Source organism: Sminthopsis crassicaudata, chromosome 1 (genome assembly GCF_048593235.1).
Source record: "Sminthopsis crassicaudata isolate SCR6 chromosome 1, ASM4859323v1, whole genome shotgun sequence".
Taxonomy (NCBI): domain Eukaryota; kingdom Metazoa; phylum Chordata; class Mammalia; order Dasyuromorphia; family Dasyuridae; genus Sminthopsis; species Sminthopsis crassicaudata.
In genome coordinates this window covers 691,643,320-691,748,459 of record NC_133617.1, presented here as the reverse complement: position 1 = coordinate 691,748,459, position 105,140 = coordinate 691,643,320, and the positions used below count along the sequence as shown (strand labels likewise).

The window sequence follows — 105,140 nt, the reverse complement described above, 5'->3', positions numbered from 1 at the left end:
CACTTATTTCATATTGTTATCATGAGGATCAAATGAGATATTTGTGAATTTCAAAGTGCTATGTAAATGATAGCTATTATCATTTGTTTTTATTATGTGCTAAAATGAAAAATGCTGTTGTGAATATTTTAGTGTCTTTGAAAACTTTCTGCCTTGAAAAGTCTTGGGATCACGTGCTCAGGGGTGAGAGCTCTAGGTCAAAGGTATGACTATCTAGATTTTTAAAAGCACAATTCCAATTTGCTTCCCATAATGGTTGTCCTACTTCACAACTCCAGTTAAGAGTGTATTAATGTGTCAAGCCCAGCTTTCCATAGTATGTTTCTGAGCTTGTATTTTCGATATTTACGAGTGTCTTGGTTCTATGTGTGAGAGTCCCTATGTTCTTGGGTTGTGCTCTTGGGTATCTCACTTCTACCTTTTCCAAATATGTTTAGACCTGAACTTGGAAGGCTTCTTCTACCCGCAGCCTATGCCCAAGATCCAACAGGTTCTTCTCGGGCGAGAGATTCCAGTGGCCAAGTTGGCCAGGAGTTGGAGTTGCATACGAGCCCCCTCGTTCTGTGTCATGGACATAACACCAAAGCCACATTACGACCCACAACTCAGAGAGGGTCGGCCCGGAGCCCTCAAAGAGTGCTTTTCATTGGCCTAGGGGCACGTTTGGCAGGTGACTGTTCCGACCACAGCAACAATCCACCCCTTCATTTTCACTTGGTCTGGGGCCAACCCGCAGCAACCTCCGCTGGTGTGGTCTCAAGGAGGCCGCGGATGGGAGCGGCAAAGGCAAGGGCCACTGGCCCCCTGCGATTGCTGGGCACGTTCTGCGGACGCCTCAGCTGCGGCAGGCATAGGGCCTGGGGACAGAAAATCGCGGCCCAAGGGACAGAATCCTAGTCAGGGCCAGAGGAGGCGGGGCAAGGGCTGGAGTTGCTGGGGCTTGGGAGGGAGGGGGGGAAGGAGGGAAAGGGAGGTGTGTGAAAGAGAACTGGGAAGGGGGAAATGGGAGAGGCACAGAAAAGGAATTATTTTTTGGTAGGTGAAGGAGGGACAGGCTGGGAGGGATGGAGCGGGAAGGGTCTTCCAGAAGGGTTGGGGAAGGGGGAATTCCAGGGGAAGGGGGAGAGAGGGAGGGGCGAGGGCTATTCCCGGCAGGGGAAGAGGTGGTAAAGAGGGAGGGGCGGGGGTGCTCCCTGAACACACACCCCCGCCCCGTTTTTGTTTCTCACCCATCCCAGGGTGGGAGCTGTCCACGAGGCCGGCAAGATCCCGCCCCGCCCCGCCCCCTCCTCGCACACGGGGTCCGGCCCCCCGCCCGCCTCTTTGTATCAAACATCCGGGTTTCCCCGCGGGCTCCACTTTGCCTTCGCGGCTCAGGAGCCATTTTGGACTCAGTTCAGCTCCCCCCGCCCCCCTCCCCCGTTCCCGCCCCTCCCCCTCCCCGCGCTTCCCCCAGTCCTTTCATGGCCACTCCGGAGCTGGAGCTTGCACCGGCCTCTCTTCGTCGTCGTCGTCTCGCTGTCCGCAGCCGCCGCCGCCGCCTTCTCCTCGTCCCTGCTTCCCGACCCCACCACCCGCTTCCCCGGCGTTCCCAGCTCCGCCGCGCTATGCCTGAGCCCGGCGCGCCGCAGCCCCCTCCGCCGCAGCCCGCGCCTCCCCGCTCCGCCGCCGCCCCCCAACCCAGCTGCCGCCCCCCGGCCGTCACCGCCGCCTCGCCCCGGAGCCCGGGCCGCAGCCGAAGCCTCAGCCACCTTCTGCACGTCTTGCGCGCTCCGCAGCTCCCTGAGCTCCTTGCCTGAGCCCCGCAAACTTTGGGGTCTGGGTGTGCGCCCCGCGGCCCTGGCCCCTGTGCCCGCGGCGGCTCCGGACTCCCTCAGGACAAAGTCTCCCGGCGCGTGTGGGGAGGAGGCGAAGGAGAGCAGCAGCAGCCGGAGCCGGAGCAGCAGCAGCGGCAGCAGCAGCAGCAGCAGCAACGCGCCCTCCGAGGGGCCAGGGCTGGCCCTGCGCTTGCTTCACCCCCTCCCCCGGCCCAGCCAACCGGCCCGCCGAAGTAAAGGGAACCGGCCGGGAGCGCCACAGAGAGTGGAGTTACTGGGTCGGATTAACCGAAGCCCCTTCTTTGCCTGCACCCCGCAGGCTTCTTCCCGCCGCTTCCTTCTGGACTCTTTCTGGGGCTCCTTTCTGCCTCTTCCTCCTCCTCCTCCTCCCCGCCGGCTCCCCGCGTGGCGCGCGGTGTTTTTGTCTTCGTGGAAGATGACGGCGCCTTGGGTCACTTTCGCCCTGCTTTGGGGGTCGCTTTGCGCAGGTGAGTGTTTGCGGGGCTTCTTGGGGAGGGGGAGCTAGAGGAGGTTCTAGCTCCGAGCTCTATTCGAGACTCCCATCATCCGGGACTCCCCAGACCCCCGAGGTCGGGTGACCTGGGATCTCTCTTAAGTTTTCAGTTCTCGGGGGGCTGGGGGGCGGGACGGGGTGTGTGTTCGCGTGTCCGAGAGGCCCGCGGCGAGCAAAACTCGCTGCAATGTTTACCAACAAAGGAACTTCCACGAAACCTCGTCTTAGCACCTGTACCCTCAGTCCATTTCCCACTCCCGAGTGCTTCTTTTTTGGGGCGAAAACACCGAGTCTTGGAGAGGACCCAGGCCGGGTTGGCTTTTTCGCGTTTTCGCCGCTGTAGCCGGGCAAGACTGGCCGCGGCTCGCGGGGGCCAGCTTTTCCGCGCGAGCTCTTAGCCTTTCGGGCCCCAGTTGGGGAGGGGGCGGCCGCGTGACCTGAGCTCCAGCAGGATTCGCGCTTCTTGGAGAGAATGCATTGTTGCTGAACAGGGTTCCAAACTGCCCTCATGGAGGTCCTGGTGGCTGAGGGGCATCTCCCGTAATCACACCTTAAAGAAATGTGCCCAGAACCCGAAAATCTCTTTCGGATGATGAGAGGCACTGGGGAAGGAGGACGTTTGAGGTGATTTGTGGCGGGGTGAGCTAATTTAGAGTTGTAAAAACCAAACCCAGCCACGTCCGTTCCCCTGGCATGTTAAGGAGCCTGAGGTTTTTGTTTTTTAGTCTCTCCAACTATTTGCTAATTTATTGGACTCTGTTGCTGCTTTTGGAACGGGTAAAGGGGCGGAGCGGAGTGCTAGGCAAGTTAGCTTTACACTCCGGCAGAGGGAATGTTGAGATTGGGGACCCGTGGGGCTATTTTAAATTGTACCTCCCTACCTCTGGCAGAAAAAAGTGTTTGTCTTGGACTAAACAGGCGGTCTCTGCTGGAGCGGCAGCCTAGACACTGGGCACCACGGGTTTCGGAGGGTAGGGGCTGGTGGATCTGGTTGGAAGGGAGGTAATTTTCAGCTGCCAGCCCCCGGAGCGTTCTGGCTACGCTTTCGGGGTTCTCCCTGGAGCGATCAGCGCGCGGAACCCTATTTAATTCCCTTCGGCCCTCTCTGGGAGCTCAGCCCGGCGGCTAGGTACTGCCCCGCCCCCTCGTAATCCCTCGGCCCCAGGGGGCCGGGGGTCGCTTTAGTGGTTAGGGAGGGGGGGTTGGAGTTGTGCTGGAGGAGACGGTCGGGCCCCAGATCTCGAGGCTCGGAGCGCAGCTGTGCGCGGCCGCTGCGCGGGGCCGGCTCGTGTTTAAGACTCGGGGGGAGGGGAGGAGAGAGGCGGGGCAGCAGAGGGGGAGGGGAAGAAAAGGGGAAAAATAACAAGTCTCCCCTTTCGGGGATTGGCGAACAATGCTGAGTGTGAGAGCAGGCTCGCCTGCACACGCACATAACACACACAAACGCGCGCGCGCGTACACACGCAAATACACACAGACACACTTATACCACACACCAACAACACGAACTCGGATTCTTGACGGTCCCTTCCTCTCGCCCCATTTCCTAGTCCTGTGCTGGCTAGTACTTTGCTTTGAACAGCGATGAATGTTATATACTCTCTCAACCACTCCCCCTCCCCCCAGTGATTTCCCACGGTTAAAGGCCCAGGGTCTGGAGTGCTTTGGATCGGGCCCTATGGGTGCAGCTGGATTTGGATTGTTTATGCGAGAAAGGAGGCCGAATTTGAAGGTTGCTTTCACCAAGTAGGGGTCCTACGTTGATTTCTCTTGATCTCCTCCTCCCTCCAGGGAGTGAATTGTCGGGCTGCTCTTTAGATTGGAGGGAACATCTAGGGTCCAGTAGCACATCTGGAGTCTTTTGGTTCTGGGCCTCTGGTATTATGGTGTTTAGGAGATGGAGAAGTGTTAAAGCTCTCTTGCCTATTTGAAGGAAACCGCTTAGCCACCCCCTCCACTCTTGGCCGAGAGGCGGAGCAGGGACACACCCCCGGCTGCGGGTTTGGTTTGGGGAAAGCCAGGGCTCGGGTCTTTGTTCCGAGCCCCCATTAAACATGCAGTGTTGTCTCTTGGGCCCTGGCTGCAGCGGTTCTGTTAGGAGTATGGGGAAGGCGCATTTTGGGGGACAGGAATCCAGAGGTATTCCCTCTATGAAGGGTTTGTGGGGTTTCATGAGCTGTTGGGGTAGAAATTGTGCTGAAGCTAAGAATGCTGTTGACCAAACTGGTCACTGCTTGTATGGGAGGGGTGGGGGTGAGGGTTGGTAGTGGTGGGGAGGACCGGAAGATTGGTAGGCAACATACTTTACCCAAAAGGACCCCGAGTGGTTTCTGTTTGAAATGACAAGGCAATTTGAGAAGTGTTTTTTTTTTTTTTTTTTTTAAAGCGTATGGGTGCACTCCGTGGGGTGACTAGTTAGTAACTCTGTTGAATAAACCAGATGCGTTCTGGTAGTTCTTTCTGCTCCAACACCTAGTCATCCTGCTTAATTCGGTGTTCCAAAAGTCTGAGTGCCGTTTTAAACTTTAATTACTTAAAATGACACTAAGATTTTCGGAGGTTCCAGTATATACCTAGCTGTGTACTAAATGTTTTCTGCTCCCCCTCCTCCCAATCGTAGTCCTCTGGAATATGGATTCAGATTCCCCCACAATGGGGGGGGGGGAATTAGGAAACAAACTTTGCTTATGGGATATGCCAGGCACTCTTCTTAGCCTAGCTTCAGGCTAGAAGATTATTTTGGCAATAGCATGAACGAATTGGAGAGAGGAGAAGTTGGAGTTTGAAAGTTGTCACAATAGTTAAGGACAAAAAGGAACTGAGGACTTGAATTAGAAGGGGATCTATCAGAGGATCCTAGGTCTAGAGCTGAAAGGAACTTTAGAAATCACTGAGGCTGTTTTTCTTTGCAATCCTACACATTTTATATATTGAAAACATTATTCTGAGATGGGCACTACTGGGATGCTTCACGCTACCTTGATAGACCTTACTAGGCTGCCAAAAGGGTCTATAACACAAAAAAAGCTTAATAATCCCTTCTAATCTCTAATAACTAGATATTAATTAGAAGAGGGCAGAAAGGAGATGGACATGATAGCAGTTAGTGAAATTGCAATCTACAGGGTCTCAGGATCATAAATCTGAAGTTAAAAGGGAACTGAGAGGCCTTCTAGTTCAGCCACCTTTTTTGCCCAGCAATCCTGTGATTCTAGAACCAGTGCTCTTTCCATTGTAACATGTTGATTGTATGGCTAGTGGTGAAGAAGATACAATGATCAATGATGACTCCAAGGTCTTGGACCTTGAGAACTGGGGGATAATGGTGGTACCATAAACAGAAATTGGGAAGAAAGGTTTGTGAGGAAGATGTTCACTTTGGGGTATTTTGAGTTGAGGCACTGTAGCACTCTGGTAAAGATGGCTGGCCAGCCAACAGTGCGATATGGGGAACTTTTTCAGGGAAGAGAGAGACCCATGTGTAGAAATGATTGTGGAAGTCCTGGAAAAGAAAGAAATCAAGAAAGAATAAATAAATAAGTAAATAATGTGGCCAAGGAGGAATGTAGCTTTGAGGAACAAATACAGTTTTATAGGAAGAAGTAGCAGTTGAAGTGGAAGAGAGGTCAGCGGTCAAACCTAAGTTTTATAGGTTACGTCCGTTTTGTGATTACTGGTAGTCACGAAATTAAATATAGCTTCAAATGACATTTTTCCTGGAAACTAGCAAAAAAAAAAAAAAAACTGAATTAAACTTTTAAAAGGGCTCTAGAGGATGCCGTTTTCCCTACCTCTTACTTGATGGGAAAGGGGGAAGAGAGTTGAGTTAATTTGCTTAATCAGTAAGCCCCAGGCAGGAGCTTTTCACTTGGTTTGGCATTTTGGATTAAACTAAATTTAGGAAAATCACCTATTGTATATCTCCCTAGGAGATTCTGAATGTTGGAACTGAACTGCTTGCATCCTCTTTTCTGGTTAAAGTTCCTTATACCAGTACATTTTCATTTTATGTGGTGTGTCCGTGCATTCATGAGATGCTAGATCTAAGTTAGAAGAGACTTTACTCATTCATTTTAGATATTAAAAAAAAAAAAAAAAAAAAAAAAACATGCTCAGAAAATGACTTTCCTAGGATCACTTAGCAAGGTAGGCACCCTTATCAACTATAAGAAGCATGCCTCAATACAAAGGCTGTTTCTGAGATTTATTACTTTGGCTAAATTATTTTACCTCTCCAGGATACAATTTAGTCATACACAAAGATTTTGGTTGTTGTTCTCCATACCAGGATGATTATAACTCTGTTCACTTCTCTATGGGTGTATATATTGAAACTTTCTCCCATCCTTCCCCCACACACACACACCTTTTTGTATCCCCAAGCATTTTTTTTTAATTGGAAATTGGAAATAGACAAAAGTAAACCAGAATAGTCCTAGCCCACAATGAACGAACTACCTGTGAAATCCAACATATAAATTCAGCGCACAGTAAATGTAAATACAAGATTTTTTGTAGAGAAAGAGAGAAGTAGAGTTGGCTCACCTAAAAGGAATCTAAAGTAAAGATGTTGAGGCAACATTGAAAAGGAGATATGTTCTTGGATTGGGAAAAAGATTATTGCCCTAAAGACAGGAAAATGAACAGAGGCTGAGAAATAGTTTCTTTGAAATGTTTCAGTTGTTAAGTTGTTAACAACTTAAGTTGTTAAATTATGTCCAACTCTTTTTGACCTCATTTGGTATTTTCTTGGCAAAAATACTGTAAAAATTTATCATTTTCTTCTCCAGCTCATTTGATAGATGAGGAAACTGAAGCAAACAGGGTCACACTGCTACAAAATGTCTGAAAACAGATTTGAACTAAGGAAGATGAGTCTTCTTGACTCCTCGCTTGTTTCTCTATCCATTTAACCTTCTTGAAAGGTTGGCTGGAATTAAGCTGAATGATTTTAAATATTAAGCAGAAGGATTTGTATTTTATCCAAAAAGCAGTGGGGAGCACTGTAGCTTTTTGAGCAGGAAAAGTAACATATCTATGCTTTGTTAAGATTATATTTGGCAGCTTTGTGAAGGAGCTGATAGGAAACAGGACGAATAGTTGAGAGGCCAAATCTGTATAAGATCCAGGCAACTATTGAGAAGGACCAACCCTAGAGTGGCAGCCATGTCTGGTCAGACATGAGAGGAATTGTGAACAAACTTGGTTCCTCGATGGATATGAGGAGTAAGAGGGGAAAATCTGAGATAACTCTGAGCTTGTAAATGTTATGTGACTGGAAGAACTAGAGGAAGGCTTCAATAGCCTTCAGACATCTGAAGGATATCCCTTGGGAGGGGGCTGTGACAGTGACAAGTTTCATTTTGAACAAGTTGAGTTTGAGCTGTTTATGGGAGGGCCAGATTGTTCATTTGGGAATTATCTCTGTTGAGATTTTAGGTGAAACCATGGGAGTTTATGAGATCACTGAGAAAAAAAAAAAGCCTAGGAAATGTAAATAACAAGGTGAGGCATCGATGAAGAAGCTGCAAAGGAGGATGAGCAAAAACTATTAGATCCTAGCTTTGGAGCTGGAGGGAAGCTTGGAAAATAGGGAGGGCAGCACCCTAGTTTTAAATAGGGGAAAAGTCACATGACTAGAGCAAGATTTATGGGCAATATTCGAACCTAGTCTTTTTGGCTTAAAGTTCAATACTTTGTCGAGAACTGAGGCAAGGTAATAAGATTTGGTAATTGTCAAATTTTTGGAAACTACTAGTGTAGGAAGCCAGTCTGTAAGGAGTAGAGAAATTCATGAAAGGTAAGACTGCTGAAGCAAGGGGTGTAGGTGGCTCTTTCTGGGAGTTTGGTTGAAAAGAAGAAAGAGCAGTGTGTGGTAGGGGGTAATTCCAACTTCAGCGTGGTTGTATGCAGCAGAAAGGGGAAAAGCTCTTAAAGAGAAATTGACATTTAGAGCTTGGCTCTAGGGCACAAGTGGAGGCTATGAGAGGGGGCCACCTTTTCTTCAGAGTCTGGGTGATAGGAGAAGTATTGGATCGGAGAGGGGTGACTGAGCAGTGATGTCCAGAGGTTTTGAGGTATAAAATAGTAGAGAAAAGGGTTCTTTAAGCTGGATAGCTGTTATTTTTCTTATGAAGGAGGAAATGAAGTCCAGCTTGGGGGGGAGGGGTAGCATTAAAGAAAGTTGTGGGGAGTGCTGTGGAGAGTCAATTAAGGAAGAATTTAAAAGGATTGCCACTGGGTAGTGAGGGCCCAGTTGAATTTAGATAACAGGAATTTTTAGTGTTAACAATTTTGCTGCTTTGGAGTAAGATGGGAATGTAGGGGGTGGGAATATCCCAGTTAGGGGGTTTGACCAGGTACAAGCAGAATAGGACAAAAGGGGTACAAATTCAAGGACAGGGTTTGCTTAAAATGGCTAACCATAGGAATAAGGAAGATGTATTCAGAGTTGGGAATAATTCCAGGTCTTTGTAGGAATGAAAAATAGATTGAATGATCCAGGAGAGAAGGAATGGTAATAGGTTGTGAATGAAGAATCTTGGTGGTCATTCAGACGGTGTAAAACATTTAGAAATGATGATAAGATCAAAGCTTGGACAATTTCTGTGTGAGGTTTGAGTTGGAGATAGGTACAAGTCAGAGAACTGGGAAGTCAGAGGGTATTGATTAAAATCCCTAGTTGTCAAGGTAGAGGTTGGCGTGAGGAGAAAGAAATGCCTTGAGAAAAGAAGGAAAATGACCTGGAGATTGGGAGATAATGATCAGACATTTATTGAGCCCCTACCATGTGCTAGGAACTATGCTAAACACTAATTGCAACAAATATCTGGATAGGATGATGAGGGAGATAGCAATTTTTCCTCCTTTAAGATTGACTCAGTGTTGGCAACAAAGGCAGACTGAAGGGGTGGAAAAGAGTAGCAGAGAGAACCAAAGAGAAAATGACTTTCCTAGGATCACTCAGCGAAGTGGGATTCCAGAGGGCCCATGCATCCACCCCACTAGTGGTGTGAGTTTTTCCTCCAGGAAGGAAAAGCATTGGTAGGAATATAAACTTTGGGGAGTAAGATTTTTAAAGTGTATGACGGAAGCCATACATTTAGAACTGGAAGGGACTTTTAGAGATCAGTGAGCTGACACTTGACTCCCTTTTTTATATCAGGAAACTGAAACATTTGAATGACTTGTCTGAGATCCCATAGCTAATAAGCTTGTGAGGCAGAGGATTTCAATCCAGTCCTTCCTGAGGTCCAGGTCCCAGATACTTTCTGTCTCCAAAAAAGTTTTGTTAAGAATAAAATTTTTTCTTGTGATACACTACTTTCTGTATAACTTACAAATGTACAGAAGAATGAAGTCTTTCAAGGCCAGGAACATTCATTATCTTCCATTTTATGAGTTACTTTGAATTTGTCTTGAATTCAAAAGGCATGGATTCCTAGATTCCAGATCTGTCTCTTGGCAGCAGTTAGTTGAGTGATATTGTGCAGATTATCCCTTCTACATCTGTAAGATGGAAGAAAACCTTTATTATACTACCTGAGAGAGGCAGTAAGGTTTAGTGTTTAAAGAGCTGATCTTGAAGCCACAAGGACTTGAGTTCAAATCCCACCTTAGACACTTTCATGATCCTGAGCAAGTTAAGTACATAGAGAAGATATTAGTGTAAATTACTAGGAGATTCCTCTGTTAGGGGGATCAATAGTCCAATTTCTAGTTCCTGCTTAGCCTTTCATCCCAATATTGAGAGACAGAGAAAGAGACAGACAGACACACAGAGTGTATATTATAAAAAGGTGAGTTTTCATTGTTATCAAATCCAATTTCCCTTTCACTGGAGAGATTCTGACAATTTCTCAGACAGCTTTTGCTTTACCACTTTCATTGGTTAAAAAGTTCACTATTGCTGGAGAAAATAAACCAGTTCTCTTATGGACAGATCTCACCGGAATAAAGTTCTTCCTTATATTGAGCCCTTTTGACATGTAAAAAAATTGGGCTTGAAGTGGCTAGATGATCTTTCTCAGTGACAGAGCTTGGGGCTGGCCCTTGGATCTCCATCTCCCCCCCCCCCCCCCCAGCCCTAGGCTTGGCCAAGCACCTATTTGTTTTGGTATCTTCTTACATTGAGACAGTCTCTTTCAGACTCAGGTGGGAAATTAAGGATGACAGCCCAGTGTGCTGATGGGAATTAGGACCCTGGCAGCACAACTTTGGTTCTCCCCTTCCCCCGCACAGTGTTTGGCTTCTTTGGGTTGGGAATGGCCAGAGTATCTTTTCACTCCCTCCCTCCATTTTGTTGGAGCAAATTCAGGTTCAACACAAAAAATAACATGGTAAAATCATGCATTAAACCAATAGGTATTTGCTGAATACTTACATTCTCATCTCTCTGTTACCTTCTTTTATAAAGAAAACAAAGGGGGAATGTATAATTCCAACCTGAGCTTAAAAAGTTTAAAGTTTAAAAAGAATTCTAATAACCACTCAATATATCTATAAGATGCTTTGTATTTTCCAAAGTTCTTTTCCATATTGTGTCTCACCTGGTCTTTTTGCCTACCCAGGGCAGTCAGGGGTAAAAATGGAAGACTAGAGAATGAAAGAAGTCTTTTTAAAGTACCTACTATATGCCAGGCACTTTGTTAAGCACTTTGCCCTTTGTAGTTAGTGCTGTTATTATTTATTGTTCCCATTTTTTGAGGAAGCTGAGGTAAATAGGGTTAAATGAATTACTTGTCCAGGGTCACACAGCTAAAAGAAGCCCAAGGCTGGATTTGAACACAGGTCTTATCTATACTGTGCCTCCTAGCTAGCTGTTTTGATAGAATTTTTTTTTATCTTAACATTTATATGGTATGCTAATACCTACAGAATTATGCATAATCATATTTTTATATTTTAATAATAACCCTGTAAGATAGGTGCCATTATTTTATCCACCTAACTTACTTGTGCCTTTATTTTCTCATTTATAAAATCAAGGGAGTTGTGTTAAGTGATCTTTCAGGTCTCTTCTAGCTCTGAAGCTATGGTAAAATTTAAACTCTTTGAAGTCAGGGACTATTACTTTTTAATTTTTTACCGTTTTGGTATTTCTAGGCACCTAGTGCAAGGCCTAGCAAGTGCTTAATAAAGGCTTATTAATTAATTGATTGATCCAGTGAGTGATTCGCTAGGGTTCAAATATCCAGTAAACATCTTCTATGGTATTTGAAGCTTGGTCTTCCTGACTCCCTCCAATCACCTACTATGTGCTTATTGAAAAATTTAGGATATAGATACATATAGCCCCTCCGAAGTGCTAGTCCTATTTAATCCAACACATTTATTAGGGATTAAGGTACTCTGCTTAAAGTTCTAGGAATGCAAATATGCAACAGATATTCTGCTTATAAGTAAATGTAAACCAAATTGGAGTCAGAAATAGGCATGGATCAGGACTTAACCCGACTGAGAAGTTTGCATCCTCTATAAAACTGTGAAATTCTTGGCTATCTGAAAATTTGAGAGATAAAAAAAATGTCTTGACTGGTGATAATGGCTGGGTAATGTTGAAGGCTCAGGCTCAGACTCATTTCCTGAAGCTACAAGTCCTGATATGATGACTGTTAGGCACTGGTGATTTTTAATGACAATTTTCTGACTATTTAAGCAGTCTATTTCTTTTTAAAATTAAAAAATATATATTATTATAAAATTTTTAAACTATTTTAAATTTTAAAAAATTCTTTTTTTCCTTGCTTCCACCAGCTTCTCTAATTTAAAAGAAAAGCAAACTCTTTTCTTTATATAGCATTTTTTCCAAATATATGTAAAGATACTTTTCAACATTTCTTTAAAAAATTTTTTGTAAAATTTTGCGTTCCAAATTTTTCTTCCTGTCTCCCTTGTCTCTCCTCTCCACAAAGCAGTAAGTAATCTGATATAGGTTAAATATGCACAGTTCTTTTAAACATATTTGTCATGTTGTCCAAGAAAAAGCAGGAACAACAAAGGAGAAACAACACCAAGGAAAAAATAAGCAAAGAACAGCAACAAAAGGTGAAAACATGATGCTTCATTCCACATTCAGTCTCCACAGTTGTCAACTGTATTGAAATTGCCTTGACTCACCTCATTGTTGAAAAGCACCAAGTCCATCACAGTTGATCATCATGTAATCTTGTTGCCTGTAAAATGTTCTCTTGGTTCTTCTCACTACACTCAGAATCAATTCATGTAAATCTTTCCAGATTTTTTTGAAATCAGAGTATTCATTTCTTATAGAACAATACAATTTCATTACATTCATATACTATAAATTATTCAGCCATTTCTCAATTGATGGACATCCACTCAATTTTCAGTTTCTTGCCACTACAAAAAGAGCTGCTGCAAACATTTTTGCACATGTGAGTTCTTTTCCCTCTTTTATGATCTCTTTAGGATACAGACTCAGTAGAGACACTGCTGGATCAAAGTGTAGGCACAATTAGAAAGCTCTTTAGGCATAGTTCCAAATTGCTCTCCAGAATAGTTGAATCATTTCATGATTCCACTAACAATACATTAGATGTCCTAGTTTTTCCACATCTCCTGCAACATTTATGATTATTTTTTTTTTGTCATCTTAACCAGTCTGAGAAGTGGGAAGTGGTACTTCAGAATTGTCTTAATTTGCATATCTCTAATCAATAGTGACATAGAGCATTTTTTCATATGACTAGAAATTTCTTAGTCTGAAAATTGTTCACATCCTTTGACCATTTATCAAATTGGGGAATGGCTTGTATTCTTATAAATTTGAGTCAGTTTTCTATATATTTTAGAAATGAGGCTTTCATCAAAACCACTGGCTGTAAAAAAAATAAAAAATAAAAATAAATAAAATAAAAAATTCCCCCAGCTTTCTGTTTCTCTTCTAATTTTGGTTGCATTGACTTTAAAACAAAACCCTTTTAAGAAGTATTTGTCTACAAGAAAAACAGGTTCCCACATTGTCCATGTTCAAAAAAGGATGCCACATGCTGCTACTTCAATTTATCACCTGTCTATCATGAGGTGTAGTAAACTTAATTCAGGATCCATCTTTTGGAGTCATGGTTGATTATTTGCATTAATCAGAGTACTTAAATCTCTCAAGGCTAGTCTTTGCAGAGTTGCTATTGCATAAAGTATTCTGGTTCTGCTTATTTCATTCTGAATCAATTCATACAAATCTAACAATTCATAAAAAATCTTCCCTGTCTTCTCCTGTTCATTATTTTCTAAAACACAATACTATTATATTGCAGTCACTTATCATAATTTGTTTCATCCATTTCTTTATCACCCCAAAAGAGCCACTATGTATTTTTTGTGTACTTGGATTATTTTTCTCTTTCATTGATCTCTTTGGAGACATACCTAGCCATGATATCAGTGAGTGAAGGCCCAGATTTTTAAACTGTGGTTTCTAACCCCAAATGGGGTTTTGTAACTGAATTGGGGAGGGTTGCAAAATTATGATTTTTGATCAGTAAATGTTTGATTTGTATAACTGTTTTATATACCTATATACTTTGGCCATGTAAAAATTTCTCAGATGAAAAGAAAAAATTTTAGAGAAAGTTTAGGAAGCCTTGGGTCAAGGGGCATGCATATGGTTTAGTGACAATTTAGTGACTTCTGGGATGTAATTCCAAATTAATTTCCAGAATGGATATCTTATTTCATAGGTCTACATTTCTGTTTTCATAAAGCCCCTCCAACATTTGTCATTCCTTCTCCTCTTTTTTTTGAATCAATGAGTGTGGAGTAGAAACTCACTTGTTTTAATTCAAATTTCTCTAAGTATAAGTGATATTTTTCATGTCTGTTGACAGCTCAGATGTTCTCCTTTAAGAATTACCTGTTCATATTCTTTGACCATCAGTTGAGGAATCATTCTTATTAGAAGTTTTTGAAATGATCCATGTTTATCAGAGAAATTTTGAGCAGTCTTTTTCAGAGTTCTCTATGTTAAATGCTAAATCTTATATATAAGACCTTTAAGATTTAGTGTAAAGAATATACAGATATGGGAAAGATCTATAGCTTCTTAGGGAATTCCAAATTTGAGAACTCTTTCTATTCTAGAATACATTTGTAACTTTATGCAAACTTCCGTGGGCAGCAATAATCACTCATCTGTCTTAAGAAAAGGTTAAGTCCTAGAGAGTTTCTTGAAGCACAGAGAAATTCAATGACTTGCTCCATATCATATATCCTACTAAGTATTAGAGAACTTGAACCTGGAATTTTTATGATTTTAACCCAGTAGAGTATCCACTAATTCCCATGCTGCATCTTGAGTAAAGAAATAACATAGAAAAATTCTGACTTTGGCACAGTTTGGATGGAGTAGTTTTTTCTTGGAAAAACTTGCTCCATGTTGTGAGGTGTGGGTTATCATTGGGGAAAGGGAATCATGTCTTAATCTGGAGCAGTCCAGTTCTACAACTTTTCCTGGTGGCTCTGTGGTACAATTTTTTAAAAATCATTGCCCTTGGGAATGAGGGGCATTAGTCTTGCTTAAAGGGGGTTCTTTACTAATTAAAAAAAACAACTCATTATTGTAATATGTAAAAGGCAAGTTGTTTTTTTATCAAAATCATAGCTGGTACTGAGGTTGAATTCTAAGAAGGTCGAAGCGGATCCTGAGATTTTCTTGGTTTGTTTTTTTCCTCTGGTACCCCTCCCAATCCCTTCTTTAAAAGTGAAAGCCTAACTGATTTAACTTCTTGGTTAACTATGGGCAGTTGTGTGTCTAATTTTGAGGCAGAGAGTGATTGTGACTCAGGGAATAGCAACTCCCTGGTGCAGTTTGTATCTAGAAAATAAAATGGTTAAGAAAAAGGCAAAAATGACTGAAGCATTCTTTAACTCAGAGTATAATATTTCTTCAAAGTTTGTAAGTCAGATCCTTTGAGCCCTGTTTCTTATAGAAACTGTGCTCCCAGGCCAGCCCACAAAAGCTTATTTAACTTTGAATTAAGCTAAACTATACAAATTGAATAGTATTAGTGGAAGTTCTGGGCCTGTGTGGCAAGCAGGGAAGGGACTGTGTTCTCTGCCAGAGGTGGTGCAGTAGGAAAAAGCTTTGCTTGGGAATCAGGAAGATTTGAGTTCAAATGTGGTCAATTATTTACTAGCTGTCTTATTCTTGGGCAAGTTTTCTCCCTCAGCCTCAGTTTCCTCATCTGTTAAGATAAAATGAAATAATATTTGTGAAGCACTTTGCAAAACTTAAAGTGTTTTCTAAATTAGTGCTAATGTAAGGAGAGCCAACTCTGGCTTTAGACAGAATTTTGAAAAGAAGAATCTTGTCTTTAATGCTCCTCCAATCCTTTCTTTGTCCCTTTCTCCTGGGATCTTGTTCTTCAGCCCCAGATAACTTTCCTCTCTCTCCAGCCAAACCTTTTGCTCCTTTCCTTCCTCACTTGACTGGCTGTTAAGATGAAAGCAGTCTAAAGTAATTCACACTGATGAGAAAGGGAAGCTAGTTACCCCCAAATGAATCTCTCATTAGTGCAATTTCAGGCATTGTGACAAAATGAAGTGTGAACATATTTAGTCTCCTGTATGAGAAGCTGTTTTTTAGTTATGGGGACCAGGGCTATTCTGGTGAAGAATCTGTTCCGGAGCGGTCCCCACTTTTTCACAATTTCTTTCATTTTCTCATTTATGAGCCCACCAATTCTTTTACAGAGTATTAAATGTTTATGTTCTTAATAACCCAGTGGAAGTTCCAACAAAAAAAAAATAGACATCAGAAAATATTTTATGAGTGGCTGCCACACAGAGTTATCTATAAAGTTTGAGGGAGGGAGAGAAAAGAGGACTGCTTTTTTTTGGGGGGGGGGCACTTTTCTTCCCTCAAAGAGCAGTAATAGCAAATAAGGGATTTAATAGGAATGAATTTAGGACTTTCCCTCCCTTCTCATGGCCTCTCCTTGGGATAAGATTTGCCTGGGTTTGAGCATTTGAAACAGAATAGGCCCACTAAGTCAGAGTAGGTCACCTGGGGAGGCATACTCCCAGCCATGTCTAATGAAAGGAAACTATATAACACAGAGGAGATCCAAGAAAGTAGACCATCGGTGACAAGTGGGAGTGTTCTAAAGGAGAAACATTGTTGGAGGTGTCAGGTATCAGGCAACCAAAGTCCAAGTAGATAGATTCAGAGAGATCTGTTAGCAGATGGCAAGGAGATTGAGATTCAGAGGACAGAATTTCATTCTCCTTCTAAAACTTAGCAAAGTAGAGAGGGCTTCAGTGGATAAGCATTTATTAAGAGTCTTACTGTGTCCCAGGCTCAGGTGGGTGCTGGGGATACTGAAACAGAAATGAAAAAATCTCTACCCTGAAAAAGCTCACATTTTATATGGTGTAAGGAGGGAATATCCAATGGGTACATATACAGATATATTCAAGATAGGTCCAAGATAATTTGGGAGGAGGAGGAATCTCTAGAATTGTGGGGAGAGATCTGGAAAGGTTTCATGGAGAGGTACCTTCTGAGCTGAACTTCAAAAAGAACTAGGGAATTGAAATGAGAGGTTTGGGGTCCTATTTAGGGGTCCAGTATACAAGGGCAACTAGGTGATGCAGTGGATAGTGTAGGCATTGGAATCAGGAGGACCTGAGTTCAAATGTATCATCACACACTTATTAACTGTGTGACTCTGTGAAGTCACTCAGTTTTCTCATCTATAAAGTGAGCTGGAGAAGGAAATGGCAAACTACTCCCTGTATCTTTGCCAAGAAAAGCCAAATGGGATCATGAAGAGTCAGTCATGGCTGAAATGACTCAACAACATAAGAGCTAATGGGTTACAGCATAAGGTGCTGGATCACAAAGATCCAGTCAGTAGCCCAGAACCAGTATATAAAGTCTAAAAGGCTGTTTAGAAGTTCAGCTTTGCTTTCTTGGGGCTCTTATCTCTCCACTGCCTGAGGCTTGATTGATCCCAGAGCCTAGCCTATTGGTGGGAGCAAGAGGGCTACCAGAGAAGGAAGCAAGGATGATTTAAAAGTTTTCTTATCAATTAAATAGGAGATAGAACTGTCTCTTAATACTGCCCATCCTCCTTCCTAAAGAGAGGCTCCCATTTTAGCTTCTAGATATAGACAACCCTTGATTAAAAATTTTCAGTTTCTCTAATCAGTAGCTACTGTGCAAAAACCTCCATTTAGCTCTTGAGATGTCACTTACAATGGATCCCCATTGCCTCTGGGATTAAGTAACATTCAAAGCCCCAACAGACTTCTCTAAACTCATCTGCCACTGCCATCCTCATCCCCATCTCCATCCCTCCAAGTAGTCGGGTGCCTAATGCCCTTTCACACACAGACCATATTTATTCCTGCCTCCTGGCTTTTACTTACATTGATCTTTACATACTTAAAACACTTTCTTCCCTTCTCTCTGCCTAAGGATTCTCATATAGAGACTTGTTTTTAAAGTACAGATCCAGAAACAAGTAGTAGTGTGCATAAAACAATATATTGGAAATCCTGAATTCTAGTCCCACCCAGATACTTAATACTTGAATAGTATGTGATTCTGGGCAAGTAACTCAGCTTCATTTGTCTCACTTTCCTCAGCTGAGCAAATATCACCTACCTCCCAGGGCTGTTGTAAAGATAAAATGAGAAAATATTTACAATGTTAAAGCTCTACAAAAATGCTACTTTTTATTATGGCTGCAAAGTGGCAGATTTCAGCTTGATATTAGGAAAAAACCAAACAAATTTCCTGATGGTTATAGTCCAAAAATCGAAAGATCTGTGATTTTATTAACGTGAATATGTCCCTTAACTACACAGAGTACTTATCTTCATGCTTGCTTGTTCTGGGAGACTTGTCTTTGCCTTCTCAGAAATTTGTCCCAGGGGGTCCAAAGTGCTGAAAGGCTTCCCCCCACATCCTCTTGACAATTTGAACAGGCCTGCCTCCTCAGTAGCAGAATCTTCCATAATAGAGATCTGCAAGATATTAGCGGTTGGCCCCCCTGTCAAAATATGTATGAGGGCCTGGGATATGGGCCAGATTCTCCTAATATTGGACAGGTACAGATGCGTGACCCTCTGCATCATTGGGAAGCACTTAGGAAATTACAGAGTACAACTCCCAGGGCACTTCCCCTTAAATCAATTTGAAATTTACCTCTCAACAACTATTGCTCATTGTTTCTGGTTCAGCCTTCTTTGATACAACAGAGAGACAGAGAGGAGGAGGGAAAGTTAGTGTTCTAGAGGGAATTCCTGTTCATACATACCACTTAGACTAGAGAACCCCTGGATCCCCTCCAAGGTAGAGGCTCTGTAATAGTTCTCTAGCATCTAAATTATGTTTTGTCTCCTGTCAGAGACTGGCTATTCTGGAGTTTCTTCATGTAGATCTTTGGAACATATAGGATAATTCCCTCTGATACTTAATCACTGCTTCACAAAGTCGTTGGGGAGGGGGAAACATTTTATAAAACTTAAAGGACAGGACAGTAGAAATGTCATGAGATTGTTGATAGCTGATATCTAATGTCTCTTCTTGTTTTACATAAATCTGATATTATTATCATTGAGCATGTTGGAAAGGTAACCTCATCTACTATAAAGAGCAATGAATTGAGAATTTGAAGATCTGGATTCAAATCTCACTTCACTAACTTTCCTAGGCCTTTGTGCCTTGTCTGTAAAATGAGAGGATCAGATCAAATGGCTTCTAAGGTCTTTTTCAGCCCTAACTCTAGATTTGGTCACTCTCAAAAAAAAAAAAAATCCAGTTTCTTTAAGAGCAAGCTCTTTGTATATTCTATTTCCCTGAGTTCAACACAATGGCTATGCTAACTTTCAGTCTGTAAGTAAAAGAAAGACATAGGCTATTAAGTTGGGGACAGAGGTCTCTTTCTTTGTACTGTGCAGCCTCATTGTGATTGACTTCTCGTGATGGCACATTTGTTATTTGGAGAATGAGGGCTGTGGGAAAAGACTTTTGCCTTGCTAAGAATGGAGGCAGAATATTACTTTCTGTCCATCTCCACACTCACCTGTAATCAAGGGTAATGATTAGACCTGAGCAGTGAACTTCTTAGAGGAAGATCTTAGATTAGAGCTGGAAGAGGCCTTAGAGATGATCCAGTTCAGTTTCCTAATTTTGCTGAAAAGGAAGCTGAGGCCCAGAGTAGCTGGTGACTCTCCCAACATCATATTGAGCAAGACTCAGTTCTCTTTTCATTAAACCATGCAGACCCTACAAAATACAAAATAATTGGGAGCACTGGAACAATAACACCTTGTAAGATCAAGGAACACTTCCTATAAGGGATGGCATTTGAAATGAACTTGGAAGGCTGTGAGGTCTCTGCAAGAGATTTGAAATGAGGAGTGTTTTATGAAATATAGATAAATAATTATATAACACGGTAGTTGAAGAAGAGCAAAGGAGGGTAGGGAGGGAATGATGTTCATGAAACATTTGTGGAGGTTCACAAAATCACAAATTGAGAACTAGGAAAGAATTGTGGAGGTTAGTTACTACCATTCTCCCATTCTGAGGAATTGAGGTTCCAAATCCCCCAGAGCTGATATGCTCCAGAACTAGACCCTTAATTGAGATGCCCAGACTCCTAATCCAATCTTCATTTCAGTGTACTAACCATGCCTGAGCTGGGCTGTGAATGCTAGAGAAGCATTTCAATCTTCAGAGATATAGAAGGGGGCTGGTCATCACTCTTGCCCTTTGCCCCCAAGAGAGGCTACTGCTGACAGGAATTTGCAACTGCTCGTTTGACTGGTTTGCAAGAAAATAGGTTGAAGTAAAGCTTGAAAAGTGAGGTAAGCTGAAGTCAGATTGTGAATGGCTTTGCATACCATATTGAGATGTTAATATTTTATGCTAAAATAATTGGAAGGATTTTTTTTTAATTTTGTTTTTTGAGAGAGTAATATGAATAAATCTCTGGGTCACTCAAACAGATATGTATAGGATAAGGAGAGAAACTGGAAATAGGTAAACTGCTAGAATCCAAGTGAGAGTTGATCATTGCTTGAATCGGGATGCTGGTGATATCAGTGGAGAGGAGTGGATATGTGAGAGATTTTTGAAGTAGAATTAATATTTGGTGCCTCACTGAGATGTATAGTAGGGGTTAGGGAAGAAAAAAAAATCTGAATTTTGAAGATAGATGACTGGACAAAAATAAGCAAATTTGGAGGATTGAGAGGTTTTGGGTAAAGACATTGAGTTTAGTTTTAGATATGCTAAATTTTAATCTAAGTACAGAAAAAGTGTGCATATATTGTTAAAAGGTTCTCATTAACTTAATATGAGCTGGAGGTATTTGAGTGATGTCTGGAATAGTAATGCTTGTGGTGTCCCTATCAGCCAGACAGAGGGTCTAGGCTAGGCAGATCCAGGAGGGAAAATCTGATTTTTTTTTTTTTTTTGTCAAGGAGAATCCCAGGGACTAGAGAGTCTTTCAGTTTTGTCTTTTTATTATATTCAGCTAAGGGTTTAGCAGAGTTCTTGGCACCTGCCTAAGGGATGCCTAATAAATGCTTGTTTAATTGGGTTCTCTGACCAGTTATGATTTAGGTCTGATACTGTTGGCAAGCCTCTTAAATCTGTGGGTTCTGGTTTTTTGAGTATCGAATTAAAGTTTCCCTTCTAAACATTTTAGTCAGGTAAATGGCAACTGGCTTCTCCCAAAGCCCTAAGCAAAATGCCTTTTCAAGAAAATATGTTAAATGTGCAAATTTTAAGTCTATAATTAGTGAGTAAGGAGCCCACTAATTCTTCTCTGTTAACGCCAGAGAATCCAGTTGTCCTTGAGTTTTCCTAGTGCGAGCATCAGGTTACATGAAAGGCAGTCATTGGGTGGCCCGGCCAGCCCCTAACTTTGCTCAGGTTTGACATGTATCTCTCCCTCCCACACACAATGTTAGTAACTTGTAGCAGAGGCTTCTCTGTGCCAGCCACAGCTCCTTCAGATACACTCGTCCCTGTTCTCCCACACCTGCTCTAGTCAGAGCTGATCACTTGGGGACCTGTGGTCAGACATTCTTGGGGCTCTGGGCACTGGGAGCAAGGAGCTACTTGTGAGTAGCAGGTATGCCCTTTCTCTGGAGTGGGCCTGGAAACCTTGGTGGAAAACCCAAAAAGGATTTCCTGGAAGGAGGTAAATTGTTATGTCATGGTAATTATCTCAATTCATATTCTTTTATAGTGAAGTACCAAGTTCATTTGCATTGTTTCTGTTGCTTTTGATATGGCTGGCTTTGCTAACGCAGATTGTTGGAGTTCTGTTGTTGGGGGGTTGGGAGCAGAGGGAATTTCTGGGTCTTTGATTTCCTTGCGTTGGGAACTCCAAGAAGGGAAACTCCTTCCATTAAAACACCTTTCATAACTTTTGTCTTAAAAGAATTGCCTAGGGGCACTTAGAAGGTCTGATCTGCTGTAGCAAGTCTGTATTAGAGGCAGGGCTCAAATTCAGGTGTTCATGTGTCAGAAGCTAACTTCTATCCACTTCCTCCCCTTATACTAAGTCTCTCTTAATTAGACAGAAAACTTCATGAAGGAAAGACCTGTACATAGTGCAAGCTAGGGCAGGGCATGGAAGGTCTGGGCACCCAAAAGGAGCTAGGTGAATTCTTTTGAAGGATTGGATTCCTGTGGAACAAGATTTGCCTCCAGTGATTTTTGACACTTTGGGAGTATAGGCCCAGTGCAGGTGGTTTAACTATATGATCTCCCTTAGCCTCTCCTTGTGGTAGTGTCTTTGGAGCTGTTTGATGAATGTGGAATGGATGAATGAGACTTTCCTTCCCCAGCCCTTTTGTGACATTGTTTATGGTTTAGAAAACTTATGTGCAGCTGCAGGGTGTTTTTTCCTTTCCCTGCCATGAGGCAGAGTTTCATTTTAGTATCTTCATATTTACTTTATTCAGAACTTACAGGGTAGAATCCAAGCATGCTCTGCCAAGGACCATCCTCCCTGGTCTAACTACCCTTTATCAGTTCTAGGAAGGTATCATTCAGTTAACGTCTCCTATGTGCCCAGGACTGTGCTAGGTACCTGTGGTAAGATATAAAATTTAGATAAAATTCAGAGACTATGTTACTACCAAATATGGGGCACTTATTTCCACTGTGCATCAGTGTTATGCTTTATATAAGTGATGTTCACAATGTTTATTACAAAATAACAACCTAAATGTTTTGGAATATTCCTATATAGAAATTCAACCTCTTCTCTTATTTAAAATTTTTTCAACTTAATAGTATTTAATTTTTATCAATTACATGTAAAGATTGTTTTCAACATTTATTTTCATAAAATTTTGATTTCCAATTTTTTTCTCATTTTCTCTCCTTTCCCCCATATTAGACTCTAAGCAGTCTGATATGTTATACAGGTACAATCATGTTAATCATATTTCCACACCAGTCATGTTGTGAAAGAAGAATCAGAACAAAAAGAAAATATGATAAGAAAAAAAGTGAAAATAGTACTCTTTAATCTGCATTCAAACTCCATAATTCTTTCTCTGGATGTGAATCATGAGAATTTTGTAATTGTCTTACATCACTATATTGCTGAGAAGTCTATCATAATTGATCATCATAGAATGTTTTTGTTACTGTGTACAAATGTCCTCCTGGTTCTGCTCATTTTACTCAGCATCCCGTTCATGTAAGTTTTTCTAGATTTTTCTGAAATCTGTTCATCATTTCTTATAGCACAGAAGTATGCCATTACATTTATATTCCACAACCTGTTCAGTCATTCCCCATTTGCCACCAAAAAAAAATTTAGCCTCTTCCCACTAGGAATTTTGTATTTGAAATCTACGTCATACTCAACTGAGTATATATAATTATTTCATGACATTACCTACTTCTTTTCTTATACATAGATTTGGGGGATTTTATTATTTTTTATTAAAACTTTTTATTTTCAAAGCATATACAAGGGTAATTTTTCCAACACTGACCTTTGCATAACCCTTTGTTCCAAATTTTTCCCTCCTTTCCCCACCCTCTCTGCTAGCTGGTAGGTATTCCAATGCATGTTAAATTCGCTGAAATATGGGAAATGAGTGTAAACTATGAGCATTGTTTTTTTTTGTTTTGTTTTGTTTTGTTTTGTTTTTCTTCCCAGATTATTTTTACCTTCCGAATACAATCCTTCCTTTGCAACAACAACAACAAAATTCGGTTCTGCACATATATATTGTACCTAGGATATACTATAAGATATTTAATATGTATGGGAATGCCTGCCATCTAGGAGAGGGGGTGGAGGGAAGGAGGGGAAAAACTTGGAACAGAAGGGAGTACAAGGGATAATGTTGTAAAAAAAAAATTTACCGATGCATATGTACTGTCAAAGAAAATGTTATAATTATAAAAATTAATTAAAAAAATCGTTGAAATACATATTAGATCCAACATATGTATATATATTTATATAATTATCTTGTTGTGCAAGAAAAATCAGATCAAAAAGGAAGAAAAAGAAAAACTGAGAAAGAAAACACAATGCAAGCAAATAACAACAGAGAGAGTAAGAATGCTCTGTTGTGTTCCATACTTTGTTCCCATGGTTCTCTCTCTAGGTGTAGATGGCTCTCATCTCCACTGCACAAGTGGAACTGGTTTGAATCATCTCAATATTGAAGAGAGCCACATCCATCAGAATTGATCGTTGTATAGTCAGTCTTCTTGTTGTAATGTATCTCCTGGTTCTGCTCATTTCACTTAGCATCAATTCATATAGGTCTCTCCAAGCCTCTCTAAAATCATCCTGCTGGTCGTTTCTTACAGAACAATAATATTCCATAATGTTAATATACCATAATTTATTCAGCCATTCTCCAATTGATGGGCATCCACTCAGTTTCCAGTTTTTTGCCACTACAAAAAGGGCTGCCACAAACATTTTTGGACATGTAGGTCCCTTTAGGGATCTCTTTGGAATATGATCTCAGTAGAAACATTGCTGGATCAAATAGTGTGCACAGTTTGATAACTTTTTGAGCATAGTTCCAAATTGCTCTCCAGAATGGTCGGATCTCTTCACAATTCCACCAACAATGTATCAGTGTCCCAGTTTTCCCACGGGGGGATTTTATTTTTTTAAGTTAAAAGTTTTGCTTAGAAAAAGTATAAATTTCCTGTTTTTGTTCTTTAATTTTTTTTTAAACTAGTGATTAACATTTCAGGAAGAAGCCAGCCTTGAAATTTTGCCCTTCTAGGTAGATCAGATTTATTCCTTATAAGTATTTTGTCAGTCACAGGCAGCTTCCTCTGCTTTGTCCAACTAAAGGGGATCTTTTATCCCATTCAGCCTCCTCTTTGCCTTCCTTTTCACTTGATTTCTGGGATCTGATAATGACTTTACAGATTCTTCTTTCAATTTCTGTCTTTTCTCCATAGGAGTTTGACCTCAGAGGTGCTCCCTCTCTCTAGTTCACTCAAAAGCCTAGATTATTTTCTCTTATGGGATCCATGCAGAATGAAAAAGCAATTGTAACTGGACAGTCTCATATCTTTATACCCAGCAGCAAAATTTCAGCTCCTTAAATTGAGGAGGGGGTGCAGTGAGAGGAAAGGGGGAAATCATGTCTGCTAGAAGAAAAGATCCTTGTTTCCTACAGCTATTCTTTGTTCTGGTTTTAGAGAAGTTTCTTTTAAATTGATAAAGGATATCTTGATCTGGGTAGAAAAAGACAGTGTAAAAACTAAGGAGGATTACAGATCTACAGTGTGCAAAACATCAACAAGATTTTCTCTCCCACTTTGGGGGAAAGGAGCTTGAGAAAGGAATGGGACATCTAGATATGAATATGAACATGACTATGAAAGACTTACTTTGGTTTTTGCTTTTGTGCCAAATAGTAAACTTCCAATTGAGAAAATTGGGACAAAATTGTTTAACTTGGAGATTAAAACACTCCATATATTTAAGTAGATAGTAAGAGAGTACTGAGCTGTTCTCACTGAGTTCAGGTCACCTGAGCTGGACAAGTAGATCACTAGAATACTGAAAGAATTTTTGAATGTGCTTTTTTAAACATTCATAGTAATATTTGAAAAATCATAATTAATAGTAGAAGAGCTACCATTGGAATAGAGATGGACAAATGTTGATCTGGAATCCTCTTAAAAGAGGAGGATACTTCAGACAAAGGCCTATGAAGTTGGTAAATTAATTCGTGGGAAAGTTCTAGAATAATAATTAAAGGTACTGTTTATAAGTACTTTATGAACATCTCTTTCCTTTATAGGTGTTAGTATGAATTCATTTACAAGCTATATTAAACAAATTCCATTTGCTTTTTTGAGAGAGTTGCATGTGATGTAGGAAATTGCTATAGATATTAACTATCCAGGTTTTAACAAAATATTTGACAGCCATAATAACTTTGTGGACAAGAATGGAGGGAGAGAAACTGAATAAATTGCACAGTTCAGGTAGTTTGCAGCTGTTTGGACAGATACAAACAGTGTTGCATGGTTCTTTGTGAACTTGGAAGTAGTTTTCCAGAAAGGGGCTACAACACTGTTTGTTCTTAGCCTAATTCCAGTCAACATTTTTCATCAGTGACTTGGATGGATGGATAAAGAACATTATTTTTCAAATTTGCTGATGTAAAGAAGTTGAGAAAAATAGCAAAAAAATTGCTTTAAATAATAAATTTGAAATCTAGAAAGATTTTTACAAGCTGATATGGAGCACAAAATAAGGTAAGATTCAGTAGGGATCAATGTAAAACTCTGTACTTGGTATTAAAAAAATAAAATGTTTGAGGATAGGGCCAGGGATGTGACTAGAATAGAAGTTTTGCTGGACCTCAACTGCACTCCTTGGGAACATTGGGATGTGGCAGTTTAGAAGAGCTAATGCAATTAGGCTACATCAGGGGTTCTCACGAGATGGGGGGGGCAGATGCGGCTGCTGGGGCCATTTATGCGCCCACCGGGTTATGGCAAATGGGCTGAGGGGCGGGAGACAGAGTGTGAGCTTTTGTTTTTACTATAGTCCGGCCCTCCAACAGTCTGAGGGACAGTGAACTGGCCCCCCTATTTTAAAAGTTTGAGGCTACATGGGCTACATGAATAAGAGCCTCTTTTCTAGCTTGAGGTAGATAATAGTCCTTAGTCCCATTGTACTGATTGGGGCCCCAGAAGTGGTGTGGGGCACCTGGTCTAGAGATATTGTAGAAAGGATGTTGGCCAAAGCAAGTACATCCTGAGGAGGTTGACTGGAATGATGAGAAGGAAAAAATGCCTCAGAGAGGGAGTGGAAGAAACTTAGGATTTTAGTGACAGGAAAAGAGCAGTACATGTAGGAAAATCTGATAGTTTTCATATATTTCAAAGCTGTTATGTTGAAGTCTGCTTGGATCTGGAGAATAGAAGTAAGATGAATGGATGGAAATCATAAAGAAGCAAATTTATTTTTTTCCTTAAAAATAATTTTGTTGGGGCAGCTAGGTGGCGCAGTGGATAGAGCACCAGCCTTGAATTCAGGAGGACCCGAGTTCAAATTTGGTCTCAGACACTTAACACTTCCTAGCTGTGTGACCCTGGGCAAGTCACTTAGCCCCAGCCTCAAAATAATAATAATAATAATAATAATAATAATAATAATAATAATAATAATAATAATAATAATAATAATAATAATTTTGTTGTTTTTTTGTTTTTCTATCACCCACATTTCCCAAACTCTCTCCTCTCTATTACAGAACCCATTCTTTTATAACAAGAATTTAAAAATAAGGAAAAATAATTTAGCAAAAAACATTTTGAAAAAAATTTCATTGTCTCCAGTGTTCTACAACCTTTCCCATTCCTCCTCTTCAAAGAAGTAGAGAGAGAATCAGTGATTTTTCATCTCTTCTTTGGAGCCAACCTTATTAAATATCATTATGCATCATTTTGTTTCAATTGCTTTGTTGTTATTTTATCTCTTTAAATTGTCATTGTGTTTATTATTTTTCTGGCTTCTGCTTAATTCAATTTTATCTCAATTAGTTCATGTTTCTTTTCCCCATACCTCTCTGTGTTTTATATTCTTCTTACATCATAGTGATATTCATGTAACAGTGTGTTTATTCTGTAGTCAGTGGGCATCTTTGATATGACCAAAAAAAAGTTGCAGGAAATATTGTGGTATATATAGTTGTTTTGGTTATTGGAACTTTTGAAGGAATATAAAGAGAAGTCAGTTTGTACTCAACATCAGGAAAATCATCTGAAGCCCAACGCTTTAGTTAAGTGACCTCCTCAGTAATTAGTTCTTTGAAGTTTACAAAAATCCTTCATCACAACACCTTTGTGAAGAAAGTAGGAGAACTATTATTATCTCCATTATATAGATGGAGAAGCTGAAGCTCAAGAGTGGTAATATGACTTGCCTAGTCCCACAGGTTACATGTAGTACAAACTTAGGTCTCACCCAGGGCCAGGGGGCTTTCTACTGAGCCATCACACCTCCCTACAATGCTACAGTGGTAGCAAGCTAGAATTCTCCCAAGATCTTCCAACTCCCCAAACAAGGATCTTTACCAGATAATGCTATAGAAAGGATTTATGCTTCAGGTCAGATGACCTAGCTCTAATATTGTGATCATATGCTCTATGTAAACTTCCATACAACTATCTTTAGTCACTGATTAGTGGGAATGTCTGGCCCGGATCCATTAGAATTAATGGAGCTGTAAAGAACGGAATTTTTTTCTCAGTTTAATCCTCATTCTTTTCCAATCCCTGCTTCTCTCCCCAACAGTAAGTTTGGTCTCCTGTCTCCATATTACCACTTCATGGTAAATAATATTGAAAGCAACTGCCAGTGCCCCTACCTGCGTACCTGACAGTGCATTAGTTCTGTCCAAGGGAAAGAAGAAGAGGGTTAGATTGAAGCCTTTATAGCCCATATTGATAGTAATAGGTGGGAGGTTTTTATTTGCGAATGTTTCTTTTTAGGTTATTAGAGTTACACTGTGATAACCAGCCTGGACTAAAAATAGCACTTGAAACTGAAAGCTGGTTGTAAACCAACTTGCTTGGCTGAGGGAGGAGTCATTTTCCAGGCATTGTTGATTAGGATTTCAGAGTTCCAAGAATGGGTGACTAGAGCTGTTACAGTAACAGCTGTTCTCTGTCCATCCAGAGAAACTGTTTGCTTCCCAGATGAGGAATAATTAAACAGAAGTTATTTTCTAGCAGCCTCTCTAGTTTCGTGCTAAACTGCTGTCTCCATTTAAAGGGAATTGGGTTTTTCTTGGTTGATGTTTTAATTAGGAATTTCCTTCTCACTTTAAGTTTGAGGTTGCATTTTGGAGCTTAGGTTCAGTATGTCAAGGTGGACCGAGTAATCAAATCCAGTCCTCTGCTTCCAAGCAGATGTCAGCATAATTACCCTAGATAAGCAGTTGTTGACCACTTTTCATGATCAGTTCCCTCAGCTAGCCTCTTGCTAGAAGTTTGAACATGTCAAAGGGGATTAGTGCTGGTCCCACATTTCCAGATTTGGGAAGGTAGAGAGGATTAGATATAATGGAAAGAATATTGGATACATATTGGAATCAGAGGATTGGGTTCAAATGTGAATTCTTTTATATTATCTGTGGGACTTTTCTTGGCTTCAGTTTTCAAATATATAAAAGAGAATTGGATGAAATCCTTAAGGTTTCCTAGAAGCTATATAGCCTTTGAATAGTACCTTCTTGTAGAGCATTAGGGTAAAGCAGGATGACTTTTGTCATTAAATCAGAATCTATGGCATCAGACAAAAGTCTCCCCTCAAGGACTAACTTTGATGAGTTTAAATAGTCTATTCATATCTAAGTCTAGGGCTCCTATTTTATTTTAGTATTGCTGCATGTTTAGCCCAGGACAGGAGCCTCAAAGACAGAACCTGGTTCTGTCTATAAACAGAATTGAGTCTTTCCCAGTTGTTCCCCCTCCCCCACCAAGAACCAGATATTTCAGCCCTATACTTTGGTTACTGAATATAGACTTTATGGTGATTCAGACCATTTGAATAGTCTTATTGACTATAGGGTGTTTGTTGGGGAGGAGTGAGAAGGATTTAGGCAGAGAAAAGAGTGGCAGTTGGGATAGCAGTGTTGGTTGTGATGGGGTTGAGAGAAGCATGTTGGTGACATAAATGGGTGTTTTTACTCTATCCTTTTCTTTAGAGATAAATCACCTGGAATGCTAGAGGGCACTTAATCCAAACCTCCATGATGAATTATGCTAAATAGATTGACCTGGTAGGAGTAAGGAGAGCATTATTGACTTAAGAACATTGACCTTTTGCCTATTCTCACGGTTCCATTCTCTGTTCCCTTTCTTCCTACACTGTGGAAGTCTGGAGAAAAATCCTGTTGTGGCTGCTGGGACTTAATGAGGGTTTATCATCTGAGCTCAGCAGCTTAGTGAGATAGAGGCTGGCTCCTTGCCTTGAAGCTTAGATGAGACCCTCATAGATAGGAAAGCCAGAGAGGATGGAGAGGATCGGAAATTCTGCTTAGTATCTCTTGATCTTCTATGCTAAGGAGATAGGGAGTATTGGAAGAGATAATTCTAAATGTCAAGTGCTTTGGTAATGCAGAGCAGGATTGTGTATATTCTGACTTTTTTAGTTATCTTCCTATTAAGATGAAAATGTCTGTTCTGCTTTCTCTGAACTCATAGCCAATTCATGGTGAGAGTAGAGACCAGGAATCATGAAGTAGCAGAATTGTTAATCCACTTATGTAAATAATTGAATCAGGTCTGTTTGTGAAATTGTGAAAGATTGGCTCTTTTAGATTTGATCAGTATAAGAATATTGAAAATATTTTATCCAAGTTTCTATGAAGTATATCTTTCCCAATATTAAACAAAGAGAGGAAAAGAACAAATTCTAAAAGGGAAACTGTAATGGTGGTGAGAGTACTGGGTTAGAATTTAGAACACATTGGTTCAAGTTTCATTTGACTTTTGACTATATGGTCCTTGTAAAGACATTTCATGTCTCTTCTTGTAAATTTCTGCGTTCACAAGTTGGAGAAAATTAACGTAAAGAGTTGATGTGAGGAAAATACTTTGTAAATCTTAAAGTTTTATATAAAGGTGAATGATTAATAATAATGATGATGGCGATAAAAACATAAAGTCATGTCAATTAATCATCTTTGTTCAGGCCTCCATCTTTTCTTACCTAGACTATTGCAATAGTAACTAACTTCCATTCTTTCTTTTCTGTACTTCATCTTTTACATTGTTGACAAAATAACCTTCTTAATTGCCTGGCTAATATACAGAGACCATTGCTATTTCAAATCTAGTATCAATTAGATTCTTCTGCAAGTCTTAACCTGAGATTATTTTTAGTGTTACTCTTTATTGGATCATAAAGTGTCCCTCAGTCCATGAAATAGGCATTTTCAAAAATACATGTGTGTGTGTGTGTGTGTGTGTGTGTGTGTGTGTGTGTCTGTAAGTGTGTATGTATTCTATATGAAATCTAAAAGTATGTGCAATGTGCATTGGGCTTCCTACCTCTACAGAGGGGTAGGGTAAGAGTGTCTTTTCATGTCTCTTTGAGTCATGTTTGTTCTTTGTATTTTTGCAATATTTACTTCTAGTTGATCTCTGGTTCTTTCTGTTTACAATATTGGAATTGTGTGTATTATTTTCTTAACTCTGCTCTTTCCATGCTTTTCATCATATTCATCATTTCTTACTATACAATACCAGTCCTTTATAACCATATACCATAATTGTTTAGCTGTTCCCTAGTTGATACTTGACTATCATAAAAAAAGTTCTGCTATATATATTTGTATATATGGGAACTTTTTAGGGGGACTAGTGGTCTCTTTGGAATGGAATGTCTTATTTTATTTACATACTTTATGTAATATTTATAATATTTACATAATTACGTATTATTTTTAAGATGGTTGTACTCATTCACAGATCTAAAAACAGTGCAGGAGTAGTCCTGTCTTCTTCATCATCCTCCAAAATGGATAATTCCCAGCTTTTGTCATTTTTGACAGTTTGCAAGTTATAAAATTAAACCACTTTTGTGTATATGTATGTGTACATGTTCTAACAAAGTTGTCAATGAAATAGATACTATTTTCCCAGTGACTTTCAGTATGAAATTGAAGATCTGTTATAGTAGGGGAAAATGCCCTATTTTAAAATTTTAAACTTGAGGAAAGAAAAGATGGGAACTGGTTTTATAGCAGAATTAGAGTTTTTGCATTTCTTTCTTGACTTTGGGAGCATTCCCTTTATCACTGTTTCCCCAATTACTTTATTCTCAAATAAGTCAGTAAGTAAACTTTTTAGGTTTTGGACTCTCCTGATTTCATAATAATTCAGTTCTTTTTATCTGGTTATTCATGTGTCTAGCAGAACTGGGGGACAAATTATTTTTAAGTTCGTGGCTTTGGGAAAATAAATTGTTTCTTATTTGTATTTTAAAATGAGAAAAGGATCACTGTATAAAATCCAGGCCAACAAGCATTTATGATACACCTGTTACATGCTAGAAGAATAAGGTGATCTCCTAGGAGCTAATATTCTAAGAGGGAATAGAATATATAGAAAGCTTAAGTCTGTGGATGATTATTGAAGGGGGGAATCAGGAAATACTTTCCAATGAAAATTGGTCCTCAAGCTGAGTGTTGAAGGAATTCAGAGATTCCAAGAGGAAGGAGTACATTTGCAGCTGGTGCAAAGGCATAAAGATGGGCAATAGGATGGAAACAGAAAGAAAAGCAACAGATGAGAGCCAGGCAGTTTATCCCCCTTATTGTTAGACCTTTGTATTATTCAGCTTTTAGGTGGACCACAAAGCTATATGGGTAGATTTCTTATCTTTCAATATACATTTGATTTTACTTCCAGAATCCATGGTTTCATCTGTGTGGTTCCGTCTATCCCTTCAGATCTTAACTCCTCTGTGTTTTGGATAGTATTCTGAGTTGCTGTGGCTGAAAAAAATTCATCACTTAAGTGGCCAACTCTCTGGTGATTGAAGGTCTTTGAACTTCACGAGGCTGAGCTCAGATGACAGACATATAGTCTGTTGCTAGGCCTGTACTCAGAGTCTTTCCAGTGTACTTGGACCTGCCAGGGCTTGCATAGCCTTTGAGAGCTTGGGGGTGACCCCAAGCCATAATGAAGCATCAAAGCAGGGCTTTAATGGGAGAATCTTTAGATTCAGGAGGGATGGAAAGTTCATTCAGCAAGCATTTTATGTCTAAGCATTGTACCAGGTGTTGGAGAGCCAATAATAAAAATGAAGCAGCTCCTGTCCTTAGGAAGCTTACATTCCAGTGGGGGAAATAACACCGATACATAAAGGGCAAATTAAGTTCTGGGGTGTATGTGTATGTTTATTGGAACATTGAAAGATCCTCCTACAGAGGAATGACATGATCAGACTTACACTTTAGCAGTGTGGAGGATGGGGTCAGCACAGAGGATTCATTTCCACTGGAAGCTAGATAAGTTTATAAACATAAAGGTATCCTTTGCTCTATGAAAACCTAAGTTTCTTGCTGGTAATAAATGGGTAGATCTGTTACTTTACTGACTCCTCAGCCAGGTTAACTCTGCCATAGGGCAGAGCTTTCCACTCCTGGAAAGAACGTCGGAAGGATAGCCTGGGGACCTGGGTCAACCCTTGCTTCAGATTCTTACTTCTTATATCAAATTCTTACTTCTTATGTCACTCATTTAATTTACTTTCCTTTAAATTTCCTTATCAAAAAAATTAAAGGATTGGACTAAATGACCCTTGAGGGCCTTTTCAGCTCTGATTTCATGCATGTCCTGGGTGTGGACATAGTAACTTCTGACAGGTTTTGGAACCTTGATTGATGACCAGTGTCCAGATAAAGAATTGCTGACTCTGCTTCATGGACCAAGCAAGGGGTCAAACCCCAGTTTTACCCTTTGTGTGACAATCTTCATTTCTTCCTCTGTGTTAATTACAGTTGGTTGACATTTATATACTATTTAGTATGTGCCAGTCACTGTGCCTGGCATTTTACAATTACTATCTTATTTGATCCCTATGACAACTCTGGAAAGTAGAGGCTATGATGATTCCCATTTTATAGAGCAGAAAATTGAGGCAGAGAAATTAAGTGACCCACTTAGGTTCTTATAACTATAGAATATCTGAGATCAGACTTCAGTTTAGGCCTTCCTGACTCCAAGCTCACTGCTTTATGCCCTGTGGCATCCCCTAGCTGCCTATCATTAAACTGAAGAAGCTGAATTTCCAGCATTCTGCATTTCCTTTAGATTAGTGAGGGTTCTAAATTTGGGGTCTATAGATAGATTTTGAGGGAAGTGGTATCTGTGAATTTGGATGTGAGAAAATTGCATCTTTATTTTCACTAATCTCTAAACTAATTTTAGCATTTCTCTTAATTATTGAAAACATGAAAAATATTTGTAGGCTTCCTCAGACTAACAGTGGGCTCCATGATTCTAAAAAGTTGACGACTGCCTGAGCTAAATTCAGTCACCTCTTAAGAATGGGTTATGAGTTTGATCATTTGTGCCCCTTGTTGTTCTGTCGGTGTTTTACCCAGCAGCTTTTTGTTTATCGGGATTGTTGCTAAGGGTCTTTTGTATGTATAGATGCTGAAGGTTTTATTTTTACGATATGGAGGTTAGGATAATAAATAAGACATAGTTGTCATGTAGGTCAATGGGGATTTGAGATGTGTTCTTCTGTGTTGTGTGATATACAACTGGCTGGGGAAAACAATGATCATGGATTTTTTTTATTTTTCATCTATTTCTCATATTTTCTTTTGTTTTCTATTTCTTTGTTTTATTCCCCAGGTAGGCAATAATCCTCATGAAGGCAGAACTAGTCTCCTATCTTAGCTTTGTACTTCTACTTAGTACAATCCTAGGTTCTATTCTTTGGGGAACTGGAAAACAACAGAAAACAAAAGGTTTATCAGGCAGTGACAACATCCTCCTCTTACATACAAATTGCTTAAGTCAGGATCCAAAAAGATTCTGGCATATTAAAGAAGGGGGCTGAATTTAAGATTAAACTTAGTGAAGACAAAGTCTTATATTTCATTTTTAAAAATCAACTTTTCAAGTACAAAATAGGGGAGGTAGTTTGATAGTCCTTTGCCTAAAAATATTTTAGGGTTTTTTTCTTTTTTTATTTCTTTTTTTTTTTTTAAGCAGACTGCAAGCTTGTAAGGACAGTGAGGTGATAAAGTGGATAGAGCTCCAGATCTGGAGTCTGGAACACATCTTTCTGGGTTCAAATCCAAACTCAAGCATTTATTAGCCTAGTGATCCTGAACAAGCCCCTTAACATATTTGCCTCAGTGTTCTCATCTATAAAATGAGCTGAAGAAAGAAATGGCACATCTCTGCCAAGAAAACCCTAACGTAATCATGAAGAATTGGACGTGACAGAAAAAACAACCGAAAAAAAGCTCTGCAAGAGGACTGGGTTGGGATAGATGAAGAAGCAAGTATAAGCTTGTCATGAATGAAGAAGGCATGACTCCTAGAAGTAAAGTGGTGACTGTTGTGTTTAGTCCTGGACATGGCATTTTATCAAGGCTTTTTGGTAAGCTGGAGAGCATTCAGAAGCACCCAGGGTATGGAGAAGAGCTTCTATTTTAAGGAATGAAATGGGAATAATTACCCTGGAGGTGGGAGAAGTAGTCAGAGTGTGTGCTGCCTTCAAGTATTTGAAAGGCTTTCTTAGGGATAAAGGATTACATTCATTCTATTTGGCCTGGGAGAATAGAATGGTGGAAATAGCCAGGAGTAAAACTTAGAATTGATTTAAGTTTAAAAAAAAAAAAAACTAAACTAAAAACTTTCTATCCCAAAAGAGAATGGACTGCCTCCAGAATGAGTTTCTTCTGACTGAAGGTGTTCAAGCGTAGCCTGAACAACTAATTGTGAGATGTGTTAGGGTGATGATCTTTTTTCTGTGTATGTGCTGAACAGGAGTGCCCTCTACTTTTGAAATTTTGTCATTCTCTGATCTTTAGTCTTGTCTCTCCTGTAATTTTTTTCACATAAATATTTTATTTTTTTCAATTGTTTAAACATTTTTTCTCTCTCCTATCTCTTCTGTCCTGACAGAATAAAAACAAAACTTTGTAACAAATGACTATAGTCAAGCAAAACAAATTCACATATTAGCCATGTAAAAAAAATTATGTCTCATTCTACATGATAGTTCCCATCTCTATTAGCAGTAGGAAAATATTTTTTCCCATTGGTCCTCTGGAATTATGATTAATTATTGAGTTGTTAAGAGTCCTTGAGTCTTTTAAAGTTGTTCATTTTTGATGATGAATGTTATGAATTGTTCTCCTATCTCCTAAGTGAAAATTAAAGAGCATCATGAATCCATATAGAATGAAGCACCAAAGTGATTATAGTCCAGGCAGAGAGGACGTGTCTAAGTGAAGTGATCCATGGAGAATAGAGAATCTTGAGGATGGGAGCTGGATGGATGAGGGATCCTTAATTGGATGCTAATAATGAGAAGGTGGAAGTGAGCAGTGACATGTGCTTTGTGATTGGAGCCGCCTGGGCTCATAGGGGAGAGGAAAGGAACAAACCTGGGATTTCATTGAAAACTCCTGCATGAGAGGACTCCCTCCCTCCCTCTACTAAAGAAGTTCAGAATTGCCTAGAACAGTAGGTGATCAAACCACAGGGCCAGGACCCCACAGCCGCCTCGTTTCAGAGGTGAGACTTGGGTTGAACTCAGGTTTTCCTGACTCTGAGGCCATTTTGACCGCTGCCCATCCAGAGTTTAAACTAGTACCTAGGAAAGAGACTTTTGTGGCATTGACCAACCAACTTTGTCCTTTGCACCCACAGTATTAATTTTTGATTTGATCATATCTCTGGCAATGTAAATAAAAAGGGCAATAGAAGGAAGATGAAATCAGAATATTAAAAAAAAAAGTATCTACCTTCTTTAAGCTTACAGATGGGGGCTCCCAGAGCAGCATTTTCCACACTACCAGAAGATCATTGGGGACCTATTTCTCTTTTATACTACGGAAAGGCTCACTGCTAAAGGATATTGGGAGATCTATCCAGAAAAGTAAAAAAAATAGAATTTATCAATTAAACGTTTTAAAAAGGAAACAAAAAAGTTTCTTAATGCCGACTCTGACAGTTTCTGGAGCTTTATAAATAAATGCTCATTCCTGTGAAGTCCATCTTCCTCTCTGTTACCTCCCATTGTGCTCTCATAGGAGCTTTGGAGAAAGTACCAGAACATTCCTATCATTCTTCGGCCTTCGATCAGTCGGCCTTCAGGACAGCTGTTTGCTCAGGCCTCAGAGTGGTGGGTTTCTCAGCACCTGTTCCTGACATACTTCTCTACCCCTCTACCCCAAGTTGCTCTCACACGCTTGGCTTTTGTGAGTGCATATCAAAAAAATAGCTTTTAGCTCGAATAGTCAATCCAGAGGTTTCTGCACACTGATTGTCATAGATTATTCCATATTAGTGTTTGGGAGATTGTGTTCAGAACCCCCAATTAATCATGTGTTTTTTCAGATTTCCAGAAGCTGGATCGGCCTTCTATTCTTCCCTGTCCTAGCCTGCAGAAATGGCTGAAGGATGCAGAACTGTGATGTCTTTAGTTAGAGAGTGAGGAGATATATATGGAAAGGGTTTGTTCAGATGAGGCTTTTCGCCCGTTCAGAATAGGCAGAGGCAGAATTGTTTTTAGTTCATTGGTTTAAAAGTTGAGGGAATCCCTAGGGAAGCCTAGCAGAGCACCTTGTTTGCCTAATGTAGGAGGCAAAGAAGCCTTTTTCAAAAGAGGTGGGAAAAAGCTGAGGACCTTCTAGAAATCTTAAGACATAAAATTGACCAAGCCCCACATTTTATCATCAAGGAAGTCCAGAGTGGAAGAGCCAGAACTATTATGAGGCTCTACTGATGGGCAAACTACCGGCACAATTGTGATGGCTCAAAATCACATATTCTGCATTCTAGTCAAACTGGTTTATTGGGGGTTCTGAACACAGCCCTCTATCTTATCTCCTCTTAGGAGACACTTTTCCCCCTCACACACGCTGCCCATTCCCATGCCTAATATTGCTTCTCCCTTCTCTTTTAGAATCCTCATTTTCCTTGAAGGCTTAGCTCTGAAATCCTCTCCTATCAATTTCAAGTTACTTCTTTGTGTCCTGGTTATTCAAAATAAAATGCAAATTCCTAAAGAAAAAAAAAAAAACTTTGATTTCTGCATTAGAGTCACCAACCTTTGGCATATGGTACATTTTTAAAAGTCTGTTGAGTTGAATCAAGTTGACTATAAATATGCTTTGAACCCTGTGCACAGTGCTTTAATAAATGTAAGTACTTAATAAATGTTTGTTAAATTTTTCACTTCCCCCTTCCTGGCCTCCCTTGTATGGACATACAATCTGTCACCAGTGGTCATTAAGTTTGTCCCCATGGTGATCACCCCTGGGGTCTTAATGGTTGGATCCCATGTGGCTGAAATGGGGGAGGGGAACTGCCCTTTCAGTCACCCTGGTCTGTCTTTGTGTGGAGGCCGGAGAGGGGCAGGCTCTCTGGGCGGCTCTAGAGCTTTGTAGTGGGCCAGGCCTGGGGTCAGATACCATGGCCTTTGCCTCAGGATTAAATTTCAGTCACTTCCTGAAATGATGTCCCTGTGGCTGGGTTCCCTTTCTCCTTAGTCCTGGTTAGAGGAGGTGGGAGAAGAGGGGGAAAAAACAACAACAAACAACTCTTGAATTTAGCACTCCCTTCCTCCCAGCATGGGGCTCTGTGATGCTGACTTAAGGGGAGAAAATTTCCTAGGGATGGACTTAGATCAAAGGAGAGAAAAATGTGAAGTTCCCTTCTCCCCTGTCTAGGTCTAAAGGAGACACTGCTCTTTTTTAAGTTCCTGGCTTTTAAGAAGAATATGGTCTATCCTCGAGGGCTTTTTAGTTTCAGGGAAGTGAGAAAGCAAAGAGCAGCTGTCTGCAGCCAGCCTCTTGGTGGATTTTCTGGCCAGATGTTGTTTTCACCCAAAGCTTTGGTTGGGTTGATATGCCAGGGCCTGTCTGGCCGTTGTCTGAGGGCTTGAGGCTGCTTGTGGAGGAGCTGATGGTTCTCATGTCCGGGGCTCAGTCCGGGCATGCATTTTTGGTTTGTAACCTGAGCTCCAGTTACCTAGACATCTTTCCATGTCTCTTAAGAGGTCAAGCTCCATCGTCCCGGTTTTATCCTCCACATTCTGTTCTTGGTTCAGTTTTTCCACACTTTGCTTGATGTGGTCTTTGTTCAAGCATCTGTAAGCCTCCAGCCCTTTCCCTTTCCCCCACCCCCTTCATTTCCATGGTGGTCTCCTCTTTCCCATTCCCAGGGATGCACACTGGGAAGCATTTGCACTGTAGAAATCCAATTGTCTCATTTACTTGGGGAGGTGGGACCCTCGACCTGCATTTTCTGCTACTCTCTATTTGGGGAACAATTTAGCACCTAACTCTATAAGCTCAAAAGTTACCTTATGCTTAAATATTCTAGTCATTCTCATTGATCTCTCATCAGATTTCATCATAAATGCAGAGCCATTTCTAGCTGAGAACTTCCGTTGTAAAGTATGTTCTTTATGATAATGTGAGGGAGAGGTGATTATCTTGGCTTGCCATAGGACTTTGCCCTAAAGAATATAAACTTGAGTGCTAAGAACTCATGATTTTTTTTTTTTGCTGTGCTCACTTACCTGCCTAGCTGGGGCCATTTTTAAAAAGTGGGTGGCTCCTGGAAGAACAGCTGAGAGCGTTACTGACAAGGGCGATCATCCATAGTGTCCAGAACAGATGATGTTTTACTCATTGGATGCTTAAGGAGTGTCATCTGTTAAAATCTGACTGAAATCTCTGATTGTTCTTAGAGGGGAAGACTATGGGGGTGAAGAGGAAGTCCATCATTTAACAAGCATTTATTAAGTGTTAACTAAGTCCCTGGCACTGTGCTAGGTTCTTGGGTTTCAAAGACAAAAATGAAACAATCGCCACCCTTAAGGAGCTTACATTTCCATAAGGAGAGTCATGTACAAACATGCACACCCATAAGTACATATGAAATAAATACAAGGTAATATGTGGAGAAAAAGCACTCAAAAGTCGGGGGTGGGGAAAAGAATAGGGGAAGGCTTCATGAAAGTTGGGGATTTTTAAAAGCTTATGGAAGGAAGGACTGCTTTTGTAGAGGGATTTATATAGGATGGAGACTGTGTTCTGTGTGAAGACTAGCAGGAAGAACAGTTTTATTGTAAAGAAGAAGGAGAGAGTGATGGATATTACCAGAAAGCCAGGCTGGGGCCAGGTTGTGTACCGTAATGCTGACTTTACCTTTTATCCTAGAGGCAGTAGGGAGCCACTAGGGTTGAGTGGCCAAGTAGTGACATGGTTAGACCTGTGTTTTTTTAAGGAGTGTTGCTTTGGCAGCAGAGTGAGGATGGATTAGAGAGAGGAGAGATCAGTGAGAGGAAGATCCCGTAGAAATCCAAGTGAGAGGCCACAAGGGCCCGAGCTAGTAGCTGTGTAGACCGGAGAGGAGGAGATGTCTAAGAGAAATGTGGACATAAAATCAGCAAGATTTGGCAGTAATTTATATATGTGCAGTGAGAGACACCCAGGCGTAGTTGAAGATGAATCCAGTACTGCAAGTCTGGATACTAAAAAGCTGGGGGATTCTTGGCAGAGATGAAGGAAAGGATTGGATTTGGGGGAAAAATAATTAACTCTATTTTGGATAGTTGAGAGTGTATAGAACTCTAGGGGGTTGACTATGAAAAGGAGGAAAGATACAGGATTATAACTTGAGAGAGATGGTATTGTAAGAGAGTTGGAGATAGGGGATAATAGGAGTTGGTTCTAAGTCAAAAATAGGCAGTTATATTATGCCCCATTCTTTGCCCTTTCTACCTAATGAAGCATTTTCAAACTAGGTCCTTTCAACACTCCTATGATGTAGGCAGGGGAGAAAACTGCCCAGGAAATACTAAGTGGCTTCACCAAGGTCATACTGGGAGGTAGCGAAAGGACTAAGATTAGAATCTCTCTCTTGAGTCTTGCCTCCCAGGTGTTTCTCCAGTGGCTTCTCTTTAGTTTAATATTCTTTGATCTTTTCACTGAGACATCCATCACCTCCCTGATCGTCCCCTGTGTGTTTTTATCCATCAAAAGAGAGGTCCTCATGTAACCATATTAAAACCATAGTTGACAGTGTGGCCATGGACCTCAACTCCCCCCCCCCCCTTTTTTGGACCCTCCTTAAGATACTCTGGACTCAACTGAAAAATTCAATCACATTAAGGCAGAAGGATATTTGAGCCATTCTAGGCATGACTACATTTTTTAAAATGTACCTGGGCTAATATTTTACCTAAGGAGAAGAGCTTTAATGGTAGAAATCCAGGCTCCATGAGATCTACTAGGGAAAATATTTCTGAATATGTGGCTGCCTAGTCTGTTTGGGTAAGACCAGCTACAGACTCAAGATTTTCATCATGCTTATTTGGGAGAATTTTTCTCCCTCAATCTTTTTTCTCCACATAATTTGTAGTGAGCAGTAATGGCTTAATCTTTGGGCCTGGAAATCTGCAGTTGTAACTGTGAGAGTCAGGTCATCTCAAAAGCTGCATGAGAAGGACTTACAGTGGACTGCTTTTGCATCAGGGAAAAATTGGGAAGTTTCTGTCAGATGGCTATGAAAGAGCAAGAGGAAAGAACTGGAAAAGACCCTGGGATCTATTCACAACGCAGGCACTTACTGCAAGGACCAGTGATTTAGTTGATGCTAATACTTCCTCTAGTAGATTACAATTCCACCACAACTCAATGTGGGGTATTTGGGTGTTGCTGTAATATTCACCAGCTTGTGGCCAGCATAGCTGAAATTAGTAAGACTGGTCTCGCAGACAACAGACATGTAGATGTTGTCAGCCCTATCTAGCCTTTCCCAGTGTTGTAGGACCTCCCAGAACTTGCATACCCCCTCCATTACCTTCAAGGACGCAAGGTCACCTCAATGACACTGGAGTGGGAAGAGGACTCTTGAGGAAGGGACCTAATCCCAGAATCTTTTTCTTCCCCCTAGAATATTAAGATATTAGCATTAAGAGGGTTCTTAGAGCTCATCTAATATGTTCCCTTGTCTTATTTTATTTTTAAAGTAAGTTTGATTGTAACCTTTTGTTTTGCATCAGTTACTTCTGCATATCCCCCTTTCTCCTGCCAGCACTTACAACTGAGACCTCCCTTGAAACAAATAAAAATAGTTAACTACAATCATCCTATCCCATCCCATAGCGAATACCACATTCCACTCTACCCTCTCATTTTGCAGATGAAGGGAATGAGGCCCAGAAAAGGGTAAATGGCTCACTCAGTGTCAGATAGCTAAAAATGTCAATCTTAGAACCAGGATTTTAATTTCTTGCTTTTTCTAAACTGTTTCCCTTTGGGATGCTCTGTCCAGGGATTCCTGAGGAGGATGGAGGTGAAATATTTAACACACAATAAAATTGCCCTTTTCAGCCACAAGGGAAGTTCTTTGAGTTTGTGGGAGGAAGTAATTAACAGTGCTAGCCTGTTAGGATCTTCCCTGGATGGGAATTCAAAAGACCTGAGTTTTAGACCCAACATTGCTGCTGACATGTCACATTGCCTTGTTGCATTGGTAAGCAAAACTTGTCATCCCTCTTAGTTTCCTTTTTTTGGGAGAGGGGAGGAATTGATTCACACAGACAAGCTGGGACATTGGTTAGCACAAACCTTTCAGATAACTTCATGCATCTTCCACTTCTTTGCTTAATTTCCCCCTCATTTAGTAAATATTTTTAAACAGCTACTATTCTTGGTTTTAAAGGAGAGACACTATAGATAAGATAGGGTTTCTGCCTTACCATCAAGTAATATGACAAACTTAATTACATCTTTTAATCTATATTCTCATCGATGCGGGCATTCCTTTCACTGGTACTGATTAAAATTTGTACAAACCTGCTGATTCTGTAGGCTTCTCCTCCATATTCCCCCATAAGTTCACTATAGAGATTTGTCAAGTTCTGTTGAAATCCAGACAGTGCCAGTAGATCATGCCCATTAGTTACTTCCTCACTCTTACTGCATGACTATTTTAGTCCTAGGGTTCATTAATTTTTTTTAACATTTTGATAACTGCATTTCAATATAATTGATTTCCTTTTTGATCCTGTTTTGTTTTATGCATGTAAAAACATTCTTTTTGGCAGGAATCCCTAGGCTTTAGCACACTGCCAAAAGGAGTCCCTAACACACAAATATAGAGCTAAGAACCCTTGATTTCATTCCATCTTCTTTTCAGATCATACTTTTCTTGGATGATATTCTTTTGACTATTTTTCCTGCACAGTTCTTTGTGAGGTGCTGTTACCTATTCATAACAAGTATAATTATAAGACATGGAACATAATTTAATACATGAGATATGCAAATAATCATAGTCACCTCACCCAAAGAGAGTTTGGTATTACCCTCTTAATGTTCCTAATCCAAGGGTGATAGAACAAATGCTTTAAAAAAGGAGGAAAACTTAAATAACATAGGAATACAGTGATGTAGTGCATGAGGGTGTCATATCAATCACATTATATGAAGAGGAAAAATTCAGAAGTCTTTTTTTTTTTTAGAAACATCCCTTCAGGAGAAGGTTTCTGTATTAATACTCACAGATTCTTGTAGGATACTTAGTCTAACAGGGTTCCTTTTGATAGGCTATTTCAAGGGTATATTAATCATCTGTCCTTGGATACTACCCAATGGCCTAGCATCATCGTCAGGACTTTGCTTGCCCAGCTCTGGGGTGGATTGTCCTCGTCTTTCTGTGAGCTAAAATGGTTTGACTTCTCTTATGTCTGGGCCTCGGAAGGGCTATATTGGACTCGTGTGAGTGGAGTCTGCTTTCTTAGTGCTTTATTTGTGAGGTACACATTGACATCTTTGGCTGTGAATTTATTTTAGAAAAGCCATTTTTAGCATTAGTGTTAACTTTTCTAGACTGAGACAGTAGAGGCTGAAAGTCAGTCAGTTATTCTGTTGGCTATTATTTTCTGAGAGTTTGAGATGGGGCTGGGTAGAGATTTTTGGGAAAAAGCAGTCTTTGACTTTCTAATGAGATCTGAGATCATAGATGGTTGCTTTCCTGAATAAATAAACCAATCTGTGAGATCTGTCCTGGTATCTTTTCTTACTTTGAAATTTTTTGTTTATATCTCTTGTTTTTGAGGTGATGATATTTCCCAACCTCTCACGTCTGTGTGAAAACATTAATAGATTACTTGTATTGTTTTCAGAGCCAGTCTCTCTCTCTCTCTCTCTCTCTCTCTCTCTCTCTCTCTCTCTCTCTCTCTCTCTCTCTCTCTCTCTCTGTCTCTCTCTCTCTCTCTCACACTTCTCTCTCTCTCTTTCTCTCTTTTTCTCTCACTTCTCTCTCTCACTTCTCTCGCTCTCGCTCTGTCTCGCTCTCGCTCTGTAAGAGAGAATAAGAGACAGAGAAACAGACAGACACACATATGTACATGCATAGAGACAGAGACAGACACAGAGAGAGATTTATAACATATCTGAGAATGGTATCTTCTTGTTACTGATATACTTCCAGCATATCACCCAGTTAGTTTCCTCAGACTGTAATCAGGGAGTAATCAGGGAAGTAAGAAAGACAAAGGTCACTTGACTGTTTAGAAATGAAAAACTGCATTTGTCTCAAAGGCATAAGGATATTATTTTGGGATTATCTTCTCTTTTGATAATAGTGTGGATATTTAGAGTTGTAGTTATGTCTGCATATTGCATGTACAGCCATTTCACTTATCTCCAAAAAGCAGAACACAGTGGCTATATGTGGATCACAGAAATGGAGTTGGAAGAGGTATTGAGCACTGGGTCCGAACTCAAGAAGACTCAAGTTCAAATTTGGCCTCAGAGATTTTGTGTGAACCTGGGCAAATCACTTAACTCTGTTTACTTCAGTTTTCTCAACTGTAAAAAAAAAAATTGTGATAATAGAGCATCAACCTCCCATGATGTCGTGAAAATCAAATAAGGTAATAAAATGTGACTTAATATGATGTCTGGTATATAGTATATTTAATAAATGATTATTTCATCTATCCTTAGAGACTCAGTCCTTCCCCTACATACTTCACGAATTCTTTCTACAACAGCTACATCAAGTAATCATCTAGATTCCTCTTCAGTATTTCTTAGTGATGGGGAACTCACTACTCCACAAAGGAACTCATTACATTTTTGAATGTAGCTATTAGGGAGTTCTTTTTATCTCTGTTATTTCTCTATAATTTCTACCCTTTGGTCCTAAATTCTGCCTTTTGATGCAACACAGAAAGAATCCTTCTTCCAAAATATATGGAGATATATCAGTAATGTCTCTTCTAAGTCAGCTTTAGGATAAATATTAAGTTCTTTTTAATCATTCTCATGCAATAGAAAATTTAAATCATCTCACGAATCCAATTGCGTTTCCTTAGGTACTCTTTTAGCTTGTCACTATTCTCCTAAGAGGAGACTAGTTGTATTTTGACCAATATAGAATACAGTGGGATATTTACCTTCCTTGATCTGGAAAACATATTTCTGATATATAATTCCATTTGTTTTTTGGCAACTATATTACACTATTGAGTTTTTGAGCATGCAATTCATATAAACTCCAAAGGTTTCCCAAATTTTTATCTAGTCATATATTATCTATTCTTTGTCTGCTTTGCATGGCACATACACACACACACACACACACACACATATACACACACACACACCCCAATATGCAAAGACTTTATTCATTCTCATTGAATTCCTTACTATTCAATTCCATTCTTTTCAACAAACATTTATTAAGCATGGACTACATGTATTTTCTTGTTGTAGGTCCTGCTAGATTTGGCCTGTTCTTTTAATCTGTTGAGATATTTTAGTGTCTAGATTCTTCATCTAATGAATTAGCTATGCATGCCTTCCAGATGTCTGAGAGAGATTTGATAAGCATACTGCCACTATCTTCATTTATCATTGATTTTTTTTAAATGTTGAACAAAGACTGAAGAGAGGATCAAAATGAACATGTATCATCCTTCAACTTCAGTCAGCACTCTGTACTTCAGTGCTGGTCATTCAGTCCATTCTTAATCCATTTAGTTGTACTGTCATGCAGCTTAAATTGCTCCATCTTACCCACAAAATAATTGTGAGAGACTTTAATAATATGTTGCCAAAATCTATACATCCTATTTCTACAGCTTTCTCCTGATCCACCAGCTTAGGAACTGTCCCATTCTGAAATGAGATTAATTTCTGTGAACCTGTGTTGGTTCCAAGTGAGTATCTTGACCTTTGCCTTTCATATTGTTCACAAACCATTACTTTAAAAATCCATTTGAGAATTTTTCCTGGGATTGTTTGCAAGCTCAACTACCCATGGTTTTGATTAATCCACCTCCTCTTTTTGAGGGGTGAGGGATGGAATTGTTATGGGTATGTGCAAATTAGGACATTTCCCCTGTCTAGTCTTTTGATAACTTTCTTATTCCATATAGTTTCTTAACCATTATTCGTAGCCTGTTTTTCAACAATCATATCTGCTTGTTATTTTCAATGATATGGTTTTATTTATCTGGAACAGGAGACACAGACTACTTTAGAACTATTAAGTTCTCTCTTTCTTCCTTTTTTAAAAATTAAAATTCCTCTATGACCAGGTTTATTCTGTCCTTTCTTATCCAAAGATTATTCTCCTTGAAGGAGATAATACACATACATACACATCCCTTTGAAATCTACAAAAAAAAAAAAAACAAAACCAAAAAAAACACCCCAACATTTCATATATCATCTCATTTGATCCTCATAACCCTATGAAGGGTAATATCAGTATTTTGATTCCCATTTTATCTATGAGGAAAACTATACTATTAGCCAGAGGTCACACTTCTAGGAAATGGCCAAACCACAACTTGAATCACAATTTGAGGGCAGTATACCTCCCCAAGTACAAGCAAAATGGAAGTTGAATAGTTCTAGATTTTTGATTTTTAAGTTGTAAAGTTGTTTTTCAAGAGTCCTTTCTTAATCATCCTTTCCCTCCTCCTCCATTTCTCTATTCCCCTTCTTTTTGCTCTTGACATTTTTTCCCCTTCCCTATCTCTTAAACAATGCTATTTGCTTTAAGCTTTGGTCTTTTAAATTTATTTGGTCTTTTCATACAAAATAACCATTTTTGGTGCCTTCAGTATTTGGTGGGAAGGAGGAGGCAAAAAAAAAAAAAACTTATTCTGGAATTTATTCTTGTGGGTCACAATCACTCTTAACATCCAGTCTGCTCTATATGTTTCAGTTTCTATCATATAAACACACATGTGTATCTCTCTCTATATATGTATATATATATGTATTATGTATGCACTCACATACACATTAATTTTTTTTAAACCAAGAGATCCCTATATAGTCACAGCAGGATCATTGGTAATTGTTTCTTCAAAAGGCCTCCTTTTGAGGGGGCCTTCCATCCCTATTAAGTCATTTTTGCTTTTTAAGTCCACTTCTGTCTTTTCCCTGAACTTTGAAACGTCTTCAATTCTCAGTAGCAGCTTATGAATTCATTTGAATGCAAAAAACATTTATGGGAACAGCATATGGACCCATATGTGTGGACCATGAACCCTTGGGGCCCTCTCCCTCATTATAGAGAGGTCATGAGAATGAGATCTAGGAACAGTAAGTAGCCAGTAGATTGACTGATGAAATGAATAAGTTGTGGGTTTCAGAAACTGAACCAGGAAACCAGAACCTTTCTCGCACCCACTCCCTATATACATTTTGTCCCCCTGGGCAAAATACACCTAACTAAATAGAAAATAAAATTCATTCCTTGAATAATTGGACAGTTTAAAAAGAACACCACAATACCTATCTCATTTTCAAGGACGTGCTGCTACTACCTTTCCTCTAAGAAAGAGAAACAGCAAGAAGAGAAGAGCCTTGTGGTTTTTGAAAATTTCAAGAAAAATAAGACTTGAAGGTGTGTGGCTTTGGGGCACGGTAGCCTTGCTGTGCTTGGGCTCTCAGGGGTTAAATCTCGGATTCATTAAATCCCATCTGTGCTGGGAAGCCCTGGAGTCTGCGTTTCATGCCTCCATCTGGGTCACCCCTCTGTGACCAGCAGATGTGAGAGGTCCCACTTCTTTAGAGCGCTACAAAGACTCAGCCTCTTTTCTCTTAGCTTTTCTCTCCCTCTGGTCCCTCATTCCTTTTCTTTCTCCATTTCTCTTTCCCTTCCCTTTTTTTTTTTTTTTTTTTTTTTTATCACCTCTCCCTCCTGCCTGCTTTTCAGTTGCCCCTTCCTCTTTCCTTTATCACGGACATTCTTCCTCTTGTCTCTTACCTCCCCCGCCTCTTTCCTGCCTCCTTCTTCCTTCCCCTCTACTCAACTTTTCTCTCGGTTTCCCCCCTTTTTTCTCTCTTTCATCTCTCCAGTTTCCCTTGTTTCCCCCAGCCAGCTCTGAAGTATAGAATCCTTTGGAAATTTGGCCGCAGTCACAATCACCCACCGCTGCCGCGCTCTGGGGCCATGTCTGAAGCAGAGCTCCCAGCGCCCAGTGGGTCAGAGAAAAGAATAGAGGGGAAACCTTTGAAACTCCTGGCGGTTTGCTGAGTTTGGGCAGTTAGGGATTACTTCTGAATGAGGAGCTCTCTAACACCCAACTTTCTCTTTTCTCTAAAGGCTCATGTCAGCATTTCCTGATTCCAGACACTCAGCAGATTTGCCCCCTCCCCCCAGAGGCCCACCATGGCCTCATGGGGAAAGAATGGGAAACTGTTTGAAAGAAGCTCTTACCAGTCAGTCCTGACACATTTATGCTTTTGTTCGGCTGGAGGCAAGAGAGGGGAAAGCTGGATTTGGGCTCTGCCTGAGTTAGAAGGGTTGTCTGTGTTTAGCACTAAAATAGGCCGTGTGTGTGTGTGTGTGTGTGTGTGTGTGTGTGTGTGTGTGGCCTTCTTGTAAAAAGTCATGTCTGGACCACAATAACGCGGCCCATCGGGCCTGAGAAGGGATCGGGTGCCCCTGGCGAGGTGTTTGTGGGAGCCAGCCTGGGACCCATGGATGGGGGGAGGGACAAGCTGGGAGCGCTGAATGGCCTAGGGTCCGGGCTGGACAATGAAGAGGGGCCCCACACCTGCTGTTACTGGGAGGATCGTAAGCATTTGCATGAAAATGGAGCCCTCCTCCTGCTGGGCTTTGAAAACAGTTGTGTCTGGAGGCATTTGACTGGCTGGCAGGCTGTGGGGACATCATGTCCCTTTCCTCCCTCAGTGGAAGTCTTTGGGGAAAGGAGGACTGATGAGGGGCCCACCCTGCTGGAAAGGGAATGGCGGTGAGGGGACAGTGATTTACATTTCAAATCCCAGGCCTTTTCATAGCCCCATCCGAAGCCTGAAGATTCTCCACATGAATTTCCAGCTCAGTTTACATGTCTCATTCACAGTGGGGTCTCGTTCAAAATGAGGCCTCCCATTGTTCTCCTCCCCGGGCAGCCAGGAGAAGGGGGGTCTGCCTCCTTGTGGTGGTCAGAGAATGAAGTAGGCCCCCAAACAGCCTTCCTGCTTTGAGGGTGGCTTTACTCCTGTGGTTTCAGGGACCCATGGCCCCTCATGGAGGGTACAGTAAGCTTTAGAAAGGAACCCTTTTAGGTTTACCGCTCACTCCCACTCATTGGCTCCCTTCTTACCTATTTCCAAACATCTGATAAAACGATCTCAAAATAATAATAAGAAGAAAAATGTTTTTATTCAGCTACCCCATTAGTGTCTTATCCACCTGTGCAATAAATAGAACACAAAATGCTAAGTCAGAAGGGATAGCAGTTGGATCGTGACTCTCCTGAAGACCATTTCTATTTGAAATTTTTTGAAGATGAATAGGAGATAAATAATAACTGTCATTTGTGTTACCTTTTTTTATTAAAGCTTTTTAATTTTCAAAATATATGCATGGATAATTGTTCAACATTAACCCTTGCAAAACCTTGTGTTCCAATTTTTCCCTCCTTTCCCTCCACCCCCTCCCCTAGATAGCAAGTAACCCTATATGTTAAACATGATAAAAGTATATGTTAAATCCAATATATTGCATATGTTATCTTAATTGATCTTTAGAACAACCCTGCTAGATAAAGACTACTACTATTCCTCCCCCTCTCCCATTTTACATAAAAAGAGAATTGAAGTGACTTGGCTGTGTTCATACCCATAGTACATTTCATAAGTGAGATTCAAATCCAGTTTTTTCTGATCCCGAGTCTTAGGACTCTCTTTACTATGTCATGTTATCCCCAGGAAAAAAGAAAACAATTTATAAACTCATGGGTAGAGAATTAAAATTAGTGGAGATCTGAGAGATGACTTAATCTGTCATCTTTATTTTATATGTGAGGAGACAGGGAAAGTCTTGATTTTCTGTGATAAAATAATCTATCTCATATATAGATTGAGTTGTATTATACAGTGTGTGGTTTTTTTTTTTAATATGTATAATGTGTATATTGTATGTTGGGGATCCTGAAAGGGATCACACCTCTGGGAAAGGGGGTAGATAATAAAATTAGCATTTATATAGTACTTTATATAAATCTTCTCCTTTAATCCTCACCACACCCCTGTGAGGGAAGTGTTTCTATTTTATAAATGAGGAAACTGAAGACTGAGAGAATTTAAGTCAGTTACTCATAGTTCCATAACTTAGAAAACGTCCAAACTCGTCTTGATTCCCAAATCCAGCATTCTTATCTATTCTGACATACTGCCTCCAGGGAAGGGACCTGAGAACATTGGAAAGGTGGGGGTAGGATGGTAGCCTGAACCCTAGGAAAAATATAAATATTAATAGCACACTGAGTGTGTTATATTGTTATCCCAGCTCTGCCAATGAATGAAAGGATTTGAATTACCAGGACAATTGAATTTGGTGACAAATGCAATGGGGGTCATGCACTTTGACAGAGGAAAAGAAAGGTAGTTGGCCTTGAGTGCTGACTAATCATGGGTAGGACCATCCACAGGGGTCTTAGCAGCTGGCTCTGTGGGAAGGTTAGGCCTGGATACTAGTTAGAACAAGATAGAATAGCATTTCACAAAAGCTTGCTATCAGCCTTCGTGACAAATTGGTGAGAATCATTGAGAGAGGAACAAAACTTCCCCCAAAATGATTGTCTTTATTATCATTGCTTGCACATATCATGGATTTGTGTATGTTAAAGATCATTCTAAAGAAATATTGTCATGCCATATGCTCGTAATCTTTAAGTTACATAGAATCAAAAGAATTAATGATGGTAGCAATCTAGCAGAAGAAATCTGAACCGTTCAGTAACCCATCATCCTCAATGTCCTGTCTAGTACTGGAGTTGTCTTGAAACTTCTTATGAGTGAACTTAGAGAACATGAAGTTTATTTTTATTCAATTAATAAAGCACTTATTTTATCCACAAGTATAGTAGTCTGCAGAATATTTAATACAAAAGATTAACTAAAGGGTAGTAACTTATTCCAGGACTATTTTTCTCTGAACACCATAAAAGAGTGAAGAGGAACAAGGTAATGATAATAGATCCTGACTCTAATCTTTCTTTTCTTCAGCTCGCAAGAGTCGATATTTATATATAATTCCTTAAGGTTTATAAAATTACATAAATTATCTAGTTTGTTCTGACAGCCATAAGGTATTGTAATATTATTTATCTTCTTGTTATGTTTTTGAGGAAACTTAAGAGTCTGGTTTGTCCGTCCTTGGATCTAGAAGTTCTAGAGAGGGGGCACAAATAGCACCAAGGCTAGGCTAGAATTGATAATGGTGATAGAGAGGGGTTCCTGCCATATCCAAGGCTGCAAATTTGTTTTATTAATGAAAACTTGGGTCAATCTATTAGTGTTGTACTCCTTTCTGCTTAGAATTATTATGCTTATTGTTCCTCCTTGCCTCATTTTCCAAGCACAGTCTGCCATTTTCAAATATCTTTTTCTTCTCTTATTGCCATTTTCCTGAGACTTTTTTCATTACCTGCTTACCCTCTTCTCTGATTCCTAAAGGAATAAAATCAATGCTTCTGCCTCTGGAGTATGTCCTTGTAATAAAATATACATTTGTACAATGCTTTACTTTTTGCAGAGCACTTGAATTTGATTACCTCTTTTAATCCTCACAACAACCATGTGAGATAGGTGGTGTTATTATTATCCCGGTTATACATATAGGTAAATAGAAGATCAGAAAAGATAAATTATTTTCCTAGGATCATCCATCTGGCAAAATTTGAACTCAGCTCCTTTTGGATCCCAAGTCTAGTTGCCTCTTGATGTGACAACTTGCTTAGAAATTTGGCTTCAGGATAAAAATTCATTGATTTCATGTAGATTTTTTTCAATTCACTGCATCTTTTCTAATGCCCATTGTGTTGATCCTTATATCTTTGGAGTAGACGAGATAAAAATTCTGGGTAATTGCTTAATTTGGCACATATTTGGAGTGGAATTACCAGTTGAATGTTCATATATCTGGATTTAAATGTTCTTTAGGCATCAAGAGATATAGAGCTGGAATTCAGGGGAGAATTAGTCCCATAATTCAGTGTTAATTAGTGATAACATTGCACATTGTTTAAAGTAAGGTTTGGATGGGTGAGTAGGAGGGAAAGAAGAGAACCTTCTGTTATTGGTTGGTCTATAGTTGGATAAATTAATGGTCTTTTCCAAGAATTGCCCTTTAAAAATAAAAGTTATAATCCACCTATACCTTCTCATTCAGTAATTCTTGCCATTGTCCTGCCATAAATCCTCTATAAAGGATCTGTCCTAACCTCTGAAGAGTCTTCCTTAGATCTTTTCCTTAGACCACAGGTAGTCGTATAACACTTTAACCCTTCTGTCTTACTAATCCACATCTCTTTTCCTGATATACAAGGCTTAATGAATTCTTTCACGGCACTCTTTGTAAGGTATCTTCTTTGTTAACAAGAACAGCATCCTAATTATGTTCTTTATTGCCATTTAGATCACCCCAAATTTTAGTTCTTTGAAGATTCTATTATTCTTTTAATTTCCCTAGACTGTATTAGTCTGCCGTAGAGTGTATGGGTCTATCCTCAATCATGTCTTGTGCAAAGAAACATTAGCTACTGCTCTGAGGCTTGTAAGAAAAGGCACTGGAAATGAGGAAAAAGGTTAAAAGTTAGAACCACCTTTTATCTCCGCTGCTGGATAAAATACCAGCTACCTATTTTAGTGTCTCAGGTGTAATAAATGGTGCAGACTGAGGATCCCTCTCCCCTCTAGGCAGATGACAAGCCTGTCATTTCAAATCCCAAATAGACAGATCATAAGTCTAGTTATAAGTTTGTATGATAAGTATAGTTGTAAAGTTAACCCTTTAAAGTGGTTAGGTGAGCTCTATAAGAAATTATAGTTATCTTCAGCTACTTGAAAGACTGAAGTATGAAGAGAAATGAGACCTTTTCTGTTTGGCCCTACTGGGGACAATTGGGGACAACTAAGAGAATTACAAAGAACTGAATTTAGGCTTGGTCTGAAAGAGAAATGGGCTGCCTGGGGAGAGAGAGGGGACTCGCCTTCTCTGGAGGTGTTGAAGAAAGGATCCTCTTTTGCATATGTGATAGACTCCAAGTCCTTTCCAGCTCCGAAAGCCTTTGATTCTGTGACTTCTTTAAAGTACATTTACTTGGTCTTATTTGCTATAAGTCCTTCCCTTTCCTCTGTTTTTTTTTTAAACAAAAAACCAAAACCGATCAAACATAGAAAATGTCCGCAGTTATGCTTTCCCACATCCATGTGGGTGCATATGTTAGGACTTTTTAGGAGATGAATCCAAAAGTGTGCACTTAGTCAAACATAAAACCTTTTTTGATTAAAAGGAGTCAAATATAATAACTCCCTCCACTTAATTCTCAGGTAAAGTGTGAGAAATCATGTCATATAATGTCTGTGTTTGGTCAAACTATTGTGTGAAGGGAAAAAAAAAAATGATCCCATAACTTAAACCTACGGGGCCTTGTGATTATTCAGGCACAAACGCTTAGGTAGTTTCCAAGCCATGGAATATTAATTAGTTTTACATATCCAAAATCCCTTTCCCTTAGGAAGCCATAAAATTTTACCAGAATTTCTCTTGGAAGAAGGAAAGATTTAGATTTTTTTTTTTCTGTTTAGCCTAGGACAATGAATAGCCAACATATTGAAGAACTTCGTATTGGTATATTCTAGCAGAAATAGTGTTGGACAAGAAGTCAGGAGAGACATGGTTTTACATTTTGTCAGTGACTCCTATAAGAACCTCAATTTCCTTATTTGTAAAATGGTAATAGTACAAGCTGGTGTATTGTGTACAGTAATTTGTACATCGTAAAGTACTGTGGAGAATGTCAGTTTTTGTTAATTAGACATGTCCAGAACTGGAATGGACTGCTTCAGGAGAAGCAGCATTTCTGTCATGAAAAGTGTTCAAGCAAGAGATTGGGTGACCACTAAGGCAAGGGATCCATGCTTCAAGTAGAAGAAGGGGACACTCCAGTTCTATTATAATTCCTTTGTAAAACATATAGCATCTAAAAACGACTGTGGTTGCAACTCCAATGTCTAAGCTCACTGGCTCAATCTTTGCACAGATGTGAAGATTATTATGGGTGAATAAATAGAAATACCCTCTGTAGGTTCTGACCAGTGTCATTTTTCAGAAGCATGGTGGTTTTGCCATAGCCCAATCTCTATCCCTTCTTTAAATTCTACTGCTCAATTAAAAGGAACCTGTCAGGGACAGTGGGAAGAACCCTGACTCTGGGATCAGAGAGCTGAGTTCAGATCCTGTCTGTGATACTGTGTGTGAGAGTGACGTAAGGGGAGTTGTTAAATGACTCGGACCTTATTTTCCTCATCTATAAACTGAAGTGATTGAATAAGATAGCCTTCCTAGTTCCTCCTAGCTTCTAGCTCCAGTAAGAGGCAGCTAGGCGGTACAATGAATAGAGGGCTGGACCTGGGGTCAAGATGATCTTAGAGTTTGAGTCCTGCTTCATGCATGTCCTAACTGGGTAACACTAGATAAGACACTTGAAGTTAAGTGACTGTCTCACTTTCCTCATCTGTAAAATGATATTAAAAATAGCACCTACCTCACGGGATTGTTGTGAGGATCAAATGAGACATAACATCTACCTTTAAGCTCTATTATTAATTCTATGATCTTCCTTCCCTGTAACATTGTTCTTAGGAAACTAATAATCCCCTACAGTCCCTTTGGTGTATTTTTGTTGAACCAGTGAATGGTTTTAGTCAGCATATTCTTATGCCAGTCGGTGTGAAACATTTACTGGACCATTGGTTTGTGAGATCCTTGGGGATGAAACTGTCTTTTGCATTTCTTCATTTACTCATTGCTTATCATTATTCCTGCTACATAATAGGCTCATACTAAGTATTGATTGGCTGACTGATTGATCAACTGAGCCCCTAGTGTGGCTGTGATGGGAGGGAGACTAGGGATCTGCCCTCAGGAAGCTTACTTAGAATCTTGTTTGGGAGTCAGGGCACACACAATTCAAAGTGGTATGTGGATAAATGCTAAAGGGATGCTTAGGTTTTTAGATTATGGTTTTACTTGGCAGTTATGGATGTATGTGTTTATGAATATACAATTGCATATACATGTGCCTGTATATAAATGTTTAAATGCATGTTTATATGGGCACAAATATAAAGAGACAGAAGACCAAGATTCACATTTGACTTCTGTTTCCTGTGCAACTCTAGTCAAGTCTCACACTCTCTGTACCTCAGTTTCCTCCTCTGTAAGATGAAGAGCTTAGTCTGGATGACTTCTAACACCTTTTCTGGCTCCAAACATATGGTGACTATTTAGAATTGTGTCCATGAGGAAAAGCTATTTTTGTCTGAAGTGACCAAGGACCATTTCCCTCCCTATCCTCCTTCTGTCATGACCTGGGTAGCATTTGACTTGGTCAGAGGGTATGTTCAGATTTGGGCAGGAGAGGAATTTTTTTATTAAAAATCACTCAGTTGTATGTGTGTTTAAGCAGTGTTATCTATCTGTAGTCAGTGGTGTGGGTGGGAGCTCTTCATGTGTATTAAGGCAAAAGGCACTGTCGGTGTTACCAAGGTTGAGTAAGTGGTTGGTTTTTCGCCAGAGGCTATAAATAGCTGTATGTGTGAAGAAACTGAATGAGGGTGAGCAATGAGCAAAGCAAGGGAAAGCCCCTTTGGGCATTCAGCTGGCAGCTAAGGATCCCCAGTGCAGGGGAGGGGCAACCACTGAGCCGGGTGCCAGAGAAGGGGGCAAACTTCCTGGGAGCGAGTTTCTGGTTTTAGGTTTATGGTTTTGATTTTTACTGCTGTGGTGGGTTTTTTTATCTTTGCATTTGCATAGGGTTTTACAGTTCACATATCACTTTTGGAAACATTTCATTTGATCATAAGCACAATCCTGAGACATAGACCTACAGCTATCCATTCCCATTTTACAGATGAGAAAACTAAAGTTGCATGGTTTTATTATTCTCTGAGGTCAAAGACTGCATCTGGTTTATTTATTTTATATTTTCTCTAGTCTCCTGAATTATGATCTACATGTAGTAATAATTGACTTTTGTAGAGCATTTTAAATATTACAGAGACATTTAGATGGATTCAATTTAAATCGTATTTGTTAAGGTCTTATTCTGTATCAGGTATTTTACTGAGGTGCTGGTGGTACAAAGTCACAATAGCTCCTGCCCCCAAGGAGCTTATGTGTAATGGAGTGGTGCCATATGAAGAAGTAGAGTAAGGAAGTAGAAAAAAGTATAAAATTATCTCCAGGGGGAGATAATGCTAGGAATTAAGTGTCCAGAAAAGGGTTCTTACAGCTTTCCTTGGAGGATAGCAGGATCTTCTAGGAGGTATAAGTGAGGAGGGGGTGGGAGTGCATTCCAGAATGATCCTCACTCCTCTGTGAGGCAATTACCACCAAGATAAGAGTTGAAAGTGATTTCAGGGGCCATCTATCTAGCCAAGCCTGGCAGAGGATCCCTCCTACAACTTCCCCAACAAATGGTTATCCAGCTGATGCTTGATGACCTCCTGAGGCAGCTCATTATACTTTTGGACTGTTAGTTCTAATTGTAAGGATGTTTTTCTTTTTTTGACATCATACCTAAATTCCAAATGTAGCTCCTATTTTTGTTCTGTGGAACTAGGCAGAACTCTTCGGATCCCACTTCCAAACAAAAGCCCTTCACAACATTCCCCAACATCCCTTATTCCTTCAGATGGCCCTCTGTGATCTCCTTTTATCTTCTCACCATCCTAGTCACCCTCTAACTTCTCAAGCTGACCCCACATCGCTCTTCTTGTATCTCTCCCATACTGCCCTACTTTTTGGAAGCATTTTGCAGTTGAAAGATCTTTCTCAAATATGGGTCAGGAAGACCCATCCGTGTCTAGAACACGCTCCACTACTATTCCAGGTTATACTAGAAAAGTGGATATAACACGGAGAATGAAATAAATGGGAATATTATTATGGGAAGGGTCCAATAATAATCAGATTGTTCAGTAAAGGAGTTTTTTAAGGTCCATTGTGAAGCCATGGGGTTAGTGGTTTTTATGTCCCAGGGTACTGCAAGTCATTTAACTCTATAAGCATCATTGTCATGATTTACAGTATGAAGAGTTGGTTCACAGAGTTTCAGAGGTAACTTCAAGCTTAGCTCTGCATGGTTCCTTTTGAGCCATGTAGCTTTGTATCCCTCTGGCTCCTTCATGGCGCAAAAGGCTGTGATCTGGGCCCTTCTTGAGGGTTTTTAGGTTGGGGGGCTTGTTGAGGGATGTTGGTTTGGTTCATACCTATGGTCAGCCCCTTAAGTAGAGATGACCTTTCCCTAGCCCACAAAGTTACTGTGGCTTCTTCCTCCATCTTGTCTTCCCCTCTTGTTTTATCGATAAGTCATCAGGGCATTTGATGGCAGTCCGTTATATTTCATTTTAACTTTCAGAGCCTCTTATTTGGCTGGAGAGTGGCTTTATACCAGGAGTTATTAAATCAGGATCAATGGATGTCTGTAGAAAGATAGATAGGGAAATAGGTAGATTTTAGGGGCTTGATTGAGTTGGATTGTGTGTGAGGGGGAGGGGCTATGTGTGCATTTTTTTTACCCACCATTGGTTTCCTTTGTAATCCAGTGTATTTCATTTATGCATTAAAAAAATTCCGAGAAAAAAAAAAAATTCCGAGAAAGGAAGACCCTTGACTATCAAAGCCTGGCTGTGTATCTAGATTATTTTAGCCCAGATCCCATCAGAAATAACTTCCATGGGTTTTTCTGTTTAAATAGGTAGTATTTTCCCTCTTTCCATCTTTTATGGGTGGATGGAGGTGGGTGTTACCTGAACTAATTCATGGTGTTGATTTCATTTACTTGTGTGTTTACTCTTCCTTCCCCCTCCCCTCTGTTTCTCCCAGTAAGAGGGGCTCAGCTGGTCGGAGTCTTTGGGGCCAGGCCCGGACCACAGAACAAAGGAGCCTGGTAGGGGGAGGGGAACAGGAAGCAAATAATGAGATCTGACTCCTTTTGAAGTGCTTTTACTTCTCTGACCTCTTTCTTAGAGGACAGATATTAGGAGCAGAATTGGCTCCAGACTTCTCGGAGCAGGAGAGTAGGCCCCAAGATGAAGGGGAGCTGCCTAAGAGAGAAAAGAGGTCCATTAGGTCTTTGGTGTTAGGATAGAAAGCTGAGTAATTATTCTGTAGTATTTTAGATTGCTGACCACTTCCGACTTAAGGAAACTCTTGTCTGCCACAATACTGATCTCTTCGGGTTCCTTTCTTTCTTTTCTGATTTTTTTCTACTTCATTGGTTCTTCCTTAAATGTAAATACAAGATTATGTCATTGCCCTTTCCCCCTCTCCAGTGTTATTTCATCTATTCTCAGGGCGTCAGTGTCCCCAGAGCATTATTTCTTCCCAAAGTTTTTTAATAAACCTCCCTCTCACATTCTCAAGTCCTTGTTTGATCATCTCCACCTGCCAATCCCTCAAATAACTCTCCCAAATATGCTCCTCTTTCCCTCCTAATATGCTCCTGTAGACTAATGCCAACACTGATATTCTCTCCTACTCAAGTCTTGAGGTTGGAGTAAGGCACAATGGAACAAAGATTCAGTCTGATTTTGGTCCTGGACTCTCTTACTTAGTTAGTAGCTAGGTTGACTTTGATGATGTTAGATGACTCTTAAGCTTCCTTCTGACTTTAAATTGAAAATCTAATGATTTCCCTTTTCCTTCCAAAACCTAGCCCTTCACCAAGTCCAGTTGCTTTTCCTTTCTGTGTATCTTTCATTTGCTCCCTCTCTTCCATTCCTGTTATTTTAGTTCAAACCATCACTACATCTCACTTGTACTGTCTTGTCCTTCTTAGCTCTAGTGTATCTCATTCTGTTCTATTCTCCACACTACGATTCTTCTTAAAACCAAGTTCTAAATGTCACTTTCTCAGATTCTGATGGCTATTCGTTACCTATAGAATACTAAAGAACAGTGGGCAGGAATAATTAGTCTAGTAGAGGACCAAGAACTCTCCCTTGAAGAGTGTGGAAGGTTGTAAACTCATTTGTTTTGTAAAATGCTTAGATTGGCATGGAGATATTATGGTTTTTCAGAGGTTAGAGCTTCCTTTGGTTCACGCTGTTGATTTCAAATGCCTTTGTCAAAGATCAGACAAGTAGAGTTGAATCTGACTGTTCTGACCCTAGCCTCTGAGTTAGTGATCACAAGGCTGATTTGTAAATTCTAGATGACCGCTTGGACATATTTTCTGTTCATCGTGCATTGATTTAACTTTCATTTGTAATTCTTTGCTATCCACTAAGCAAGTTTTGAAGTTATCCAGCCAATAATGCCCTGAAGTTAGGTTGGGAGTGGGGGAAGAGAGGAAGTAAGCAATGTGGCTACTGTCCCATCTTGACAAAGTCACAAGTTGACTGTCAGAGGTGTAGTATGTAACCTGTGCTATAAGGTCAATGCAGAAAGCTAGTGACTTGTGGGACCAGGTCCTCGGGACCTATATGAGAATGATGATTGGACTTTTGAGTGTACTTGTTTGATTTCAGGGTCTCTATAGTTTTCTCTTTCACCTAAGGGGCCTTTGACTGGGGCTGCCAGACAACTTCCCCCCGGGGGGCTATATTTTCATTATCTACATAGAAACATTTCACCGCCTTCCATGATAAAGGCTTAATTCAAAACAGAAAGAATTAAACCCTTGACTATCCAGAGACCAATTTTAATATCTGCAGAGATGAAATCTCTGATATAACACAAGGTAAGTAAGCAAAGCATCATACCATGTTATTGCTAGAGCCTTTATGGTGTTCCCTCTCTAGATTTCAGGCAGTCTCAGAAGGCTGAGGGACTCTTGATTTGAAAGGATGGGGATGGGGATGGGGATGGGGATTAGACATGATTTCAGTATAGAAAGCATCCTGTCCCAAAGCAGATGGACACTTTTCTCACAATTTATCATCTTAAAGAACTTCTTAGAGTACTGAGGGGTTAAAGGAATAAACTTGCCATGGTCACAAAGCCCATATGTGTCTGAGGTGAGATTTGAATTCAGGTCTTCCTGAATTCCAGACTTTTCTCTTTCTAGAAAGACAAATCTTTTTTTTTTTTTTTTAAGGATAAGATAGGGAGAGCAATGCTGCTGTAAGCCTGATGTCCAGACTGAACTTTTTCTTCCCTTTTCATTCTCTTTTATTTCTTTCCATGGCTCATTGGGATTGTCTGTGATTACATTTCTCTATACCATTCTGGTTAGCCCTCTCTTTAAATAAACAGCCAAACACAGATGACTTTAAACCATTTTTAGTAATCAAAAGAAAAAAAAACACACATAAAAAACTGTCCTCTGGGAGAAGAGATGACTTCTTCTAGATACGGTCTATATAGATGGAAAATATAGAAAGACACATTTCTTCCCGCCTTATAAGACTCTCCTAACAATTACAGGCATATTAGGGATCAATTTTCATCATTTTTTTTCCTCTGAATGTCTATAAAAGAAGTGAAACCAAATAAGGGTAGACACAGTTGGGAATCAGAGCAGATTAGTTAATGGGATAGAGGCAAAAACTTTTCTGTACTTAGTGTCAGAGATAGAAGTCACCAGAAACCAAACAATATATTATCTTGAGAGAAAATTTAGGCTACTGGACAGTCACAACACCAGTTGTTGTCAGGAGTGAACAAATATCCTAAAAAGGTTTAGGTTAAGTTAGGGGATGGGTGCCTTCCATTTCTGACTTCACAAATTGGTCTGAGTTGCTGAGTAAGTCCTCCTCTGCCCCCAATCCCCCAGGCTGCTACACCGTAGCTCCCAGGGCAGGTAATGGTGGTACACAACAAGCTCAATCAGGTATGGCTATAACCATAATTCACTGAAGCCTTACATTTGAGTCCCCTGGCCTGGACACTTTGGGATCCTGCTCCCTGTCTTCTACCCTGATGGCTCAGCAGCTACTCCCCACTGTTGTGTTCCTGGACATTAAACTGACCGTAGAATACCATAGCACATTGTTTTGCCTCGTGAATTTGGGGGAAAACTAACTAAAAATATAATTAACAGCTAACATTTATATAGCATTTACTATGTGCCAGGCACTGTGATAACACCTTATAATAGTTATCTCAGTTGATCTTTGAAACAACCCTTAGGTAGATTCTATGATTAACCTGACTTTAGAGATGAAGAAACTAAAGTGATTTGTCCAGAATCACAGTCTGAGGGTAGATTTAAGCTCAAGTCCTGCAGTTGCTGACCCAGAACTCTGTCCATTGCCCCACCTAGTTGTGCAACTAAAGATGCTAAGGGAATGAGTTGCCTTGCTATTGATGATGATGATGGTCCTTGGCTCTCGAAGGGGACCAGTGACATGAGGAGGGTAATGTCTTTACAAGTGAATTGGATTTAAGGAGGCAAGCCTCCAGAGTGTTTAGAATCCAATGGCAAGATAGAGATCGTTAAAATTGGCCCCAGATATAATGGGAGACCTTGGTCTTTTTAGGTTATGGTCTTTCCCAAGTCTCAGTATTTTCTGAGGTAACATCCATTCAGTGATTTAATGCTAGGTTAGAAATAAGGCAAAAGATGGCCTAGTTTGCCTACTCAAAAAAAATGCCTAATTGAATTTTATGTCACTGGAAGTATTCAGACACAGGTTAAACCTTTCAGGGATGTTCTGCAGAGGATTTGGGGAAGAAAAGTGGACTAGATGACCTCTAGGCTTCTTTCTAGCCTCAGATTTTATATCTAAAGTTGAGATCAGAGATTTTGGCTAGGGAGTATTATAAAGTCAACTAATGAGTTTACAAATATTTATTAATGTTCACTACACCCTGAATTATGGGGAAACAAATATAATGGATTAAATAATTCCATTTTCACAAGGGGTTTATAAAAGATTAGAAGGCTTGTGCAGTTTCTCAAAAGGTAGACTCTGGAGGAAGATTTTTAAGATAAATTTTGAGTAGGGGAGTGACATGGTATTGAGTGCCATGTTTTAGGATTATCAGTTTAGCAGCTATGGGGATGATTGATTGGAATGGGGAGAGACCAGAAATGGGGAGAACAGATTACCATATTACAGTAGTCCAGGTAAGATGAGATGAGAGCCTGAACTAATGGAGATTCCATAAATACAGAGAAGGGGAATGATGCTACAGATGTGGACTTAAGTTCACTTAGCACAGTGGTCCTTACACTTTTTAAATAGGGCCCCAGTTCACTGTCCTTCGGACTGTTGGGGCGCCTCACACTCTGTCTCCTCTGCCTCAGCCCAGTGCCGGAAGTGTGCGTTGCTAACTCGAGTTTAGGTTGAACGTCACTTCTGGTCTGATTTTGCCATAACCCGGCGGGCCGCATAAATGTCCTCAGCGGGCCCCATCTGGCCCTTGGGCTGTAGTTTGAGGACCTCTGACTTAGCAACTAATTCATTGGGAGGGAAGGTAGTGAGAAAGAAAGAGGACCTAAGGATGACACTATACAAATTCTAGATATGATTATAACTATTCTTTTATTTTATAGTTTTCTAATAAAGAATTAGCATTTTCCTTTCCAGCCCCTCTTTAATTATAGGATCTCTCCCTGATTGATCGTGTCCAATTGATCCTTTATCTAACTTGTTGGTATAGAGTTGGCTGCATGTTGTTGACATTAGAATTTCGATTTTTTAAGACCAGTGATTATACTTTGCCTTTCTTTGTATCCCCAGAACTTAGCACATTGTCTATAGTATAGTATGCATTTAATAAATTTTTGTTGATGGACTGATATCTCTGTACTCTTCCTTTATTCTATAAAATACTGCTAGACTCAGCTATATTGTATTAGAGAAGGGACTGGCAACCAGGAGGACTACCTTCAAGCCCTTAAGATACCCTATTTGGAATAGGGCAGTATGCCTGATGCCCTTGACTAGCAAAGTGACATAATCCAAAATATCTACCATTAGGAAAGTAAACCAGCACCAGATCCTTGGAGACCTTTTCCTTGCCCTGTTACAGTTTGATTCCATGTGTTCTTAACTCTCTCAGTTGTACAGCTAAGATCTCCAGATTAAGCTCAGTCCCAACTCCTTCAAACCAACCCTACCCTGCCCTACTTGCTACCACAGATACATTGAGTTTCTGGTAGAGACTAGAAAAATTTATAGCTACTTTGCTCTGCACAAGCATTATCTTGTTGGTGTGAGAACGGCAGCAACAGAGTTGTTTCTCCCAATGTTGTACGATGACCTTGGACTCCTACTCACTGTCTGGGCTCCTCCACATGAGATTGTGTTTATCCATTCCAGTGGTTGCCATGTAGACCCAGGTCCCATGACTCTGCTGTGACACCTTATGCTACCTTCAGGCTACTGTTGGCAGACAAAGCCCTAAACCTGATGACCCAGGACATCTTATGACTATATATATATGAAAAAGATGGATATCTTCTTGATATCTTGATACTCTCCTTGAATTGACAATCAAACTAACAAACCCACAGGATTGCTTCATCTTTCACTTAACCTCAGAAAATCCTTGTTACTTTTCCATTTGGACTTATTCCAAAACTTCTCTTGTCATGGTAGATCTACTATTGGAAGTAGTACACAATGCATTTTCAAAAAGTTTCTGCAGCTTGATGGCTGTTTCCAGGGAAGATATCTGTCTGTCCTTTATATTTCTGCTCTTTGTCCATCTCACAAAAAACAAAAAAAAAACAAAAAACAAAAAAACCCAACTCACTAATGACTCTCCTATAGAGACCAGGATAAATCCTTTTATTTACCCAAGAAATCAAGATGTGAACCATACCTACAGATTGGAACAATATACCATAATGCCATTTATGGTTTCTCACAGTACATTTATGCTTTCTTTTTCTTACAGTGGAGTTTTGATTTAACAATGTGGTTCACACCATGAGATAAAAAATAGTCTTCCATATAAACCAATTTCCTATATGTTACACTTCAGCTTTTTCACAATTCCCATTCTGTTCATCTTTGTACCAAACCTCTCACAAGGTGACCTTCAGACTTTTCTCATCAGACCAAAGTGATTTAAACCTGAAGCCCCTAACAAGAATCCCAGCAACCAGGGAATGGGGGGAACCACCTGAGGAAACTTCTGACAAGTTGAGCTTGGAACAAAACAAGCTGTAGTCTTATTAAGCCACTTTCCTTTTGTGAAAAGAATCAAAAGTTCTTCCAGCTCTACTTTCTAACTCACATCAATGTGTTGCTCATATCCTAATGCTGTATCTTCCTGGGGTCCATTTTAAATAGGAAGTTAAATATGAAGTATATAGAATTATAGAAACCTCTTTTCCTTCTGCCTCTATCCACAGTAGAGACGGTTTGGTATAGAAAAAGGGTTATATGCCCTTCATGACTGTTTCTGAGTCACACAACCATCCCTATGGTTTTCCCATCTCATCACTGTGTTCTTTTGTCAACATGAAACCTGTCCCTTTGCTTACCCATTTGATGAAACCTCTAGAAGAAGACTGTTAAGATCTTAGATGTTTTTCAAATCCTGGTCAATAATGCCTCAAGAGTGAGGGAGCCATAAGAGATGGAGCATGGGGACCAAAAAGGACATTATCTCAGCATCCTGTATCCTTTCCTTACCATTCTGTATTTCAGTACAACAAAAGTCCCGGGGAATATTGGATCCCATGATAATTTCCCATTAAGATCAGAAGCTGCAATTCTATTTTTTAATTAATATCAACATGATTACAGTCAACTAAACTTGCCAAGTAATTGATATTTTAATTTATTGCAATGAATAAATTTTCTGAGATCACTCCTCAATCCCTGTATTCCAATTTCAATAGAAACTGTTCTTTCTGAGGTCAGTAATGATCTTTTCATTCTTAAATTTGATGATCTTTTCTCAATCCTCCTTCATGACCTTTGTTGCAAATAGGAAATAGTGGTTGCTATGACAATTCCTCCCAGTCACACTTTAGTTTTTGCTTTGTTTTGGGGAGTTGTTTTTGTTGTGTGATAATGTTGTCCTCTCCTTTTTTCTTTATATATGTCTAGATGTTACTTCTCAGTTTCCTTTTTATTATAATCATTAATTTTCTGTTCCATTTATGGGGGTATACCCTGTTTCTGCCTCTGCTCTATTTTTCTTTCAGTAACTCCACGGGTGATTTCATTAGTTTCCTTGGGTAATATCTCTGCAGGCAACTTTCACATCTAGATACTCATCCCAACTTTATCTCCTGAATTCCAGTCACACTTTACCAACTGCCTACTAAGCAATTCCAACCTACTATCCTGAAGCCTTTTCTGGCTCCATGTGATCCAAAAAGATAATCTTTTCCCTTCCTCCTTTCTTCACTTCCCTGGGTTATCTCTCAAGGTTACCTTATCCTTTTGGTCAACCTAGTACACCAAGTAGAAGTCCGCTTCTGCTCTTGCTTATCTCTACTCCTCATATCCAGTGAGTTGCCTAGTCTTACAGACTCTACTAGAGCCACAGTAACTGCTGCTTGCCTTCTTTTCTCCATTTAGATTTCTGCCATTCAAGATTAGGCTTTTGTCACTTGTGGCCTAGAGCCATTGCAGTTACTTACATTGCTCTGTCTTTTATCTTCTACTCAGCTGCCAAATTGATATTCCTAAAGCACAAATCTGGCCATTTCCCTGCTTAAGAAACTCTAACAGCTCCTTATGGTTTCTAGGATAAAAAATAAACTTCATTTTTGGCTTTAAAAGACCTTTCCAATCAGGCACTAACACCCCTTTCCAAGTTCATTGTACACACACACACACACACACACACACACACACACACACACACACACAGATGGACGGACACAGCACAGGAATGGTGCTTTACACAGATTGTTTCCAATACCTTGGATGTATTCTTGGTTGATTGATAGCTCATAGAGCCTCTAGTTTCTTTCAAAATGCAACTCAAATGCCTACTATAAGACGCCTCTCTCAATCTCCTTTCCTCTAGTTGCTAATGAGATATTAGGTCACACAGTGTATAGCAGGACCTTCTATCCAGTGAATCCCTTATTCCAGACACTGATAATCTGTGTGGCCATGGGCAGGTTTCCTAAATGTTGCCTCAATTTCCTCTGCTGTATGATAGGAATAATATAAGCACTACCTCCCAAAGGTATTGTCCAGTTCAAATGAAATAATATTTGTAAAACACTTAGTCCTGTGGCTAGGAATTTAATAAATGCATATTCTCTTCCTATCCCCATAAGCTATTTTGTATTATTTTTATTTCTCGAATTGGCAAGGATTGTTGAGATATTTTTTAAAAGCTCTTACCATATTTCCTGACACATAGTAGGTACTATATAAATACTCATTTCCTTTCCATTACTTTCCCTTTTCTCCCTGAATTTGTATTTTTTTTTTTTTGGTATATGTATTTATTTCTATTGACTTTTTCTTATTTATGTAACTGTAGTTCAGCCTCTGCACACTCCCTTACCTAACCCTGTACATGCAAGTTCTTTGAAGACAAGGACTTTTTTTCATTTTTACTTTTCATCTTCACTGCTTCACTAGCACACTTCCTGGCATACAGTAGGTTTATTAATAAAAAAATTTGTTGAATTTTTGAATCTAAAAATTGTGTTAGAGCCTTTTAAACAATCAGAGAGTTCTACTAAAAAAAAACCTGAGGACCACCTGGTAGATCAGGCTTCAGGGACAGAAAGCCTAGATAGTCAGTGCTGATTAGAACATAAGCAACAGCTGTTTCCCCACTCAACTGCTGTCCAAGGTCTTGACCTTAGTTAGGATTTCTCTGGATCCTTGCTTGCCCCACTCTTGATAGTGACCACATCTCCCACTGATCCATTGTTGTTGATGGCCTTGAATCCTGTTCATCTGGCTTGTGTTGCCTTCCTCTGCCTAATTCACAACTGGGATTAGCTGGATTGGATAAAGAGTAGAGTCCTACTCTGTAAATGAACCAATTGGGATAGGGTTAGAGAGGCAGAAATGGGTAATTGTTCATTTCTCCTGTACACTGAAAGATGATGTTTTCTGTTCTCTGACTTAGAATAAAGGGGAAAACGATCATTTCCCTCCCCTTGTTTTCTTGTGGCCATGGTTTTCCTCTGGTTGACCTTTTAGTTGTCCTTTATTCTTTCATTTACATGCATTATAGCTTTTTTGATTACTGGGGAATTACATTTGGAATTGTGGTATTTGGAAATGTCACACTGAATCGATTGTTGGGGCCATGGACCAAGCACATTCTTGGGCCTTTAGGAGCATCTGTATTAGCCTCTCTGGGTATTCTCCAAATGGAAACCTTCCCCTTAGCCTAGAAGCTGCTTAGAGTTGTCCCCAGGAATATCAATTTTAAAATATATTTTATTAGAAACTTGAGAGAGGCAGTGTATAAGAGTGGCTACACAGCTGCAGGAAAACCTGGGTTCAGGACCTGCTAGGACTTATACTGGGTGGGTGATCCTGATTGAGTAATTAAAAGTCCCTCAAGCAGCTCTTTCAGTATATATGTTTGGGAGAAGGTAAAGGGAGTTTCCTCACCATACCACTGACATCACAGGTCCCATCTCTGTCCATGAAATCATCACAGATTTAGTCCATATCCATATCATATTAGAAACAATATCAATACAATTAAACTTGCAAGTATTTGCATTTAATTGAATTCAATAGGTACTGTTTTTATTTCTTGCTCTTCAGTTTCCATCAAGATTCTCTATATAATCATCCTAATTTCTTTTACCGTGTGTGATCATAATTAGTGATACCACATTCCAATGTTTAACTTTCATTGTTGTCATCACCATTACTATTATTTCATTGAAGTGCCCCTCCCAAGTTTCTTTGTATTCTTGGAGTGACCATTTTTTATGGATTGTTTTGTCTTGGAGTGTTTTATTCCTCTAATGTACCTTATACCTCTTGAGAATAGAAACTGATTCACATTTTTTTCTTTGTATCTACAATACCTTTTGCATACCAAGCATTCAGTAAACGTTTGTTAAAATGTTAGGAACACAGTAATTCATGGCTATGTTGGGCCTTCTCACTTGAATGGCTAAACTCCAGTTTCCTATCTTAATGCATCAGTTTTTTCCCAGAAATCATGAATCATATGGTCATTTATTCACTCAACAAATATTGATGTCTATTATGTGAAACAAATCTTGTAGAAGTTAGGGAAATGAATATGACAACTTTGACTCATAACAGTCTAACAGGTGAAATAAGACAAAAGTGTCAAATAAAATATAAGCTATCAAGGACATATATGACTGGGAAAAGAAGGTGACCATTGAGTGGTCCTGAGGGATGACAATGACAAATGGATTGGCTGAGTGCTGGGCCATGAAATGTTAGCTGACAGAAAGTTTCCAGTATATTGGGTGGATACTGTATGATGACTATACAGAAAGATATAGAAAAGAATCACTCAGGAAGAGAGGTCATGAATGAACTTGGAGATCTATCCAGATATTGAAGTAAGAGATAAATAACAGCTCAATACAACAATTGAAGAGCTGTCACAAGGCAGACATGATTAATTGCCTAAAGAATTATAGAGACATTCATGACCTTCCCTTGGATGCCAAATGAATTCAGGGAGGGATTCTTGGGGGACCAGAGAATGGTCAGGGAAGGCCTCTTGGAGGAAACAGGCTTTAACCCTGGTTTTGAAGGATCCGGATTTCAACAGGTAGAGGTATAATAGTCCACAGGAAGAACGAGTGTGGAATTTAGCTAGAGCTAGTTTGTGTAGGGATTAGTAGAGGAGTTTGAATTTTAAGCAGGAGAAATTATGAGAAAGTTATATTTCTGGGAACAATCTGCTGATTGTATAGTATGAATTGGGAGATTGTAAATGGAGAAGTTGAGGCATGAGGTTGATGAGGACCAGAGAGAACATAGAAATAAATTGGATGGGGTGCTACATTATTAAAAAAGAAGAGACGTGACTTGCTGTTTGATTAAGTTCCTTCTGGTGGTAATTTTTCCTTCTTCACACATTCCTAGAACCCCTTTTCTGACTACTTTTCACTTCTTACCCAATTATATACTTAGCCTGTATTCATGATCATGGGCATTTATTCCAGACAATAAATTTACAGAGGTCAGAATCAAGTGCTTTTAATATTTATTAAATTGATTTGTTAAATAAAGGAGGGATTATGTGTCATGGAATCTGAAAGCCGGAAGAGACTTCAGAAAACCACCTAGTCCAACTCCCTACCTCCATCCCTTTCACATCCACAAGTGGTTATCTAACCTTTGCTAGAAAACTGCTGATGAAGGTGAAACATTGCCTCCTGGGATAGCCCATTCTATTTTGAGATAGATCTAATTCCTGGGAAGTTTTTTTTCTTATATTAAACTTAAATCTGTTTCTCTAAAACATCCAACTTTTTAAAAAAAGTTTTTATTTTTGATGAAATTCCTTCTATTTGATGTTATGTCCATTAGACTTTTCTCCTCTAGGTATAACATCCTTAGTTTCTTCAATGATCTTCAATTGACATGATCTCAGGGTACCTCACCTTCCTGGTTACCTCTTTTGGATACTTTCCAACTTATTAATTTATTTCATAAAATGTGATTCCCAAGAATGGAACACAGTACTCCAAGGCAGCAGCATCAAACTCATTACAAACTTAAGCCAGCAGAACTTTTTTTTTTATTATATATATATATATATATATATATATATATATATATATATATATATATATATATTTTATAATATTATCCCTTGTATTCATTTTTCCAAATTACCCCCCCTCCCTCTTTTCCCTCCCCCCGACGACAGGCAATACCATACATTTTACATGTGTTACAATATAGTCTAGGTACAATACATGTGTGTGAATATCATTTTCTTGTTGCACAATAAACATTAGAATCCGAAGGTACATGCAACCTGGGCAGACAGATATTAGTGCTAACAATTTACATTCCCCTCCCAGTGTTTCTTCTCTGGGTGTAGCTACCTCTGTCCATCATTGATCAACTGGAAGTGAGTTGGATCTTCTTTATGTTGAAGATATCCACTTCCATCAGAATACATCCTCATACAGTATTGTTGTTGAAGTGTACAGTGATCTTCTGGTTCTGCTCATTTCACTCAGCATCAGTTGATTTAAGTCTCTCCAGGCCTCTCTATATTCCTCCTGCTGGTCATTTCTTACCGAGCAATAATATTCCATAACCTTCATATACCACAATTTACCCAACCATTCTCCAACTGATGGACATCCATTCATCTTCCAGTTTCTAGCTACAACAAAAAGAGCTGCCACAAACATTTTGGCACATATATGTTTCTTTCCGCTCTTTAGTATTTCTTTGGGATATAATCCCAGTAGTAGCGCTGCTGGGTCAAAGGGTATGCACAGTTTGATAACTTTTTGGTAAGCCAGCAGAACTTTAAGCAGAGCTAGATTAAAACATAATTGAGAAATGTTGAACAAGATAAATAAAATCACAGTATAATGTCGATATTATTAATTTGTGGATTTCTAAGTTATTTTGCAACATAAATCTGTTTCTAGTTGAGTTTGACACCATTGCTTTAGGGTATATGGAGCCACCAGGACAGGGTATACTTTTTCTCAGTGAAATTTGAGATTGCTTTGGCTTTTTTAGTTACCATATCACACTGTTGAATCATTGCGTGTGCAGTTAACTAAAATCCCCACATCTATTTTTAAAGCTGATATTTTGAACTTCTAGCATAGAACTGTAGCAGTTAGGTGACATAATGCAGAGAGCACTGGGCTGAGAATGGGGAAGACTCATTATCTTCCTGATTTCAAATCGAGCCTCAAAAGATTACTATATGTATTATTTTGGGCAAGTCTCTTAACCCTGTTTGCTTCAGTTTTCTCATCTGTAAAATGAAAAAGAAGTGAATAACAAACCACTTCAGTATCTTTGACAAAATCCCTACAAATGGGGTCACAAAGAGTTGGATATGACTATAATGATTCAACAACAGCAAAAGTATAGAAGTATACATTAATTACTATTGCATTTCATATTTAATTCCACCTGATATTCCAGCTTTTCAGTATCTTTTGGGGTCTTGACTCTGTCATTCATTTCATAAAACACATTAGTGTTCCTTCCAGCATTGTGTTAACTGCAAATTTAATACGTATGTCATCTATGCTTTTATTCAGGTTGTCAGTAAAAATGCTAAATATCTTTGGGTCAAGCAAAGATTTTTGAGGAACTCCATTGTTGAATTCCTTCCAAACTGACAACAAACTATTAATGATTATACTTTGGGATTGGCCATTCAGTCAGTTCATAATCCACGTAATTATATTTCATCCACCCCATTTCTAGAAGAATAGTTGAGAATCTTTGTCAAATGCTTTGCTAAAATAAATTATGTATAACATCGTCTAGTAATCTTCACCACAACTCCCAAAAAGGAAATGTGGTTACTTAAGTATAAGCTATCCTTGATGAAACCATGTTGGCTTTTTGTGATTACTACTTCCCTTTCTAGATGTTAACTAGCCATCCCTTTAATAATACTTTGTGTTCTAGAATTCTTTCAATTAGTGGGGAGAACACCATAAGTATAGTTTACCTAGATTTTAATGAAGCATTTGACAAAAGTTTCTCATGCTATTCACGAGGATCTGTACTCATCAAAGATACCCATTTCCCTGCTAATATTTCCCCTACTTCTCTTAGGTTCCAATTTACTATTAGCTATTTTTTTTGTCCCTTTGAGAAGAAATAGTTCAGGAGGCCTGTGAGATTTTGAGCCTTGGTAACTGGAAGTATGATGAGTGGTATTAATTAGGGAGAAGTGAGGAGGAAGAGGGAAATATATATGAGATTAAGCTTTGGGAAGGCAGGAAAATGCTATATATGTATGAATTAGGAGCAGCTAGTATCTTATTTTTTAAAGTCTTGAGGTTATAAAGTTATTTCATCAAACAGATGGAAACTCTCCCCTTCCCCCATATTTATGAGAAATTAAGTTACCTCTCTCAGACTACGTCCTGGTATTCCAAGCCAACTCTGATAATAAGATCTACACAGAGAGCCTGGCCTTTCCCTTAGGCCAGGAGACTCAGATTATAAGAGTATCAGAGCATGAATCCTGTGAATCTCCACTTTTTTTTTCCCCCAGCTCTTATCCTATAGTTTGTGATCCAAAGAATCCAGAGTCTGAGGGAAGAATTTTTTTTAGCCTGGACTGATCTGAGCTGAAGAGATTAGATAGAGGCAGAAGCCCTCAGGGAGGAAGAGAGAGAGAACTGAGTCTGGTAGTTGGACTAGGAAGCTGGATGGGGATCTCTGAGAGAGATGTGTCTTGTCTTTAAGTTAGGATTCTTTAACTTGCACTTACCTGTGCCTGCTAGTCTGTTGATACAGTGAACCTGAAACTGCTTATACCAGACTGAAGGAACTTCTCATGTTACTTACTACCTGAACATGATACTGAGAGAGGTGCTGGGGAAAATGGGCTAGGGGCTGGCAAGCAGGAGAGGATGTAGTACTTGTGAAAGATGGTGATTTGTTGTGAATTTTCTGATTTTATCTCCTGGGGATTTTTCTGTCATCTCCCTTCTATAGAATTCCTGTTTGTTTGTTTGTTTTTTTATGTGTTTTTTTTGGGGGGGGGAGGGAAGGGAGATATCACTCTATTTAACTTATCTTTATGTACAAAAGAGAAAACCATAAATCAAAATGTAATTGTACTGAAATACAATGTAAAAATGAGTTCACTAGAAAGGAGCAAACAAATTGCTATGGGAGATCAAAAGAGTGAAAGTTATTCATTGTCATCTGGAATAGTGGCTCTAGGAAGAGTTCCTGGAGAAGAGAGAATTTGAATTGGCCATTACAGAAAGGGATTGTATTGGTAAGTGAAGATTTTGAGAGCATTCCAGATGTAGGTACATCCTGAGTAATGAGGAAATACAAGTTCAGTTTGTCAAGAGTTTAACAAGTAGTTAATTCTGATTGGAGCATAGCGTTAATGGCAAAGTTAATAGGAGCTAAGTCAGAAAAAAGGTAATGTGGCATCAGCATATGGAGTGTTTTGAATGATAGAGAAAGGAGTTTGAACAAAAGGGGAGAAAGGAGGGAAAATAAAGTAAAAAGTGCACAGTAAAGAACAAAACAAAATCTACAAGGAAGCAAAAGATGGGCCACTCTGAACACAAAGTATGGTATTTATTATATAAGCTTTCTTAAAATGGAAATTTATTGCTTCATATTTTGAATCCTCTTATGTTCTACTATGCCTTCGGCAATGACTTTCTTTTCTTATCTTGTATTTAAGTTAAAAAATAATATTTAAAAAAAGAAAAAGAGAAAGGGATTGATTGAATCTGTTCATAAAAAAAAGATCTTTTTGTTAGCAATATGAAGGGTTTACTTGAACAAGCAGTAGGAAGATGAGGCAATAAATATTTTAAAATCCATACTATGTTCATAGCATATAATGAATATTTATAAACTTTGTGCATAGTAGGCATTTACTAAATACTTGTTGATTAATCGCTTTGTGCTACAAAATGAAACAGTTCCTCCCCTTGAGGCACTTGTATTCTCCTGCTGATTCAGGCAGAAGGCAAGGAGAATCAGTATTAGTATTAGTGAAAATGGAATAGGCCAAGAGCAAGGTGGAGAGCTAGATGTGAGACTTGATAGTGTAAGATTTGGGCCTTGATAAATTGGGTGAATAGTAGGACTACTGAAGGAAGAATTCATTGCGGAATAAAAAATTGAGTCTGAAGTGTTAGCAGAATATCCAGGTGTAAATACTTTAATTACCACCTCAGCAGTTGGAAATGAGTCAGTATTTTGGAGGAGAAATCAGAGCTAGAGATAAAGATTTGAGTCATATGTGTCAACTTATGGTTGAAGTTGTGGGAATGAAAGATATTGTCAAAAGGACAGAGTATAAGAAGCAGGAGAATTAAAGGCCTGGAACAGGACCTCAGGAAATACCCTTTACCAAGAGTTAGGAAGAGGATCAGAAGCTAGTGAAGGAAACAGAGGAGCAATTAGAGGAATGGTGTAAACTGCTCTTTTTTTCTCCTGTTTTTTTCTTTTTATCCTTATTGCCTAACAGCATCTGTGCGTAGTAGGGACTTAATAAACATTTATTGGTTCATTGATTCTTTGAAGAGCACCAATCAAGTGTGGTTTTTCTCTGAAACTAACAGAAATCAATATATCTTAAAAGGAAGAGAGGGAGTGACTAAGAATTCTGTTGCTGCAGAGAAGTTTTTGACAGAATGAAAGTCATTGTTGATATTTGGAAGAACAATGGGTAGAATGTGAAACAGCAAACTGGACTGAGTTTGAAGAAATAAAAATGAGTATAGACCATTTTTTTGGCCTTGATATTGGATTGTGAAGGAGAAGAGAGGAATGGAGAGAGTAGCTACACAGGGAGACCTGACATCTTTGTAGGCATTTGGGAACAATCTGATACAGTTGCACCTTTCTAATTGTTTCAATACAGTTCATATTGTATTTTATGTTTCTTTTTGTAGTAGACAAGAGTAGGTTAAATAGAGTGATTATCCCCCCCCCCAAAAAAAAAAAAAAAAACAACAAACTAAACTAAACTAAAAACAGAAGGGAGATGATGTAGGAAAATCCCCAGGAGGAACACAGTTGAAGGAATTCTCTTGTTTTATTTCCCTTTCATCCCTGGAGGCTTAGACTGTGGGACTCAAGGATCTCTCTTTTATCAATCATCTTTCCTGCTTTTTCTTTTCCTGCAGGTCCAGGACGTGGGGAGGTTGAGACCAGGGAATGCATCTATTACAATGCCAACTGGGAACTGGAAAAGACAAACCAGAGTGGTTTGGAACGTTGTGAGGGGGAGAAGGACAAGCGCCTTCATTGCTACGCCTCTTGGAGGAATAGCTCCGGCACCATTGAGCTCGTGAAGAAGGGCTGTTGGCTGGATGACTTCAATTGCTATGACAGGTACTGCTCCCCTACCTTGGAGATTCCTTCCCAGTTCACTGCTACAGCCAGACACAATTCTCGTGGTCAGAGAGCCGTCTGTCTTTTTGAATGAGCCAGGTATTACTGCCCAGTGACTGCCTGCCTGTGTTTGGCAAGCGGGGGAAGAGATGGGACCTCTTTGGGATACTTTGGAAGGATTACCTGGGCTCTTTTCCACGCCTCCCCTTTACCAAATTACCGAAACCTTTTGTTGGGAATATTCCCATCGTCTCCTTGAAAGCTTGAAATTTGTTTTCCTTAAAATCACGAAGTATTATATGTCAGTGTTTCCAAGTGTGATTTTGATGCTTAGCCATCAGCAAAGTGGCTCTCAAGGGCTACTTCTCTTCCAACTGTGAAATGGAAGTAAACACTTGGGAATTAACACTCCACATGGGGCAGGCCTTCATCTTCTCAGCTTCCCTCTCTCCCCCAGCCCCCAGGGGTCAAGGGTAAGTGCTTAGAATCTAATGGACTCTAGGAGGAAAGTCTGGATGGCTTTGATAATGTATGCAATTTCTCTGCATCTCTGTCACAGGCAGGAATGTGTGGCCACTGAAGAGAACCCCCAGGTCTTCTTCTGTTGCTGTGAAGGAAACTTCTGCAATGAAAAGTTCACACATTTACCTGAGGTCACTGGCCCTGAAGGTGAGAGAAGTTGGGGGGGACTGACCTAAGGGCTGAGACACCTAGGAAAGATCTGAGCCCTTAGAAGTCCAGGGGGCTGAGATGGTGAATCTAATCAGAAAGAAGAGGGTATGGAGGGAAACAAAGAGAAAATAATTGGCATTTCTACAGTGCTTTAAATTTGCATGCATTTCATGTGCATTAGCCCATTTTAATTTCACAATAGACCTGTGAGGTAGATACTTACAGGAGTTATTATTCTCCCCATTTTCCAAAAATCAGGGATTTCAGAGATTGTGGCTTACCCATAGGAAAATAAGATAGGATTTTGAACATTGGGCATTTTCACTTCAAGTATTACATTCTGTACACCCTGCTGTCTCTCCTTCCCTGGGTTCTGTGATGTCTCATTATTCTACAGGACTCCTGTTGCTGCAATAGTCAGCTCCATCATCAATAGTGACTTTCATTCTTCACTTAATTTTTGAGTTGCTGCTGTGACTGCATGACTGGACTTGGCTCAGGGAAAATTTTATTTTGGGGTGTGTGAGGCCATTACAGGAATAGACGATGATGCAGTCTTTGCCCTCAGGAAACTGACAGTTTAATTTTAAAACCACTAATTAACAAAGAGAAAATTTTCCTATGGCTTCAATTTTTAAAACAAATTCATATTGTTTTAGGAAATTGACAAACATCAAGAAACATTTTTCTGTATTCAGTGACTAGAAAAATAGTATGTAATAAAACGGAATCTCTGCTTAAGATATGTGATAGTCTGTTACATACAGTTTGTTTTCTTGTAAATGCATATTACATTTAACTTGCCTGCTTGTCTGTGGTCCCTTTTTCTATTCCCCTCTATGTATCTTAAAAATGTTAATTGATGCCTTTCCCTTTGACATCTGTGTCACTACCCCTTTCTAACAGCACCCCACAGCACCCCCAAAGTAAAAATAAAGTCCTTTTTAATAATAAGTATAGTCAAGCAATAACAAGTTATGGATTCAGTATCTAAAGTATCATTTGAAGATTATTAGAGATTTCAACTGAAGCTTAGAAAATTTATTTCTTAAGTGGAGATTTTTGTTTTATGTTGGAGGGTGGGTATTGTGAATCACTTCAAACAAGCACAGTTACATATGTAGTCAAGAATACCAAAAAGGAGGAGATTGTTTTGAAAGGTTCCACTGAAGTCCCACTCTAAGGACTCAAAGCATGAGCATGATTATAGGTTCTCAAAGACTATGCTGGCATAAAACAAACTTTAGATAGATAGTACCAAACTAGAGATGTTTCGTGGGCAGCCCTCTTGACAAAAACTGTCTGTTTGAAAGACCCAACCAACTAAACTTAAAAGACGTTCTCCAAGCAAACATGACAGAATGGATTTTTAAGCCACAGCAACTCCCTGAGATCATCTGCATTGGTGAAAGGAGTGCCTACCTTTATGATCTTTGAAGTAGGAGAGTATTTCTAGAGAAAAGGGAGTGTTCTTTGTCTAGTGAGACTGTTAAGTGGTCTATTGTCTTACCCAAAGACAAAATTCTAGAATCATAAATCTGGAAGTGGAAGAGATCTTAGACAACATCCAGACTAGCCTCATCTTTTTATAAATGAGGAAACTGAGGTTAAGTGGTTTGCTCAAGATTATACCAGGATGAAGTAGATAGAACACTGACTTTGGAGTCAGGAGTACCAGAGTTCAGATCATTACTTAAAATTTATGTGATCCTGGATAAGTCAGTTAGAAGCGGGATTTGAATTTAGTCCTTTTTTTCTCTGACAGTGCTCTTTCTACTAGATTATTTCCTCTTATTTTTAGTATAGAGGATCTGCTCATGATTGATTGATAGGCATCCATCTGTACCATTTTTATAAGAATAAATATGTATATATGGCTTTTATATTTTCTAATATCTCCCTCTGTAGATAGATGCATCTGACAAACACTTGGGAATAAGCCCCTAGCACATATTTCCTACTCTGGGATTAGAACCCTGGCAATGGGGCATATCAGATGATTCTACAAGGACTTTCTCCAAGTTGAGGGGTAGTTAGGGTGATCTTTTGGTAGCCTTGCTAGTCTCAAAAAAAAGACTAGCAAGATAGAATTCTGAAGTCTGAAAGAGGAAACATGATGCTGCTATAGTTGTGAGGGGCCAGCTGCTTCCACCTGTGACTCAATTCTTCTTTCCCTCTGCAGTTACCTATGAGCCACCCTCAACTGTCCCCCTACTCACAGTACTTGCATATGCCTTGCTGCCTATTGGGGGCCTCTCTTTGGCCATTGTCATTGCGTTCTGGATGTACCGACATCGAAAGCCTCCCTACGGTCATGTGGATGTCAATGAGGTACTTGGGGGAATTGAGGAAATAGAGACCCTTGGGGAGAGAGAGGAGGGATGCGGTCTGTAGGAATTGAGAGAGCATACATAGTTTTTTCCTCTTCCAGGGAAGAGATTTCTCCAGAGATAGAGGGTCTTGCTTTCCTTTGTCCATACCTCTTTAGTATTTATGGACACACTTGTGTTTCTCACCTAGACAACAGTGAAAATAAGCACTCACTTCAATGCCCTTCCCACTTGTTCCCTTCGTGAGTCTCTTTAGCCTATTGTTGAGATCTGTGAGCCAGAGAAATCCTCAGTATTCTGCAGTAAGAAAATTGAAGCCTTCAAGTGGCTTGCTTATGTTCATATGGTAGAATATGAGAGCTGGAGGGTGGAGTCGGGATATGAACCCTGAACCCCAATTTCTAGTCGAGACTTTGTATACCTGGGGAAGTAGCCATGTCAAGAACCTATAGATATCATTCTCAGGGTCGTGGCATGTTGTTAACCATTCAGAGTTCATGAAAGAAAATGTTTTGTGGTTCCATAGACTTTTGAACTCTTTTCCTATTAATCCCTTTGTTATTTTAGGACCCGGGTCCTCCACCCCCTTCACCACTTGTGGGCTTGAAGCCTTTGCAATTGCTGGAGATCAAGGCCCGGGGACGTTTTGGTTGTGTCTGGAAGGCTCAGCTTATGAATGACTATGTGGCAGTGAAGATTTTTCCATTACAGGTAACAACAAATCTGATTTTAGATATTATATTTCTAGGCAGATACTGACAGTTCCAGTGTTAATGGTGATCAAGCAAGATAATAGCTTTAAGGCACTTAGCTCAGTGCCTGGAACACAGTAGGCACTATATAAATGCTTATTCCCTTCCTCCTTAGTTTCATATGAGATATGATAAGGGCCTGAACTAGGATGGAAGAGTGAGAGAGAGGGGAGGGGGGAGGGAGGGAGGGAGGGAGGGAGGGAGGAAGAGAGTGTATGTGTGTATAGAGGGAAAAGTACAAGAGCAATATGGAGACAGAACAGAGTGGGTGAGCAAAGTGGAAGGATTTGGGTTAGCTCTGTGGATAGAGCCAAGAAGGAAGAGAATATCCCAGATGAAGAGTAGTGTTCACTGATGCAAAAAAGTCAAGGAAGATGAGAATTGAGAAAAGGCATTTAGACTTGGCAATCGAGACTTTTGGAGAAATTTGTTTCAGTGGAGGGTGAGATTAGGACTACAAGTGGGCATTGATCAAAATGGAGGCAGCTGATATTAAAGACTAAAAGGTTAGCACTGAAAGAGAGGAGAACTGTAGCATGAGGGGCAGCAAGCCTGGTTTAGGGAGACTACCGACCCTATTTGTAGGTATTAAGGAAGTGACCAATAAGATATTAAGGATTCTCAAAGTCACAGAATGAGAATGGTAAGTCAACAAAGGCTTTGGATATTACTGCCTTTCTCCCCAGATGATCTCATGAGAATATACTTTGTCGTTTTGGAGATAGAGAAGGATTTATTCTCCCAGCTGCTAGTGCTTTCCCCTTTCAGATTGCCATGTACCCAATATTTACATGTTTCTTCTTATATTCCAAGTGCTTACTGCAGTGCCTTCCACTTCATAAATGCTTAAGTTGTGCTTGTGAATGTACTGGAAAAACTGGGAGGTCGGGAGGGCTATACCACCACTCTAAGAGGATTATTCCTTGAGGTCTCAGAGCTGATATTCTCTGCCCTTTAGGACAAACAGTCCTGGCAGAGTGAACGGGACATCTTTAGCACGCCAGGCATGAAACATGAAAACCTGCTCCAGTTTATCGCAGCGGAAAAGAGAGGTTCCAACCTGGAGGTGGAGCTGTGGCTCATCACAGCCTTCCATGACAAGGTGATCCTGACCTGCCTTCCCCTTCCCCTAAAAGAACTCGTAATTTCTGTCCTCCTCTGTCCCAGGTCACAACTCCACAAAGTTGAGTCTGAGCTCTTATGAGTTTGGTTTTTCTAGAGAGATGCTCCCCTTCCAGGTCTCTGAATCCTCCCTTTGCTACTTCTTGCAGGGTTCTCTCACAGATTACCTAAAAGGGAACATTGTTACTTGGAACGAGCTGTGTCATGTAGCTGAGACCATGTCCCGAGGCTTGTCCTACCTACATGAGGATGTGCCCTGGTGCCGAGGAGAGGGGCACAAGCCAGCCATTGCCCACAGGTATGCAGAGGAAGAAGGGAGGGATAAGATGCTGGGATGGAGCGGAGATTGGGAATTAGGCATAAGCTGCCATCTGCCCCCAGATGGAGCCCAGGAGTGCATTCCATGGCCGGGCTTTTTGAGGAGACTTGAGAGAGGCCAGTTAATTGGCCCTCCAAAATATCCCCACCTTGCTTCTGTTGTTGACTTAGAAAGACACTGATGTCAGTTGTTTACTCTTAATCCTTTTTTTTTCTGAGAATTCTTTTTTTTTTTTTTAACTGTGGTAAAAAAAATATGTAAATTCAATATAGGCATATGTATTTATATAATTATTTTGCTGCACAAGAAGAATCAAATTAAAAAGAAAAAAAATGAGAAGGAAAATAAAATTCAAGCAAACAACAACAGAAGTGAAAATGCCTCGTTATGATCCCCATTCTGTTCCCACAGTTCTCTCTCTGGATGTAAATGGTTCACTACACTTAATTCTTCCTCCACTCCCAGTCTCTGCTCTGGGCTGGCTTTCAGTGTATGGCCATAGCATAGCTGCTGATTGATTTCCAGGTGCCCCCTAGTGGCAATTTGGTTTCCCTTGATGTTTTTAAATTAATCAGCCCATGATAGTGGAGGGCTTTTTTTTTCTTTCAGTGGGTGGCCGTTATTTAGGGTTCAGTATTTTTATTGGACGAAAGGTGAGGAAGGAAGCATAATTGAGGAGTCTCCTCTTTTGCTTATTTAATATTCCCTAAATTCTGGGTGGTTTCTGGGCTCTGGCAGGGAGGGTAGTGAAGGATGTGGTTTATCATTTTCCTAAGTGTTCAAAGAGAACTTGTAAACACCCAAGTTCTTGGTTTCACACCTCTCTGTTCCTAAATCTGTGTGTTAAGGAATGGGTTTTATATGACTAGTCACATCATTTGTGGGTGCACATGCATAAGCATGCATGCTTATATGTGCATTTCTTATTGACATAGAAGTTAACAATTTTAGCTTAAAAAGGACCTTAGCAATCATCTAGATCAAATGTTCTTAATTTTTTTGTTTGTTTGACCTTTGGCAGACTGGTGAAACCTGTGGACCACACCTCATAATAATATTTTTAAATAATTGAAGTTAGTAATTGCGGAAAATAAAAATGTAATTTTTTCCCTTTTTAAAATTCACATAATTCCTTAAATCTATGGGTTCTAGGTTAAGAACCTCTGAACTAGACCATCTCCCCCATTTTGCAGATAAGGAAGTTGAGGCTTGAGATTTACTCATTATCATACTAATAAAAGGACAGCCAGATCACAAGGATGACTCAGTATTTGTTACACTATTGTTATATTAATTTAACTTATGTGTTAGCCATCCTCGAACATGATAAGAGTGCTGCGTTTGGGCTCCCAAGTCATGGATTTCAGTTTAGCACTGATTAGTTGTATGGGTCTCAGTGATCAGTGTGACAAATGAGTGCCCCTCCATGAAAGGGGAGGGCTGTGTCTTTGTTCAGGGGAACTTCTGTGAACTTCCTTCTAGAGCTTTATGCCTTTATCCAGCTAAAGAAATGAAGGGATTCAAATCATCCATATTTTTGTATCATCATTTGGGACTTGAGAGCACTGAATGAAGGCATGTGGATGGGGAACAGGAAAGGGGAGACTTGGTATTTGGGGCTGATCTGTACCTCTAGACTGCAATGATAATGCAGTTGGCTTTCAGATACTCTTATTTTTTTCTTCTTAGTAGATTTATTTTTAAAAAAAGTTTTAACCTCGGACCCCATATTTTCAGACCCATCATAGATATATGCTTATGGAAATGCAATTTTAGTTGATTGTTGTGATGTAATATATAATTTCAAGCCAAATAGATTTTTTGTCTTGTCAGTCAATCAGAAAGCATTTATTAAGCTCATGATTTGTCATAGACATTGTACTAGGGGATTAGGATATGAATATAAAAATAAGACAGTCTCTAACCTCAAAGAGCTTACATTCTGATAAGGGGAGTCAACATGTTCACAGAAAATATAAGAACTATATAAAAAAATTGCAGTATTTAGGAGTGAGGGCACTACAGTCTGGGGGAAATAAAAAGACTTCTTGAAGGAAGTAGGGATTGTGTATAGATGGAAATTAAAGGGATAGTTAATGTCTAAGAGGTGATGGGGGAAAGAGTGAATAACCTGTGTATGGGGGACAGCCTTCCACATAAAGGAAAGACGGAAGGCCACATTTGTGATGAAACAGGAAAAAAAAAAAAAAAAGACAAGTTTGATTGGTGGGTGAATTGTATAAAGAAGGCTTCAGGTGTTGAGGGAAGTTTCAGAATGAGATGAGATTAGTTTGGAAGTGAGAGTCAAGAACAGGGCCAGAAAGGGAATGAAGTCTGGCCTGAACTCTCCCACAAAAGGGGAGGCACTAAGAATTCACCATGAGCGAAGGGAATGGGCTTTGGAGGGGGGGTGCTACAGGCTGTGCATAGGGATTGGATGTTACACAGCAAGGAGGCCCCAGGAAAGCTCTGGTATTGGCTTGGAATTCTCATGAAGCCTGAGTTCCAAGGCAGTCCTGCTATGTTCAAGAGAGAGACAGAGACAGACAGAGAAGCAGCTTGGGGAATTCGGTGTGATCCCTATGAGATCTCAGCTTAGCTTCTGTCCTGACTTCTTCCAGGGATTTCAAGAGCAAGAATGTCTTACTGAAGAGTGACCTCACAGCTGTCCTGGCTGACTTTGGACTGGCTGTGCGGTTTGAACCAGGAAAACCTCCAGGGGACACCCATGGGCAGGTGAGAGGGGAGGGAGGTCAGGGACAAGGACTGTTCTGTTTGACAATCAGGCTTACAATTAGCTCTCCTGCCAAACCCCAAGTCCCTTCCTCTTCCTGTCAACCAGCATGTCCTTGGTCTGGAACAACATTAACACCCACCTGAACCTGATAATACTAAGAAGGCTATCTGTCAGATGAAAAATCATGTAATAGATTCTGAAATCAGATACTAGTGCCTTTGCAATTATGTGAACTCTCCTGGATACTAGTTGCATGGGTAATTGAAAATTAACTATATAGCTTGTTCCTGGTAACCTCAAACACTGATATCTCTCTGTCTCTCTCTGTCCCCTCTCTGTTTGTCTGTCTTTCTCTTTGTTTCTGTCTCTGTCTTTCTCTCTTCCCTTTTATGCAGAATACCTGGGGGCTGGACCTTGGGCAAAGGGTATATCCTAGCAAGCCGAGTCTGAGGCGTGACTAATTCTTATCTGTGCAACTTTCCTCTAAATCCTATTAATATCTACCATGCTTAAGACTGACTATTTTTGTCCGAGGCACTTTGACCTTCATATTATCCTGGAAAAAAGAAATTTTAAAGTGGGAGAGGGCAGTACAATACACTGTGGATTTAGAGCAGTAGCTCAAAGAATTCTTCTATCTGTTGCTCATCTTCTTATGGATCATAGTAGCCTATCAAACAGCTGGCAGATTTAGGCTCAGGCAACGAGGGAGAATACGCAGAAAATACAGATCAGCTCAAGAAAAAATAAAATTAAACAGATAATTTCTGCTGCCTCCAGCAAATAAAACACATTACATCTTTTTTTATTCATGATTTAATTTAATATTTATTTTTCCCAGTTACATGTAAAATGATTTTTACATTGGTTTTTAAATTTTGACTCTCCCTTCCTCCCTCCCTATGTCCCCCATTGAGAAAGCTCATGTGAAGTTATGTAAAACATTTCATAAAAGTCATAACATATTATGGAATATTACATATTCCAAAGCCAAATAATATTTTTGAATGATTCTTGATTTTGCAATTACCTTGTCATTCATTATACCGTTCAATGCAAGAAGTGGCAGTCTTGATTATCATTGATCCTGTTGACATTCTTGATTATCATAGATCCTAAAAATAATGATAGCTCATTCTCTTGCTGTGAATCATAGACTATTATAGCTAGATGAGACTTTTCAGGCCATCGAGTCCCAACGTGCTCATTTTACAGTTATACAAAATAACTTGTTCATCTCTAGCTCGGTGACTGAGGCAGGATTTAACCCAAGTCTGTTAGGCCACTTGCTTTTCATTCTGTCTTCCTACCCCAGTTTCTGTAGCATATCCTCCTTTCCCTTCTCACCCCCTACTTTTGTGGTCTATCTAACTAGGTAGGAACCAGGCGGTATATGGCTCCAGAGGTGCTGGAAGGAGCAATCAACTTCCAGAGAGATGCTTTCCTGAGGATTGATATGTACGCAATGGGGCTGGTACTGTGGGAGCTGGTGTCTAGATGCACAGCTGTGGATGGTGAGTGTCTGATTACCTGTGGGAGGGGGTTTGCTTCAAGCTCTTGATCCTAGAACTGTGTCTTCTCTACACATCACGGACTTTGTTTAGTGCCCAATGGCAAGGCCATGCCATTCTAGCCTTGGATCTTATGTTGATCTGCTAATGACTATGGTGAAAATGGCAATCAAGGTAGGATGAATAATGGGACATCCCCTCTAGGCATGAACCAGGACCCTATTTTGTTGCCTATTTTTGCAGGGCCTGTGGATGAGTACATGTTACCTTTTGAGGAGGAAATTGGTCAACATCCATCCCTGGAAGACCTGCAAGAGGTAGTAGTGCATAAAAAGATGCGTCCTGCCTTCAAAGATCACTGGTTGAAGCATCCTGTAAGTGTCTCTTCCTTCCTCCTCTTCCTTACTTCTTGCCCTATAGGCCCCAGCCAGATATGGCAGAGGAGAGGTGTCTTGTTTTATGACTTCCTGTGCATTAATGTAAAAGTTTTGTCTTATTTCATCATGGTAGAGATGAACAGCCTCAAGTTATTTTCACCTAAGAACAGGATGAAAATGAGTGACTCTTTAGAGTAGGAAGGCTTCTGATTACAAAAGTTTGTGGTTTTCTAAATTATCTATTCATAACATCTAGAACTTGACCTGAAAGATCTATTACTCCAATTCCTCATTAGCAGGTAAGGAAACTGAGGCTCATAAGTTAAATGAATAAGACAGTGGTCATTCAGGAAGTAAATAAATGGCAGAGCTCAGAATTGAATCCAGATTTCCCCAATTTTAAATCCAATGTTCTTTGCACTTTGTCCCAAGAAGGAAGAATGAGTTGAGGATAAGTTCTTAGAAAACTGATTACTTTCTTTTTTTTTCTCAGTTAATAGTATTTTATTTTTTCCAATTCCATGTAAAAATTGTTTTCAACATTCACTTTGATAAAATTTTTAGTTCCAAATTTTTTTCTCCATCTCTTTTTCACTCTCCAAGAGCAAGAAATTTGATATAGGTTTCACATGCACAGTCATATTAAATATACCTCCACAATAGTCATGTTATAAAAGAAGAATCAGAACAAAAGGGGAAAATCACAAGGAAAAAAAAAAGTGAAAATAGTGTACTTGGATCTGCATTCAGGCTCCTTAATTCTTTCTCTGGATATGGATAGCAGTTTCCTCATGTGACTTTGAGAATTGTCTTAGACCATTGTATTACTGAGGAGAGTTAAGTTTATCATAGTTGATCATCTTTCAGTGCTGCTGTATAATGTTCTCCTGGCAGCATTAAAAACTGATTATTTTTTAAACTTTGATTTCAACTTCTTTCTGGACCTCCTAACCTTATTGAGTCTGTAGAGAGAATGCCTTTGAGTCAAGATTATGTTGGTCATTTGCAATCATCTCTTAACTGAATGGATCTCCGGTGTGTGTGTGTGTGTGTGTGTGTGTGTGTGTGTGTGAAGAGAGAGAGAGACACAGAGAGGGAGAGAGATGAGATGAGAAGATGTTTCCTGGGCTGCTTGTGTGTTTTTTTCTTGTTCACTTACTCGCACATACACTTTAACTCCCTTACTGTTCCTTTTCTTTAACAAGAGGAAGAAAGCCCAGAGAAAGATGATTAAGGTGATAAGACAATTGAAAATTGTGCCTTATGAGAATTGTTTGAAGGACATGAAACTGTTTAGCCTGGAGAAGAAAAGGTTGGGTGAGAATGTAGGAATATGAAAGCTGCCTTCAAGTGTTTGAAGTTTTGCCATAAGGGAAAGGGAATTAAATTGTTTTTTTGGTCTCAAAGGGTCAAGCAAAGAGCAATGAAAAACATTGGGGATAGTTTCTTAGAGGGGCAGCTTGATGTAAGAAAATACTCCCCAAGAATTAGTACTGCTCAAAAGTGGAGTGGGCTGGCTTGTTGAGATGGTGATAAATGATCTGCTGTCACGGTGGTAGTGAAAACTTGATGAGGATTTGTCTAGGATGTTATAGAGAGGATTCTTATATCTATAGATAGAGTAGGTTGGACCTGAACTGCAGTGAATGTTCTACTAGAATCTGGGGAGAAAGGTATGTAAGTAGTGGAGCCCTAGACACATGTAGAAAGGTAGAAGTGACTGGAGTGTGTGAATTCATTTCTCCATAGTTTGTCTATGACCATTTAGTCCCTTCTGTTTCTTTCACATCTTTTCTTTTCCTGAAAACAGATTAGGTTCTCTTACAAGTTTTTAGTTTTAGCATTATCTGTGCCAGGATTTATGCTAAATTCTGAGGACACTGAGAAAATCAGAAAAAAAAAAAAAAAAGAAAAAGTAAAAGAAAAAGAAAAAAAAAAAGCACAGATAATCCCCAACTCATTTTTGTTAGGTTTTGGAGCGATTGTATTATGATGATTATTTTTGCATCAGATTTCCCTGTCTAATCATGTGTCTCTCAAGCTGTTTCCTGAGTCCACATGAACTGAATAGAGGAGTAAAGGAAAGAAGGCATTGGGGTTAGTCGGATCTTCTAGCAAGCAGGTCATCAAAAGATGACTGCACCAATTGACAAGACTGTGTTGAGGCATTTCCAGTGAGATTAATGTCCTTTTTTCCCTCTTGCCCACAGGGGTTAGCACAGCTTTGTGTGACCATCGAGGAGTGCTGGGACCACGATGCTGAGGCCAGACTTTCTGCAGGCTGTGTGGAGGAACGGGTGTCCTTGATCCGTAAATCTGTCAATGGCACTACCTCGGACTGCCTCGTCTCCCTTGTGACTTCTGTCACCAATGTGGACTTGCCCCCCAAAGAGTCGAGTATCTAAGTCCTGGGTCCTGTTTGTCTTTCCAGACTCAGTGAATTTGAAGAAGAAAAAAACTAAAAACAAAAACAAACAAAAAAAGAACCATAAAAACCAACGAACACATGAATGCAGCTGCTATTTTATCTTGACCTTTTTATTATTATTATTATAATTATTATTATTATTATTGTTATTTTTTGATTGGATCAATTTTTACCAGCATATTGTTCTACTGTATTGAAAACAATGGACATCTCAGCAAGCATTCAGGTCCCGACTCGTGAATGCAGAACGGTGTCCGTGCCGCAGAACCTCAACAACCTCGTTTTCCGTTTGTGATTCAGTTTTTTAGGTTTTTCTTTGTTGGTCTGTTTTCTCCACAGAACATCTGTGACACAAAGAAATCCATCTCCCATGTTAGGAAACATAATGCTGCAAACTTTGGAGGAAACTTTAAAAGACTGTTACAAAAGACACCTTTCTCAAAAAAAGGTGTTTCTTTCCCCAGTCCACCCTTCCACAATCTCCCAGGCCCTTTAAAAAATTTTTTTTCCCTTTTTAGACAGTGAGCTTCAAAAACAGCAGATGTGTCTTTTACGGATCTAACGGGTGTCATTATAATGGAGGAAGAACCAGGAAGAGGATATAAACTCCTGAGATATGGGGGTTGAAAAGGGGAGGTTGGTGCTGGGGGTGGGGTAGGGAAGGGCATGATGGACTTTTGCAGCATTTGGAGAAACATCATTTGTTATGGAGCTACTTCTCAGGTAATCAGTGAATGAGGGGAAGGACATTTTGGACACAGAGCATTAATAGCAAACACAGAGTTTGGAGAAAGCACTTCAGAAAGCCTCAACTGTTCTTTGAGTACACAGGCAACGTTTATTCTTATTTCTTCCATTATCTTAAGACTTTAATATAAGAAGAATGGGAAGCAAAAGGAAAATGGATTTTTTTCCTCCACTCCAATCAACTTTCAGATAAAATTCACTTGCATTTAAGAAATTTAATTCTTTTCCTTCCCTAAAATAATCATGAATTGTTAACAACTAAATATAATATTCTTTTTTTTTTAAATTAAGAAAAACACTTTTTAATTACTTCAGTGTTTTTTCTTAAGATGGATAAATTGAAGGGACTTTGCCTATTCCTTGGAACAGTTAAAGGAATAACCCAACAGGCACAGCCTGAATAATTACTTAAGACCATTAAAATAAATACAGTAAAATTGCTAGCTCTTTAAGAAGAGACTTTTATCTGGAGGGAGGAAGAATGACCAGGGCCTTTGGCTGTGGACCACAGCACTACTTCAGCACCCAGGAAATATCAGGATGATGACAATTTGGTGGTGGTGGTGGTGGTGGTGGTGGTGGTGGTGGTGGTAGTGGTGGTGGTGGAATGACTTAAGAGCAGCCACCGTGGTAATTTTTAACATCATTTTTCCAAGTGGCTTGTTGATATGGCTTTCTCTAAACCCTGTAATGAAATTTTGTCTTAAAGTGGTGCATATCTTAAATACCGTTATCCTATTATGCCATAAATTTGCTCTAGTCAGTGAATGTTCCTAATGCTGCTGATTCAACATTTAAATATTTTTAATTTGCAAAACATGCAATGTTTTAAAACACACGCACGCACACACACACACACACACACACACACACACACACACACGCTATGTGGCTTCCGAGGTTTAAATGAAAAGAAAAAAAAAATTAAAACTTCACGACCACAGACCACCTCAAACCAGAAATACCTCAGAATTTTCTACTTGTATGAGTTTTATTATATATTTTGTTGTGTTGTCTTGTAGTAAGTATATTTTAATGTATGTTGGCTTTTATGACAAGGGAGTTTTAAAAAAAGAAAAAAAAATAGAAAAAAAAAGTTCCAAAATCTTTTAGGAAGTGCTACCATTTTTTTTGTTTGTTTGGTAATGACCCATTGTAAATAACTGTGTCTGGTTGTAGAATGATTGCCTGCTTAAGGGATCCCTGGGCATTAGTCACTCTTATTTGCAAAAGCTATTTCCATTCTTTATTTCTTTGGTCCGTTTTTATTAAAAGACAGTACATCTTTTTATCTTAAGGGATGGAGAGTTTGGGTGTGCAGAATGGGGAAGTGATTTTATTGCATTAGAACTGACCTTCAGTGAAAAGTGGCATTATTATTTTTTTAAATCATTCTTTGGCATTTTTCTATGCCTTGATTATCAGAATGAAAACTAACCCCATTTTCCTTTATACTAAAAAAATGTAGTTCTTGGACTACTAGTTGTGTGCATTTCAACATGGAATTTCATTTTAAATGACACTTCTTATGAGAATTTACCAGAGGAGATGGAATAGAATAGATAGGCGTGTGAACAAATAATGCATGTCTGTCATATTTGTCATTATAAATACCTACTTATTATGTCTTGAGGCTATCATTCTGGGAGCAGTGATTAAATAGTTTCCTTCAACTCACTCATTTGCAAATCATGGCATTTTTGGTTATGCTCCCTTGTCCCACATGTATGCAGAATACTACACACCCATCACTGAATTTGTGATGAATAGTCTGCTCCTGAAACAGGATCCCTGAAGGGATGTCTTGATGAAGGTAGCATGACTGAAAAATGATTTTGTAATATGGTTTGATTTGGGGCTGGTTATAAGGATTTTATTGGCTCTGTGAGTATATGTCTACACAGTGGCTTGTGTATGTCAGTAACTCTTGTGTTAAGGAGTTCCATGGGGTGTGTGAATTCACATCCTTCTACCTTTCAATATTTTCCTCCTCTTCATCTCTAATATTACAAGGGTTTGAAATATGTGCCAGTCGAGAGTGTTTCAGAGTAGGACATGGGGGTGGGAGGGTAGAGAAGGTGTACTGTCTTTTTTTTCCATCATGATCTCCATGTTGTTTGGATTTTTTTTTTCATTAAGAATTATTTGTAATGGCTAAAATAGGCCTTACAGCAGTTGCTTTTTTGAATCTGATTTCTTTAAGAAGCTTTAAAATATTTATTGAAAGTGCCATATATGATTTTTTTAGCTTTCTCTGTTACTCAATGTCAGTCATCTCAACCTTCTCATTCAGAAGGATAAATTAATACACGTAAAACAAAATGTAGCTTCTCTTTACTGCAGGGAATTGTTAGATTACAGGTCCTTGTCATCAAACACTGAACAAATTAGGCCCTTGGGTGTTCTCTGGCTTTAAAGTTTTATGCAGGTGGCTCTCTTTTCATAAATGGGGTTCGGCAGAATCCATGAGCATGTTTTAGGTGATAACATTTGACAGTGGCTGAATCAGGACGGCAATTCCCTGAACGTAACATGGTAGAGTCTCCTTGGCAAACAGTCCCTGATGATCACTGAGGAAGATTGGTTTCAGCAGTTGCTAAGAAGCCTCTGGGAGATGGAAGTTGCAATATTCCTGGTATTGGATGAAGTGGTCTTTGATTGTATACTTCTCTACTTGTTCTTCTGCTGTCTCGATTGTGCTGTCAGAGATACAAATCTAATATTGCCGTTTTATGTGACCAATGGTACAAAACTCACTCTTTGCAATAATATTTTGGTCCAGATTTGGACAGTTAGTTTGGTGCAAAGGTAATATTGGATTATCTCTCAGTGCTTGTCTGGCCATGAGAGGGAGCACTGGGAAATGGAATCTGGGTGCTTTGTCCTTCTAAGAGTCATTTCTGCTGTGTAGCAAGTAGCCACTCTATCTGCATTTCCTTCATGAAAGACCTACTCTTTGGGAGTAGAGGGATTCCAGGATTTTCTGACAAAGTATGCCTCCTGTGTGCCAGCAGTGATGTGATAGGTGAGAGAGCTGCAGAGTGATACAGACTGTCAAAGTTGGCCAGTTGTTGGTTTGTTTAGCCTGATGGGACTTAGGCTTTATAAGAGGGTTGTGTCATTGAAAAGTGTCAGTGATTTTTTTTAAAGCATCCATAAAAAAATTATTAAAGGAATTTACCTGACTCCTAATTTTAAAGAACTCAAACCAGTCTTGATGTTTCAGTGCACTGACCCAAAAGTCCCTGAGGACTTCCTGGGATAAGTTAAGGGGAAAGGAGAACTTGGTGGTTCTACAAATAAACATTTCCAGATCAGAATTCTTCAGTTCATACAGCTTCTTAAGAAGTTGGAACTTTGGGGGGAATTCTGACTCAGGAAGCTCTTATTAACAAAGACATTTCTGATGTGCAGACACAGTTTTATAGCACTAAAGACTGTATGGCAGGAACATTATGGAGCTGAGCAATCCCAGGTAAGCATCTTGCCTTTTGGGGATTTATTGCATAGGGACTTGGTGGAAATAACACAATCCTGAATTGGGGAGTAGAGCAGGAGACAAAAGCTAAAACTGTAGAGCATGGGGCCTCCGGGAAAGGCAAGGCTGAGAGAAGCTACCATCTAAAAGGGTCAGTTCTCATCAGTGGCAGTCAGTGCACCGTAGGGGAGGCATTCATGAGTCAGCTATGTGGATAGATTGTTGCAGAGAGAGAGCTGTCAGAGTAGATGAGTCTTCAACTGACTCCTTAAAGAAGGAATCTGAATCATTATCACCGTCAACAGCAGATACCAGGCAAGTGCTTGCTAGTGTTGATAGGGGTCCAGCTACTGTTGCCAGCCAGGTAAAGCTGAGGCTATTGTCCTTAGTGATATTCCAAGCCAATACTCCTGTGGCCTTGTGCACTAGACCTCCAACTCTTTTCCATCAGGATTAAATCTGTAACAGCTCTACATCTCAAATATAAAATTGTCCTCACCTTTCCCGTGAACACACGCTGATAGAAGAACCTAGTTCTGTGTCATTACGCAATGAGGAGACTCTCCAGTGCTGATCATTATAACAGGGCTAGAAGGCCAAATCATTCCCAAACCTTTTAAAATAAGGCAAGGGTCTTCCTCCCCTCTGATCATTCTGGTAATTTCTTCCATCAACCTATGGAACTAGACCAAACCATTTATCTCTTACCTTTAAACAAATTGGTTACCAATTACTAGATTTACTCATTTTGCCATAACTTTTGTTCCTGGTCACCAAGTCTCACCGGGGCAGATATTCTCTATAATTATGACCACAGGAGTAACAACCATATTTATTTTATCTTGGGGAGCTTCCTTTGCTGAGTGTCCAGCACATGTAGTTTTCCATTCCAAGAGCATCTCTCATCCAATGAGATTGGAAATTACTTTGTCCCAAAAAGTATAAGTGGGTAATAGAAGTAGTCTGCAAATACCGAGACCCATTTTGTATTCTGTCCTTGATAATTGTTGTTTTTTTTATTTTTGTTCTTTCGATATAGGATTTGAGTGTTGCTAGCACTTATTGGTAAAGTGTAAAATTGGGACTGGAAATTATTCTTAATGTCCTGTTGGCATGCCTGTCTAGGTTTTCAGGGTTGAAAATGAAAAGCAAATAACCAACCTCATTTTAACTAGTTAATTTAAAAATTAATTTGGGCCAAAAAAGGAATTTTTTTTTAAAAAGGGTCTATAAAATTTAACCTAGTTTAAATGTATACATTTTAAGCATAATGGGTAAATTTTCATTAGGAGTAGTATTTGGAAAGAGAAAGAAGACAGGTTACATTTTAATGTTGCTAAATCAGTGGTCATAAACTTCTCTTAAGAAGTGAGTACAAATATTTACTAGTCTATAGACTTTTCTAGCGCACAGGAAAATGAATGTTGCGTATATGATTTTTTCATTTGCTCTGCATTGATTATTACTTTCCCTAAGTGTCTGTTCACTTACCCTAATTAACATAATCACACCAGTCACATCTGAACCAGGACACAATTAGAGCTATATATTTGACATGAGTTTTTAACATTCTTTTATTTCCAAAAATGATAGCTTCTAGTCCTTAGAAAGTCATTTACTCAGGCTGATGGTTCAGAAAGCTTTTAAGTCATGGTTTTGAATATTTTGAAGAAATGAGCACACTCTAGTGCAGGCCCAGTAATTCAAGTGACACATTATTTGTGTCCGTATTTTAAAATATTTAATCTTCTCTTTGATTTGGGTGCTCAGGAGTTTTTCAGTAAACTGGTGGACATGGTTGTCACAACCAACAGGAAGCTTATAAATTCTTTCCTGAAAATAGAAACCCCTTTGTGATATTTGATAAGTTAATTTTTAGGTAAAAAAATGAAATAAAAAAACTGCCCACAAAATTTAAACTATCTTTGAATTATCCTTGTTGGTTTTCCAGAAAATTATTTTTTTGTATTATTAGTCCTGGTATCCTTGACTTAAATATAAACAAAATACCAGTGAAGTGGTGATGAAACTTAGCATTTATAATTAATTTAAGCCCATTTTGAATGGAATTTTAATAGTTAATTCAGTTTTGACAAAATTTTGAATTAAAATATTACTTAGTCTTTGGATTATTGCCAATAATTTAACATTGTCTTAGTATCTTATCTTCCATGGATGAATGAAGACTTTCTGATTGGAGTAACTCTTCTTTGTCCCGGGAGTGCCAAGCACTTGTATTTCTATATTATGATGCTCTACCCTAAGAGATATCATAATTTCTTTTTAAAATTAAAATATCTACCTGTCTCTGTTGATTTTCATGAACTCTGCCTTGTCCCCAGGGAATATAGCTGGATTAAATGGCATTTTTGAGATTGACCATAACTTCAAGTAGAATGGTCACTTTTTAAAATTTATTTTTTCTAATAAACTACAGAATCTTGAGTTTTTCTGAATTCTGAGTAAAGAGAAAATTGTCTTATTGATAGGAGATAAATTTTTAAAGAAATATATACATTTATTTCCCATGAATTAAAAATCAAATCCTTTAAATCAGAGCTGTCAGACACATTGCCTACAACATTTAAGTGCTGCCTAAACCATGTAATTTGGGAAATATTTAACAAAATAGGTAAGAAATACAATAAAACATAGATAATCATATTTTAAAACTGCCAGTCTACAACCCATATGATATAAGTATTATTAGTCCCTATTTCTATTTCATTTTGACACTCCTGCTTTAAATGATCCCATGAAGTAGAATCCAGGCTAGATGGGGGGAAATGTGAACATTATTATAAAAGGCCCTTCCCTGATTGTTTGCCATGGTAGCACTACTATTAGGTAGGACTGTTCTGCTAAGTGAAGTTACTGGCTAATATATTCCAAGGTGCTGAGTAGGTTAAGACCCTCAATCTCTTCTCCCTTACCCTTGAATCACTTTTGCATTCAGAATATTATTTAGAAACATTGTAAATAAAAGAGTAGGTTATATAGAGAAATGACACTTGAAGTTTTACTTTAAAGAATATATATCTACATATATATTTAGTTACATAAACTAGCAAGAATTCTACACCTTGCGAATTGTTTTATACCACAGATTATTTTTGTAAAATATAATGTGTTTCAACAAGAATGATTTTGTATCCAGATCAACTGAAAAATTTACCTTTCAAAGTGTGCACTAGAGAAAAATCAAAGGTTCATAACAAAAAAAAAAATTGAAAAAAAAAAAACCATGACCCTCTTGGGGACTATTGTCTGTTTTAATATGGTTTTATTTGACCATGCCCAACCCCATGGTAAACTCTTGTATTCCATATAACATAGTAACTTGTAGCTTAAGTGTATGTGCAGGAGATAGCTAAAATTCTTAGTAGTTACAAAGAACAAAATAAAATTAAGATTTGCCAAGTTGAGACCAAATATTTTAATTAGGGACTGAATTATTCTATTATTTCATTGGTCAAAGTTGATGGAAAATTATCAATTCTGACAATAATAGCAGTTGTATCTGCTACTTGGATGTAATCTGTAAAGAGATTTAGCCAATAAATTTAGAGACATCTCTGAATCTGAAACTTGTTGCCTCTAGAAGAGCACAGGAACATTATAGTATCAAGACTTTAGAAGACTTATCAATTTATCCACTTTACTAAAAGTTTCATTTTACTGCCATATTACAGGGAAGCTTTTAGTTTAGACTTGGGTTTTTGTGTTTAGTGGAAAAGTTGATGTGGTTGGGGTTAGAGTAAGGGAAGGGGTTGGCAGGGGAGGGAGGAATTCAACATTAAAACCAATATGGAAATAATTTCCCTTTTTACTTTAATTGCAAATTCTGAATCTGTTCTAGAACCCATGCTTCTCTCTGCTCCAGAGTGGAAAGAATCCTGGGTTGGGCCAAGGTTACATATACTCTGATAGGGTTTTCCTGGAGTCCCTCAGGTTCTTAAGGGCATCATTTTAGATGGGACTTGCTTATCTAAAAATTCTGGTTTGAGATAAAGCTGTACACAGTTAGCTAGGGAAAATACTTAAATTCAGTTTGTTGAGTAATACTTTGTAAAAAAGCAAAACAACAAAAAAAAAACCAACCACCTGCTGTTTCCTTCCCCTCCCCATTTCTGCAGTAAAATAACAATTTTGAAATATCTAGCTACTTGCCCTAGAATGTAATTCTGTGTGCCTTTATTTTTCTCCCATGTAAAAGCAACTGCTGTAAGCTTTCCCTACCCGTCTTTTCAGATTCAAAACTCAATCTCGCCCTCATTTTCCACATGTTGTTTCTGGATACAGTTTGTGATCCAGTTATTTTAAGAACTAATTACCTCAAACCTTATGTTGAACAGTGTTGCTCTCTGGGTTCTCCTTGATACTACAATATTGTAACATACACAAAGGAACCATGCTCTATTTGGGTGTTTGGGAGTTTTTGACTGGAGTTATTGTTTGTATTTTTTTTCTCCCTATCCCAAGGAAAATGATTCCCAAGGATTGAAAAGGGAGAAAAAGCTTTCCAATATTGAAATCAGAAGGGCTTTTTGGCTAGACCAATAATAACATAATGGTGGGTGCTTCAAGAGAGTTAACTAAAGTGCTTCCTGTTACTCTGCTAATTCTGTTTTCAGTATTCTAAGACCTGAATAGGTAAAATGGTTACATTGGATAGGTTTGTATATAAATTATTATTTCCAAAGCTAAGGGCTTTGTAGCAAAGTTTTCAGTGATTAAAGCTCAAGTGTAGAACATTCCTTTAAAAGGTTGGGTCAAAAGCTCACCATGTACATATATATACCACAGTGCATTCTGGAAAGAAGTTTGTAGCATTTGTCTCTGTGAAATGAAGCCTTGTGGGTTGTGGTTGTTTTGTCTTTTGATTTTATTTTTAACCAACAGTGAATTTATATCGATATCTGAATTCCAACTCAGGGGTAGCAGTCAAACCCCAGATTCCAAAGTGGTAACTCAGTAAGTAACAGAGAGCTACCTGGCTATGTTGTTGAAGTTCCCCTAGAGCAATGACTCCTTGATCTCAATGTTGCCTGGGCAAAGCTAGTATGGTGGAAAGGGTGTGGGGAATCCTGACTCGGACCCAGAACACTGATGAAACCCACCTTTTATTGAACTATACAGGTGACTATTTCTTTTTTAGGGCTTTGCTCCTATTGGGCTAGCCAGAGATCACTGCCACCAGGCTTAAAGACATTTTCAGCCAATTTCTCCATAAAGAAATATTTTCTCATCTAAATATGACCAATTTGAAGGTGGGGATAATTGGGTGGGGTTTTTTGTTAACATCAGTGTTCAAGTCAATGTCAAGGATTAAGTGTGTAATAATGAGTCATTACAGGGATTCTTCAGTAAAACCCTTTTAAAAGTATTAAAATCTCTGAAGAAAGGAGGGACTTAAAAAAATGCCAGTGGCTTTTTAAAATTATTATTTTCTGACATGTAAAGATGCAAAGAATGGTATTTGGGAAAAGGGCGGTGATGGCTATAGGTTTAGTGACATGCTCCTTAATTTAATGCTAAATGCCATGAATCCACACAGTGCCATTTTTCAATTGTCCCAAATATCTGCTTCTGAATTGTACATCATTTTAATGGTTGAGTCAAAGGCCTATTTCATCCTCCCTACACCAGTGAATATATTTCACATTTGTCCTTAAGTTTGACTAATTTTATGCAGTACTGCCAAATTTACCCGCGTTTCATTTGATGTCAATTCTTGTGGAAAGAGCTCTCTATATGCAACATGAGACATAATTCAACAACACAGCATGGTACAAAAGTCTTGAGATGGATTTTGGAACCAGCATGAAGAACTGACATACCTCTACATTTGCCATTTTAAACAGTTACACATCAGTTTTTAACCAGCTCTTTCTAAACTTGTTCTTTATATGAAAGGAAAAGGAAAAAAAATTTCCTAAGAATTGTCTAGCTTAGTATGTGTATGTCAGTTTTAGGATGGATAGCTAAGTCTTATTGCGCTGTGTTCCTTAACTTGTATATAAAGAGTATATGTGTCAGAGTTCTGCAGTGACCTGCTTCTCCAACATTCAGTTTGACAGATTAGTAAGCTCTAAAGATGTGATCAGTACATGATTCAAAACTGCATTTGAGTTCAGCAAAACTGAATTGCGGAAGCTCTTTCAAGCGGTAAAACTAATTTAATGACTTCTGGTCCTTGACTCCAATTCGATAAGTACTGTTTGTATACCAGGATATGTGAAATGTAAATGTTGTAGGTTATATTTCACTCGTAGCTTTGAAATAAAAATTTTGTAGAACAGAGATAGCTTGTACTACTGAGTTAACAAAAGTTATTCTAAAGTATCCTGTTAAAGAAAAGGAATATACAGAGTTAAGCTTGTTGCTGTTACCCCCTTTTGGTTTGAAAAAGTGTGCTGATATTTATTATATACATATGTATGTGCGTATATATGTATAAATATACATATATATATACACATGCATACATATAAAATGGCCTAAAACAGACATCCATGTATTGCAGTTGCAAATTGAAGAAATTTCAGAAAGAACATTGTATCATAGTTCCTACATTTGCCGTGGTTCTTTGTTCTCCTTTTTACTGTGGTAATTTTAGAAATGAGTATCAAGTTTGAAATGAGATCTGCCAAGTTGGGGCTTTGCTGCACTGGGTCCCTGAATAAACCAGTATGAATGTAGTCTTTGCCCTGTGTGAAGAAGCAGCCACGCCCCAACAGGATAGGAGAAAAACCGTAGAAAGAGCGATTTCAAGTTTATCTTTTTTTGTATATGAAAATAAACGGTAAATTAAAAAAACAAAAACAAAAAACAACCACCATCAGTCTGTGTTCTCTGTTCATTACAAGAAAGTATAGACTTCCAAGGAGTGGAGTTATAAAGGGAAGCAAGTGCAAAGCTTTCTGGATGTCTGAAGTCTGCAAACTATGTGTTCTAAGGAATCAGTGTAAGGCTTCCTGGAGGGAAGAGCCTTAATGATGTCAGGAGCATATTAGGAGTCCTTGGTCTCTTAGTCCCTGAGGTTCTCTTTTTGGAACTTCCTAAATTGGCCATACTTTCCTTGGCACAAGGTTTCTTGCCAGCTCATTTTAATGGTGACAGGGAAAGAGGAAAGGGAATGATCAATTATATGGTGCCCACTATGTACTGAGGCACTTTATAGATGATAATAATAATAATAATAATAACTAACATTTATGTAGCACTTGCTGTATGTCAGACACTATAGCTCTTTTGATTGTTAACAGTAACCCTGAGAAATAGGGGCTGTTGCTACCTGCATTTTATAGTTGAGGAAACGGGCAATAGAATAAATGACTTGCTAGCTAATAACAGAATTTTACACAGTGGCTTGCGGTTTGCCAAGTAATTTACTTGTATTATTTGATATGATTTTCACAACTATTCTGGGAGGTAGGTACTATTGTGTTCCCCATTTTATAGATGTGAAAACTGAAGTAGAGAGCTTCAGTGACTTGCCCAGGATCACACAGTCCCTCAGGGCCTAAGGCAGTAATTGAAGGAGAATCTTTTTGATCACTGAGTCCTACACTATCTACCATGCTAAATGACTGACTCATTTTTATTTGGTCTCTGGCTCAGTGTAAATTATTTTTTATTCTTTTCATATTTCCCTTTTTACTCTTCCTTTATCCTCTGCTTATTCCTTGTGCTCATTTATGATCCATGGTAATTGTCTGTCACACCTCCATTGATGAAACCTAAGAACTCAAAGTTACTTCCATATGTCCCAGAGAGTCGTGAAGTCCTTGTAGAGAAATGATGGAAATGGAATTTTGTTCATTTTTTTTTGCCTTATCTAACCTATATATTTTCTCTAGGACAAGCATTGCTTTTCACAAAGTAGATGTTTAATGTGTTTGTTGAATGAACCTTCTTAATGAACCAAGTAAAGTTGCCACCATTGCCCTCAGCTCTTCTTTGGGTTGTTCTAAGCCCCTTATGATGTTCCTGATCCTTGCAGGGAGCACTTCCTGTGCTCAAATACTCCCTGTCATCATCCTGCTACCAAATTCCAAATTTAGCCAGATGATAGCTGGGATGGGAACCAAACCATTTCTGGAAAAAAAATACTTTCACAAGCTTTATTTCCCTCCTTAACAGCCTGACAAATCTGATATAGATCTCAAGAGATTTTCTATAGAAAATCTCTTTCTTAGACCCTCCTCTCTGTTCCTTCTCCCTTAGTGATGTCTTCAGCTCCCATGGGTTCAATTACTATGTCTATGGAGATGACTTCCATATTTACATTACCAGATTAATCTCTGCAACTCCAGTTTTGTATTACCAATTCTCCATTAGACGGCTCTTCCTGGATGTGTCCCACAGGTATCTCAAATTCAATATCATGCAAAATGGAGTTTGCTACATTTCCTTTTTTCCCCCAAGCCATCCTTCCTCCTTACTAATCATTATTTCTGCTGAGGTTGTCACTATTCTTCTAGTCACCTAGTTTTGCAACTTGGTGTCATCCTTGATTCTCCTCCTCCTCCCTCTCCTTCTCCTCCTCTTCCTCCTCCTCCTCCTCCTCCTCCTCCTCCTCCTCCTCCTCCTCCTCCTCCTCCTCCTCCTCCTCCTCCTCCTCCTCCTCCTCCTCCTCCTCCCTCTCTTTCTCCTTCTCCTCTTCCTCCTCCTCCTCTCTGTGTATGTCTTTGTCTCTTTTTTGTCTCTATCTCTGTCTCTTCTCTCTGTGTCTCTCTTCTCTGTCTCTTTGTCTCTACCTGTCTGTCTTTGTCTTCTCTCTGTATCTGTGTGTGTCTCTCTCCTTTTCTCCCTCTCTCCCCACTTTTGATCTTGCTAAGATCAAGACTTGCCAAGTCTTACTGATTCTACCTATCCAATATCTCTTCTAGCCATCACTTTTTCTTTAACTACCACTCTCACTCAAGTACTTATCCACCCTTGCCTGGCAATAGTCTGATTGGTCTCTCCCCTGTCAAGTCTTGTCTCCATATAGTTCCCAGATCTGTCCACATCACAATCCTAATTAAAAATTTCCAGTGGGTTCCTGTTGTTTCTAGGATAAAATAAAAATCCTTAGCGTAGTATTAAGGAGTTTTCTAGGACAGAGGGGACAAAACACATGGCCCGAAGCCCCACAGCACTCCAGAATGAGGCCAAAACCAGATTAAGATAGAATTGGGAAATATTTAATAAATAAAGGTGCAATAAAACATAGGTAACATTACATTTTTTAAAATTAAGTCAATATGCAGCTACTTGATGGATTGGTGGCCCCCATTTAAAGTTTACTTTGACATCACTGCTCTTGCATATGGCTTCTGCCTCTCTTTGCAGAAAGTTTTTTACTGTTATTTACCTTCAGGTACTCCCTATTTTGGTCAAACCTAACTCACTAGCAATTCTCTGTACATAACTTTACATTTTCTATCTCAGTTTGCCTAGGTGACCCACTTCCACAAATCCATAACTTATTCCAATGTATATCTCAGGTCCAACCTTCTACAAGAGACATTTCTTGATTCTTCCCAGGTAGTGTTCTATTGTTGTTCAGTGGTTTTAAATGAATGACTCTTTGTGCCCTATTTGGAGTATTATTAACAGAGACACTGGGGTTGTTTGCCATGTCCTCCTCCAGCTCATTTTTACAGATGAGGAAACTGAGGCAAACAGTTAAATGGCATGCTCGGGGTCATACAGACAGGATAGATTTGAACTCCTGACTCTAGGTCTGGCCCTCTAACCACTGAGCCACTTTGTGTGATTCCTGTGGACTGCATGTACATGTTTTATGGAGTTATATGACATTTAAAATATGGTAGTTGCAGTATACAATAACCAATGAGCTGAGCTGACCAGTATTCTGTCAGTACTCTGACAGTATTCTGACCAGTATTAATTTAGAATCTAGAGGGATGTGATATATAAGTTGACCACCAGAGGGAAATATGTTCAAGCCACCATCCCAGTGTTTATTTCATGGTTTCTCTGGAAAGAATGTCTGATAATTTTTCCACATCACAAAATCCTATGATTATGGGCAACTGGTCAAGTTAAAATCCATGCTAACTGAGTTCTAAGCATAGAATATGAGATAGAATATTATAAAAGAGGAACATCTATGTTCACATTTCCCTGTATCTGTGCCTCATAATACCACTTTTAAAAAAGCTTTTACAAAGAAATGTTTGCTTTTAAGATATTGCAATAACCGGAATACAAACAGTTGCCTTTCTCCCCAAAAGGGGAGCACACTCCTTCCTATACTACTTCACCTCTGAGTGAATGAACTCAGGCCATGCAAATACGTAACATGGGTCCCATGGAGTTTACATGCTGATGCATCATTGCATCACAGCTGGAGGGAACCTTTGTAGTAGCTGTTCCTGAGCTAGATCCTGAATATCATTTCTTGTGACCTCAGAGTTAGAATAGCTGGTTGCAAATCTTGGTACAGACTTCTTTTCCAGGCTAACTGGTAGCTCACTCTTCCCAGCTCATTTTAATGACGACAGGGAAAGAGGAAGTTCAGAAGGCACAAGGTCATAGCCACCAGACTCTTTCCCTTAAAAAGAAAGAACAAATGTTGAGTCAAAGGGCCAAAATCTACAGGCTCTTCCCTTCTTGCAAAATGATCTCCTCTTTTCACCAGAATCCCTCCTACAAAGAAGAGGACAGACCAAAGAGGGGCTGACTATACACATTCACAAAACACAGTTGTCAGTCCTGGCCACAAATTTATTAAGCATAGAAAAAATTAAAGGGAAAAATGGTTTTGTACCCTGTAGGGCCTTCTGCCCAAGTGTCACCTGCAACTCCTCCTGATTAGTCTCTCTGCTCTTTGCAGTGGTTATGGAAAAGTCCTAAAGCACCCAGACTACAGGTGTGGAGAAGAAATAAGAGGAGATGATTAGGTCTAGAGCTTTGGACCTGAGTTTAAACCAGGAAAGGTGGTTTTCTACAACCTTAATTCACTATTCCTACAGGTTCCTACGGCAGTTTGATGGCTCAGTGAATACTTCCCAGCTCAATGACCCTAGGCAATAACTTCAGGTTGCCTAATAAAATGCATCCACTGGAGAAGGAAACAACAACCATCCTCCCATCTTTATCAAGAAAATTCCCATGAAGTCATGAACAATCTCACCTAATTAAAACAGTTGAACAACACTACTGGGTAGCCAATGTCTCTAGCTCTCTGGTTCCTACTTCACCTTATGGTCTGGTCTGATCACTTCCGCAGCACAGTCTTAGCTCTGGACCATACAGACGGAGCTATGGGCCATGGTAACTACAAGAATGCAAACTCTCTCATTCTTTTAGTGAGTGGGCATCCTCAATTCAACTGTGACAATCTTCTGCCCCTACATCCTGAATATGGAAGAGTCTCTTTCTAGGGCAAAGGGAGAAAGAACATAGGTGTAGTAATCTGTTGGTAACTTTTTAATAACCGGTTCTCTGGGGGAAAGAGATATACTTACAATATACTTTTAAGTTTAATTTACATTATTCTCTCCATCACTTAAAAATATATTTAACCAAACAAATCAAGCTCTAATTTACAGCATTTGCCAGTTTTCAAGGTGGAAAATTACTAACATGCAATCAAAAGTTTAGTTCTGTGCTCTAATTTAATCTTATGCTTATTTCAAACTAACTCCTGGGTTTTTTATATCTTAAGTAAAAATCAGGTTATGGGAAACATTTAAGTAAAAGAAAGCAATAGACTATTTGCTTCTATGAGATAGACATAAGGGAAAGGAAGTTGGGGAAAAAGCAGACTTTTTTTTTTTCTTTTTTCTGGAGCATGGAAGATTGTGGGAGGAACTATTCTTGGTCTTTGATAAGGTGCTTATAACTGATCTTTGGCCTGAGTCTTTTGCCCCAAAATCCTTGGGGCTGGAGGGGTGGAGGAGAGAAAGAAGATATGGGGAGATAGGAGAACCAATGGCCTTTTGCTTTTTCATTTAGTTTTCCCTTTTAGTTTTTCTCTTTGTCTGTTGCCCATTCTTTATGGTTTAGATCATTAAATCCTGGGAAAGCTGAGTCCTGTTGCTTCTGTTCTGCTCAGCTTTTGAGTTCCCTACTTCTTGTCTATGCCTTGCAGATTATATATGTCCCTTTAAGAATTCCAGACTCAGTTCCACCTTCCATATCATATTTTGCCATATCTAAATTGTTGTCAAGAATAAGAGGGGAGTTCCTGCTGCTCTGATTTCAGTTAGTTCCAAAACTCCAATTACATAGAAGATTTCTTAACATTGACCCACATGGCAGGTCTTACCACTTTCTCATGTCTCACTAATCTATTTTAATGGAGCTAGTGGATCAAGTTGACAAATATTTGTTAATCATTTATCACATGCTAGTCATTGTGCTAAGTGTTTGGGAGCCAAAGAATAACCGAAAATTGTCTCAGTACTCAAGGAGCTCACAAGGTTAATGGGAAAGACCCTATGGAAATCATGTACAAACAAGATAAATACAGGATAAATTTAAGTTAATCTCAGAGGGTAGGTTCTAAGATTAACAAGACTGAGAAAGGCATTTGATAGAGAAGTGTGACTTTTGCTGAAACTTGGAAAAGAGCCAGGAAAACCAAGAAGCAAAGATAAGGGAGAGAATTATAGACATGGGAAACAGTCAGTGGAAATGCCTGTAGTCAGGGGGTGGAGTGTCTTGTATAAGGAAGAGTAAGGAGACCAGGGTAATTATATCAGAGGATATGACTAAGGAGTAAGGTATAAGAAGACAGGAGACAAATGATGTAAGGCTTTAAAAGCCAAACTGAGAATTTTTATATTTGAGTGAGGGAGTGATAGAGAGCCACTGAAATTATTAAATGAGAGCAGGCTTACCTGGTCAGATTGGGAAGCACTAGATAAGATGACACTAAAAACCCTTAATGCAACTACATTAATATTCAATTACTTGTAGATATTTTGTTTTGTCTCTCCCTTCTTCAGTAGAATATAAACCGTTTGAGGGGAGAAATATTTATTTCTGGTTTTATATCCCTGATTTATAGCATAGTGCTTTATATACAGCACTTAATAAGTGGTTGTTAAGAAGGAGCTGTTATATAAACGTTTTTAAGGATATAGTTTTAAATATCTAGGTTTGAGACTAGCCTTGAAAATTACTAGGACTCTTAAGGATTTTTTAAATTTTATGGGATTTTAAGACTCAATGATTCAAATCTTATCATTTTAAAGATAAGAAACTAGGATTCAGAAAAGGAAAAGTCATATAATGATAGAATTTGAATTGGACATGATTTCAATAACCATGTAGTCAAACCCATACTTGAGGAGACTGTGTTAGACATACTCAAGTGGTTATTTCCTCTTATTGTGTAATAACTAGCTATAAATAGTAAAATTTTCCTGTCATCAAGCCTGAATTTTATTTTGCCAATTCCACACACTGTTCTCTATTTTTCTCTTGAGTGGACAAAAAAAGGCTAATCTTTCTCTCTTGACAGTCCTTTGAAATTTAAAGTTTAATACTTGTTAAGGTACTAGTGACTTGCCTCAAATCACACAAAGAATGGCAAATGCAGGGTAGGACAGGAATCAAAGACAGGCAATATAGTGATAAGTGCATTGGATTCAAAACTCAGCTCT

At 39.3% G+C, this 105,140-nt stretch overlaps 1 protein-coding gene across 2 annotated transcripts; it reads left to right on the top strand.

Moving 5' to 3' along the window:
- The first annotated feature begins 1,424 nt into the window (after positions 1-1,424).
- Positions 1,425-87,388, top strand: ACVR2B (activin A receptor type 2B). Of its 2 annotated transcripts, XM_074283629.1 has the most exons (12): positions 1,425-2,305; positions 74,832-75,039; positions 75,599-75,708; positions 77,894-78,042; positions 78,609-78,752; positions 79,752-79,895; positions 80,065-80,213; positions 82,856-82,970; positions 83,367-83,396; positions 84,347-84,485; positions 84,726-84,856; positions 87,070-87,388. In XM_074283629.1, the coding sequence occupies exons 1-12, from the start codon at positions 2,254-2,256 to the stop codon at positions 87,262-87,264; spliced, it is 1,566 nt and encodes a 521-aa protein (XP_074139730.1). In that variant the 5' UTR covers positions 1,425-2,253; the 3' UTR covers positions 87,265-87,388. The 2 variants fall into 2 exon arrangements, with proteins under 2 accessions (XP_074139730.1, XP_074139731.1); XM_074283630.1 differs by lacking the exon at positions 83,367-83,396 and having other exon boundaries at positions 1,436-2,305.
- The last annotated feature ends 17,752 nt before the right edge of the window (positions 87,389-105,140 follow it).

Excerpts from the sequence above, each read along its gene's own strand:
- ACVR2B (XM_074283629.1), top strand. The coding sequence starts at position 2,254 with ATGACGGCGCCTTGGGTCACTTTCGCCCTGCTTTGGGGGTCGCTTTGC. Across the intron at positions 75,040-75,598 it reads GACTTCAATTGCTATGACAG|GCAGGAATGTGTGGCCACTG; the intron begins GTACTGCTCCCC and ends TCTCTGTCACAG. Across the intron at positions 78,043-78,608 it reads GTCATGTGGATGTCAATGAG|GACCCGGGTCCTCCACCCCC; the intron begins GTACTTGGGGGA and ends TTGTTATTTTAG.